General features: G+C 44.4%; 1 protein-coding gene across 4 annotated transcripts; it reads left to right on the forward strand.

The window, feature by feature from the left end:
* Window positions 1-26,610: 26,610 nt before the first annotated feature.
* Window positions 26,611-96,728, forward strand: RASGEF1B (RasGEF domain family member 1B). Of its 4 annotated transcripts, none has more exons than XM_029600150.1 (14): window positions 26,611-26,718; window positions 47,628-47,810; window positions 49,919-50,041; window positions 51,326-51,463; window positions 62,179-62,391; window positions 62,851-62,925; window positions 65,611-65,706; window positions 65,838-65,940; window positions 67,405-67,484; window positions 71,209-71,304; window positions 86,775-86,870; window positions 90,783-90,906; window positions 92,978-93,050; window positions 95,579-96,728. In XM_029600150.1, the coding sequence occupies exons 2-14, from the start codon at window positions 47,634-47,636 to the stop codon at window positions 95,601-95,603; spliced, it is 1,419 nt and encodes a 472-aa protein (XP_029456010.1). In that variant the 5' UTR covers window positions 26,611-26,718; window positions 47,628-47,633; the 3' UTR covers window positions 95,604-96,728. The 4 variants fall into 4 exon arrangements, with proteins under 4 accessions (XP_029456010.1, XP_029455994.1, XP_029455989.1 ...); XM_029600134.1 differs by lacking the exon at window positions 26,611-26,718 and adding an exon at window positions 26,804-27,132; XM_029600129.1 differs by lacking the exon at window positions 26,611-26,718 and adding an exon at window positions 27,471-27,678.
* Window positions 96,729-144,179: the final 47,451 nt, after the last annotated feature.

A 144,179-nucleotide genomic window follows, 5' to 3' on the forward strand; every position in this document is an offset into this window, starting at 1 on the left:
GTAGCAACTGCTGCTCTGTGCAAGTTACCCCCATGCATATCAGTTCGGGTTCCCCAGACTGTAAAAGTTGGGGTCCTCGTTCGTTGCTCTCTGAATCCCAGTACCCCTTTTCCCCTGCCATTGAAGCAGAGAGCAATGTTGGAGTTCCATCAAAAGTATGAAAGCTTATTGGTTAAGGGTAGTGACCACTGCAATAACTTTCTTCGTTTCCTTTAGGAATTGGCCATAGAAGCAGTCCTGTATCCCAGACCATAGAAGTCGGGGCCCTCTGTTGTCGTCTGAATCCAATTCCTCTTTTCCCCCTGCTGTCTAAGTGGGGAGCAATGTTTTTGCAGTTGCATTTAAAGCCTCAAAGCATATTGGTTAGGGTAGTAATCTCCATGCCTTCTTCTAAGGGTAGTAACCGCCGTTCCAGCAAGTTGCCCCCCTGCACACTTACCTCATTTCCGTCCTCTGGCCTGTAGAGATCCACAAGTGTTTATCCCATGCCCCTTTGAATTCTTTGATTGTTTTCTTCCTCACCACCTCCTCTGGAGGGCATTCCAAGCATCCGCCACCTGGGCCTGGGCCTGGTTACTACTTGGATGGTGGAGCTCACCAGGGAAGATCAAGTGCTCTGGGCTGCAGAATGTAATGGCAAACCTCTGCACTGTTCTGCAAAGAAAAGGGTCATAGGCCAGGAAGTCCCAAACTTGTCCTAGGGACCTCACAGCCAATTGGGTTTTTAGGACATCCACAGATGAGATAAATTTACATATACTGAGTCTCCCTGATATGTAAATGTATCTCACGCATATTCATTGTGGATATCCTGAAAACCCTGAATGGCTGTGAGGTCCCCAGGACAGGCTTGGGAAGCCCTGTCAGAGGCACACAATGACGGGGCTGCAATAACAAAACCCACAGGTAAGCAACTCTTGTCCTCAAGGCCTGGTTTGCAGGGCATCCATGCATGGGATGTATTTGCATTCAGTGGAGGCAGTGCATGTAAACCTACCTCATGCACATTCATTGTGGATATCCTGAGAATCCTGGCCTGTTTTGTGACTCCTAAGGATCCGATCCAACCAAATGAAAACTCTACTGTGGAAATTCAATGGTGGAGAGAGGCTGCATTTGAATTCAGCAACTTTAAAGTCTCTTTAATTAACAAGATGGTTTTAGTTGTGGGATAAAAGGGGTTAATCTTTGTAGACTTTCAAGTGTTTTGTAAATCCTGTCTTCTGCTCCTGAGCAGCAAGATGGGTGCTATGGTAGGCACACAATCAGAATTCAGAATCCTAAGCAGGGACTGCCATCTCTACAGCGTGGACAGAAGCACGGAGCAAGCCGGGACTGCCTGCCGTTAGCCGACCTGCACAGCATTAATATTCCAGCCCTTAATCCTGTGTCAGACTGTTAATGTCTTAATGCTCATTCAAGTGTCAGGCAGTGCTGGCAGATGTCACAGTAAATGGGAGGCTGTCAATAAGGGAATTATTTACCATTTACAGGGCGATCACTGCAGTCTGTCAGGTAGCATTTGAGGAGATGTCATGCTGAAAAGGGGAAGGTGGGGAGGAACGTGGGAGGGGAAAGAGGAGAAGAAGAAAGGGGCAATCTGTGAATGGCATGTGTTTTATATACCTTCGGGGGATAGCCTCCAGCTAAGGCAGGCAGAACTCACTAAGGAAACATAAACCACGTTCCTACAAAGCCGGCCTTTGAGGATTTCCAAAGGATTCCCTGCTATCCCAGCTTCAGAGACATCTGCAGTACCCGCTGGAGCTGAAATACCCATTGTGCAAATCATGGTTGGTTTGCATACAGTGAAAAGTTGATGCTCAGCTACCTTAAACTTTTTTTTCTCACATTCTGCATGAAAAAGATGCAAATTGATAGTTTTCTATTTTAGGTTATGTTTTGAACAAATAGATTATTTTGACTCTAAATTGTTTCTGCTATAGTTGCTTTCTTTCCTTTTTTTTTAAGTCTGAGAGATGCTGCTCATTTTTAAAGCACACAGGCATGGTTGAACATAGGGCATGATGTGTTTATTAATGCAACAGTACACAACAGACATTTTAGCATATTTATGAAACTACTATAAGATGCACCCAACCATAAGACACACTGTGGTTTTGGAGGTCTTAGAGTGTGGTCAGTACAATATTGTTAGTCATCTCCTTCCATCTGCCCCAGGACTCTCCTCCAGTCTGTGGAGGTGGGTGGGTACGCGACACCAGCTGCACTGTGCTTCCTCCACTCCGGTCTTCAGTGGCTGGCAGAACAGGCTCCAGCACAGATCTCCTCTGCTTCAGTCTTCTGCCCCCATGGTTTGTCAGGGGCAAAGGGAGGTACCAAAACCATCAGACTATAAGAAGCAGGGCAAATTTAGCCCACTTAAAAAAAAGTTACATAACAAAAGAAGGATTAATTTTCAAAGGGATCTAGCTGCTGCTTTGAAAAGCTAACATTTCTATCTAGCAAAATGTAACCGTCTGGAAAACCTAGGGCTGCCCAGAATGTGAGCAGCTAAATTAAGCTGCCAAAGATCAGCCTAGTGGCTCAAGTGGAAGGTCCCTGGTTTGATCCCGAGTTATGTCTTCCACTCCTTATGTTGGCTGGGACTAGAGATGGGGATGCTCTACAGGCCAGTTTCACAATACCTGGTGAGCGGAAAGGAAGTCATGGCCATTGCTTAAGGGTGACATCTAGTAGGAAGTTTCAGGGCCCATGAGTGCAACATTTTAGAAAGCCCCACTACAAGGTCCAGCATAGGAGACTTATGAATAAAATAAGAAGCTTGGGAGTGAGTGCCTTGGTGGTGGCGTGGGTTACTGATAGGAAACAGTGTATGATGGTACATGGAACCTACTCTGAAGAGAGAACCATGTTAAGTGGAGTGGCACTGGATCGGTACTGGGACGGGTTCTGTACAATATATTTATGAGTGACATTGCAGAAGGGATATAAAGTAAAGGTCTATTTGCGGATGATACTAAGATCTGCAACAGAGTGGACATGCCTGAAGGAGCAGAGAGAATGCAAAGTGATTTAAGAAAGCTTGAAGAGTGGTCGAAGGTTTGGCAGCTGGGATTCAATGCCAAGAAGTGCAGAGTCATGCACCTGGGTTGCGGTAATCCAAAAGAGCTGTATGTGATGGGGGGTGAAAGACTGATGTGCACGGACCAAGAGAGGGATCTTCAGAGTAATAGTGTCTTATGATCTGAAGATGGCGAAGCAATATCACAAGGCAATAGCTAAAGCCAGAAGAATGTTGGGCTGCATATAGAGAGGAAAAAACAGTAAAAAAAGGAAGTGATAATGCCCTACTGTGTTCAGTTCTGAGCCCTTATCTCAAAAAGGATAGAGACAGGATGGAAGTGGTCCAGAGAAGGGTGACCAAAATGGTGTGTGGGTTAGTACTAGAAGACTTATGAGGAGAGACTGAAGGATCTAAATATATACACCCTGGAAGAGAGGAGATGCAGGGCAGATATGAGACAGACCTTCAGATATCTGAAAACAGTAGAACTAGAGGTCATGATCTGAAACTCCAGAGAGGATGACTCAGAACCAACATCAGGAAATATTTCTTCACAGATAGGATGGTGGATGCCTGGAATGCCCTTCTGGAAGAGGTGGTGAAGATGAAAACAGTCAAAGAATTCAAAGGGTTATGAGATAAACACTGTGGATTCCTAAAGGCTAGAATATGGAAATGAAGAAAAGAGTGCATGGGGGGTAACTTACTGGTGTGGCAGTTACTACCCTTAACCAATAAGCCTTGATGCTTTTGACACAACTGAATATTGCTCTCTGCTTTGACAGCGGGTAGCAGGGGTGGGAGGGGAAGAAGAATTGAATTCAGGTGACATTCAACATGGGCCCTGACTTTTATTGTTTGGAGTACTGATATGCAGATACAAGGGAAAAAGCACAGGACTGATTCTCTGGCCAAGCATGTCAAACAGCACTATCTGAATTTTCAAGTAGGCTCATCACCCAGTAAAAATATTGCTAGCAGTTAATTTTTTTTATGGGTTATCATATGGCGTGGGCATAACTGCATGGAGTGGTTTTTGCTACCCTTAAGAGAAACATGGGGCTAATCTGCATGGCACGGCAGATAATACCATAAGAAGCTTACTGGGCAGACTGGATGGACAATTTTGTCTTTTTCTGCCATCATTACTATCGGGCCGATACAGTAAAAACGCGAGAGAGCAAGCGAACGCCCGCTCTCCCAGCGCGCACAGGCCACTCTCCTGTGCGCGCAATTCAGTATTTTAATTTATTTTAATTAGGGCCGGCGGTAAAAAGAGGCGCTAGGGACACTAGCGCGTCCCTAGCGCCTCTTTTTTGACAGGAGTGGCGGCTGTCAGCGGGTTTGACAGCCGACGCTCAATTTTGCCGGTGTCGGTTCTCGAGCCCGCTGACAGCCCCGGGTTCAGAAACCGGACGCCGGCAAAATTGAGCATCCGGTTTTCGACCCATGAGCTGTGGACCTATTTCAAATTTTTTTTTTCTACTTTTTTTACCTTTCGGGACCTCTGACTTAATATCGCCATGATATTAAGACGGAGGGTGCACAGAAAAGCAGTTTTTACTGCTTTTCTGTGCACTTCCCCAGTGCCCGGAGAAATTAGCGCCTACCTTTGGGTAGGCGCTAATTTCTGATAGTAAAATGTGTGGCTTGGCTGCACATTTTACTTTCTGTATCGCACAGGAATACCTAATAGGGCCATCAACATGCATTTGCATGTTGCGGGCGCTATTAGGTTCGGGGGGGGGGGGGGGGGGGTTGGACGCGCATTTTGGACGCGCTATTACCCCTTACTAAATAAGGAGTAAAGCTAGCGTGTCCAAAACGCGCGTCCAATCGCGGGGTAACAGTGCGCTCTGCCAAAGCGCACTTACTGTATCGGCCCGTATGTTAGTATCTTACTATATCTTATGATCCCCAGCCCTGGAAAGTGACTGAAATGACTAAACTAAGTAGGTTGCTATTAATTTATTTGTCACCTGGTGGCAAGCTCTAGGTGACTTAGAATGCATGTTGGGGAGGGACAGGAATATATAATAGGGGGAAAAATTCTCTAGGTAGTTGAGAACGAAGGCTCATGGTACCAAAACCCAGTTCCTGGTTCTGATTAAGCAGGAGGTGCAGAGGAGCAGAAGGAAGCTGTTAGATCATAAAATTGTTGCTGCCAAGTGATAACTAGGAAGCTAAATTTAGCATCCAAAATTCTGAGTGGTCTTGGGAGCAGGGTCAGGGTGAGGCTAGGTCAAAGGAAGGAAATTAGCACTGAAAATCAGTACTAGTCACCTACCTTGGCCAGCCAAAGCAAGGTGCAGGGATAACTGGCTTAAATCTAATCACTATCTCTGCACCTGGATCCAATGATCCACTCCCCTTCCAACTCCTGGCACAGCCCTGGTGCTCAGACCCCTTCAATCTCCATCTTGTATCCTCCCCCCCCCCCCCCCCCCAGCAAACCCTGATCTGTATTTCTCTCATATTTCCCTATGGCCCATCCCATCACCAATCTGTAATAAGAATCCACCCTGCATCCCCCAATGTCACTCTTCCATCCCAAATCTGTTGAAGATACATTTGTGGCCTTGGTGCTGACCCTTCCCCTTCTACTCCAGAACACTCAATGTGTCACCAACCCCATCACCTCCCATCCCAGCAGACAGGAAAATGTATGATTACAGTATATCAACTCTTACTCCCAGTGCAAAGTTCACAATGACACCAGTAGGTGGCACTATGGAGCTTGGATTCTGTAGCACCACCTACTAGCATCTCTGTAAACTTGGCTTTTCAGCAAGAGGGAGGTAAGCATACCTTCTCTTTCCTAAGTGGGGAGGGGGAAGGAGAAAAGGAGATGGCGGGAGAGGTGGATGGTAAAGGGGTAGGTGGGAGACATATTGAGGGTTCTGGGCATGGGTGGGGAGTTCAGCAGTAGGGCCATGAGACTTTCATCAACAGACGTGGGATGGGAGAGGGACATCCAGGGATTTGTGGGAATCCATACACAGATCAGGGCTTACTGGGAGTGGGAGAGGAGAACACATGGCATGGCCATCAGGTCTCAGGGGATGAAATCTGGGGTAAATTTTCAAAGAACCACTTAGCAGCTATATTCCTGTTGGCTAAGTGAACTTTAGGCTAATTTTCAGCCACAGCCTAGACAGTTAGATTATTTTGACTGAAAACTATCCTAAAGATAACTGATGAAAAATAACTGGATATCTTAAATGCTGAGCAGCTTTATGAAAATTTACCCTATAATAAATGATAGCTAATAAAGATCAGTTGGTTCATCCAGTTTTATTTATTTTAATGTATTAATTTATTTCTTTATAAACATTTATTAATCACTTTTCAGATAAAAATCTTATCGCCCAAAGCGATGTACAAAATAAAAACAATAAAAATAAAAAAGTAATACAGAAAATCATAAACAATACACCAAACATACATAAAATGCAGCAAATTAAAATCATCATCAATCCTGATAAAGAGACAATTTCCTAAAAAAAGAGTGAACCAGCGCACCCCAGTTGTCTTCCCTTCTAGGTCTTAATAGGAATATATAAATTAAATTACTGAGACCAACACCATTTCTCCCTGCATTATACACTTCTTCCTACTGCTACCCTCTGTGTCTGTCCCAAGCCTTTTAAATTCCATCTCCTGTGCTGCTAGGCTTCTCCGGTCTTGTCTTGCTCTCTGGTTCTTGCAAGGCCTGTATTTGGGATCTTTATTTTCATTTTTTATTTTATTTTACCCAGGAATATATCAATGTTTATTAGAATGAGAACAAAAACTGGAGAAAATCAGTGGGAAAAAAAATTCATTATTTTTGCAGGAAAATATTTTGTTCTTGTAATAAACATTGAGAAATTCCTGGAAAAATAAAAAGTGAAAATGTAGGTCCTCACTCATACTTTATCCAATACCAATGCTCCCTCATATAGTATAAATAATTATGGGGCAGATTTTAAAAGGGTTACGTGCATAAGTTACATGCATAACCCTTAAAAAAAAAAAACCCTGCGCGCGCCGAGCCTATTTTGCATAGGCTCGGCGGCGCACGCAAGCCCCAGGACATGCGTAAATCCCGGGGCTTTGCTAGGGGGGCATGTCTGGGGGCGGCGTGATGCTCGGGGCATTCCAGGGGGCGTGGCAGAGGCCTCCGGACCAGCTCCCGGGTCGGGTGATGGCGCACCAGTGGGCCACCGGCACGCGCGAGTTACGCCTGCCTCGAGCAGGCATAACTTTTGCGATACAGGTAGGGGGGGTTTAGATAGGGCTGGGGGGGAGGCGGAAGGAAAGTTCCCTCCGAGGCCGCTCCGACATCATTCCACCCTTTGCGAATCATGGGGCTATTATTCATTGGATGCCCAATTATTTCGCTCTAGGGTCTCCTTTAATCATCGGTCCTTATATTCACAGTAACATAATATTAGTAATTTTTGTAATTTTCAAACTATAAGATAAAATGAGATACTTCCCCATATAAGCGCAGCACGACGCAATATCCTGTTTCACATTTGCTGCTTCAGGGGCTACTAATGGATCATTTTTAAAGTTAGGAATTTGTATCTCCAAGTATAGTAGTTGCTCTCTGCAATAAGAAAAATAGTATGTGGTTTTTCCTCTGCGTATAATTAATATTTAAAAAAACAATTACTGCAGCTACATATAGGGGTACATTTAAAAAAAAAGCGCGAGCACGTACTTTTGTTCGCGCACCAGGCACAAACAAAAGTACGCCGGGTTTCAATAGATATAAATACCTCCATGCAGGTAAGTAAAAGCAGGATTGGATGAACCTGTCCTGAAAATCTGGAGCCAGTTGGCAGCCCTAGATGTCAGAGGAGCAACTTTGAATGTCTGAAAAAGAACAATGTAGCTTCTGAGTATTTTATATAAATAGGAGAGGAAGCAGCCCAAAATCCCTCATTACGCACTTGTTGCCAATATTTTGCCTCTCTAGTAGCCACTTTTGAACATACCTTATATGCTATTTGCCTCAGCCTCTTTTCCAGTCTCTAAATGTGTTTTTAAACTCGTATATGTGAGCAATAAAGCATGTCCCAGAAAGGAGAACACATGCTACAGCTATAAATTTACTAAGAATTGTGTTAATTATAGAATTACCACATCTTCTGTCGTACATTATTGCCTGTGTAATAGACACACCCTTTCATATGCTACATGGAACACAGTGTAATATACTTGGATTTTCAGAAGGTGTTTGACAAAGTTCCTCATGAGAGGCTTCTAGGAAAAGTAAAAAGTCATGGGATAGGTGGCGATGTCCTTTCGTGGATTACAAACTGGCTAAAAGACAGGAAACAGAGAGTAGGATTAAATGGACAATTTTCTCAGTGGAAGGGAGTGGGCAATAGAGTGCCTCAGGGATCTGTATTGGGACCCTTACTTTTCAATATATTTATAAATGATCTGGAAAGAAATACGATGAGTGAGAATCAAATTTGCAGATGATACAAAATTGTTCAGAGTAGTTGAATCACAAGCAGATTGTGATAAATTGCAGGAAGACCTTGTGAGACTGGAAAATTGGGCATCAAAATGGCAGATGAAATTTAATATGGATAAGTGCAAGGTGAAGCATATAGGGAAAAATAACCCATGCTATAGTTACACAATGTTAGGTTCCATATTAGGTGCTGTGCTACAACCCAAGAAAGAAATCTAGGTGTCATAGTGGATAACACATTGAAATTATCGGTTCAGTGTGCTGCGGCAGTCAAACAAGCAAACAGAATGTTGGGAATTATTAGAAGGGAATGGTGAATTAAACGGAAAATGTCATAATGCCTCTGTATCGCTCCAAGGTGAGACTGTACCTTGAATACTGTGTACAATTCTGGTTGCCGAATCTCAAAAAAGATATAATTGCGATGGAGAAGGTACAGAGAAGGGCGACCAAAATGATAAGGGGAATGGAACAGCTCCCCTATGAGGAAAGACTAAAGAGGTTAGGACTTTTCAGCTTGGAGAAGAGACGGCTGAGGGGGGGATATGATAGAGGTGTTTAAAATCATGAGAGGTCTAGAACGGGTAGATGTGAATCAGTTATTTACTCTTTTGGATAATAGAAAGACTAGGGGGCACTCCATGAAGTTAGCGTGTGGCACATTTAAAACTAATCGGAGAAAGTTCTTTTTCACTCAACGCACAATTAAACTCTGGAATTTGTTGCCAGAGGATATGGTTAGTGCAGTTAGTATAGCTGTGTTTAAAAAAGGATTGGATAAGTTTTTGGAGGAGAAGTCCATTATCTGCTATTAATTGAGTTGACTTAGAAAATAGCCACTGCTATTACTAGCAACGGTAACATGGAATAGACTTAGTTTTTGGGTACTTGCCAGATTCTTATGGCCTGGATTGGCCACTGTTGGAAACAGGATGCTGGGCTTGATGGACCCTTGGTCTGACCCAGCACGGCATGTTCTTATGATTTATTATAATCACTGAAAAGAAGCTAGTTCAAAGTCATAATTACAAACAAGATACTGTCCTAGTTTAGAATTCTTCTGACCTACTGTTGCGGAGCGCTCGGAGAACGATCCCACTTCCTGAGTGAGGTGTGTCCTGGGGCCGCGGCTCGATCCCAGAGGATTCCGAAGAGGGCCGCGGGAGGCGTGGCATGCCCGAGCATGGGTAGGACGGAAGCAAGACTGGAGTGATGACTAGGCGACAGGCCCTCCTCCGGACCTGCACGCTTCGGAAGACTCAACAACGCAATGTTGGTCTTGTGAACAGTCCTCCGACCGTTCCCAGCCCTTTCGGACCTGCCGCAGGGTACGGCACGAAGCGGCAGGCCGGACAGAGGCCAGGGCAGCGAAGACTGGAACATAGATTCAGACGAGACTCAGGAACAGGGTACTGGAAGTGCAGACGTAGACTCAGAAGCAGTGTACTGGGAGTGCAGACGTAGACTCAGAAGCAAGGTACTGGGAGTGCAGACGAAGACTCAGAGACAAGATACTAGGCGTGCTGACTTAGACTTAGGAGCAAGGTATTGAAGTCGATTCAAAGGCGAGGAACTGACGATGCTGAGGTAGGTTCAGAAGCGTGGTACTGAAGATGCTGAGGTAGGTTCAGAAGCAAGGTAATGAGGGTGCAGATGTAGACTCAGGAACAAGGACTGAAGGGAGACTAGAGCACAGTCCCTCAGGGTACCCTGCTCAGACCACTCCTGGGACTGAGACACGAGCCACCCTGTCCCACGCGTCCCCGACACTGCCTTGGAGGGCAGGTCACGGACCACGCAGAGAACGGGATAATGCATGAGAGAACCAGGCGACGTGAACTCCGATGCTGGGATACTGACATCTGAAGCCCCGTCGGCTGGCAGGGCAGAAGCTCCTAAGCGCAGGGACGAATCCCACCTGTTGGCCACTCCTGGGCTCAACAGGCCAGAAGGCTCAGGAACCAGACAAAGACGAAGGGCAGCACATATAGGACTGGATCAAGAACTGGATCTGGCACTGACATCAAGGTCACAGGGGAGAAGCTGGATTGCTGCGCACTGGCAGCCAAGGCAGGATACAGGGTCAGGAACAAGGAATTCTCAGAGACTTGGAAACGAGGTACATGGCTTGCATCACAGATGGCCCTAACCAGCCCACCCCGAGGGTTGGTCACGGACCACGGCGTGGCTTGCAGCGAGGTACCAGGACATTGGAGGACACAGGATCAAGGTGCTAGCTTTCAGGAGATTCAAGGCAAGGTATTTAGCTTTCAGGCAAGTTTCAGGATCAAGGTACAAGGACTTCTCAGAGACTTAGAAACGAGGTACATGGCTTGCATCACAGATGGCCCTAACCAGCCCGCCCCGAAGGTTGGTCACGGACCACGGCGTGGCTTGCCGCGAGGTACCAGGACATTGGAGGACACAGGATCAAGGTGCTAGCTTTCAGGAGATTCAAGGCAAGGTACTTAGCTTTCAGGAACAGGTGCTAGGCTTGTAATATCTGGACTGGATCATGGCTACTGGATAGGAATCGGACCTCAAGACAGGAACAGGAACAAGCAAACATCAGGACTGGAACACTAGAGACATCAGGACTGGAACACAGGACAGGAAGATTCAACGGAAAACATGGAACACTGGACCTTGCAGAAGGCTGGAACTCAAGGCAGCTCCTGGAACGAGGGTCTCAGGAGTGACCAACTCCTTGCGAAAGCAAAGACAGACTGAACATTGAATCCCTTTGTAGAGCTGAGGTGGACAACGCCCAGGGAGGAGCCAGCAGGGGCCACACCTGGCTGGCCCTCGAAGAACAGACGAGAGGCGCGCGCTCGCGCCCTAGGAAGCTGGAGAGAAGTGCTGGAAGCTGGTGGCATCCTCAGCCACGTGGAAAGCCCAGGGAAGCAGCGGGAGCAGCCCTGGGCTAGAGCTGGGTGAAGCCGTAAGGAAATAACAAAATGGTGGATGCCACAGGAGCGTCTTTTTCAAACTTTAATCGAAGAGACGTAAAAAAATCATGTACAATTGCATCCACCATTTTGTTATTTCCTTACGGCTTCACTGGATCACCTACCCTGCTGTTTTTTGGGTCTAGAGCTGGGTGAAGGCAGGTTGCTGGAGCGGCTCCCAGCCACCAGGACTGAAGCAGAGAGAGAGGAGTGCTGGCTGCAGGACGAGCAGGAAGCTGTAGCTCTCTGCAGGCAGAGAGGTAAGGCTGGCTGCAGGGAGCTGTGGGAAACTGCAGGCACCAGCAGGGACGGCTTCCCTGCTGGCTGAAAGCCCCGGGATCGGCAGAGACGCGTCGGGGAGACACAGGGGCTGACACAGCTGACTCAGCCACATGGGAAGGCTCCCGGTGGGCAGACCCTGCAGCACAGGGCTGGAGGCAGCCGGGGAGGAGCCCGGACACTGCAGCAGAGCTGCCGCGGAGGCAGCAGCGTCAGCGGCCCGACTGGCCGCATGGAGGTGAGGGCCTGCCCGCGCTCCTCGCGGGCAGGATCGTAACACCTACCTGTTGGCAAGATTATTGTTCCCCCTATCTGTTTTACAAATGTCCAGTACTGTTACTTAACTTATTCCAATGTAAGACCAGAGATTAATTTTGACACCCGTCTGGAACTATGTTTTTCTCATTTGATTACAGCACGCATATTGCCTGCAATGTTAATAAGGATAGATTCTGTGCAAAGCAAGTTTGCACAGTATTTCTGTAAGGAAAAGATTAAAACCTCAATCTGTTTATGGTTAACATTAAACGATAGCTGTTTCCATCCAGAATATTTTGGAGCTGAAAGCCAAAGTGCCTGGATTTATAATCATTATGCTCACCAGTTGTTTTCTGTTAGCCCTTCCTTGTATTTTCATACATCTGAGTAATGTGTTGAATAATTACTGTATATGGAAAACTAATGCTTTCATCATAGGTTTGAATATTTATGTTATTAAGACTCATTTAAGTTTAGCAGATGATGCAGGCAGGCAATGGTAGCTGTACAGAGCATTGCACCAACCAAATGCAAATAATTTATTTCTTCATTCTGGGCATAATGCCAGCCACCAGCCTGCTCTTTCTCCACAGTAGTATACAAGGTCTGAGTCACCAAATTCCCCACAACTTTGCTATGATTCAACCCAAATTCTATTCATATCAGTATAGAAATAGGAAAACCATCTCATGAAGATGCTTTTACAACTCACATTGTTGTTGTGTGTGTGTGTGAGAGAGAGAGAGAGAGAGAAATGTAGGCAACTGGCACACAACACAGTCCATAGTCTGTCTCCAGTGTGGACATATGGACAGTGGCTTTAAATGTACAAACAGAAACAAAGAACTTTTGTCATCAAGCTATGTCTACAGTTTCAAGGCAAGACCCTGTGAGTTAAGATTGTCCCTCTCCATGATATGCAAGCAATGAATGATTAATCATTAGGTTGCATAAAGAGGAAATCTATTATGTCAATAAATAAATTCCCATATAATGGCAAACTACAACCAATAACCAAAAGGGGTTACAGTCTGTTAAGCTGCATTTCTGCATTGTTTCTTGAGAAGTCAGCACTGCTGTAGGTTTTGCATCATGTAACTTGGCCTTGTAAAATTTTCTGTTACCTTCCTGTAAAAGAAAAGACTTTCAGATAAATTATATTGGTATGCTAAGCTGTATATACAACTATGTTTGTATGTAGAGATCTATAATTTTGTTTTAAGTTCACATTAAGATTTATTATCCCACAAGTAAAATGTTGACATTGACTTCACCATAAATCCTCCATTACCACCCTCAGCAAAACCTCTGAACCCACCCACAAGGGACTATTCACCTACACATTTATGCTGATTTTATTCACCTACCGGAATCTTCTACTCCTGTTTAGGGCAGGAGTAAGTTTAGAAGGGCCCTCTCTTTTTCCATGCAGCTCTCAGTATGTTCTATGGGGGAAACCTGTTCAACTTTATTTTTCTCTTGTGCTGTGCCACCCGCTGACCTTTTACTCTTTCATATATTATATCCACATTGAATATGAAAGACATGCCAGGAGAGCAACCTTTTTCACTGGGTTTAAAGAGACTCTCTTCCAGAGACTCAGACACGTGCCATTTTAAAAGCACAGACCCTACCAACTACCAAATCAGCCTAACACTCACTAACCATAAATGTCCCTCCCTTTCATTCATATCTCATCTGCACATTTTGTTTCACATTCATACTATGGCTGTATCCACACAGTACACATGCACTCATACTCTTACACTTATAACCATCAAACATGCTCAGACAGACCCCTAAACCTATCAGAAAACACACCGGAGGCAAAATGTAAACAAACTATTTTTATTTATTAATTGTTATACCCCTCAGATCCAGTGCAGGATTAATCAGTGCATCTCGCAATAAAACAAATCATAAAACCAAAACAAATATAAAACAGTTCTTAAAAAATATCTCTTATGCAGGATTTTAATAAAATGCCTGTGAAAAAAAAATATCCTTAAGCTCTATACAAATGTTACCAAAAATATCTGAAATTATTGTTGAACTGCTTTTATGGCCCCCTTTTGTGTTGTCAGTTTCTTTGACCATGCCATGCTTGACTATATATCTGATAGCATGCATTACCCTGTACAGTACTGAAACATCAGGAGCTGAGGAAGACTTCCTATCAACAAAAGACACTTCCCACCAATGTGAGTGATGGATGTGCTATGCAAGATGGAAGGATTGGAATATAGGAAGTGATAGCTCCTTACATGATGGCATGACTGCTGAAGTTCGGACCTTTAGAATAGGACCTTCTGTGAGGCAGATAAGATATCATTTTACACTAGTCCTCCTCTTGTCATCCTTTGTTGATATGTTCAAGGCTGTTCTGAACTGTGGATTTAAATCCTGCTTCTCCCACTGATGCTTCTTGTGACCTCAGATAAATTATTTTGTCTCTTGTTGCCTCAGATGCCCAGTTAGACTGTAAATTCCATGGGACAGGGGCTCATGACATCTATATGTTAATGGTTGTATAGCATCCTGGGCACTGTATAAATGCATACAAATCTAAAAAAGAGATAAAAGCAATGAAAAACGTGTGAGAGCTGAATATTAAACATCTTTATAAGGAAAAAGGTCTTTTTTGCCAGCTGAAGGGCCAATACTGTATCACAAGGAGCAGAACAGCTGTCAATCATTGATGTGGATAAAATGATTGAACCAATAAGAAAAGGTGAATAATGGTAACTTTACATGTCAGCAGTTCTTTTACTGCAGATGGTTTTTGTACTTTAAAAAGGAATTTTATACTTCTGCCTTGTTAATGTTTTTCCCCCATTATATATTATGGAGCCAGGCTGTGTAAATATTTAAAGGATATTTAAATAAGATAGGACTGTGGTTGAAGTTGTGATTGATTCTTGCCCTTAGATCTCACATCCATACACACACACACACACACACACACACAACCCCACTGCATGAGCATACTTTTTGTGCTTCTTCTGCCCAATTACAGGTATGGCCGATGTCAGAGTGACTTCACATGTCTGAAAGAGAACAATGAGCCTCATGTATACTTTGGTGAGGCAAATAATACATTCTGCCCCGTGGAGAGGACATTGATCAAAATCTTACCATATGCTCATTATTGGCCTATCCACCTCTCTTAGGGCTCCAGAGGTATTGCTTCTTGAACTTGGGATAGTGCGCTAGACATTTACCAGATCCCCCTCAATATTTGCCACAACCTTCTTGCCAGCCTCTAAATAGGTGAACTGACCCTTATGTGGGTTCCTCTTAAGTGAATTGGAATTGTCTTATATACAGTATTCAAATGACACAAGTGAGACCAAGAATTAATAGAAATGGGTCTTAGATAATTGTTACATATTTTAGCTCACATGGGAATAAAATTAGAATTTATTTACTTCCAAAACTATAGTAATGCTATCCAAAAATGTATTTACTTATTTTGAAAAACACATGCAAAGAGACAAGAGGCCCAAATTGCCAGGTGATGAAGGCTTCTGATTGTCCACATCCTGCATCACAATGTGTTAATAAACTAGTTCCCAGAAGAACAATCATCGTTCCACATTCAGTTGATGGGAGTTTAATTTTTGTTGTGTGGGAGGCCGAGCAATACTACATTAGAGCAGGAAACACTGGTAGGGTTTAGAGCATTGTACTCACTGTCATTCTGAAGTCTTGGGGCATGAATTTAAGGACTGTCACTAGCTCCGTGTGTCTTCGTGTGAATCAATATATTTCTCTTTGCCTCATGAACCCACTGGAAAACAAGGCATCCGCCTTTGTCTAACTTTGCCAGGCAGCAAATTATCATTTGTGTTTCTAAATAAACATTGCACAAACAAGGGGTTCAAAAGTGAATTCATCCAGGCAGCTAAAAACACCACCATCTCAAAATGCACTGACAGAGTCTGAAGAACAAATTCCCTCATTGTTTGTTTTACACTATAAAAACATTTCAAATTCTGCTACAAACATATTTTGAGGGATCTTGCCCTTGATAATGGAGCTGATGGCATTAGTGGGTAGGAAGGAAGAATATATAAGGAAGTTTGGCACATCAGTTACAGTCTTTCAGCTGAGTCTCTCTTTCCCTAGTCCTTCCCTACTCAGAGTAGAGATGTGGGGAAGAATGAGATCATAGCCCAGGGATGGGCAGTTCTCTCCTCGAGGGTCGCACACCGGTCGGCTTTTCAGGATATCCCTAATGAATGTGCATGAGAGCAATTTGCATACAATTGAGGCAGTATGCAGTGCATGCAAATCTCTCCCATGCATATTCATTAGGGATATCCTGAAAACCCGACCGGTGTGCGGCCCTCAAGGACCAGCCTTGCTGTCCACAATGAATATGCATGAGAGAAAATTTGCATGCACTGCCTCCATAACATGCAAATTTTCTCTCATGCATATTCATTGTGGGTATCCTGAAAACCCGACTGGCAGGGGGGGGTCCCCAGGACAGGGCTGGGAACCACTGCTCTAGGACCATAACTACTCAGGGTTATGTCAGAAGACAGGAGTTGCCTCTGCAAAGTGACTAAATCCTCAGTCCAGGTCCAGGGGCCATAGCGGAAGCATTCAGAAGTGGTGCTCCTGTCAGATTCCCATGAATCTGTGAATTCTGTTCCACGTCTTGTCTCCAACTGTGACGAGGACACGGTGAGAGAGAGACAGATAGATGAACACATTAAAACAAAGCAATTGGCTGTGCATTAATTGTTCGGGAGACCACAGAGCTTCCCTTAGAGCAGGCGTAGGCAGCTCCAGTCCTGGAGGGCCACAACCAGTGTCTGGTTTTCAGGATATCCATCCACACTGAATAAGCATGAGGTGCATATGTGCAGTGGCTCCATTTAGATATTTTTCTGAAACATTGGTGACTTAACTACACTGGTAAGAGCTAGCAAAGTGTCAGAGTATAAATGTTTTGTGACATTACACATTTATATATGCCGAGCGCATCGTTTACATGTCGCATGTGCGGCCAAAGCTTACAGACTGTTTATACATCGTAGGGTAAGAGCACAGAATGCGATTTAATCTTTTACAGCATTTTTCTCATGCGCAAGGACACAAGAAAATAAAGATTATGTAAAGATAAAAGCTATTTAGCAGACCGTTGGATTGGAGATACATGACCAATATTACCACGGTTCAGATGATAAACCAATAATAGATGAAAAGCTAAGTCAAGGGGAAGCCAGGAGTGAATGATGAAACAGAATCAATAATGAATGGAAGACAGTAATGTAATTACAATTCATCCATTTTGTATTTGGCACCACATTCAGAAATTTAATGTTTTATATTTTCTAACCTCTTCCATTCTCTCTAGAGTGGGAGAAAATTAGCAGGGCAGGGGTGTCATCCTTTGAATGATGGAATTGACAGGGGGTAAAAAAAATTCCTTTCTGCTCATCTGCTCAGCCACATGTCTTTGCTTACTGCAGGATCCAAGACAGACAAGGATACCTTGGCAAACATGTTCAAGTCAGGATTAGTACACAGGCCATAAGTGCTACCTCCCTCCATCAATCTGATGTAGAATCAGACACAAAGGGTGATAGACAACCAAATAGGTCAGCAATTGGGACGTTTCCTCCACCAGAAAACCCTCTCCACATTTGGGGCAGGATTCATCATTCCTCGCAGAATGATGAATCCCACGAAAAAGGGGGCGGGGGTGAAGGGGGGTGGGCCTGCGAAAGGCCGCAGCCGTTCACTCCGCAGCAATGCGATTTCGCCGGCCGCAGTGCAGCCGGCTGCAACCTTTCACAGCAAATAGCGACACCGCAAAAGGTGTAGCTATTCGCCACGCTACTGCCGGCGATAATGTTCCTCACATTATCGCTGACAGTGGTGCTGTGGCTGACTCCTCCCCCTCCCCGCCCTGATTCCTCCCCTCCAGTTAATTTAAATCCTATTGCATGCGAAAAGGCCCTTTTCGGGTGTGATAGGGGTTTACCTTGTGCATTAGGGCCTTATCGCCTGTGATAAACCTTTAGTAAGTAACCCCCTTGGTGAGAGCACACAATTAAAAGTGAGAAAGCACCACAGGGAAATTAAAGAGAGAAAGATTTCCGAAGGCACTGAACTTTGCAGATATTCTTACAGTTCACCCCTGATGCTTCAAAATGTTCCACAGGGATTTGTCCATCATTGTTAGTGCATTTTTCTTCACTTACAGTCAGAAAAGAAACAGTTGAATGAAAGGAATCCTTTGTCCCTTACAGTTAAACTGGCTCTGTACAGGCTCTCCTTCAATGTGCAATCCTCTCCTTGAGGCTTCATAAGCTTCCTGGGTACAAATGAAATGACCGACATGGCCAGTAACACATTGCAGATTTAGGTGTTACTGCAGAACTATGGGCCCATTGTCCTAAGCATTCTTCTTATGGCACAAAATGAGAAAATCCCGCTGGCACATCTGGCCCAATGGGAGCACTCGGAATAAGCAACACAGATGAGGAAGAGGGTCCCATGCATAATGAAAATGCTGTGAACAGGAAAAGAGATAGACACACAGCCCTCATGAACCCTAGAGGAACCTATCAGGAGCACAGAAATACTCCAAATATCAAAAATGGGAAAAAAAACCCCCAGAAGAAACAAAGAAGATTATTCCAGAGTTGAAATAAAATATTGTTTGTTTCGTTTTTGGGTTTTTTTTTTGGGGGGGGGTGCAAATGACTCTAGAGCTTTACAGGAGAACTTCAGCATCCTAACCCACCTTTAACTCAACAAAAAAAATCAGATGGTCAGACCCTGTGGTTGTACAGCAAGGCCCCCAGGCTTCCTGCAGTGAGGAATTAGAAATTCAGAGTGTCGTTTGGACACAGAAGCCCACATGATCCAAGCCAGCAGGCGCTCGATGGTGCTTTGGCAGAGGAAAGGCAGTGATGGCAGCAGGGGCCCTGGTTGTGGGATGGGGAGAGCTAGCGCTGGAATTGAGAAAGAGCGGGTAACAGCAGGCAAAGCTGTGGAGCATGGATGGGAGGGGGGGGGGAGTGAGGCCACACTGGCCGGCCCAGAAAGAGCAATGGGGGGGGGGGGGGGGGGGTGAGGGGAGGGAAAGACACTAATGGCATTTAAAACAAGGTGCAATGGAGGACAGAGCCCCACTTTCATCTGTACACCCCAGGGCAACTTACTATATAACTGAAGATGCACCCAATTTTATTGAGAATATATCCAGTTTTGAGTATTCTTTGAAAATTATACAATGGTGTATGCCTGAATTACTTTTGCCTCTTTCTAATTTAGTTTTCTCTGCCATGATTTTTCTTACTTTCCATTGTTTCTATTTTCTTACTTCTTTTCCTCTCCCTACATCCTGCTTCTCCCCCCACCCCAAGCCACTTCTTTTCCTCTCAAATGCCTATGCCCTCCCACTATCTCCTTTTCCATCCCCTCTAATCTCTCTGCACTCTCCTCTTTCTTATCCCTACACCCTTTTCCACCCTCTTCCCCTCTCACCCTTTTGTTTCTCCATACTCATCCCTTCCCCTCTCCTCTCTCCCTCTCAACACTCCCTCTCTCCTTCTTCCCCTTTTCCCCCTTTCCCTCCACCCCACGCTGCTTCCCACAGTATCCCCTACTCCCATCTCCTCACAACCTGTAGTTGCTACTGCCCAAGTCCTGCAGCACTGACAGGAGCAGTTCCTGATTAGGGGGATGAGGAAGTATACAGTGGCATTGCAGATGGCAGAGAATGTGAGGGCCGGTGACCTTGGGGGAAGAGGACGAATAGCGTGTGTGTGAAAGCCCAGCAGAAGGGCGGGAGGAAGAGTGTGGCAGCCTGGCTGGGCAAAAGGAAAGAATGCAATGGCCCAGTGGGTTTGTACATCTCACTTTGACGTTCAAAGTGAGATGTACAAACCGAACAGTGCTCTCTTGTGAAGATTTGATGACCTTCGGAGTGAGGAAACTCTCCCAAAGATGAGATTTGTTCAATGTTCTTTCAACCTGTTCTGTTCGTACGTCTCACTTTGAACGTCAAAGTGGCCCCTAACCCCTACACTAATATCTAAACCTCACCTCGAGTTACTAGGTGAGCCTCCTATAGAGATATAAATACCTATCTAGTGTGAGGGCATTATGGCTAGGCTCTCCCTCTCCCCTGGTCCGTCCCCCCCCCAGTGGTTGTAAACTGCCTATTACCATAAAACATGCCCCTTTTCCTATCACATGCAAGATTTAGTGCAATTTGATAAATTCAGGCCCAAGTTTGTAGCTGAGGCAACAGAGGATAAAGTGACTTGCCCAAGGTCACAAGGAGCAACAGCAGGACTCAAATCCTGGTCTTCTCATTCATAGCCCACTGCTCTGACCACTAGGCTACTCCTCCACTCAACTTATTCTGCAATACAGGTAGTTTTGCCCGCTTTGTAAAGAGGTGATCTCAGGAGGGAGGGTCAAACAATATGTATTATTTTATAAAATCAAAACTACATGCATCATTTAATCAACCAAAAAAACCAAAATTACCCTCAAAGAAAGCAGGTGCCAATCTCTGCAGGTAGTTTATGAGGAGGCAATAATCAAAAGCATAAGTTGCTTTGATTATTGGTGTAAACCCCACGGGTAAAAAAGTACTCTGGGAATTTGCACTAGCATGGGCAGTTTGATTATAGTCCCCTAAGATTTCAGTGAGCACAAGGCTGTTTATCACACACTCTGAACTGGTTTTGTGTGCATAATGTTAGCAAGCGCTAGTGCTGGCATCAGATTGAGCTCCTTTATAAATAAATAGCAGATTAATTCTTACTGTCAGATTGCAAAGATCTCTGGCAGGAAGGCTTGCACTGCAGCTCGGCACAGGACAGGGCAGCTCAGTGTCGTCCTAGCGTTAGCCTGGATAGGACTTCCTTGTGTAAATGCATCCTGCAAATGTTTTTCAATTGCATGCATAAGCCATACAGCGCAAACCTTTCCTATGTCACTTACTAAAGACCATTCTAATGGATATTGCAAGAGGCCAGTGTAGTATTAGAAGTAATTTGGTGCAATCATGGACTAGGAAACTGTTGCATGGTCTTTACTGGAGACATTTTTATGAAGCAGGTGTTGAATGGTTAGGAGCAATCAGGCAAGGACACATTGCCACTGCTGAGCCCTGTTCACTGGGGAAATGAGACAAAGAAGACACTGGCACACCACAGTGAGGTTTTACCAAGCAGACAGATATTATTGTAACCTCTTTTCCCGCTTTTTATAGGGGTCCATAGGGCACCCAAAAACATTTCTCTTGGGGCTATCTTCTTTTGCCTCTTCCCTAAAATTACCAAGTCCCCAAGGAGTGGATTCTTTCTACGGAGCAAAGGCTTAACCTTTCAGGCCCAGGCAGGGAAGTGAAATCCTTCCAGAAGTGTGTTACTGTCCTCTCTGATGGTGTTAGTGTTGCAGGAATAAGCAGGACACAATGTGGGTGTTCAAAATAACTTTACTTTGATTTAGCAGAGTTAAAAAAAAAATGTCCAATCAATGTGCTACTTGTATTGCTTCACATCTGTGGTCTGTTTAGGTCATGCATGGGAAACTTTCTCTCGCTCTCTCCTGTGCAGGTGCCCTTTTTCACTACTCTCTGGAAACAGTTCACCCCTTAGTAATCTGTGTGGGCAAGTGTTACAGCCAGGAAGGGAAACCTATTAAGGGGCTCCTCTAAATCCTGAAACATCTCATACCTGCAGTCCAACAGAATCCCAGATGTCCCCAGCTTGTGTCCTGCGATCCCGCAGGATGAAGATCAGGTTGGGGTTTCAAATTGATCTTGAAATCTTCTCTTCTGGATTCCTTCTGTAGTTGACCTCTTAGGGGGAAAAGGTCTTTTATTCAATGTCAACAGGGCTCTTGCAGCCCAACCACAGAGCGAGGTGGGGGCGGTACACAAAACCTCTCCACTAAAATACAACTTTCAAAACTCCAAACCACCACTGGGTGAGGAGTCATTGTAGTCCTTTCATTGGATGGAAAAGTATAAACCGGTCCTCTCCCTCCTGTCCTTCAGTTATGGGGGATTGCCTCACCAGCAGGAATAGGATTCTCCTGGGCACAACCAAAGGTTTGGGAAAAAATCTTCTTACTAGAGTCCTTTCTACTCTCAGGAAGGGATAAGCCCCTACCAGGCTAGGGGTGCACTGGAAAATGAGCAACCTCCCAATCCAGAACAAGAACAGGAGCAACACAGCTCCTAACTCAGCAGAACCCAAACTCAACTGACCACACTGCACTAAAGGCTCTGACCCTCTGGAGAAGGACTGATCCATTGCAGACATCCTCAGGGGGAGGTGCTGCTGGAAATGGTCTGTCCCACCCCCTAGCACCTAGGCAGGGATCTGTGACCACCTAGTGGGAGACCAGGGGGTCTCCACATTATTGTACAAAGGGCAAAGAATAATTATGTTGAAATGTTATCTTTTATTGCTTAAAATCTGCAAAAATAAGATAAAAGCAACTGAACTGTGTGAGTGTGTGTGTGTGTGTGTGTGTGTGTGTGTGTGTGTGAGAGCTTACCCCTAATAACTTTTGGGTTTTGCGTCCTATTCACGCCAAATTCTCAATACCTATCAGAGAGCCCAAGAGTATCCTAACAGGGGTTACATTTTTGGGATCCATGAACTCACATAAATGTGTGTGTCCCAGAAAGTAGGTTTCATTAGTTCTGCATGGAACTTCTTGTTTCTTTTTCACACATCAGGGCTCTCGTCAATATAGTTCTAAGCTCAAACAGAAATGAAATTAAAATGTGGCAAAACAGGGGGGTTCTAATCTATCTGCACCTTGATCGCTTGTTTTGCCCTGGGACATTTGGTTTCCCCAGTAAGACCCTCCTTTCCCTTGCAATCCAGGAACCGGCAGGGAGGTGGCAGCTTATTAATTCCTGCTATGCTCTGCAGTTTTAGGTAGTGAGGACTAAACGGGCTAACCTGCTACATACCACAACATGAGTCTTGGAATGCATGCATATTACCCCACAAGAAAGTGAAATGTGCTGCAACATTCTGTGTTATAACTGGTCAGGAAGCCAGCATCTTGGACTGTCATTGGTTGTACAGTATCAGGTCTAATGAGGACCCTGACTGACCCAGAACTTGCTAGAACTCTCCAGTCTTAGCTGGGAGTTCAGAAGGACCAGATCAGTGCCCTGTTCCAGCCCTACACATCCTCGTGTGGCCAGCCTATCCTGAACCTCCCCAGGCACCGGTAAGTACAGTGAAACTTGTTTAGATCCTATTATTTTATATGTTGGCTATTTACAAATCAAAATTTTTTTTCTGTTCATTGTTCACAGTGTTTGTTAATTAATGTGTTAATGTGTTAGCTGATTCTATTACTGATTGGTGATGCCAACGAATTTTGTGTATTGAGTCTATAGGTGAATTTCTAGGAACCAGAGCCAGGGCTTCCATTAGGAAAACTAGGTGGGCACCTAAAATACCAAATCTTGGTGTTTTAGGTGACCATCAAATCTTGGGGTGGCAGCAAAATCCTGCCAGCACTAGACCCTAGGCCACCAGTAGAACTGCCAATAGATCAAGAAGAGGAAGAGGACTTGGGCTTCTGGAGGAGCCCATCCTGCTGGTGGATGAAGAGGAGTAAGATGGCCCCAAGCCACTAGTGAAGCCCATCCCTATGGTGGCCACAGTGAACACAGAAGAGGAAATGTGCCCAGGGCTGGTGCCACTCATGAGTCCTATCCACTCCCATGGCCAAAGAGGAGGAAGACCCTAAAGAGGAGGAAGAGGCCTGGGGATACAAGAAGAGCTCGTTCCATTGGCAGATGAAGAATGCAGGAAGAGGCCTGGCATTAGGAGGGGAGATAGAGAGGGAAATCAGTGCTAGGTAAGAGTGGAAAGGTAGAGGAAGAGAGAGCGAGAGAGTATAATGGATGAGTAGAGAGAGAGAGAAAGAGAGAAAGAGAGAATACAGAATATGTAAGGTGTAGAGAGAGCGAGAGTGCACTAGGAAGGCAGGGATGAGACGATGGCTGGCGGGTGAGCTGTGAGAGAGATTGTGTATGCTGAGCGGATGGGGTGGAGAGAGAGTGTAGAGGGGCAGTGCGGTAGAGAAAGCGAGAAGATGCTGAGTAGTTGGCAGTGGAGGGAGAGAGGATGATGACACTGAGGAAAGAAGGGGAACAGATTGGGATGATACTGGTATGTTAGGCATGGAGAAAGGAGAATATTGGGGGGGGGGGGGAAGAAAAAAGAAGTGAAAATGCTGGGCAGGGGAAAGAGGGGATGCTGGGCACTAGGCACGGAGCAAGCAGAGGGGGATTCTGGGCAGAGGGTAAAGGATGAGACGGGGAGGGGGTGCTGTCCAAAGCCAATGCTGCCAAAGAAGGGAGCGCTGTGCTGGAGATGCCACTAGGAGGTAAGTCATGGGGGGAGGGGGGTAGTGCAAGACTAAATGTTCACGACACATAATGCTCATGCATTGGCCCTACTAGAACTGTGTGACCCCTGGGTTTTGTGGGGTCTTAGTGTCCCTAGAAACCTCCAAGGAATAGCTGTCAGGCAGGGTATTTTCCAGAGTCAAGCAGAAGCCGGTAGGCGGGAGGATCTCAGTGTAGGGTTACCTGCGCAGGTGGGTCAGAGCAGTGCTCCACAGGACCCTCCAGGTGTCCACAGGTTTAACCCTGAGCAGGCGTTAGGCGAGGCGTAGTGCTAAGTTGTGACATAACTAAAGACCTTGCTGTGGATAATTATTTTTTGGAGGGTGGATTGTGGTGGCATGAAAATAACCAATGCAGTCAATGCTGAATAATACTTTCGAAGGATGTTTAAAACATGCAGATGCTAAAAAGTGATGAGTTCCGTATGATCTCACTAAAAAAAACAACAAGCAGCTACAGTTGTAAAAGTTGCTCCAGCAGAGATAAAATCTCAGAATAGCAATAAAACTTCCAGAGAGGTAGCAGTGTTAGTGTCTGTGCGCTCTGCAGCATCAGAAAACAAGAAAGTCATGGGATAGGTGGCAATGTCCTTTCATGGATTGCAAACTGGCTAAAAGACAGGAAACAGAGAGTAGGATTAAATGGACAATTTTCTCAGTGGAAGGGAGTGGACAGTGGAGTGCCTCAGGGATCTGTATTGGGACCCTTACTTTTCAATATATTTATAAATGATCTGGAAAGAAATACGACGAGTGAGATAATCAAATTTGCAGATGACACAAAATTGTTCAGAGTAGTTAAATCACAAGCAGATTGTGATAAATTGCAGGAAGACCTTGTGAGACTGGAAAATTGGGCATCCAAATGGCAGATGAAATTTAATGTGGATAAGTGCAAGGTGATGCATATAGGGAAAAATAACCCATGCTATAATTACACAATGTTGGGTTCCATATTAGGTGCTACAACCTAAGAAAGAAATCTAGGCATCATAGTGGATAACACATTGAAATCGTCGGTACAGTGTGCTGCGGCAGTCAAAAAAGCAAACAGAATGTTGGGAATTATTAGAAAGGGAATGGTGAATAAAACGGAAAATGTCATAATGCCTCTATCGCTCCATGGTGAGACCCCACCTTGAATACTGTGTACAATTCTGGTCGCCGCATCTCAAAAAAGATATAACTGCGATGGAGAAGGTACAGAGAAGGGCTACCAAAATGATAAGGGGAATGGAACAACTCCCCTATGAGGAAAGACTAAAAAGGTTAGGACTTTTCAGCTTGGAGAAGAGACGGCTGAGGGGGGATATGCTAGAGGTGTTTAAAATCATGAGAGGTTTAGAACAGGTAGATGTGAATTGGTTATTTACTCTTTCGGATAGTAGAAAGACTAGGGGGCACTCCATGAAGTTAGCATGGGGCACATTTAAAACTAATCGGAGAAAGTTCTTTTTTACTCAACGCACAATTAAACTCTGGAATTTGTTGCCAGAGGATGTGGTTAGTGCAGTTAGTATAGCTGTGTTTAAAAAAGGATTGGATGAGTTCTTGGAGGAGAAGTCCATTACCTGCTATTAAGTTCACCTAGAGAATAGCCACTGCCATTAGCAATGGTAACATGGAATAGACTTAGTTTTTGGGTACTTGCCAGGTTCTTGTGGCCTGGATTGGCCACTGTTGGAAGCAGGATGCTGGGCTTGATGGACCCTTGGTCTGACCCAGTATGGCATTTTCTTATGTTCTTATCTTAAGGCTGGTAGCACCTTATAGACTAACTCAGTGCTTCTCGACCCACTCCTCAGGACACACCTTACCAGTCAGGTTTTCAGGATATCCACAATGAAAATGCATGAGATAGATTTGCATACAATGGAAGCAGAAAACATTACTTACAAATCCTTGCTACTCACGGGTTTTCAGGATTTTCACAATGAATATGCACGAGATAGACTTGCATAAACTGCTTCCATTTTTTGCAGATCTCTCTCATGCATATTCATTGTGGATATCCTGAAAACCTGAATGGCTAAGTGTGTTGGGAGAACTGGGTTGAGAAGCACTGGACTAGCTGATTTACTGAGAGTGAGCCTAGGATGAGAACAATCCACTTGGTCAGAACAGTAATGTCAGTGAGGCACTAAGCCTTGTCCCTGTAGACAGAGAGCATGGGGGGGGGGGGAGGGGAGAAACCCTTCAGCATATCTTGACATTTCCAGCTTTAGATATGAGAATCCCCGACCCCTCTCCTCCTCCCCCGCCCCTTCCGAGGCCAGCGGGGCTCAGCAGGTGCCGAAGCAGCCGGGGTGAGTATGGGGGGGGGGGAGAGGAGAGGGGAGGGGAGGGGAGGAGCAGGCGCGGTGGGTGGGCGGGGGAAGCAGTCCCAGGGACGGCGGAGAACTGCTCAGTCTCGGGAGCCTCCCAGGCACAGCTCCCTCGCTCCGTAGCGGGTGCAGGTCGCGTCCCTGCTCCTCCGTGTGTCTCTCTCTCTCTCCGCAAACCGAAGCGGCGGCGGCGGCGCCCATCCCGCCCCCGGCCACAGCCGCAGCGTTCCCGGCCGCCGCTCCAGATGTTCTCCTTCCAGGAGTCCTAGGCGTTGTTGTTGGGCAGCCCCGTGTTTGCAACCGAGAGCCCCCCCCCCCCCCCCGGCAGCGTTTCTAAGCCGAGAATCTCCGAGCTTCTGCCCCCGACGTTGTGTTATCGTAGGCGTCTTAATTCAGGTAAAAAAAAAAATGCTGGCGAACTTGGGAGGATTTGTTGTTTGCTCTTACTGTGATTAGTAAGGATCTGTAAGGAGGGTTTCGTTTTCTGCGTCCAGCTCCTGTGTACACTTTTTTTTTTTTTTTTGTCGAGGTGTGCGAAGGGTGGCGAAGTGCAGTTCCTTAGATCGGGCAAGATGCCGGGGGTGCCCATGCCCCGTGCCTGCAGCGGGCAGTGTGGGTATGCGCCGGGGGGGTCCCTGTCTATGATAAGCAGGCTCGTTTTAGAGAGGGCGTGTTATAAAGAGGGTGACCGTGCATGGCAAGAAGGATTTGGGGGGCGGGGGAGGGGATGAAGAAGATGGCATGATTTCTGCTCGCTGTTAAAGGAATTTTGTCCTAAACTGTAATTACAACTGGAGTAAATTAAATACAGTCCGGAGCGGAAGCAGACTTTTAGGATGCATCCCAGAGAGAGAGAGAGAGAATGAGAAAGAAAAAGCCTAGTTTCACATTTGCCTCAAAAGAAGACTAAAACTGGTTTTCATGGTGATCGTCAGAGTAATGGTAAAAGCCATTTCGTTTTTACGCTTAGGGTTTTCCCTCACCTCCTTTGGGGTTTCTTTCTTTCTTTCTTGGGGGGTGGGGTGAGTGGCATCTGTTGGGAAGGGGTGACTTCAGCGGCAGGAGTGGGGGACGTGTCCCCTGGCGGAGAAGCTCCTGCCCTGATGTAAGCGTGCGCTGATGGTGGTAACGGGAATGTGGCTGGGGGTGTTGGGGGAGGGGGAGTTCCCTCTGTTATAACGCGCACACACACATCAAAATAATACGGGGGGAGAGACTGCGGAGGGTGTGCGCGCTGTCCCTTTGCTCTTTAGCCTCCCTCCTGCCCTTGTGATTTCAGGCGTTTATTTCTGGGCTGGGGGCTACGGATCGCCTGGGAAAGCATCCGGAAAGGGGGCAGGGGTATTCACCCACTTGAGCTGGGGGAGAGGATCTGGAGAGTTGGCGCTGGGTCACCACGGTAAGGCTGCATCATGCATCAGGGAAGGAGGGCTAAGGAGAAGAGGGGCTTTTTTTTTTTTTGGAGGGTGGGGAGGGGGGTTGGTTTGTTTTTGGATGCCGGGATCATACTTGCTCCCTGATGAGGGCTGTGTTTCTGTGGGTCGCCTGCTTTTAACAATTGTTTAAAAGATACGCACATATTTTCCCAGCCTGCCAGGCCTGTGTAATAAATAATATACCTAGTGCAATAAACCCCAAGCACCTTCTCCCGGCGCAAAATGCCAGCTGGGCGGTATAAAGAGGATTTCTAGCCCTGGGTGCCATTCTTAGGTTTCATGCGCCCCGGCTGCGTGAAAGAGACCGAGGCCACTAACATTTATTCTCTATGCGGTTATGTAAGGCACAGGGGACCTCATTCCGCGAGGGCTCTTCCCCATTCTGCATCTGGGGGGAAAAAACCCCAAAAAATCTCAGCATGAGCTTAACCTGAGCAGATGGAGGGGTTTGCAGTCGGGGCAGAACATACGGACATTCAGTGACCCGGGGGGGCTCAGAACACCAGTCCAGGACTGCAATGTAATCTTGGGGGGGGGAAACCCCACAAACCCCAGCTAATAGAAGTTTGGAACTTATGCCAGCCCCCGACCCTACTGAAGGCTATGGAACTCCAGTTATCCCCCCGGCACAAGGTAGAAAGGCTCAGATGCCAAGTAAAAGAGAGGAGGGGGTTTGTTTTATTTATGTGTTTTCATTTTTTGGGAACTCAATCGCCCAACTGGTCCAGAATCTGTGAGAAACGCTGCCGCTGCCGCTCTGGCTGTTGCATTCCTGCCCCGATACGGAGGATTTTTATTTACACTTTAATAGAAAAGAGAGAGAGAGAGTGGGGCGTGAGGCTTTCGGCTGGCTGAGGGAAATAAGTGCTTTGTCAGCCGAGATCAAGCCTGCAGGAGCCATTGATCTGTGCCGTTTATCACCGGCCCTCCTTGGCAGGTGCTTCTCCCGGGAGAAAGGTCCGGGGGGGGGGGGGGGGCTCTCTGAAGCGCCTTTTCGCTGGGGCTTGAGCGCTGCTCGTGTTTCTCAGCTCTGGGCGCTCGCCCCTGACAGCTCCGGCGAGCCCCGGCCTTGAGCCCTGCTCAGCACCCCCTCCCCCCATGCCCCAGCAGCAGCCTCGCCTCCTTGGCAGGCATGGGCTGCGAAAAGTTGGAAAGCCCTGCCTGCTGGATAATGTTTCCCGGGCTGCTGGTGGTTTACAGCCTGGGACAGTGCGATCGTGCAGCGCGTCCTTCCTTGACGCTGCCCGCGGAGTTTTTGCGCTTTATCCTCTCGTTTCGCCACAATCTGCCTCGGCGCTCCGCGTCTCCGGTAAACCCGTCTGCAGGTGAATACCCCCAGCATGGGCGGGGTTTGTCTAGCACAGTTTTCTCCAGACCACCTCCCTATTATTTTTATGTTATGGCATTTTGCAAGGTGCATTAAATAAGACAATTGTGAAAAAAAAATAAGAATAAGAAGATGGGCAATTTTGGTATGACTGGTGCTGGAGGGAAACCTGTGCTTCTCTTTGTGTAATTTGATGTCTTGATCATGTGCCACTGTTAACAGTTTGCAGGCAGCCAGTGAACTTGAGCTGTGGCTTGGAGCACGTTGGGTCTTCTCTTCGGTCAAAACAACATTTGTGAGAGCGGGGCGGTTAATTTTTTTTTTTTTTTGCTTGTTGTCTGAACTGTGGCGTCGATCGTGATGCGACACTGATCTGTGGTTACTGATATAAAATGGGATTAGCTGGGACTGCAGAGCAAAGCCAAGCCGTACGTAAATTGTGAGAGAGAGAGAGAGGTCATCCATCGCCAGCAAAGCCTGAAAGCTAAGGTGTAATATCATCAGCCAGCGATACTGGCTGATGATATTCCTTTTGTGGTTTTGGTCAGCTCCAGAGCAGCAGCTTTCCACTGTGGCTTTGAGTGCCTTCGTATCTATATGCCAGCACTGCAGAAAGTGCAGAAGGGTACTATTGAGTCCAGCATTGTCCATGATGTGGAAATAACAGATTATATATAGTAGCTCGGTGTTCATTTGCCACAAACATTGTAGGAATACCACAGATGCAAAATGCAGAGCGCACCTTTAGTATTGTCCAACCTCTGCAGTCAGTCAGCAGTGGCAAAATCGCATCAGAGTCGGCCCTTATGATGAACAGTGATGGGGTATTATATATTATGTCTTGCCCTTTCTTGCAGTTCTTTGAGCTGAAAACTGCCAGCAGCAACGGTATTTCCTTTGTGCCAGAAAATCAATTGTGAGATCTTTAAAAAATACAAACTAGAATTACAATCTTGTCTTTTAGTTCAAATCTTTGTATTTCTAATCTCAAAAACAATAGAGAATACTTTAGTGGCCCCCTTGAACATATCATTCATTCGTACAATATTATAACAGTTTTATTATATATAAACAGAATAAAATCTCTCATCAAACCCCCCCCCCCCCCCCTTTACAGAGTCTCACCGCCACCCAACTAATAAACACCACAATTCCTCTGGATTGGCCACTGTTGGAAACAGGATTTCTGGGCTTGATGGATTTTGGCTTGACCCAGGATGACAGTTCTTGTGTTCTTTAACATGCAGGCATAGGTCTAGTTTACGGGGTGTGGAGAAAGGGGCAGTGTCCCCCTGATTGGTGCTGACTTTGCTCCCTTTCCCAGTAGGACCTTCATAGCCCTTGCCCCAAATTAATCAGGCTCTACCTATGCATGCAGGCCTACAGCCAACACAGCAGAAAACAAAATTCATTAAAACTTGCACCGGGAAGAATAAATAACAAAGCATCCAAATCCAAACCTCCTTCTCATATTCTACTCCTTTCCCCCCCCCCCCCCAAAATAAAATAAAATAAAAAAGATCCCAAGGAAATTCTACAATATGGATCAACCTCCCCGAGTGCTAAGTTGGGGAAAACACAGCTTTGGCTTCACTCACTGTCACTCAGCATCTCCAGTGACACACCCTAAACTAAATCTTCCAGTCTCTAACATTGCCACCCTAGGCTGGCTACAACTTAAACCGTGGTTTGGCATTAGGGTTGGGGGAGGGGGTATGTCACAATATTTATATCAGCTCTAGTCCTTTTTTAAATGTGTTTTGTAATGGATTTAGCAATATAATATTTTAGCAAGCTGCAGGACGCACTCAAGCAAATACACACAAATAGATTATATATGTTTGAATTTAGATTGTAGGGGTAGCTTGCAAAAGGATGCATTTAATCTCCTGTCTTGGAAGTGAACGGATAGCAATAAACTAATACCTGGCAGCCTGTGGGGAATGACAGGACGGGAAGCTGTATCAGATTGGGAACTTCACAAAGATTACCAAAAAAAAAGGTTCTTTTGCGGGCCAAATAAAAATGATAGTTGCCACGGAAACGTTATCAGCCACATTTCTTGTCCCTTGCAAGTTTCATGGGCAGACTAGTTCAAGGTGATGGCTTTGTTGGGTGAAACCTTTCTGTAAGGATTTCAGATACTTCCAGATTTGTACTTTCAGGAAACAGACATTCGTAAAGTTATTGCAGACCTTTCAGGAGCACACAGGAGGCAAAGCTTTACTGGTTTCTGATTTCTTCTGCTTGCAAGAAAGGCCAATTGCATGTCATTAAACAGTTGTGTGGTTCAGCGGTCTTATCTTGCTGAGAATGGCTTTTCAGTGTGTTGGTTTCTACCTCCGTGCAGTAATGCGCTGGCACATGACAGGGGACGGCTGGCAGTTTTGCACAGCTTTCCATGTGCACTTTCATTATGAGGACAGCTTGTGTTTGCCTGCCTCTGTGTTTATTTGTAAAATGTCCCTATACTTCCTTATACATGCTGTGGGGTGACCAGAACCGGTTTGGGTATTTTGATAATTTTCTGATGCCTTGTTTGCAAAAAAAAAAAAGACAAGGAGGGAAATTTTATTACAACTTGCATAACTTATGCATTTCAAAAGCACATAAGAATTGCCAGTTTTCAAATCAAACTTATGCCCATAAGTCCACTTTGAAAATGATCCAAAATAGCAGGCACAAGATAACCGGCACAAAGTTACACCTGTTGATTGTAGTGTGTAACTCATAGGGGATAATTTCCGTGTATATTTTTTAAAATTAGAACTTTATGCCTAAATCCCAGTTCCACCCTCTAGAGCACCTCTCTCTTGTGTGTGTGAAAGTATACACAAAATCGGGTTACGTACATATGTTTATGCAAACAAACCCCAGGCAATTTTAGAACAAGCCATTTATCTGCACATAAACTCATGTTTCATGCGTGCAAATGGCTTTGAACATTCACCCCACAAAGACCAATGAAATCCACACCCAGGAGAGTGGCTGTCTCAGTTTCCGACAGGCCCAAACTCCTCCCATGCAATGCTGAGGATGCATTGCCAGTGCTTAGAACAGCAGGAGACATACACAAGTGTAAGATGCAGGGAAAGGAGGAGGATGCAAACTATTTTGGTGCAGCATTTGATTTAAGATCAGGCAGATATTTTAGACATGGGATAGTGGAGCTGCCTGCCTAGGAAAGATGTAGCTTGCAAAGCTGAGAAGTATTTGAAGATTGTTGGCAAACTCCAAGTGCCACAAGCCGGTTGGGTTTTTGGGATATCATTGATGAACATGCAAGAGGTGCGTTTGCAGGCAATGGGGGTGGTGCAAATGCAGTGTGGGTTGTCCTGAAAACATGACCGGCTTGCGGCACTCGAGGGCTGGAGTCACCTATCCTTGGTTCCCCTAACAGCCAAACTCCCTTTTGCCAGGAGAAAGTGATCCAGTCCTGCTTTTTTTTTTCTCTTTCTGCCTCCATCTGGTGCTTTTTATTCTGGAGGAGTACCTTGGACAAGGTGTTGGAAAATGAAGACTGAATCATAATAATCTCACGATGGCATGGAATTCAATGGAAAGGAAGTTCTAGATCATGATATGAGGTTCAAAGAGCCCAGACCCAGGAGTAACACTGGGAAATATGAGAGACCAAAACAGCAAAAGAATTCAAGAAAGCCTGGGATATGTGCAGAAGATCGTTGGCTGCGCAAACTTGAAAACTGGAAATCAAGTATAGTTTACAACAGTGGTCTTCCCTTTCACTCCTCCAGGGCTGCAAATGGCTCGGGGTTTCAGGATATCCCTAATGAATATGCATGAGATAGATTTGCATACAATCGAGGCAGCAGGCATGCAAATCTACTTCATGCATAATTCACTAGGGATATCCCGATAACCCGACCTGTTTGCACCCCTCAAGAAGAACTGGAAATGATGAGTACCACTGGTCCACGGCATTGCAACAGGATGGAAACTAGGGCAGAAGGGATGGGCTTCGCGGTCCTTACCCACCAGCATGTTCTGTGGTTCTGTGTAACAGTGCAGACGTTTCAGAAACCATTTCCTTCATACGAGTGAGTCAGTCTCTGACAGTGCCCTGGCACAAAAACAGGGCCTTTGTCCCCAACTGGATGAAACCGAGCACTCTTTTAAAAGATGAAGAAAAAGGATAAGAACGGAAAACAAAGATGTGGAAATAACATGAATAAATAGGCATCCTTCTAAGACGATATATAACGTGTTAATGAGAGGAAACCTAGTAACATAATAACAACGGCAGATAAAGACCAATGGTCCATCCAGTCTGCCCAGTGGTAACTGTGGTCCTTGCAGGCTACCCCCCATGCAGAAATAGTACACCACCCCTTTCTTCTTTTTCCACTTCAAGCCTTTAGGGATCCGCAATCTGTATCCCATTCCCCTTTTAATTCATTTACTGTTTTCATCTTCACCACCTTTTCTGGGAGGGCATTACAGGCATTCACCACCCTATCTGTGCAGAAATATTCCTGATATTGCTTCTGAGTTGCCCTCCCTGGAGTTTCATATTGTGAGCCCTGGTTGCACAGTTTCCTTTCCAATGGAACAGGTTTGATGATTGTGCCTCATTAAAACCTTTCAGATATCTGCAGGTCTATCTCATATCTCCCCTGCACCTCCTCTCTTCCAGGGTGTACGTATTCAGACGATCCTTCAGCCTCTCCTCATAGGTCCTCCCCATTTTGGTGGCCTTCCTCTGGACTGTTTCCATCCTGTCTCTATTCCGTCTGAGATGTGGTCTCCAAAACTGACCACAGTATTCACCAAGGATCCGTACAAGGGTAGTATCACCTCTTTTTTCCTGATGGTTATTCTTCTCTCTCGATGCAGCCCAGCATCCTTCTGGCTTTAGCTATCACCTTGTCACATCCCTTTGCTGCCTTCAGATCGCCAGACACAGTTACCCCCAAGTCCCTCTCCTGGTCTGTGCACAATAATCTTTCGTCCCCATCATATACAGCTCTTTTGGATTACCACAACCCAGGTGCATGACCCTGCACTTCTTGGCATTTGAATCCCATCTGCCAAGTCTTTGACCACTCTTCAAGTTTTCTTAAATCACTTTACATTCTCTCTACACCTTCAGGTGTGTCCACCCTGTTGCAGAGCTTAGGATCCTCTGCAAATAGACAAACCTTGCCTTTTAACCCTTCCACAAAGTCACTCACGAAGATATTGAACAGAACCTGTCCCAAAACCGATCCTTCAGGCACTCCATTTAACTCCAATCTTCTCTTCAGATCAGGCTCCATTACATTCTGTCTCCTGTCAGACAACCAGTTTGTAATCCACTCCACCTTCTTAGTGCCAACACCCAGGCTTCTCATTTTATTCAAGGGCCTCCTATGTGGGACAGTATCAAAAGCTGGGCTGAAATCCAGGTAAATCTCATCGAGGGGTCTCTTCCTTGATCCAGTTCTCTAATCACCCAATGAAAAAAGTCAATCAGATTTGTCTGACAGGTCTTTCCCTCATGCATCTGATAAAGTAGACTCTGTCCTCAAAAGCTCATGTTTCAATAAATTGGTTAAGTCTCTAAAGTGCCACCCGGCTCCTCTCATTTTTGCTACACCAGACTACCAGGAGTATCCTTCAGAAGATTTTCCCCCCTCATTTTAACACTGAATGGAGGTTTTCACCCTTCCAACAACAGCAATGCTTATTTAATTTTATTTTTTAAAATGTATATGCTGCTTTTCAGGCACTTCAAAGTGGATTACATTTAGTTGCTGTAGGTACTTCAGGGTCTGAGCTTTCGCTGTAGTTCCCTCCAGGTTCAGATGGCCTAGCTCACGCTGCAGACAGAGCCAGGTCAGCGTGCCCACACCCTCTCGTTCTGAAACTTGGAATTCTTTCATCCACGGACCGTGCAGGCAGAGACATTTTGTTCTTTTGTAACATCCAAGCTGCTCCCGGGTTAGTACGCTGCATGCTGTTTGTTCCTTAAATGCCTGGTCAAGCTTTCTGTAGACTACAGTCTGAAGTCATGCTCTCTATCCATGTTGCCAACCTACAGCACTTTGTCAGGTGGTTGTGGAGCTCCCGGATAGTCTGATTATTTCAATCTCTGTCTCATGCTCATCACAAGATAAGATGCACGTCTCTGGCATGCCCAGCTCAGCACCTACAGAACATGGAAAAGACATTTTGCTTGCAGCACCGTCAGGTTAATCACAGTTTGCAGACTGCGCCTCTCCCTCACATGGTCTCATTCCTATCCTTGGACTCTTTTTATCCACGTGCTTGGCACAATGTAGCCTAGATACCACCGTGAACAATAACAGTCCATGGCTGCTGATATAAAAATAACATTATCCCATGGCACAGAAAGGAATGCAGTTACTTAACTTGCACTGTGGGAATGCTGTCAGCGTCACCCTGAAGCCTCAGCTTCTTTAAGTCTTCCAGTTAGTTCAAAATAGCCATTAAAATCCTGCACGCCAAAAAAGTCCACATACTTCCATATCAACTCCTCCCCCTTCTACAATGATTTTTTTTTTGGTCTCCATTCCATTCTATTGGAAGATACTTGCTTTTTGCATTGTTTGGTTTCAGCCACTGACTTAAAAAAAACACCTCTTTCCACGAGGTCTCTCTTCAGCCACTGACGCTGTCGTTTTTCTTTAGCTGTAACGTCGGTCAGAGCAGCAGCGGCAGCACTCTGATTTACTTGGGTCCATGTTTGCGGAGGGTGGGGAGCTTTCAGGAAGGCCAAAGCTGAGTTTCCCTCACTGGTAGCATTCTTTCACAGATCCTGGTGTATTATTGACGTTCTTGGCAGGATGCTGCAGCAATTTGCCATTGCTTTCGGTAGCCCACAGCTCCTTGGGTCTTCCCAGGCAGTTTGCCATCCGGGTGCTAGCCAGTCCTGACCGTGATTGGGTTTCCAAGAGCTGATGGGTTGGGGCTCATTTAAGGTGGCATAGATGGGGAGCTCCCCTCAGTAACAAGCAGAAGGAGCAACATTCTCTGTCGCCTCAGTTGCTCATGGCAGACTTCCCAACTTTGTTCCCTCCCACTCCTCCCCCTCTCCCCAAAGCATCCTCAAAGTTTGAAAACTAAAACGGTCTAATGTCACCCCCAACAACCTACCTCCACATCAATTCTGGCTGAGCTAGACGCAGATGTTCAAAAGTTATGAGAGAGGGTGGGACACATACAAAGATAGAAAGAACAAACAGACAGGCCGATGCAATATCAATGCGTAAAAAACATGCGTCCAAACTTGGCGCGTGTTTTTGGAACGCACTCACATCCTCCTGTCCTGGGTGCTCGATGCAATAGGCAAATGAGCTGCTGTACTAAAAGGGATGCGCAGTGGGTAACGTGTGCGTCCCTAGCGCTCTGCATCGTGCGCCTAAGAGAAGTGGCTGTGGGTCTAGAACAGCCTGGCCAGAGCTCCCGCCCACCTCCAGCAGGGCTGTTCCAGATTGGTCCTTTTCACTGACACTTGGCAGTGAAAGGACCAATCCCTTTTCAGGACGGCCTTCTGAAAGGGGATTGGTCCTTTCACTGACATGTGAACCACAGAAAGCAGGATTTTTTTTTTTGTTAAGCAGTCGAGAGGGACATAATTCTGCTTTCTGTGATTCCTCCTATTTAGTATCGCTAAGATACTAATAGGAGGAATCATAGAAAGCAGGATTTTTTGTTTTTTTTTTTCATTGGCCCTTGAGCACCGCATGCTTTAATGCCTGCTCCCAGGCAGGCGTTAAATTTGCAGTTTTAAATTGGGCACCATAGCCACATGGCAATTTTTTGCATCGGGCGGGGGGGGGGGGTAATTGCTAATAACGCTCATCAACATGAATTTACATGTGATGAGCTCTATTAGCTAACCGCTGGTTTGGACGCATATTTTGGACACGCTAATCCCCTTATTGCATGAGGGGTTTCGGACACGCGTTCAAAACGCGCGTCCAAGCACATGTAAAGCTGTGCATTCAACTGAGCATCGGCCTGAGAGACATTAGTACGATCTGATTTGCCTCTCTTGCTGTTGAACCAAGGCTAAATGCTCATTTTGTGTTTACAGGGAAAAAAAAATAATAAAGCCTATGTTTTGGAATTAAAATGCATTTTAGAATAGCACTAAATGAACTGGCATGCAAAATGGGTATAGTGTAAAATATCCTAGACTAGAAATGGGTTTAATGCAGCTGGATCTCCCCCCCCGCTGACATGTTTTTCTTAGTGTGCAACTTTCTAAAAGTCAGGATTAGCATAAGTAAAAGCACCATAGTGGGGAAGTGTCAGAATTTCCTATTTCAAGGTAACAAAGAACCTGCATGTCCATATGTTCACCAGGAAGCCTTTTAGTTTGCTCCCATAAGCTGGGTCCGGCACAGCTAACTCACAGCTGTGCAAGCCCAGAGAGCATTCTGGTCCTTGATATGCAAATGAACCTGTTAACCATCTCCCTTCTCATCTCAGATAAAAAAAAAGGACTTTGTTTAATAATTTCTCTGCCAGTTGGTACTGCTGATGACTGAAAGCTTGCACACGTACTGAAAGTGATCCAGTGCCCTTGAGAAGCGAAAGAATGTTTGGTGCTGGGGGTGGGGGTTAAGAGGACTTCACAAGGCAGATGTGTTGCAAGCATTAAAGAGCATTTAGGATAATACAGAGGGAGAGGTTAGGACGAGTCCCTAGCAGTGGAAAGCACAAAGTTCTCCACATTAGCCATTCTGCTAACCCAGTAGCAACCTGAGAGAATGCAAAAAAAAAAAAAAAAAAAAATACAGACAAGGCGATTTGTTAAAAAATGTAATTTGTCTTGGCATAGCTTTGAATAATGTAAACAATAACTCTCCAGTCCCAGATCACATTTATTTATTTAGTTTTATTTAGAAGCATTCCTGATTGCATGAAGTAATCCTCTCTGTATATTCTATATATATATATATATGTTCTTTTCTGCAAATGTATTTTGTGCACCTGCAAAAGTCTGGCAGTTTCCAGTCTTGTAGTGAATGCCTTGCACAGCCTTGGACAGAGTAACATTTGGACTTCCTGGGAAGCCTCAGACCATAGATAGGAAGTTTTCCTTTATCACATTCAAAGGGAAGCCCTGAGCTGGACAGTTTGCCCTACCGCAGGGCTTTCCGAACTTAAATTCATATGATCCCCCCAAAGGACGATCGAAAGAAATTATCCCGGGTGCTGGCCCCTCTCTTAACCCTCATTCCTTCTCACCCTCCTCACAGGCCAGCGCATCCCCTCTCATTATCCACCCTTTCCTTCTAACCTCCTCCCCCATCCAGCAGAAACCCCTCTCTCAACCTCCACTCTTCTCGTCGCCTCGGCCCATCCCCTCCAGCCATTTTCGCATCCCCCGGCTGATCCTCTGCGACCTCCAAACCGTTCTTATGACCTCCGAATGTGATCCTCTGTCATCCCCTCCCTCTCACCCCCCAAACCCCCATCCCCTCCTCACTTTTCCCACATCATCTTTCTCATTTTCCAGTCTCACCTCTCTCACCCCCCCCAACTCCTCTTACATCCCCCAGTCATTTCCCCCCCCCCTTTTCCCCTTCTACTACCAATACCTCGCCATCTTATCCAACCCTCAGACTCCTCCTGTATTTCGTTCCTCCCTTCAAATTGCTCTTCCTCTAAACATCCCCCTGGCTAAGGATCAGAGGCAACATTTTCCTTTGGGCTGGGGGGAAGAGAGGGCAGGCTGATGACAGGGGTAACATTTTTCTCTTGGTGAGAGGGAGGAGCAGAGTGGTGGCAATCTCCACTGACTCGTACACACTCGGCCCTCCCTTCCCCTCCCCTCGTGGCTGAGCTCAAGCACGAATGAAGTACAAGCAGCACAGGCATTACTAATGAAAGTCAGCATGGGGGGGGGGGAGGGGGTCTGGGGGTTAGTGCAAGCCCACGGGCCCTGCAGCGTCCCGGATCCCTCCTTGAACAGGGCTTCCTGTTACCACAGAAACTAATGCGAGGCAAGTGCCGCTGCAGGACCTGTGAGGGTGTGCTGGCTCACAGGCTCCACGCTGACTTCCACTACTAATGCTGCCGCTGCTGCTGCTGCTGGCACCAGGAAGGTGCTGCCATTTGAGGCGCTTGTGAGCCAAGCTGAAGGTTTTCTGAACCCACTTTGAGAAGTTCTGGCCTACCCCATTTTCTGGAGCTTGCAAGAGATGAGGGAACATAAGAACATAAGAAGTTGCCCTACTGGGTCAGACCGAGGGTCCATCAAGCCCAGCATCCTGTTTCCAACAGTGGCCAATCCAGGCCACAAGTGCTTGGCAGGATCCCAAGGATCCAAAACAGCACAAAAAAAAATAAACCTGTCACTTTCAGCAGCAATAACAGCTGCCCTCCCAAACAAGTCAGTTTTTGGGACAGCAACCCTCCTACCTTAGGTCCTCCCAGGCAGCTGCTAAGAAGGCAGCTCTCTTCCTTTATGTCAGCAACCTCTCCAACTCTGGTGAGCTTCTGGCCGACTCTCTGCTTTCGGCCAGGAACAACTTAATATCGCCTTCTTCAGACGGGGCAGTTTCCTCCTGTCTCAGACTCCCACCAAGGGCAAAATCTTTTCTTAGTGAGCCCTTCTCCAAAACTTCTCCCAAGACCAGATGAACAATTTCAAAACACTTCTGCTTTCTTGTAACCTCGTCTGTTGTTTTCTTTAATTGATGGCCTACATCATAGGCATACCGTAGTTTGAGTTTTTAATTGGGGGTGGTGTAGGGATAGGGGTCAGATTGCCAGATGAGTGCAAACTCCCCTCCCTCCCAACTCCCACCGACACTCTCTCCTGTCACATAACCCCAGTGCTCTCTCCTTCTATCCCTCCCCGCCCTCTAACCTGCAATATATCCTCCTTTCTTTCCCAACCTCCTCGCCTTGCAATGTCTCCCCTCTTCCCCCCCCACCCCCTATCCTGCAACATCTTCCCCTCTCTCTTCCCCCACTCCCTGCCTGCAACATTTGCTCTTCTCTTTCCATTCCCCTTTTATCTGCAAGTTCTGCAGTATCTCCCTCTCCCTGCTCTGCAGCCCCCTCTCACTTCCTCCCCCATCCCCTGCCCAGAATTCCCCCTCACAGCCTCTGTCCCCCACCTCTGTCTTCTCCCTTTCCTACGCACTTATCTGACGAGGGCCTCTGGGTAGGCAGCGATGCCTCAATCCTCCGGCTGCAAGGGCCACAGAAAGAAAAGAAATTAAGCGTGGGACCTGCAAGCGGTGCACGCTTTGTGCCCTCCCCCCTTTTCATGGATTTCCTGTTACCTAGGAAACCCGTGCAAGGGGCGAGGCCTGCTTTGCTGCTGGCAGTGTAGAAGACTGATGCCAGGGCAGGCACCCTGCTTGGTCCCCGCCCTCTAGCTCTGGCATTGCATTTGGGGGAGGGGAGGCATTTCCGCCCCATGGCCACCTTCAAATTACACCAATGGCTCACATAATCATTTGCTGCTAGTTTGACTGCCTTGATCATTCTAGGACACAAGACTGCATCAAAATCAAAGTGTCTGATTTGTGCTGGGGTCACCTTAAGAAAAATGCAAGCTACAAGCTAGCGGTTACCTGAATTTGTAATAACATTTCTCCCGGTCTTCTGGCTAGGTTTTATTGTTCCAACAATTATCAGGGTCTGTTTCTAAGATGAGAAGTTAGAGATTCTTTGAATTTCATCTGACTGTAATTCGTATTGGTAAACTAAACCCCTCATTTCTATTCACAACTCATCCCCATACCTTCTTCTTGGAGCTGGCTATGAAATATTGCCGTATAGCAAGCAGTGTAGATTTTCTAAAAATAAGAACATAAGAACATAAGAAATTTCCATGCTGGGTCAGACCAAGGGTCCATCAAGCCCAGCATCCTGTTTCCAACAGAGGCCAAACAAGGCCACAAGAACCTGGCAATTACCCAAACACTAAGAAGATCCCAAGCTACTGATGCAATTAATAGTAGTGGCTATTCCCTAAGTAAAATTGATTAATAGCCGTTAATGGACATCTCCTCCAAGAACTTATCCAAATCTTTTTTGAACCCAGCTACACTAACTGCATTAACCACATCCTCTGGCAACAAATTCCAGAACTTTATTGTGCGTTGAGTGAAAAAGAATTTTCTCCGATTAGTCTTAAATGTGCTACTTTCTAACTTCATTGAATGCCCCCTAGTCCTTCTATTATTCGAAAGTGTAAATAACGGATTCACAACTACTCGTTCAAGACCTCTCATGATCTTAAAGACTTCTATCATATTCCCCCTGAGCCGTCTCTGATACTGGGTCAAATGCCAGTGGCAGTCTTCACCTTCCACTCCACTTACAGTGTGGACAAGGAAGACATTTGCTGTACTTCAAAAAGATGACATGGCAGAAAAGCAGCACTGCAAGCAGATTCCAAAACTTGTAGGCATTTAGAAGAAGGCAAATACATTTTCACTTCTAGTCTGGTACCAGATTAAGGTCAAATTTAAGGTTCCAGCAAAAGTAGGGCAGAAAACATGCAAAAAGATTTCAAGTCAAGCACATGCACAAATAGTGCAAGCAGAATCTTGTGAAGAAAGCACGATGAGATTTTTGCCCAGTCCTTAGCTTTATCCAATAGGAAGATTAATCCCGCACTGATATTTCCACAGCTTCTTCTGTGCATAATATATATATATATCTTTTTTTTTTTTTTTTGTGAAACTTTCTCCCTTCTAGAAACTGCTAATTACTGGGAAAAAATAAAATAAAAAGCTGCCTTGTAAGCAATTTGCATTAAAAAAAAATACCCTAATTTATCCTGATCCTTAAATCTGGCCCTGAGTCTTAAAAAACAGTATGTTAAAAAAAAAAAAAAAAAAGCCATCTCTTTTAAACAGGTGCATTCCCTTCCCTACTCTGTAGACACACTTAGCAGTTTCCCGTGTCTCATATCCAAAGGATACTCCTTGCAGGATAGCCTGGGCATAGTTCTGCACCGACGGAGGGACTCCCAGTCCCTTGCTCCATGTTGTGCCCCTGTGATTTGCCATTCTGTGCAGTTGACAAGTACAGTGCCACTTCAGCACTTTGCCCAGGGCCGGGTTTAAGATTATGGCGCCCATAGGCAGAGGACTGGGGGCAAACTTCCCAGTTTTTGGGTGACTTAAGAATTTGGCACCCTAGGCACGTGCCTACGTTGCCTAGTCTTAAATCCAGCCCTGGCTGTGCCCATCGCATCCCTCAGGCCCCTGGTTAGTAGATGAGGGAGAGAGGAGCAAAAATGTTTACCATGTACAGGAATAGTTCTGTCTAGGTCGGTGTAATAGGTCAGTAAGAAGTTATGAACGGGTTCTGGGGCCATACTCATGGGACTTGATTTTAATTTTTTTTCCCCCAGGTCTTATCCACTTGGTTAAATGGAACCTCACAGTGTGGTCTATGTCTTCTGCACTTCTACTGAAGGCTTGTATTGTATATGAGCTAACTCGGTGCAGCTGGGTACCACGATGAAACAAACATGAGCAGAGCAGCTACTGCTGGGGACGTGCCAGCTGAAACAAGCATGGGGATTATTATACATCAGCCCCAGGACAAACACAAGTCATTCTATTCCCAAGGCCCTGTTGAAAAACCCATAGTGAGATTCATTTAATTTTATCAATAATCTTGTTTATAGGAGAAGCAAGAGAACATATTTTGTTCCATTTTTTTTATAACCCTTGAATGCCCAGCCTCTGAGAAAACAGAAAGTGTTCAGGTGAGAGAGGGGTGTAGGCAGCAGAAAGGGGTTGGACACCGAGAAGTGTGTATGTTGGGGATTGGGGGGAAACATGGCCTGACTAATGTTTGGCCTCACATAGCATCAGCAGCTAGGGAGCTTGGGAGGAGGGGGAGTCAGAGGATCGAGGTTGTCTGGGCCTTTCCCCCAACCAAAAAATGTATTCCACTACCTATAGGCAGGAGAAAGGAGGGCCACAGGGGCCATGCCCCCCCCACATTCAGCCAGCAATGAATGCTCCCTCCTGCCCTTCTAAATTTCCATCGGGCTCCCAACTTACCAAGCATGTCTAGAAGCTTTAGTTTAGTTTAGTTTATTGGTATTTATATACCGTTGTATCGGACGGACCTTCACATCGGTTTACAAAAGTTACAACATATTCGGAAATACAATAATTAATAAAATAGTAACAGCTAAAAACTACGCAAGATAAAAGAAATAAATTAGCTGTTAATAAAAGATAATCTAAGAACCGATAGATAAACTAAAAACTCGCAGAAATAGGAGTCAAATTGATTGTTTGATGCTTTATGAGGGGATAGTGATGTTGCTGTTTGTCCATTGTTGCACTGCAAAGTCTGTCTTGTATTTTCTGGTTCGGTTTTTGTCTGCATGTTTCTCTTTGTACTTTAAGGTCTCTTTATTCTGTCTTTGGTGAGGGTCTGTTTGTGCTCTGCATGAGTGGCCAAGATGAGGTATTCTGCTGCTGTTTAGTGCTTTATAGCAGCCTAACCTGTTCTGTTTTCCTAATAGGATGCATATTGGTGTATTAAGGCCTGGAGCAATATTTGCAGTGTTACATTTTCACGGGTAGGGTTCTTACTGTTTGAATGCTGGCTGTTAGTGTTGTTTTGATATGGGAAGTTTACTATACTGTAATTGTAGTTCAGTTTATATGGCTTTCTGAGGGACAAGCACCAAAGCCAATGCACTTTACAACAGGCCTCATACCATACCATATGGGCTCCAAATGTTTTTTGCAGGGTTTCCTAGTTGATGCCACAGCAGTGCATGCAAATATAATATACTTGTTGTTGTAAGTGATACTTTTTTACCTTGGAAGACTATACTGTGAATGCCCTTTTTTAAAATGTAAAATCTGTTATAAATGTATAATTATTGTGTGTGTTGAGGGGGGGTGGGGGGTGGGGGGAGAGGCACAAGGCTGTGAGATTCACCTAGGATGCCTAATACTTTGCATCCACCCTGAGAGAGTTCAGCACACACAAGCCCTCGCCATTCACTATCTCCCACTTCCCCGGGGGGGGGGGGGGGGGGGGGGCAAATGCTGGGGCGACATAATCAAGGTGAGCTTGGATGTTCTTTCTAAGCAGGCGAGTGCTGCCCAAACAATTAGGACCATCTCAATATCTATAGGCCACACTTTTTTTTTTTTTTTTAAATTTCTGATTGCTTCTTTTGGTTCTCAATCTTCTCTTTCTTCATACATAGTGCAGAATAATTGATTAACACCCACACTTCTATTAGTAATGCTGTTTTTCTCAGGGGCAGGTCGCCTCAGCCCGAAAGCAGAACGAAGACCCTAGCCATTTTCTAGCATCAAATATTTTATTAGTAGGTCTGGGAACGAATCATTGTAATCTGTGATTTGTGCAAAGAATGTAAGTAAGCCAGAATGACATTAACTGTGAACATAAAGTAAGAAATGGGCAGTGAGGGAGGGGCTAGGGGTGGAGCTTGGTTGTTCCCCCCTTTCCCCCCCCCCAACTATCCAAAAAAGCATTCTGCTGCCCCTGCCCCCCCCCCCCCCCCCCCCCCCCGGGTGTAGGTCAGAGGTACTCAAAGTGAATGCAGAAGTAGGAAACAGAAATGTAAAGATTAAATTAAGGTTGATTCTGGAAATGTGTAAGTCTTTGAGTTTTCAACTTTTGATCCTTCATTTCGTACTGGCATCTTCCTCCTTTTGTCTGACTTCTTGCGCATCTCCCATGCAACAACAACAACTTCCGCCTTGCATGCAAAAATATCGTCTAACACTGAGGCGCCCCGGTGAATTGCTCCTTTCTTTCCCTAGCGCAGAGCTTTCCAAACTGTGTGTCGGGACACGTTAGTGTGTCGCCTGCAGTGTGCAGGTGTGTCGCGCAAGCCCGGTCAACTCTGATGCGAGTTTGGGCTTTTTTTTTTCTAGAGATTCACTTTTTTTTTTCAGTTTATGGGTTGCTTATTATTGGGTGATTTTTGCTGTCAATCGCGTTTTTTTGGGGGGCTTGGTGGGTGGAACGAGCCCAGCCATCCTTGCATTGGCTGTTGCTGCCGATGAGGCCTGGCCATGAGGAGTACTGACTGCAAGCAGCAGTGTCTGGTGATCATGGAAGGGAGTGAAGCACTTAACTGGCAACAATCAAAAAGACGAGGTACATGAGTGTGGGGGCCAGACATGTGCTGGGGGGAGAGAGATGAGTGAGTGGGGGGCAAACGTGCTGGGGGGACAGACATGTGCTTGAGGGGGAGAGATATGAGTGTGTGGGGGCCAGACATGTGCTGGGGGGAGGAGAGAGATGAATGTGTGGGGGACAGACAATTTGTTTTATTATTGTTTCTCATAAATTATAACAATAACATGAATCTTGGAATATATATATTTAATATAAATTTAAGGTTTTCATGAGATAGGTTGTGTCATGAAACATTTTATTTATGTATATATTTAAGGAAACATACATAAATTGTCGAAATATGTTTCGTTCGTTTAACCTTTAACCTCTGGTTTACTAGTAGACTGAATTACCGTGTCGTGAAATTATGTTTGTCTAAAAAGTGTGTCACCAACATGAAAAGTTTGGAAAGCTCTGCCCTAGCGGTTACTTTGTGTTTCTTGAGGCCCCCAAAACATGCATTAGCCCAGAAAACAGCCATTCCAAGCCACTTTAGCCGCTTTGTTTTCTGACGCTTTCTCGTGCCGCCTCTCGCGCGGCCATTTGTTAACGTTCCAGAACGATGCCGCCTGCTCTGCCGGGTTTGCTGGGGGGCTCGCGCCTTCTTGCCGTTGACTTTCGGCTGCACGGAAGCAGTGAAAAAGTTAGGGCGGAACAGATGCCGGCAGCCGCTTGGCGTGACTTTCAAGACGCCGGAGCCCTTTCCTCATTTTGATGCAAATAACTCCCGGCAGTGTGTGAAAGAAGGATTCATGTAGGGCCCGAAGGCTCAGCCCAGTCAGTGCTGGCGTTTAGCTTTCCCCTTATTGTTTACTTGCCGAAACCTTGGGGGCTTGTCCTGCTTTGAATGCCTTCATTGTCTGGACATGCTGCCCGCCAGCAGCAGGCCCTGGCCATTGCATTATGTCCCCAGGAATCTGGCTAATAACTTAATAGCCTCTCCGCTGAGCTTGCTCTGAAAAGTGCTTTGTTGCAAGCTGTGAAATGCACAGATGGAGAGAAGCTACTTATCTGCAGGCTGTCACTTTGCGCCTTGTTCTGCAGATCAGGTGCCTCCGCAGGCCTCTCTTTACAGATGCTCTGTGGGACTCTGCAGAAAACTCCTTTCTGAACAAACAGCCTGCACACAAGGGGGGGGGGGGGGGGAGCAGAGCCACAGCATCTGGCTTTGCAATTAGGAGTGTGGGGGTGGGGGCAACAGGAGCTGAAGGTTTACCCAGACACATGCCCGCATGGGCAGCATGCTGGTGCAAAACACCAGTTAGTTGCCAGACTTTCTTTTCCACAGTCATCTTCTGATTGGTAGGGTGGTATGGGAAGAGGTGGAGTATTTTAGTACCTAGTAATGGCTGGTGCTGTTAGAAAGTATGCTTCTCTTCACAGAAATAGGACGGTATTGTATATAGCAAGCCAATAATGTTAAGAGATTAGAGAAGTTATTTCATGTAGGCATATGAAAAAAAAAACACCACAGCTTATTTTAGAATATGAAGGCCAGCAAAGACCCCTAAGCCTATCTAGATGCCCATAATCTTTTCCTGTGGCAATCTCCTAGTCTGTTTGATCACTGGTTTAATCTTCAGCATCTCTCTACTTACCCCAGGTTTTCTTGCTGTCCTGTGTTGTGCTTTGCAGACAAACGACAACAAAACCCATATCCTCATATCCCATATTTAACAATCAGCTTGACCATTTTACATGAGTTTAATGGTACATAGTTTTGGCTTCTTTTTTCTTTTTAGACACGGATCTTTTGAACTGACCGTTTACTGTGCTTTGCATTTTAAAAATGTTTGGTAAGAAATGTTATGTCTTATGATGCTTCTTTCTTTCCCAGTGATGGAATTCTAGTAATAAGTCACTTGCATCCCTTATCAATTTGAATGCCGGTATAAAAAAACACTAAATAAATAAATATAAGGTCTGCATTTGTTTTTCGGTTTCACTGGTGCCTATTTTTAATTGTCTGGGGGTGTTTTCTGTATGTTTTTCCCTAGGAGAGAATGCCGCAGACACCTACTTTTCCGGCAGTGTTTGACAGCAGTGGTTATAACCGGAACCTGTATCAGTCGAAAGAGGACGGCTGTGGGGGACTTTATTACCATGACAACAACCTGCTGTCAGGCTCCCTGGAAGCCCTTATCCAGCACTTGGTACCCAACGTAGACTACTATCCTGATGTAAGTCTAGACTTGCGCAGAATGAATTTGACCTAATTGAAGTCCTTGAAAAACTCAGGAAACTTAACTGATACTGAGAGAGCAGGGAAATGCTAATGGTACACTTATACCCGTTTGGGTTTTCCACTGGCTCTGCCGGATAAAACAGGCCGCAACTCATGCTTTGTATCAATCCCTTTCTTCAGTACCGAGCCAACAGGGCTGAAAGTCTATTTTGTCAGTCAGTAGTTATTGCTATTTTGTTTGCTTCATCGCAGACTTATCAAATATTGTTTCTGGATGCTTGAAAAAGCTACTTTAGGACTTAAGAAAAGATCACTCAAAGTTTATTCTGCAGGGCAATTACTATATGTAATACAGCTGGAACATGTGCTTCAGTATTGCTGTCTCATTAAAATAAAAAAAATTATCCTTTTATACAAACTAGGTCCAAGGAGAGAGCTTGCTTCACTCAAAGAAAACTGTATGATCTTATCTGCCTTTCAAAACACTTGCAGTTGTGATCTCTGTGTCCCCATTAAAGAGAGGCAGAATAGAAAACCAAATGGTACTGGCATTGGTCAGTTATTATAAAGATTCCAGTTTTTGCTAAGTAAACTTCACAGTCATCTTACTGTCTCCTCTTTATGGAAGCTTTGTAAATAATCTTGATTTGGGAGAATTGGGCGTGGACGATTGCACTTTAAAATGACTGGCTTCTTTCCTGGCAGAGAGATCACAAAGAGTGGAAGTCAACGCAGAGCTATCTGAGCCCTGGCCACTCTCTTTACGAGTCCCAGAGGGTTCACCCCATCGCCTGTTTTGTTTAATGTATGCTTTTACCCTCTGAGTGTGGGAGCGTGAGGGAGTGAGTAAGTGGACGCGTGTGTGTGGAAGAGAAAAGTGAGAGAGGGCGTGTGTGTGAGAAAGTGTGTGTGTGTGAGCATGTGAGATTAAGCATGTGTGTGTGTGCGAGTGCTAGTGTGAACATGCAAGTGGGTTAATATGTGTATAAGAGAGGAGAAAGTTTGTGGGCACACCCCCTGCCACCTCCCAGCTAATCCACAACAATCTCACGGTGACTACAGATTGAAAGTTCCCAGGTGTGGGGATAGGGGAATATAATTCTTTACTGACAGACTGGGGTGAGGCCTGGTTGAACTTTGCGTTTATCTGGAAACTGAGGTAGCACGGTTCAAGGTGCAAGCAAGGGTAGTGGAACCTCGTTCCAGATCTTGGGAGCATAGCAGCTAAAGGCCTTCAGTCTTGTGCAGGTCAGTCTTGTGGGAGTTAAGGCCGGGGAGGTTGGTGGGCAGGGGGGAGAGAAAAGAAGGGCCTTTCTGAGAGGATTGGAGTTCTCTAGAGCGGTGCTGGCGGCAAGGAGCTGTGAGAGATGCGGCAGGGCCTGTTTGTCCACACACCTGAGGACAAAGCAGAAGGTTTTGAATTTTACCATTCTACCAGGATCCAGTGCAGTTGGTATAGGATGGTCCTCCTTCTGCGGTCTGGTCTGATGTTTTCACCCCTAAGATTCTGGCTGCAGTGCTTTTTAATGTGTTCATTAATAATAACTGGTAGCACTCGATTTTATTTTATTAATCAATGGTTGTTAATTTTTTTTTATGGATTTCTATTTGAGTCTATAAATGAAAATTAATAAAAAAGAAAATCTGGATAGTCTTGAATCCCTCTCGCTTTGAATAAGGCCCTCTGATTTTAAGGTAAAGCCAAACATCCGAAATAAATCCCAGATTGACCTGCCTTCGGCTAAATGCCTACATTATCTGCTTTGAAGTGCTGAAAAGTGAAATAGACAAGTACAAAAATAAAATAAATATTAGGCAGCTGAGAGAGATCTGGTTACTGCTGAGAGAAAAACACTGCAGTCCTGCCTTGTTTCGTATGGGCCCTGTGTGCCGGTTTGGCTACCTGCAGGAATTACAGTTTGCACTAACTCTCTGGGATGTGAAATGCCTCATGTTGATGAAAACAAACACTTATTTCTATGGCTAGGAGCACAGCCTGTTCCAAATCGTCAGGTCTGTGGAAAGCGCTTAGGTGATGCAGTTCATACACAATATACTTTGTATTTCTTTTTTTTCTATACCTCTTGCTCTTTATGTCCACAGAGAACGTACATATTCACTTTCCTGCTCAGTTCCCGACTTTTTATTCACCCTTATGAGCTGATGGCAAAGGTCTGCCAATTGTGTGTTGAGCACCAGAGATTTAAAGAGCCTGGGATTGACAAGGTAAGACAGCTGCAAGATGTGCACTTCTCTGTGCTGGCTCAGAGAGAATCAAAGGCTTATTTCCAAAATGAAGTATTTATTAAAGGGTCATGTTTCCTGGTGAGTGCCCATGTAAGCAGATGCTAGAGTGTGAGCGATATATGCTGTTTGTGTCTCGCTAGTGACACAAAGGGCTATCAAGTTCTTATTTTAGATACTTCTTCATGAGGGATAGTGGGGATGTTGGGCTTGGAATGGTCCCGTGTTTTGTGATGTATGTGGCTGAGATGTTTATGTATTTTGTAATTCGTTTAGAATGGCTGGTCCAGATAAATGGAGTGCAAATCTTTTAAATAAATACATAAAACTGTCTTATCAGGCAATAAAAGGGAAGATAGTTTTCACCAGTGTCTTAGCTTCTACCTATAGATGTAAAACTGCATATAGTATGTGATTCATTAGTGTTACATACATGAAATATATATACTAGATAAATAGTCTGGCTCATCCTCATAAGGGTTGGAATTCTTTATCTGTAGTCATGAGCCACTGCAATCGAGTGCAGTTTCTTGGTTATTAGGGGTGTGCATTCGGATTGACCGCATTAGTAAAACGCAACTCATATTTTTTTTTTACTTAAAAAATTGATTCGACATAAACGATCGGATTTCCCACATATCGAACATAGATATGTTCGATATGTGGGAAATCGCGATTGTTGAGCCAAAATAAAAATATAAACCCCCTCACCCTCCTTAATCCCCCCCCCCGACTTACCACAACTCCCTGGTGATGGAGCGAGGAGTGAGGACGCCATTTCTGCAATCCTTGGCGAGAAGCATGTGACGTCGGCGGCACGTCGAGTGACGCCGGCGTCACGTGACGCCGCGTCACTCGACGTGCCACCGACGTCACATGCTTCTCGCCAAGGATTGCAGAAATGACGTCCTCACTCCTCGCTCCATCACCAGGGAGTTGTGGTAAGTCGGGGGGGGATTAAGGAGGGTGAGGGGGTTTAAATTTTTTTTTTGCACATATGTACATATACCCAACTCATTGGATTTTTTTTATGTCCATATTGGCCGCAAGTGGGACCCCCTTTCGGACATAAAAAATATGAACATAAAATTTTGCTCTGCACATCCCTATTGGTTATATAATGTGAAGACTTGCTTTAAAAGCATGAAAACACTTTTCCCTTTCTGAGTAGTTTTGTCTTGTTTTCATTTCCATGAACTGGCTTTGCTGTGACCCTTGTGTTTTGATTGTTATTCTATCAGAACTCGCTTTCATTTTTCTGTGCAGGTTCGTATACGAAAAAATGCACCTAAAATCCTGCAATTATTGACTGAATGGACTGAGACGTTTCCTTATGATTTCCGGGATGAAAGAATGATGAGGAACTTCAAGGAACTGACCCATCGAATAACCAGCAGCGATGAGGTCAGTCCTGAGCTTGGTGTAGCTGCACTATGGTGTGTCATGCTGCACTAATATTTATCATGACCAGAGTCTCTAGTTTCTGGCCATTCCCTGGCTGCACTGATGAACACAGAGTCTGGATCTTGCTGCAAAATCTTGGGAAACAGCCCAAGCATACATCTGTGTCACCAGACCAGCTCATTGTGCACTATTTTTGAACACTGATGCAACACAGCTTAGTTTAGTAGCCAAGAGAGACCATGAGTTACAGAACTCAGCTTAAGTATACATATTTCATCCCTAAAAATGTGCAAAAGGTAAGATTTGGTTCATGTCAGCTGTAAATATTTACTGGAAATAGAGATAAAGGAGTAAAACAGTGCTGTGAGCAAATTTAGGAGATGTATAAAAATAAGAATAAATTATACATACATAGTATATACATAAGGACCTTTGACACACCTATGTGAGTTCTTAAATAAATAGGTTGATCAGTGGCCCTCAGGTGGGTCATTGTTTCAGGGATAAATTTAATGTAAAATCTATTAGATCATCTTCAAGGATGGCACACCATACTGATGTGGGGTTTCCAACTTGGCTGAATTTTATTTACAAAGGTTATGAACAAGTTTGCTATAAATTGTATATATCGTGCTTAAATTACAACCAATACAATGTTGATTTAGATCCTGCCTATTTAGTATAAAATACTACTCAAAATGGTTAATAACAAATAAAATTCAGCAATTACAATACAATATACAATACAAATTCAAACAAACACAAACATACAAAAACAATCAAATTCAATTAATCAAATTACGTTGTTGATAATAAATACTTACAACAACATTAGAAGGGTATAAGTTACAGCAACACTTACTTGGTTCAAACTCCCCAGTGGGACTAACTGTACCCTAACAGCTTTTACCCTGAGCAGAAAAAACATAAAGTCACTCTTTTGCCACTCACAAAGGGGCTTCACTGACTCCACGTTCAACTTACAATTAAATGCAGGTAAATATCACAGATCTCCTGTCCCATGGAGGCATCAAATATTCCAAGATAGTTAGTCTTGCCTTAGCTTCTGGTTCTGACTTAATCTGAATTCTTGCACTGGGTAAGTTACAACTTAAGTCTTGGCTGTGAAATAGAGAAAGACTTCAAGGTACCCACTGTCTGTGGCCTCTTCTCTTTCACAGTGCAGGCTAGGACACTTACTGGACTGTGAGGAGAAATGCCGTCCCCTCTGAGGCCATTTCCTTCATGGGCCTTACTGCCCCTCTTTCTCCCTGCACCGTTACTACTTGGGCAGAGATCCTGGGGACCTACGCGTGGTTGGCTCACTTCCCTGGCAGTTTCTCCTAAACAGTTCTTTTTCTTCTTACTCCTTTGTTGCCAGAGTCCTGCGCCTTGTCAGGTAACTGATTTCCTGACTTTGCAGTTCTCTCTTTTCTTTACTCACAGACTTCAGATTTCTCCGTCAGGTCCTTATGTTGCTCTAGCTGGAGCTCATACTCCTCCCCTTGGCCAATGGCAGCCCTGCCAGGGAGTCAAATGGTACTAGCCTGCCCCATACCAATTTTGCCTCCCTGCGCTCCTTGCAGGCTGTCCACTAGATCTCCTTTCTCTCTCTGAGAGAAGAATCTTGATCGTTCTTTCTGGCTGCCCAACCTACATCCTGGACCCATCCACATAGGGGTCTCACTTCAGGGGTGTCCTTGGGGCATACCATTATCTAATCACAGGGTGTCATATAGAGGGGGCAATATTCAGACTGTCCAGACTTGGACAAGGTCTGTGAGTGTGGTATGCATTCACTTTCCCTTTGACACCTGCCATGGGTACAAATTATTCGTGGAATTTGGCACCTGCTTTTTGAGTGGGCAGATTTTCTATACACGTTATTTTCTGATCCTTCCCAAAATACTCCCCAGGAGACACCACTGCTAAAGGTGGCTTAAAGTCTGTGCATTGTGGAACGTCCTCACAGAGTCGGCCCCGGTGACGCCCCGACTCCTCCTCTTCTGGGGCCGAATCTGCCCTGATGTAGGTAGTGCAGGCATGCGCTACCTTCGCTAGCTAACACAGGCTTGCGCTGTTAGCGCAAGCCTGCGATAGCCTTAGAAAATAAGGCCCTAAATTTGTTAGTTTATAAGGTGCCACTCGCCTCTTGTCATTTTTGCTAATTTTCTAATATAGAGGGGATTTTTCACTTCTGAAGTGTAATATTTGTGACATGCCTTGCAATGCTTGTAGAACAGACTACTTAAAAGCAAGTTTCTGTATCTAAACATTCAAATGTGGAATGATTCTCATATTTTTATAATTCTAAATGCTTGGCAACACCAAGTCATAATTACATGAAATACATGCAAATCATTGAATTAGAAACGTAGCAACATGATAGCAGATAAAGACCATATTGTTGCGCTGGAGGTGGACCCTTGGGCCGAGGTGGAGTTGGTGCTACCCGGAGGGCAAACCCTACAGGTTCCCACCGTCGGTAGGCGGAGCTGGCTGACTGACGGAAGCTGGCTGGAGCTTCGCCAATATCAGCCATCGTTCCCTGCAGGTTGAGCCCTTGGGTACTGGGGTCGACTGGAGTTAGGTGGGCCTCCATCCAAGGTCTTCGTAGGAATATGTGGAGGTCAGCCAGCAGTCAGCAGCGGCAGTCGGATATGGACAAGGCAGAGCCCCGGAGACCCGGGAGCTTAATGGAATGAGAGGCAGACAGGGGTGCCTGAGTAAGAACAGGCTGAAGCCTGGTCCAGATTAGTATAACAGAGGCATCATTGGACAGGCTGGAGCCAGGGCAGGTGGCAGGCAAGATAGAATGGTAGACACGGCAGTGGTCAGGTCCAGGAGATGATCCGTAGCATGGTCAGGCAAAGCAGAAGTCAGGTCCAGGAGAATCAGTCCGAAGGAGCAAGCAGGGTAACACAGGACACCAGGGCAGGCAACTAACACACGCCTAGTGTGAGAACCTGTTGCCAAGGCAAAGAAACGTTGACTGGGCCCGGCCTTATATACCGGGACCCAGTGACGTCATTAGAAAAGGGCAGGCCGCCTAGTGCACCGCGGGCCCTTTAAATAATCTGAAGAGGCGCGTGCACATGGCTGGGGAACCGGACATGCCGAAGGGGTGGCGGCGGCATCTCTGCCGCACCCGAAGACCATCAGCAGCAAACAAGGCCACAGAGAGGAGAATGGTGCAGGAGGCGCTCCCTCCGCGACGCGGGGAAGCTGAAGCTGGTTCACTATAAGGCAGTGGAAAGGGGTGAGGAAGGCCGGTCACGGGTTCTGTGGCTGGTCGATGCAACACATATGGCCTAAGTCTGCCCTTCCACACCAACTACTTAGCTCTACAATCCCTTAGAGATCTCCTGTGCTTATCCCATGCTTTCTTGAATTCAGATATCTTGATCTCCACCAGCTCCGCTGGTTCCAAAGCCCTGATCTTGAGCACTTTGCTTTTAGCAACCCAATGACCTACTCCAAACGTTTGCTGGAATAATGATTTGCTAAGCACGTGCAGCAAAATAGCATCCTTGTTCTCCAGACTTTATGCTGCAACCAAATGCCCTTCCCTGTTGTCTCCTGTCTCTTGCTGCTAGCCTTAAATTGCAGGCTCTCCAGTTCCCTTATTGGGATAGCTGCACTGGGAGTGGTATCTCTTGGTTTAACCTTGTCTTGCTCCAATCTGCTTTTGCTTGTCTGTCTGTGCTGCACCTCTTCAGCAGTTCTCTGCCCCTTTCATTGTTCTCCAAGAGAAACTCTGCTCTCTCTAAATAGCTCTTAATCAGTCTCACCTATATTCCATAATTACTGACATATTCCTCTGCAGTCAGTTCCCTTCTCCTGACTAGCTTCAGGTTCTGACTTCGTGGGACTACAGCTCCTTGCAGACTTCTGTCCTCTGTTCCTTCCTTTCTTAAAGTGGTACTACCTTTGGAGTCTTCTTTACAATGACCTGTACGTCTCCGGCTGGTTACTTTCTTCCCATCTCTGGGCTGTTCCTATCAGGCTGTTTCACTAACGTGCACTACCTGTTAGCATGCACTACTATGCCTTATTAGTGAATAAGCCCCAATAGAGATAATGAGAGCCGCGGTAAATAATGCATGGTAACATGGTAGCACACATTAATGAAGCAATCTGCTTAAGCGTTATGTGCTTCATCACAGTCAAGCAACAGACGTGGAGGAGTAGCCTAGTGGTTAGAGCATTAGACTACACGAGAGGGCTCAAATCCCACTTCTTCCATAGATGTTTACCTCTCCATTGCCTATCTAACTTAGCTGCTAAGCATTCTGGGATGGGGAATTGCTCACATTGCTGGATTATAACTTATCTTGAGCTCAGATTTGAAAAGATGAGTAATTAAATCAAATGTGGCATACATCATTATTTCTGACAAGGAGGAATGTTTACGCTGGTTAAACCTGGGAAGACTGTTGCAATGTACAATTCTTTATTTGCATCTTACGGTTTCTTTTTTCTAAGAAGTCGGCAAGTTCAAAAGCACTGAAATGTAAGTAACTATGGAAACAAATATTTTTCAGTGGGAAGGGAGTTGTAGAACAAGAGGTCATGATAGGCAGTCTAAAGGGGGTAAACTCAGCACTAAGATTAGAAAATATTTAACCACAGGATGGTAGATGGTCGGGACTGCCTCCAATTGGAACTGGCGGAGTTAAAAATAGGAACAGAATTGATGAAAATATGGGAGAAGTACAGAGGATCCTTAGTTGTGAAGCAGTGAAAGGGAAGACTTACTGTAGATCAACCCATTTATGATACTGCAAAAAGGAGGCAGATTGGACAAACTAAATTGATCTATTGTCCTTATCTGCTTTCATAGTCTGTTTTGCAATGGAAGGTACAGGGAGAGTCCATCAGGAAGTCCCTAAAAACCGAAGTATTTCTTGTTGGTCATGATTGCTGAGAGAGAGGGGCTTTACACAGAATGGTTAGAGCAGTGGGCTAACAACGTTTTGGGCTGCTCATAAATGAATGCCACTCTGGGCAGGCGTTAATTTGTAAGTGTAAAAATGTGCGGATCCGGCGCACGTTTTTGTTTGTTTTTTTTTGCATGTGGGGTGAATAAAAAAATAGCCTCATCAACATGCATTTGCATGTGATGAGTGCTATTAGTTTTGCGGTGCGTTGTGGACATGCTAATTCCCTTGTAGCAAAAGAAGCTGTGGGCACGCATCCAAAACGCGTGTCCAGCCTCGGGTTAAAGAGTGTGCTCGGCTGAGCACACCGTTTTGCATCGGCCCCATTCTGCTTATATATCTCTCAGGAGGGTAACTTTTAAACAGGCGTGCGGGCGTACATGTGCACACGTTCGCTGGTCTGAGACCAGGGTCACGGCCATTTTATAACATACGTGTGTATATGCGTGCATGCTATAAAATAACCTGACCGCACACACACGTGTGTGTGCAATTTTAAGTAAATGAGCATTTGTGCGCGCAAATACTGCTTCTACCATGTAAGTGGGGGGAATTAAAAAGACGCGTGCCAACGCCATTTCCATGTTTTATCAGTTCGTTCCCAGTTTGCCCAGGTAAGGAACAGGACTTCCAGACTCCCCTAGTTTAATAGCCTCCTCTCCTGTTAACCCTGACCCTTAAAACCCCGCCAATCTCTCTATTTATCCTTATTTTATAACTTGCTCGTCATCCATAGCAGTAGCAAAAGCTATGCAGCGGGGGGGTTTCAGCGTGCGCCTGTGCGCGTATTTGCGCGCTAATTTCAAGTTAAAATCCAGGCGTGCCCCACTCCTTTTTTTGAACTTTTCATTTGTGTGTGCAGCAGGAAGTGGGGCACGTATCCAAGCGGCTTTTAAAATCCCCTCAGCGTGCATCGGCCCAACATTCACGTATCCCCTAATTAATGCCTGCATTGGGCTTTTAAAATTCACCTTTAAATGTGTATAGTGAAAATAGTTGTCCATAATTTGTGGAAAGCTTCAGAAAACAAGCCTAAATAAGCTGGTCAGGCTTATGTCCTGTAAAAGAACTGTCCTGAGAGTCCGCGCAGCACAACACTGGACTAAAATCAGCAAAGCTTGATGGAAAAAAAAAAAGAATTGTGCTACATTTTTCCCAACAATGTCTACTCAAGCTCGTGCAACACTTTACTAATCTGCAGTGCAGTTGGATATACGAGGTCGGAGGAGCGTGCAGTCGCCCTCATAAAGCAGTCCGCTGGCCACTTTTGCCCTGAATTCGCTGCATGTGGAGCTTGGCTGCAGCTGCGCCACAAACTAGCTTCCTCCTCTCAAACGCAGTGTCAAAAAAGCTCTGGGAGTGCAAGACAGGCCCACCCTGCTTTAAAGCTGTTCTTAAAATCAGTTTTCAGATATAATTATGTGCCTTTCCAAAGCCAAGCTAAGTTACAAATTCAGGTACTACTGGTAGGCCCCTGCTCCAAGGGCTTACAATCTGAGAGCCTGATTTTACTATAGACAGCAAATGAGAGAAAAGCCTTAGTAAACCAGATCCTAAGCTTGCGCCTAAGGCAAAAGAGGATGACGTGACTTGCCTAAGGTCACAAAGAGCAAATGGGATTTGACCCCTAGTTTCTCTTTGTGACCTTAGGCAAGTCACTTAACTTTTCTAACCCGCGGACAGCAGACCTCTCCTGGGCGCCTGCTGCCAAGAAGGCGCTAGCGGCACGCAATTGACCCTAGCACCAGGCAGGTGCTAGGGCATGCAATTGACCCTAGCACCTGCCTGCCTAGCGACCCCTCATTTAAATATTGCATCATGCACCCAGGAGAGGTGCCCGGGCATGCATTAGAAAAGTGGGCGCTCAACACTGAGCTTCTGACGCACTTTTATTGCATCGGCGCCAATATTTACTTTTACTTCAAATACAGTGGTTTGGAAGATAGGTTGCACTGCTGTTTAAGCAAACCAAATGAAATATTTGATTAGCAGCTTAACAACAAAATGTAATGCCCCAGCTGCAGTTCCAATCACAATTAATTCTTATCCAGGGCTTTTTTTCCATACTAAGTTTATTCAGGTGTGATTCATGTATTTGAGTAAAATAGCCAGAAACCAGAATTCTAAAATTAGACAAACCCAACTTTTGGACAAGCACAGTAGCATGCCATCCCACAGCCTTGCTGACCTTCGGCATTTCCCAGGAAAAAAAAATTGCAGATCAGTGTGAAAGGAAAACTACAGCCTGAATTAACTTACTGTGGCTTAAACCTCAGCATCCATACTTCACTGTTTGCTATTTCCCTCACCCCCAAAACCCAAACATCCTTTGTTTATTTTTTCAAAGTTTAAATCTTTAGATGCAAGAAAAGTACTTTTTTAAACCCTAAAGAAAGAGTAAATCTACTGTGATGACAGAACACATTAAATCATGGCCTACCAGACAAAACTTTTGTGAATGTCTCGCCAGATGGAATGTGGTAAGAGGTCATAGGTTGGAGTGGACTGCTCCAATGTGATCATATTTTATTTTCTAAAACATTTCATTAAGCAACTGAAGCAAATATCTGAAATAGCTATGACAGAGAGATTGCAGCGTTTAAGAGATGCTTTACATCTGGAGCACCTTAATCTTCTTTCTGAAAGTTTCCTACTGGATGGCAGCAAACTGGTCATGGCCCAGTCACTGCAGCCTGTGTTTTGCTCAAAGGATCATCTATGTATGGCATTAAATCTATAAACATGGGGCACAAAACCAAGATATCTTCCACAACTTATTGAGATCAGCCTTTATCTGAGCTGGTTGGCCACCCATCTCCTCTTCAGACTGTTGCAAGAAATATTGTAGATCTACTATTGGGGATCTGACAGGTATTTTTGACTCAGACTGGCCTCTGTGGGAGACAAGATGCTGGGCTCGATGAACCTTGGCCTGACCCAGCATGGCTCTTTTTATGTTCTTATGTTACTACTACTATTACTACTTAATATTTCTATAGCACTACTCGATGTATGGAGCACTGTACAAACAACACATAAGAGACGGTCCCTTCTCGATAGAGCTTACAATCTAATCAAGACAAATATACAGGGCAAAAGAGACTTGGGAGAGTTTCGTATAGTAAGACAGTAGTCAAAATTAGTTACTTAATAAGATTGAAAGCGGACAATCAGGCTTAAGATTTAAAAGCAGCCTCAAAAAGATGAGTTTTTAGATGGGATTCAAACAAGCAAAATGATTGCTCATTTCCTTCGTCTTGACCACATGACGCTTGTAGACTCAAAGGCCATCAGCTTAAATGACTTCCTTCTACACATTACATCGTTTTCGATTTGGTGCTCCTGATTCTGACCTGGTGTGTATCACGTACGGTATAATAGGACAAGGAAAATGTTTAGAAACAGAGAGGAGGAAGCATGTCATGTGGAATTTTTAAATACATGACCTGGTGATCATGTAGCCATGGAAAAGAGGGTTATGCCATCAGCTGGAAAGGTGTGATCTGAGGATGACAGAGAATCAAGTGCTTGGGGGTGGGGTGGATTGAGTTTATAGAACAGTTATTCAGCCAGCTATTTCTACCACTCTTTACACACAAAACATGAGTGGACTGATAATATGTACCATCAAAATCTATCCTTCCATGGTTATTATCTTCTAATGATAGCTTTCCTCTTCACCCATTCAAAGCAGGAGAGCAGCAGAATGTGGAGGAGCTTTCTGTTACGCAGCTAATCCAGTTTAGTTTATCTGAGGTGTTTTATAATTGTGAAAAGCACATGTAACTTGTTAGGCCTCACAACGAGGGGAAATCAAGAGATATTTTCAATGCTGTTGCCCACTAGGGATGTGAATCGTGTTTCTGACAATTGAAAATATCGTACGATATTTTCAAAATCGTCAGAAATAGGGGGCTCCCCGAAACCGATAGGAAAACCCCACGAAATTGTTCGTGGGGTTCTCATCGTTTTGGGAGGAGGGCGGAAAAAACGGCATACCAAAACAATCCCTAAACCCACCCCGACCCTTTAAAACCGCTGCCTTAGCTTCCCCCACCCTCCCGACCCCCCCCCCCCAAAAAAAAGTTTTAAAATGACCTGGTGGTCCAGTGGTGGTCCCCGGAGCGATCTCCCGCTCTCGGACCGTCGGCTGCCACTCATAAAAATGGCGCCGATGGTCCTTTGCCCTTACCATGTGATAGGGTATCCGTGCCATTGGCTGGCCCCTGTCACATGGTAAGGGCAAAGGACCATCGGCGCCATTTTTATGAGTGGCAGCCGATGGCCCGAGAGCGTTTTGGGGGGGGGGTCGGGAGGGTGGGACAAGCTAAGGGAGCAGTTTTAAAGGGTCGGGGTGGGTTTTTTGTTTATCGGCTCGGGCGCAGCCGATAAAAAAAACAAAACAAAACCGATGGGACCGAACAAAAAAAAATCAACGATGTGAATCGGAACAGGAATCGGAACCGATTCCAGTTCCGATTCACATCTCTATTGCCCACAACCAAGAGAATGACCACAGAAAGTGAAAATAAAATTCATAACCCATAGGCTGTGATTTTCAGCTGGGATTTCATACATTCACTTCTAGCCAGTGTCTCCCATTACATGAGGCTGGATAGAGCTGGTTGATCCATCCAGCCATACGCACGCATTGCGTCGCTGCACGCTTTTAGGCACAGTGGAGAGGGGCTGCCAGTATTGGCGACTTCCTTAGTGTGAGTTGACATTGCTTGTTTTTCAGTTTTAAGCTTGGTCCTGAGCAGTGGAAATATTTTCTTTTTTAAAGTACTGCGGTCGGCTTTAGAAAATAAAATAAATAAGAAGCAGTGTTTTTCCGTTCCGGGGGACTGAGAATTCCTGCAAAGGAAGGTTTCTTACTGTGAGCGACAAGTAAATTAGTGAACGGGTAGCATCTATTGCTCAGACTGGTCGCCTTTTACTGTGAGGCTGGTAATGCTTTGGTCATGTCAATTCTTCAAGCGCTTAGGCATTGCGCTAATGTTTACAAGGCAGTGTCTGGAATCTCAGAAAAGTAATCATGGACTAGGTCTTTCAGAAGAGAGGTGTGGATGCAGTTATCCAATAAAAACCAGGAACTGGCAGAGCAACCCAGGCCTCCTTGGTCCCCCAAAGTGATTTGGCCATTTTGGAGCTTACGCTATCTGCCTCACCTCCTCGCCACCACGGCACTGTTCATTGGTAAAACAATTCTCTTGACTTGCAGGTCTCTGTCAGCCCATGACCTTCCTACCCTGTAACTAATTGAAATGTAAACTAGTTTGCATGGATTTACAGTGTGAAAAGCACAGGCCGTTAATCATATATTAAATGGGCATGCAGAGTGTATATAACATACAGCCCATCGATCTTATACGGAAAATGTGCTACAGGAAATATGAGTTGTTTTTCTGCCAGTCTTACATTTCCCTGGTAAACAAAGCTATTTGCTACATATTTTTTTTACAAAATGTAAAAATGATTTTTTTTTTTTTTTTTTTTTACTAAACAAGTGTCTGAAGTGAAAGGTTGCAACCAAAGTCATCATTAGTGATGCTCTAGACTTTCTCCTAAGTGTACAATAATCTATGGATTGCTGACTGAGTTTTTTTCGTGTTATTCATTTATTTTTTAACTTGTTGGTGGGGAGGGGAGGGAAGAGAAAGGAATAGATCATAACCCCAATTGCTATGAAAGCTTAAAAAAACAAAACAAAACAAAACAAAACTGCGGATGGTCTTCTACCTTTCGGTAATAACTAAATGCTTGTTGTGACAGATGTATCGAAAGAACATTCAGCAGATCATCCAGAATTTGCTTCGGAAGCTTGCCGCCCTCAGTCAGTATGAAGAAGTAATTGCAAGGATCAATGCACAGTCCACGGACAGACTCCATGTCCTGAAGACTAAGCCACAGTCCATCCAGCGAGACATCATGACCGTCTGCAGCGACCCTTACACGTTAGCCCAGCAGCTGACTCATATAGAGCTGGTAAGCAGCGCCTTGCGTTCGTTCTTCATTTTGCCAGCTGCAAATTCATTCTTTCTCCTCCCTCCTGATGTAGGCGTGTCACATCAAGGGAAAGATTTCCTTCACAGGCAGTGGCCAGACTCCAGGCAGAGGGGCGGCAGGTTCCGGAGGACGGGGGGGGGGGGGGGGGGGAGCCACAGCTTGTGGACTCCTGTGGAGGACTATCTGGGCGAGACTGGAGGTGAGGGATGGGAGGGGATGAAAAATGAGGGAAGAATGCACCTGGTGGCGGTGAGTGAGGGCGCGTGGCCCTGCTGCCCAGTAGAGGCTGGTTCTGATTCAGCTGGAAGGCCAAAGGAGAAAGAGGAACCTTCTGGAACACTCCCTACCCCTGCTCAAAAGAATTTTCAGGAGATTCTCTCTGAACTTGATCTTTTAGCAAACAATATGTTAATTATTTTTTTGTTTTTTTTAAAACAGGACAGACTTGCTTACATTGGACCAGAAGAATTTGTCCAAGCTTTTGTGCAAAAGGACCCACTAGACAATGACAAGGTGAATGAAGGCATTAAGGAATTTATTGAAAAATGGAGTGGGAGATCCATATAAAATGGGCTCTGATTTTTTTTTTTTAATCTGATTTAAAGGATTACTGAACAACCTTTTGATGTATTTCATTGGTTGTTTGGCCATTACCCTGTGTTAAACTGATTATGGAAAAAATAAATTAATCCAAAAGAGTTCTAATTTCACTGTAGCTTGGTCAGAAACTTAAATTGTTACAATGTGTTCTTTGTCTTAACCTTTATCCTGCTGCATTCTGCAAACACAGATCAGACTAGGTAGTCCTGCAGATGTCAGTTTTCTAGTGACACTTGTGACAAAGAGGTCGTCATGAGTCATGCCGAGCATGACAGAGGAAGCGATGACTGCTTCAACCACGGCTAGCGGAAAAACACAGCCTCTTAGTGCCCTTCATGCAATTCAGAATCCTCATTCAGTATATCTTGTGCAGGACTCACAAAGTGATTGAAATGTTCCCTCTTATTGGCTTGGTATGCAGAGCTCACTTTCCTAAAATGCAGAAAGCAAGAAATTCTAGAGGTTGGATAGTTAGTCAAATAAGTAATAAATGTTTTGGAGGCGGGGTTGAGTTAGTCAAATAACTTATTCAGCTATCTTAAGACATGGCTGTGAGCAGGTCTAAAGTTACCAGGCCATTTGTGCTTGAATAACTTTAGACTTAGCTGACTATATTTAACAAATATAGGCCTAGATTTACCAACGTCGCAGGGCTCCCTGAATCCCGCGGTAACGGGGGGGGCGGAGGGTGAAACGGGGGGGGGGGGGCGGTCTTGCGATAGGTATAGTTATTCGGCGTGAAACTGACAACGAAAAAGGTGCTTACCTTTCGCTGTCGGCGCAGTCTTCGCGGCGTCAGCCCCGGTGCCGCCCCGACTCCTCCTCTTCCGGGGCTGACGCCGCCCCCGACTCCGCCCTTATCTTGGTATCGCACGCGATAAGGGACTTTTCACGTGCGAAACGTCCCTTATCCCGTGCGATCCGCTTGGTAAATGACCCCCCCGTAGCCAGTTAAGTGGCAAGCAGCTTTACAAATAAAAGAGTAGCCTAGGCCTGGCAGCCTTATACCTCCTTCCCCACTTTAAGGAATAAAAAAAACACATCCTGCCGGGCTGAGCTCCCACTCCCCCGAACCCCTTGAAGTCCATCTTTATCATTCAATGTATAAAGGGTCAATTCCAGCCTTCCCTCTCCCCGATCCTGCAAAAAATGTATTAAGAAAGGGCCTTCCAATGCCACCCCAGCCCTGACTCTTCCCACCCTTCTGGTGTCTGTGCCACTGCTTGTGTTCAGCCAGGCTTGTGGTAGGCTGCTAGCGTGAGCCTGGTCCCTGCTGCCTTCAGTGTTGCTGTGAATAGCAGTGCCGGTAGCTTATGTTTTTAACATCGCTGACAGTAGCAAAACAGAAAGCGCCAGCTGGGCTTCCAGTAACAGCCTATTGCGAGCCCAGCTGAAGACAGGCAGTGGCACAGGTACTGGAAGGGTGGGAAGATGAGGGCTGGGGTGGCACAGGAGGGTCTTTTCTGGATACATTTTTGCAGAACTGTGGTGGTGGGGGTGGGCCTTTATACATTCAATAATAAAGATGACTTCAAGGGCAATGGAGCAGGGTCTCGGCTTGGCAGGGTGCTTTTATATTCCTCTGTTCTTGATTTTTGTTGTTTTTTTTTAAAGCTCCTTGCCACTTTACCGCTATATTCTTTGAATATAGCTGATTATCCAGCCACAGGAGGCCTGATAATTAAACCTAGTTGGTGATATTCAAAAGACAGTCCGTTAGATTTAAAGTTCTCCAGATAAATGCAGCCGGATAACTTTAACTGGGGATATTCAGTGGGGTGTTTTTCCTACTAAATATGCAGGATAACTTATTTGGCTAAATTTAAGTACTAAGTTGCCCATAGTACTTTTTTTGAATACTGGCCTCAATGTTTTTAAATGCCTCCATTTCATTGGATATTATTTTTTTTTATAAATGTGCCATAGTATAGAAAAGTCTGTTTAAATTAAATGAGTCAGGCTCTGGGTTTTGCTTTGTAATTCATTGAGAAATCTTGATGATTTTGAATCAGACTTTCAGTATTTGGCAAGGCTAAAAACGGTTTAGATATTGTAGGACCCTTAAAATCTGAGTTTTGCTTTCCACATTTTTTTTTTTTTTTGCCTGTGGGCACGTGAACCATTGAAAGCTGGCCCCACTGTATTGAAATTGTATCTTGTTTTACATCTGGACATCGAGTAATATGAAAGAGACTAACATTTTCACATGTTGGGTATATGAGACCAGCAGATTGCCGCTGGATAAGGCTAGGTTACCCATCGAAACCAGCTGTACGTAAATACAGGATAGCAGGCAGTCTAGCACTCAGTGAATTTCAAGGTTGTATCTTGATCCTAAATCACTAACTATGTAAAAAGGAAAAAAAATGTCCAATCCTGGGCTTTTTGCCTTCCTTGCCCTTAGATCACTGGTAAATACGCGATGATTAAAAATGCCGAGCCACACGTTATCCAAAAAACAGAACAGCAGTGAGCTACATATCAGCCGTGCTTTTTATCCTTGAACTGAATATAATGATAATGAAGGTTAAAATAAAACAAACAGGACGAAGCAAAATCAAATTGGTTTTATTCCTCACCCCCTTTTGCTTTCTTTAGAGTTGTTATGGGGATCGACGGAAAACCCGTAACCTAGAGGCCTATGTGGAGTGGTTCAACCGTCTCAGCTACTTGGTTGCCACGGAAATCTGCATGGTGAGAGCATGACATTGACTTTTTGTTATCATCGTCCAATCTCAGTAGAATTTGCTCTGCCCCTTATGAGCCACTGGGAGGAGAAAGTGCCTCAAGAGCTGTCAAATTATCATCCTGTTTGTCCTTTACAGCCGGTGAAGAAGAAGCACAGAGCCAGGATAATTGAATACTTCATCGACGTAGCACGGGAATGTTTTAACATTGGCAACTTTAACTCCTTAATGGCAATTATTTGTGAGTATCTCATTTGTTACCTTTCATTTTTTATTTTTTTTTTAACTCAAGGCGAGGGCAGAAATAAGAGCTTGGCTGCTAGGAAAGTTATCTTCACAGTATGTATGGGGGTTTATGTACCTGCTCCTGGGAAGGGCGTTTATTCAGGTAAGATGGGCTTGACTGAGAATTGCCCTCCCCAAAATATGGCCGGAAGCACGTATTGGTGCCTTGGGGTGCCCTCCCTTAGCAACATTCAGAGGAGGTGCTTCTGAGAGCTTGTTGAGGTCGAAGGAAGGGAAAAAAGTGCCACATGCATGGGATTTCCAAAGCTGTGCATGCTGTTTTGTCCACCCCCCCCTCCCCCATTTCGCCACCTTCTCAAACAGCAGGTACAGAGTGTGAGGCTGCTTGACATGCCCCTGCTTTGCCCCTGCTGGTTTTCAGAGGGAAACTATGCAGGCTGCAGTGTATGCAGTCGAAAGCAAACCGAGTACTTTGCACACAACCGAGGCTGCACGCCACCTCGCCCCCACCACCTCCAAAATGTTTGAATGTAACTTTTCTACGATAGACAGCAAGCATGGAAAAACAGCCCCACCTTCCTTTAGATTTCATTCTCTCTAAAACTGTCCTTTTTTTTTCACCTCCAGTCACCCGAAGCATTAATTTTTCTGCCATTAATCGATCTTTCATAGAACTCCGCGCCCATCGCCCCTCCCCCCCCCCCCATCCCAGATATCATCCCAGGTGGCGCCCATACCTTCGCTGATCAGATAGACTGGAGGGAAGTCTTCTCCAAGACCTACCCTGCAGGTTGCTCCTTTGGCCTGTGGGGGTTTCCATAATAGTTGCAGGCCATCTTTCTTCAGTTCAGATCCTGGAATAGATCAGACCACCTCCAAGGCACACCCAACCCCTGCCAGCCCTTTCAGACAAGAGTCTCCTGCAGGGCAGCGCACACTACTATGACCTGCCTTACCTAAGCCATAGGGCTGGCCCAGAAGCAAAGGACTATTTTTGCTACTCCCTCATTCACCCAGGGCTCAGATTCCCTTCTGCATTAAATCGTTCCCACCTTTTTTTTTTCACAGTTTTCTCTTGGTCGCTTCTGTTAATGAAACACATTATCCTTTCCTCCCTCGGATGTTATCCTGCATCTCTTTTAGGAAGAAAACAAGAACCTGATGTACTGTGATTAAATGAAAAGAAATTGCCAGATCCCAAGCTCACCAGTGCATCTGTTTCTATATGAAATTTTCGTCAGGTTGATGAAGGTTTCGCATAGAATTCATAATGGGTGAAACTGGGACGTAGTAAGAATAAAAGTCTATTTAATCTTATTTAGTGGGCCTGGTTTATTTCCTCTTCCTGATCGTATGGGTGGGTTTAGGCTCTTTGCGAGGTTACAAAGAACGTAGTATTTCCTGCAGTATTCCTGACTGATGAGTTTTACAGTGACTTTTTTTTTTTCATGTCTTGAAGCTGGTATGAACATGAGTCCTGTCTCGCGACTAAAGAAAACCTGGGCAAAAGTCAAGACAGCCAAGTTTGACATTCTTGAGGTATGTAGAACTGTTATTCCAATATTCTCCTATATATATAGGGCCAAGTCCAGCCATCCCTAGAATTATAGCCGTGCTGTAAATGACTGTAATACATTTATTAAACTACATTAATGCGATAACGTGAATTAACAGCTTGTTTTGACAATTAATGTGAATTAAATCATGTTAATCATTAACACATGCAAAATGTTTCCATGAACACTTTTTAAAAAATAAGCTCTATCATATGCAAATGCATGCAAAACAACTCAGTATTAAAATTGGTTACCACAATTAGCGGTAAACCAAAAATGTTAATTATACCTCAAGAGTTGTAGCTAACTCTTTTTTTATTTTTTTTTTTTTTTGAGAGCGTCTGCAGGTTAACGTGCCTGTCGATGTCTCTGCTTCTGTGGTGCTCTCCACTTCCCCCATTCCTCTTAGAGGACCATTTGTGACATTGACATTTCCCCCTCCTCGCCTTCCCCACTGTGGCAATGCAACCGTTCTGCCACAGGTTCCCTGGCCTGATGTCCTTCCCTCCAAAGATCTCCCAGGACCCCCTGCTATTTATTTTATGTATTTATTTAAAGTGTTTATCTACCGCAATTCCAATGGTAACAGCAGTTTACAGTTAAGGCTTTCATAATTGTTAGCAAAGACTAAAAGATACAATATCAAATTAATACAAATGAATACACCTAAATAAACATAGCAAAGAAATCAAAGGCTCTTTGAAGCAGGAGCCATCCCCACTCATTCCTGCCTTTGCTTGCTTTGAGTCATCAAGATGACATTGTCTGACCTGAGTTTATTTCTCACAATAATTTTGCCGTTCGGCAACGTGATATTCTGACTGGTGGAATAGCGGAAGAAGGCATACATTCACAGGCATCCCTAGGGAAAACCAGCATACTGACGAGATTTTCAGCTCACCCATGTGGAGTGTATACCCTTTCCCCCCCCCAAAAAAAAGAGTCCTCATTTGATCAAGTTTATTTGATTCTGCAACCTTGAACTTACAATTCGGCAGCCTTCCTCTGCAGTGACAGACAAAGGTCAGATAAGACTCTTAATCACAGATTATCGGTTCTCTGTCTCTTAACAAGGACCATTTCTTTCTGCTGGAAAAAATATAAACTCTGCTGCAGGCTACAACATGGCCATGCTGGGATTTTACTAGCTTTTACTGTGGTGGCTGCAGCCAACCAACAGGCAGCACTGAGGGGCCCCTCCATTCTTCCAGCGTGGGGGAATACCCTATGCCACATGAGCCTACTGTCTAGGTAGGCAGTGCTTAGGATGATGGAATTAAAGGAGAGAGATTTTTTTTTTTTTTTTTTAAATAATGACATATATCCCGATTATACGAATGTCTAGCAGTAATATCCCAGAACTGAAGCAGCAGCAGTACTGAAATTCCTCAAGCAGTCTCTGTTTCTTAGGAAATTCCATATTTAGCTTATTTGATCTTTTTCTAGATCTTTCTTGTTTATCCCAGTATATTTTATTTCTTATATGTTTAACCTTTTATGAGATCTTCCATTATAGCCACACCCTTTCGCTTTAGAAATTTTTCTGCAAGTTGTTCATGCTGAATGCATGAGTTACTTATCTGTGTGATGTCTGCATGGGGCTCTGATAAAAGCTTGCAGCCTGGTGCCCTGGTTTGTTTGAATTCATAAGTGGTAGGAGTGGGATAAGTAAATAACATATTAAATGTACATCAAACCAATATCCTGTGGTCAATCCAGGACACAAATACCTGGCAGGATCCCAAGGGATAGACAGATTACAAGCAGCTTATCCCAGGTATAAGAAGTGGATTTCTGCAACTCCATCTTAATAATGGTTTTGGTTTATGGACTATTCTTCTAGGAACTCTTCCAAACCTTTTTTAAACCCATCTACACAAATAGCTTTTATCACATCCTCTGGTAATGAATTCCAGAGTTTAATTATGTGTTGAGTAAAAACATATTTTCTCCTGTTTGTCTTAATTGTATTACCTAGTAACCTCATTGTGTGTCCTCTAGTCTTTGTACTGTTTGAAACAGTAAACAACTGATTGGAGTTTACCCGTTCCACTCCATTCATTTATTTTATAGAGCTGTATCATATCTCCCATCAGCCATCTCTTCTCCAAGCTGAAGAGTTCTAATCTTTTTAGCCTTTCCTTTATCATTTTGATTGCCCTTCTCTGTACCTTTTCTAATTCTGTTATATCTCTTTTGAGATGAGGTGACCAGAAGTGCACATGATATTCACTATGGAGTGATACAGGCACATTATGATATTATCTGTTATATTCTAAATTCCTTTTCTAATGATTCCTAGCATTCTATTTGCTTTGTTGGCCACCGCCACACACGGAGCCGAAAATGTCAATGTATTATCCACAGTGACACCTAGATCCTTTCCCTGGGTGGTAACTCCCATGTGGAACCTTACACTGTGTAACTATAATTTGGGTTGTTCTTCCCTACATGTTTCACTTTGCACTTGTCCACATTAAATGTCATCTGCCATTTGGGTGCCCGTTTCATAAGTGATTTAACAACTTTTAATCATTTTATATCAACGGGAGATCTGATCATCTCACTTGTTATTCCCATCTCAAGTTCATTTATAAATATGTTAAATAGCACCCGTCCCAGTACAGATCCCTGGGGAACTCCATTATTCACCTTTCTCCATTGAGAAAATTGACCATTTACCCCTGCTCTCTGTTCTCTATCTTTTAACAGTTCACAGTAGGACACTGCCTCTCATCCCATGACTTTTTTATTTCCTCAAAAGTCTTTCAAGATATACCATATCCACTGGCTTTCTGTCTCCTTAAACACCAACAGCTTCTCTAGAATGACATAAAAGTGTGAATAAAAAGGTGTAGCTGAATGAGATATATATATTTTTTTTACCTTGGAAGCTGAATTGCCCATAAAATATTGTTAGTACCATTGTTAAACATTCCAATAACTATACAGCAAAAACTGGCTGTAGTGACAGTGCTCTGTGATGCGACGTGAGTGAGCAGCACTCAGTTTCCGGTCTGGCTTGTGCTCAAGTCAGCTGGCCTTAGGGATGCTGTGCAGTAGCATTCCCAGCCCCTAGAAGGAGTCCTAGCCATCTTGTAACAACAATACTTGCAGACCAGTTTAGATCACATCATGCCAGGGTCTGGAGAAAATCCAGTCAGCAATGTCAGGCCTAGCTGGGCGGGTGGGGAGGTTGGGGAGGCAGGGGCTAAATATGGGGGGAGTAAACCCCCCTAGGTCACTACACAGGAGAGTTAATTCATGGTGGTGTGGCCACAGAAAGGGGCTGTTCCAATTGAGCTAGACACCTGAAGGAGCAGGAGAAAACTGACAGGCTGCAAATTAAATAATGTGCCATGGATAATGTATAACATATAACATTTACACAACAAATGAATTTCTGGTTGATGTGACTCAATAAAATACCAAAGTTTGTGCCCCAGTTTATAAATTAAATAACATTTTTATACCATTGTGTTTACTTTTTATTTCATGTTTTGCCTCGCCAAGTTATTTGATGAGATCTGCATCTAGATCTGCACTGAACTTCAGTTCTCCTCTAGTGTCATAAAGCAGGCAGCTGTTTATGGCCTGTGCTGCGTCCAAGACCTGCAAGCAAGCTGCACCAGAAATAAAGCACAGGATTTACAGCTTTTCCCTGGCCTCTAATGGCTGACGCTCGTTTCTTTTAATTTCTCCTGTAGCATCAGATGGACCCTTCCAGCAATTTTTATAATTACCGCACAGCTCTGCGTGGGGCAGCTCAGAGATCCCTGATGGCTCACAGCAACAGAGAGAAGGTATGTGTATGTGCCGATGGCCTAACGAGCCGACAGCAATGGGATGGGCACATGCTGCACGATCCCCCTGGGATTCTACATCGCTTGCATTAGGGATGTGCACAGAGTCACAGGCTTATGTTAATATGGGAATGGAACAAACACAGTGAAGTAGATGGATCAAGATGAGCTCCCTAAGGGATTTGTAAGATAAAAGAAGCATGAGAAGTACTCTCTTAAAAGTATGTCTCGAGGACTTTAATTTTTTTTTTTTTTTATAAAATGATATACTGTTCTTTTATTTTATACATACCTGATGATATCAGCTCATCAGTGTAGAGAAACCAATACAGCTGTATGGCCAAATTAATGTAACACAGGTTGGACAGGTATAAAAGATCCCTTTCATGCTGTAAAGAACTAACTACATACAGCAAGCTGAAACGGATGCAGAAGTCTGTCTTGATGCAGGAGATGTGAGCTGGCACATTTGTTTTGGGAGGCAGACATTTTTTTTTTGGCCAGCCCTGATTTTTTTGTAACCTTTTTCTTATCGTATTATGGTCTTTATAGTCTCGCTTCTTTCATTTGCAATCAGCATTACAAATACCACAATGCTTCAGGACACGATGTCAAAAAGGTCAGGCCAAAGTTTCTGCTCCAAAAACTGAACCACATCAGAGGCCATCTCTGTTATCCTGAATCTGGAATGCCTATGCTAACATGTGATGCTGAGACAGAGAAGCTGTGAGGCTGCCTGATCAACCGTTTTTGGGGAACCCTAAACAGGCCATGAAGCCTCACTGAGAAGCTGATGGGGAGCTTTTGCAGAAAGGTTAAAGATAATATATTAAGGCAAATACAGTAGAGGCAACCACTAAAATGAAGTCTGTGTATTGTTATTTGCATTTAAGAAGTTAGTGCCTTAGTTTAACTGTATGTCGTTTATGCAGTCAACCTTACTTATATGTTGTGAGGGTAATTGTATAACTGTAGATTGAGGTAACGTTTGATTTTAATGTTTACATGCAGACTTTACCCCTCATTGGGTAGGTTGCATCCCATCTGTGTGATTTTCCTAGCTGCCTTGCTGGCCGACTCTTGAAGTCACCACAACCCACCACTGGCCTAAGCTGCTCCTGCCCGCGTTCCTCGAGCAGTTGGCCAGGTACCAAGGAAATTGCAGGCCTCTCTTTATTTCCTGTGGCTCCATATAATTTCTCTTCCTGATGCTAATTCTCCCCAGTCTTATTCCCTGCTGCAAACTGCTACTAATACATAGCACACCTTCCCCATTGTCTCCATTCTTTACCTCACCTTCCATTCTGTCTTCTATCCTGTCTACTGCTGTTGAGCTTCAACATTTTCTTCCTCTCATCCAGTCAACTCCACTCTCCCTGAAAGTGTCTCATCCTTATCACTGTCATCACATTACTACTACATATTCTCCTGCTACTCCTCCTACTCTCAGCCAGGGATATTGATCCCAATCGCCCTCCAAGGCAGCTTTCACCATATCTGTGCATGTTATCACTATTCCCCTTCTTCCTCCCTTTTCTCTTCCTTTCTCATGCTCCCTGTGGAATGCCCACTCTGTTTCCAAGAAGCTTTCCTATATTCCTGACCTCTTCATCTCCTTGCCTTGCCTGAGACCTGGCTTTCCCCTGAGGACTCTGCTTCAGTTGTTGCTCTCTGTCTTGAAGATTATCTTTTCTCCCATACACTTGGCACAGTAGGCTGTGATGATGGCGTTAGACTGTTTTTCTCCCCCTCCTGTAGGTTTCAACCTCCTCTTCCACCTCAATTCCACTCTTTTTCTTCTTTTTGAGGCCCAGTTCATCTGCCTTGTCACCCCATTACCTCTCCAGGTAGCTGTCATTTAGCAGTAACTTGATAAATTCCCTTCCTCCTTTCTCACTGACTTTGAATTCTGGCTTTCCTTCTTTCTTGATCCTTTTTCCCCTCATCTTATTCTTGGTGACTTTAATCTCCAAGTTGATGATTCCTCTGATGCCTCAAAACTCCTTTCCTTAAACTCATTTGATCTCTAACTTTGCTTTACCACCCCTGCTGTTAAGTATGGCCATTGCCTTGACTTAGTCCTTTCCTCCAACTGCTGTCTCTCAGATTTCTCTAGCTCAGTTCTTCCTCTTTCAGATTATCATCTGATAACTTTAATATTAAACTGCACTCCCCCCCCAGCCTCGTCCAGACACCATCAACACTTTCAGGAATCTCCAGGTACTTGTATCCTCTCCACTACTGTTTTATCTCTCCTTTCCTCACTACTTTGTCTGAGTCAGTTGACGCAGCAGTTTCTTCTTACAACACTATACTCTCCACTGCTTTAGACATTCTTACCCCTCCTCTTATCCATCCTGTAAGGTGTATCAAACCCCAGCTTTGGCTTATCCCAAGAATTTGCTTCCTGCGTTCCTGTGCCCTTTCTGTAGAACATCTGTGGATGTCCATGCAGAATTCATGCTGACCTCCTTCCACTCTGATAATGCACCTGTCAGAGTTTTAGACGTTCATCTGACAAACTCTCTTGCATCCAACTCTCACCGTCTCTTTGCCATACTGAATTCTTTCCTCAAACTCACTTTGCCTCCCTCTCCACTTCACTCTCCACCCAAACTATGGCTGACTACTTCCATGAAAAGACTCTCAAAAGACTTGAATTCTCAACAGGGCACCTCTACCTCCCTCTCTCCTCTCTCCTGCTTATTTCCTCTACCTGTCCCCTGGCCTCTGCCACTTTCTCCTCCTTTTCTGAAATCACAGTGGAGGAAACTGCCCATCTTCTTTCCTCCTCCAAATTCATTACTTGCTCCTCTGAGCCCATCTCTACCCAGTTCCTCAGCTCTATTACCCCTGCAGTCATCCCTTCCATCTATCACATCCTCAATCTGTCACTTTTCACTACTACTGTTCCTGCTACCTTCAAATATACTGTGATTACACCACTCCTCAAAAAACCCTCACTGGACCCTACCTGTCCTGCCAACTATTGACTTGACTTTCTTTCATCTCAAGCCATTCTTAATCCACTCCAATCTAGTTTTTGACCTCCACATTTCACAAAACAGCTCTTGCCATAGTCACAAATGACCTGTTTATGGCTAAAACCAAAGACCTATCCTCCTTGACCTATCTGCTGCTTGACACTGTTGATCATCACCTACTCCTTGATACTGGGTCCTCTCTTGGATTTCAAGTTTCTGTCCTGTCTTGGTACTCTTCTCTTACCTCTCCCGTTGTACTTTTAATATTTTCTCTGGCGGATCCTCCTCCACTGCCATCACATTTTCAAGGGTTCTGTCCTTGCTCCTCTTTTCGTCTCCCTGTATACTAATTCCCGCGGTGCTCTGATTTCCTCTCATGGCTTTTAATACCATCTTTGTGCTGATGATTCCCAAGTTTACCTCTCTACACCAGAAATTTCACCAGGATCCAATTCCAGATCTTCTCCTGCTTGCATGACATTGCTGCCTGGATGTCCCACCACCACCTTAAACTCAACATGGCCAAGACAGAGCTCCTTATTTTTCACCCCAAGCCCACCTCCCCTCTTCTTCCTTTCTCTGTTTCTTTGGATAACACTGTTATCCTCCCAGCTCATAACCTTGGAGTCATCATCAACAACTTTCTCTCATTCTCTACACATATGCAAAACACTGCTAAAATGTGCTGTTTCTTTTTCTATAACATCACCAAAATCCATCCCTTCCTTTCTGAACACACTACCAAAAACCTTATCCATTCTCTGTTCACCTCCTGCTTAGTCTATTGCAACCTGCTCCTCACAGGTCTCCCTGTGAGCCATCTCTATCCACTGTAATCCATCCAAAATTCAGCTGCGTGACTTATCTTTTGCCAAAGTTGCTACACCCATATAACTCTTCTTCACAAGTCGCTATATTGGCTCCCTATCCATTCCTGCATACAATTTAAGCACCTCATACTCACCTACAAGATTATTCATTCCGCAGCTCCTCACTACCTCGCTTCTCTTATCACTCCATACACCCCTCCTTGTGAACGCCACTCATCTGGCAAATCACTCCTTTTTATGCCCTTCTCTTTAACCGCCAATTCCTGAATCCGTGCTTTCTACCTCACTGCACCCTATGTTTGGAATAGACTTCCTGAACTGGTGCATCATACTCCCTCTCTTGCCTTATTTAAATCTCAGTTAAAACCCCATCTTTTTGAGGCTGCTTTTAAATCTTAACCCCTGATTGTCCCCTTATAGCCTCATTACTTTTTAACCATTGTCTTTTGCCTTGTTTGTTTTAATTAGGTTGTAAGTTCTGCTGAGAATAGCCCTGCATATGTTGAGAAACCCTGTAGTAGTACTAGTAGTATGTGCATAAATTCACTTTGAAAATCTCCAAGTACACGGGGCTGGTACACACACAAAGTTACCCCTGCTCTACTATGGGACTTACCTCTGCAGGTTGAGCTCCTGCACTATATTATTTAAAATGAAAAAGCATGTGCGTAAGTCCCAACTCCACTCTAGCTCTTCTTTCTTCCCCCCGCCTCCCTGGAATGCGCCCCCCCCCATCCTCAGTGTTTGTAAAAGTATGCGCAAAATTGTGTTCATGCAGATAGCTGTGCACGTGGTGAACCCCTGGGATCTTTTAGAGCAGCCATGCACCCCATGGAACCATGTTTTATGGGCATAAATATTTGCCATTGTGAGGGTAAGGTTCCAGCTCTCCACTCAGGTGCAAAGTCTGTCTGTACATTCTCTTGGAAAATTTCCATGGGGACAGAGCATCCACAGTCTTATGCACCTGATTTTTCTAGGGGTAAAAAAAAAAAATGTTATGGAAAATAGCATAAGTAAATTTGAAAACACAAACCGCATGCATTGGCTTTCAATCCTGTTCAAAACATGCCCCCTCCCCATCCGGCTGGCTAAAAGCACACGTGCTGTGGACCCCTGCACGCCTGTTGAGCTAGAGTAAAGGAGGGCAGTTTTTCAGCAGTTTACATTTGTCCTCCCTATGTGGCTGCTTATTTTACCGAGTCCCATGTATCACAAATACCCACCAACTCAAACCCCCATAACAGCATGCATGCTTGTTTTCAAAATCTTAGAAGTCATTTTTTTCATGTACTTGAAAATTACTCCCCAGCTGTAAGTCCCACTTTTTGCAGTGCATTTCTGAATGAATTATTCAGAATAAAGATGTAGCACTGACTTTCAGAGAAGGGCAGGTGAATTCATTAAAGAATTTCTGTATGCCATGGAAGGAGCCCAACTCTTAAATTATGTATTATTCAAATGTTCTGTAATAAAACATGTTAGGTATGCTGTGTGATCCTGTTGTAGGTATCTGAGAGCTGACAGCAGTGCCTGTAGTCTGTTTCTACTGACACATCTTAAGCACATCTTGACATTGTTTCTGGGGCTCATCTGAAAAAAAAAAAATCTAAAGTTATAAAAGGGAATTTTCAAAGGCATTTCCACAGGTAAAATAGGGTTTCACCTGCAGAAAGGGATTTTTTATAAACTTTTCCCTTCCAATCTGCGGGCAAACTTATGCACATGCTGCCTGTTGGGATGTAAGTGTACCTAGATGGAGTGGATGCATTCCTTGGAAGTATGGGGGGGAAGGGTTTAGAGCTACATGCATATATCTGGATTTTCAAAAGTATGCATGTCAATTTTTCCTGAAAAATAATTTTCTGCACCCATGATGGTGGGTGTAATTGCGTGTGGGTTAATTTTGCTGGCATCGTTTTAAAAACGGACTTATTCGTGAAAGTCTGCTTTGAAAATTGGTGTAAGTTACACATGTTTTTGCTGCCTAATTTAGGTGGGGCTGTTTGAAAATTACTCCCCTGTAGTGTATTCTCACTAAAAGAATACAAGTCACTGCCACGATAGAATAGCTTCTAGTCTGCCATACAGCGCTTCACTAGCAGATTTGTCATGATCAAATTTCTCATTCTCACTGGCTCTTAGGCACCTCTTTTTCTCCCAAATCCCAAAGTAAAATGGTTGGCATTTTTACTTAGCATTTCCTGTTTACCATTGGATGCAATAGCTGACTGGATATTTGAGAACTAACTGCTGTGGTTTACAAGACAGCTAAGGGACAGGTCACCAGCTCGGTGCCTCCATGGCCAAGTGGAGGGTCCCCAGCTGGATTTCTGGATTGAGACATCCATACTCCGAGTTGGCTGGGGATGCCTTGGAGGAAGTGTGCACATCCCTGGAGGAGGGAGGTGAATGGATTGATTCATGGCCATTATTAAAAGCGACACCTGGTGGTTGGATTTAGAGCCTATGATACAGGATTCCAGAAAGACTCCTCAGGGCCAATGCTGCAATGACCAGACTAGGAAAAGAGGAGAGTCTGTTAAACTAGGGAGACAATGCCCAGATAGTTGTAAATGGTAACAGAATCCCAGTTACAACTGAGTCAGAAGAAAAAAAAAAAAAAGGAGGAACTACCACCCCCCCCCCCCCCAAAAAGAAAACCAAACCCAAACCCAAGGATATAATAATGCACACAGTTAAAAAGGCACACACTCAGTTCCTCTCATATATTCTTATGATTTATCGACCAGGTTGAACAATTCTGGAACCTTAAGAGCACAAAACACAGGAATTTCAGTCTATAAACAATGTCCATGTGACTCATCTAAGCTATGCACTGGCTGTATCACCACATATAACTACTGATTCTTTTATATCCCATTAATTAGCTCCATATTGGAGGACAGACATTTTCCTGTCACATTCTGAAAACAAAGGCTTTTTTTTTTTATTGTTTAATTAAAATACTGATTGCACATTGGGATTGATTTAATGAAATTTCTGTCCATATGCACAGAAATGGAGAAAGGCTTTGATAAATCCTCTTAAGATTATTGGGGTTTCTAGCCAAGACAGCACAGAAGTATGCAACTGACTGAAAATGCAGTAAAGAATTCTAATCATTCTTAATATATTAATTTAAATATTCTTTCCTTGAAGCCCAGTGGTCTACAGCAGTAGCTTATGACTTTTCTGGAAGATAGATGTTTCAGAGGATTTATTTTAGGATATGGTTTAATATCTACCTAATGCTATCAGCACACAGTACTAGGTAAGATAAATCACATGGACAGGTCTACCCAAAGAGTTTACAACCTAAATTTAGGCACAGAAGAGTAAAGTGACCTACAGAAGGTCACTCAGTAAGTTTTAGACTCGAGATTCAAACCTCTGTCTCCAAGTTTCACAACTGTGTGCTCTTAACGACCATGCAACCCCTTCATCAGAAAGCCTCTACATTAGTATAAACATTATATCCTCAGGAAGTAACCTGCCTGCACTTTTCTCAGTGCACTGCATGAATTTGAAGTCTATATTAGCAAGAGAGCAATTTTCAAAATTGCTCATTCTTTACCCGGGTAAGAGTACACATGGGCTTAAACTGTTCATACACTTTTATCTGGGGGAAAAAGCAGGCAGGCTCAAAGGTGGAGTTAGGTCGGAGGATACAACAGCATGAGTAGGTTTTTGCATTTTCAAAACTGCACATGGTTCTTCTCCATGGAAAAAGTGCATGCAACGTCTTCCTTTGAAGATTCCTGAGGTAGATTTCAAAGGGAAGCTAGGCTTGTACTTTCCTTTTCAGAACTGGTGCAAAAACCTGCGGGTAAAATTACCCGCAGACTGTCCTGGGCAGCCTAGCTCATGGGAGCTATTGATATATGGAGTCTATATGGTTTCATAGGGAAATGAGACAAAAGCCTGTCATGCCCTCCGGTGTTAACTCCTGTTAGTCAACGGTGTCAGTTTTCAAAAGAGTTATTAGCCAACTAAAATCAAGTTATTGGCTATCTTAAAAATTCCTCCCCACCCCACTAACCTAAATTTGTGCATGTGAAGTCACAAAACCACACAAATTGGCCAGGCAAAGAAAGAAGTCAAGCCGGAAGTGCTTCTAGGGCAGGTTTGTGATTGAGCTGATTTGCGCGATATTTATGCAGCGCTGACCCAGCTAAATTTATCTGCATAACTTGAGTGCATAAATGGCAGACTTACATCTAATGGCTCAGATTTAGCCAACCAACACTCTAGCCAGTTAGTTTCGCTTGAATATCTGGCTCAGGATAACTAGAGAAAATGACTTGGTTATCTTGCCTATTCAGCAGGTTTCTGAAAATTGACACCCCCCCCCCCCCCCCCATGTATAGTAATTTTAATTATAACTTTTCATGTTATGTGTTGTAATTTAAAAAAAAAACAAAACCCCACATGCTTCTTCTGAAAATATTTTAGCTCACCAAAAGTGAGAATTGCAAAAATAGGAGAAAAAAAGACCTCTGAGGCAGCTTGGTGTGAAGAAACTACGCCTTGCTGTTCAGAGATGTAATCATTGCTCTTAAAAAAAACCAAAACAAAACCCTTGTCTATTTTATTTATTTATTTTTATTATCCCTTTTAATTATTATTTTGCATTCATTAATATTTTTTATTTTTATTATATCTTTAAATAATCAGTGCTCATATTGGTCATTTTATATGCAAAATACTATGGTAGCTGTATGCGCTTTGTATTTAAATACTTTTGACATTGGAGAAGTCCATGTATGTCACGCTGTCTTTTGTGAAATGATTAAAAGTACAAAATGAAAGAACACTTATCTTGTCCAGTGTGTCTATAAAGGACGTCTTTCAAACCTGTTTGTGGTACTGCATTTATGCACACAAGTGGATATGGGGATTGTTGCACAGTTTATAAAATACAGCATAGTTCTGATCTGAAAATATGCATATATGTTTCAGTATGTGTGAATTTTTGTGGTGCATTGAAAGTACTTACTTTTCTTTACCTATTTTACGTGCGAGAAAAATCTAATATATATGCGTAAAAACCCTGATTTAGACTCGGAGGCAGGTATATTTTCAAACATACCACGTGCACTTGAAATTACCAGTTTGCCAATACCTCTGCCAGGTCACCCAGTCCATCTCCAGTTCAACTAGACCCACTAGTACTTCATCCTGAAACCTCCCAGTTCACCCAAACCTCCCACCCAAAAAGAGCAGACAACAGATGCACATAAATGAGTTGGCTTATCATATTCACATAAATCTCTTATAAAATAGAAAGTTCCATGCATAGCTCCTGATCCAACTCCGGAATGCCTCTAGATCACCCCTATTTTACATAAGTAAATATGTGCACCAAACTGAAGATACACACATACAGTACTTTTAATATTTATAAAATATCATATACATGCATACAGGCTACATATGTGCTTAGATGCTAATTTTCCATGCATAACTCCTTTGAAAATTTACTCCATAGTGTTCAGTTATTTCAAAGGCACTAACTGCTATCATTCAAAAGCAGTATTTCGAGACCAACACTGAGCTCACTAGAAGCTGAAAAAAAAACTATGGTGGCCAGAGTTTCACATACAAGCTGCATCAGGGCTCTCGGTTTTTTTTTAACAAAAAAGCTAATAAAAAATAATTTCACTTTTCAAATTTGCTTCTACTCATTTCTGTATCAACATTTTTATGCTGCTGCACAGAGCTCCTGCTTGCTATTAGTATAATTAGTAAAGCACTGTGACTCAGGATGGTTTTTAATTGATAGAACAGACAATGAGAGAACATTGTATGTGCACCAGTCAACATCCTTTCTGAGTCTACTCTCCAAGCCCATTGGTTATACATGACCAGCAGGTGCGGTCAGGGCCTTCAAGGGATTCAGGGAAACCCTGGCCCCAGCACCCATCCTCAACCTTTTTATTTTTCCAGCCACGGAGTCGCTTGTGGCATGTCTATATAAGGAGGAACATAGCATCAGGCATCCTGACCCCTTCATACATAGCAGGGGGGGGGAGAGGGGGGGGGGGACTGTCTAGGCAGACACACTGGAGCAAGCCAATTAGCCAAATCTGAGGTGCAGGAACTGGGAAGAGATCCTCAGAAAAGAGGTCTAGGCATCATAGTGGATAATACATTGAAATTGATGGTTCAGTGTGCTTTGGCGATCAAAAAAGCAAACAGAATGTTAGGAATTATTAGGAAGGGAATGGCAAATAAATCAGAGGATGTCATAATGACTCTGTATTGCTCCATGGTGAGATCACATCTTGAATACAGTGTGCAGTTCTGGTCGCCGCATCTCAAAAAAGATATAGTTGCACTGGAGAAAGTGTAGAGAAGGGCAACGAAAATGATAAGGGGCCATGGAATGGTTGCCCTATGAGGAAAGGCTAAGGAAGTTAGGGCTGTTCAGTTTGGAGAAGAGAAGACTGAATGGGGATATGATAAGGTTCTATAAAATCATGAAAGGACTTGAACAAGTTAATGTAAATCAGTTATTTACACTCTCAGATAATAGAAGGACTAGGGGGCACTCCATGAAGTTAGCAAGTAGCTCATTTAAAACAAATCAAAGAAATTCTTTTTCACTCAATAATGCATAGTTAAGCTCTAGAATTCTTTGCGAGAGGATGTGGTTATGGCAGTTAGTGTAACTGTTTAAAAAAGGTTTTGATAAATTACTCTAGGAAAAATCAATAAACTGCTATTAATTAATAAGCATAGTAGCTTGAGATTAATTTAATATTTGGGTACTTGCCAGGTATTTGTGACTTGGATTGGCCACTATTGGAAAGAGGATACTGGGCTTGATGGACCCTTGGTCTGACTCTTGGTCCGACCCAGTTAAATTGATCTTTCTGCTGAGTGGAATTTTGGGTTTCTTATGAAATTTGCTTTCCAACTGAAACTTTTCTACAGTCAGAACATAACAATAGTCACTCATCAGTGTGGCTTTCCTGGTAATTTGCAAAGTTTGCTTTATTAAGAAATCTTTTCCCTTATTCTGTAGCTGAACACAGTCTCTTCCCTTTGTTGATTTTCTGGTGTTGCATTAATTTTCTCTTCCTAATGAAAACTTTCCCACATTCAAATATTCAGAATCCACTTTGAAGTGCCAAAAAGCAGAATATAAAAATCTATATAAATAAATGAACTAATTAATTAAAAATAAACAAACAAGGGGGAGAGTGCCTGGAGACTTCCCTACTGGCTCCCTAACATCCAGGAAACCCATTGCTGAGGCCACTGATGTTATCGCAAGCCCGGGGTCACGCCGATAAAGCGCGGCTTGCAAGTACCATCGTGGGGAGAGTGCCTGGAGACTTCCTTAATGGCTCCTTAACATCCAGGAAACCTGTTGCCAAGGCCGCTGACATCACCACAAACCCGGGGTCACACCGATAAAGCACAGTGTGCAAGTACCATCATGGGAAGAGTGACTGGAGACTTCCCTACCAACTCCCTAACATCCAGGAAACCTGTTGCCGAGGCTGCTGATGTCACCGCAAGCCCAGGGTCACACCTATAAAGCGTGGTATGCAAGTACCATCGTGAAGAGAGTGCCTGGAGACTTCCCTACCGGCTCCGTAACATCTGGGAAACCTGTTGCCGAGACCGCTGATGTCACTGCAAGCCCGGGGTCACACCAATAAAGTGTGGTGTGCAAGTACCATCGTGACGAGAGTGCCTGGAGACTTCCCTACCGGCTCCCTAACATCCGGGAAACCTGTTGCCGAGACTGCTGAAGTCACCGCAAGCCAGGGGTCACACCTATAAAGCGTGGTGTGCAATTACCATCATGAGGAGAGTGCCTGGAGACTTCCCTACCGGCTCCCTAACATCTGGGAAACCTGTTGCCGAGGCCGCTGATGTCACTGCAAGCCCGGGGTCACACCAATAAAGTGTGGTGTGCAAGTACCATCGTGACGAGAGTGCCTGGAGACTTCCCTACCGGCTCCCTAACATCCGGGAAACCTGTTGCCGAGACTGCTGAAGTCACCGCAAGCCAGGGGTCACACCTATAAAGCGTGGTGTGCAATTACCATCGTGAGGAGAGTGCCTGGAGACTTCCCTACCGGCTCCCTAACATCTGGGAAACCTGTTGCCGAGGCCGCTGATGTCACCGCAAGCCCGGGGTCACACCGATAAAGCGTGGCATGCAGCGGCATGCAGCCACCGGCGTGCGCCCCTTCTGCCGGTTTTTTCTTTGGAAGACTCCTCATTTTTTTCCAAGTTTCAGCACCTGGATATGGGTAAGAAGAAAAAAGGTACTTTGAGGAGCTTCCCTCCTGCTTCTCAATCTACCCCTCGGTCTATCCAACCTGGTTTAGAAACTTTTAATTTCACTAGTTCATTAATGGGCCCAAGTGAGCTTGGAGCTTCTGGTCCATCTGGCTCCGCTCCTGGAGAGTTTTCACTCTCTCTTAGCCCTTCTGGTCCAGTCCAACCGCAGCTGCTTAATACATCACTTCTGGGGCCTAAGGATGACTTGGTTAATGGTAACAAATGTTTCCAACAACCCTCAGAGGTGAGGCCCCAGGAGATAGGAATCTCCTTGCCGGTGATACCTTGCAAGATGGATAAACCTGCTGAAATAACATTAGACTCTTTATGGTCTGCTATCACTAATTTGGAGTCAGCCCTTCCTTTACGTATTGATAAAGTTCTGGGATCTTATGGGGTTTTATCTGGTTCAATTAATGAACAGTCTCAAATAATTGCTGATATAGAAAGTAAGATAGTAAATGTTGCAGCTGATTGTAATAAATTACGTGATACTATGGTATCCCTGTTTAGAGATAATCAATCTTTAAGCAGGAAGGTAGAAAATATGGGCAATTACTCTAAGAGATGTAATTTAAGATTTCTTAACTTCCCTCGCTGTTCTTTACTTTCTCCTTTCGAGATGATTAAGAAATTCTATACTGATTTTTTAAAAATCTCAAAAGAGTCCATCCCTGAGATTGTTAATGCTTTCTATATCTTAGGCAACAAATCATTTGATCAGGGTGGGATTGTAGAGAGAGAATTGGATGCGAGGGAGAAATTACTAAATCTTACAGAATATTTAGAAGAGTTCACTGTAGATGTTAAAGATAGAACTACATTGTCAGTGACCTTTGCTCGTGAATGTGATAAACAATGGACTCTTAAACTATTCTTTCGTTTGAAAGATACTCTGTTTCTTGGTTGTAAGATAAATGTTTTTCCAGATGTTGTTAAAGAGACACAAGTTCGAAGGAAGATGTTTCTTATTAAGAAGCCCAGAGTGTTGGCACTTGGTGCTTCTCGTCTACTTAGATATCCATCTAAGTGCTTAATGAAGTTTCAAGGTAACAATTATATTTTCTTTGATCCCACTCAATTAGAAATTTTCTTACAAAATAAAACTATCAGCCAAAGGGAGTTAGGATGGACCATTAATTAGGAATATTTCTAGTGATTTCCTAAAGCAATGTTTCCTATGTTTTTCTCCCCATAATGTGGATTATGAAGCAATTTTCTTTGCCTGTTCTGATTTGTAAAGATTTCTTGTGTTGGTATTGCGATGTTTCTTGAAATGCAAGGTTTTCTTGTAAAATTGGCAAAACCTAATAAATAAAGAATTTAAAAAAATAAACAAACATGGAAAAGGACTCTCTTGTGTATGTTTTCTCTTGTGCGTGTATTTCTACCTTGTGACTGAGTGATTGCCATAATCTCCATATGTATATTGTCTGTCTCAAGTATCAAATCTCTGCTGTGATTTCAGAGTTAAAGGATCCCTTTGCTCTTCCACTGTGTGTGTGATATTACTGACACTTTGCTTATATACAGGAGTATTCTCAGCTGTACTTTCTGCTAAATTTCTTTGTTTCTTTTCTGAGATACATTCATTCCTGTGCTTTTTCTTGCCAATCAGAACAGGAGGAAGCATTCATTCTGGGTCTTTCTGGTAACATCGTGCTCTCTTCCAAATTCTTACTGAGCTCCCATTTTCTTCCCACCACTTAGCCTGATAAGTACTAAACATGGCCAAATTACTTATCCAGATAAGTGGTGCTGAATATCTATCTCTCCAAGTCTATCTTGAACTGAAATGCATCATAAGTGACTATAGGCATAAAAGAGAGTCGCTTAGATAATACTGCTGTTTCAAGGATAGATATACTTTGGGAAGATAAATTGATTACTATGGATTCTAATGGATTTTTGTCTGAGTTGATGACCAAAAGGACCATGTGGTTTTTGTCTTGTTAAATTGCTCCTTATTTTCCTATTATTGTTTAGATTTGTCTGTAATAGATAGAAAGATGAAAAATTCTGGGACAGAAACCATATTTCACTGCTATTCAGTAATGTAATTATTATTTTTCTTTGGGAGAGCATTAAACAAATCTATGAGTTTTCTTACATATTTAATAAACTAATAATGTTATTACAAACACATGAATTAAAAAAATTCATGTATCATAAAGGTACTTTGAATAACCTAAAGGTTTTTCCCCATTCTGTACAATGAAAACATTCCTTACCAGCTCAGGTCTTGTATGAGAAGGCAGAACATATGCAGACTGATGGATTTTACAATGTCAAATTTTGCCCTCTGAATTTTATTTCCTCCTATATTTTTGGGAAGGTGCCATAAATGAAAAAATTCAGTAGAGAAGGTCTTCATCTTGCAATAGTTCAGATTCAGTTGTTGTCCCTTTTCTGTTGGTGTTATTTTCTGAACGGCTAAGCATAGCATGGAGCTGTTTTCTTCTCAAAACTCCCCTTGTCATCCATGGATGACTTCCCTAATATTTTATAGACTTGCCTTCTGTTTAGTGCCCAAGGCAAAAAAAAAAAAAAAAATATCCCTAGCGCCTGTCTTGTTATCATAACCCATTACTGGGTAGCAATCATCGATCAGTTGTAAGATTGCTGAAGTACTGAATACAAAAAATATAATAACTCCAGAGTACACCATCCAACGTTAGGCGATTTAACCAGCACTCCTGCATAAGTGAATGTGAATAACAGAACTCTGGCACCATCAATTTCAGGTCTTTGGCCACTAGCCAAATAACTTACTACCCTAAATCCACTTAGAGGCGAGCTGTTAAATAATTCATTAAGTTCTTGTAATATTTTCTCAGTGTGGCGGGCTTAATAAACCAGATGTCAGTTCTTTATGAATATATTTTTTTATAGCAATGAGAATGTAAGATGCAAGAAACATTGCTTGTGTACTGGACAGCTGCGTACGTTAACTTGTATGTTGTCCAGATATTATAGAGTAGGTTTAAAAACATAAAGAGGTTATGATAGTTTAAATCTGGTTAGAAAGCAAAAAAAATTTTTTTTAAAAAGTCGTAACATTTTCCTATATTTATAATGAGGCCCAAAGGTAAAGTTAGAACATATTAATCAAAAGTGACTTGCAGAAAGATTTCAGCAGGGGTATCTTATACTGAAATGCTCTTGTCCACATGTATCTGTGTATATTATGATTGTTTTCCAGTACATAGGTGCAAGAAATAGTCAAAATCCCTTTGTTTTTGCCTTTGAATTTGTAGTCTGTGTTTTACTAAATTATAATTACTAGATAAAGCTGAATGTAATGTGTCCTCAAGACACTGAGTATTAAAGACAAACTGTTTTCTCTCTTTAGATTGTGATACCTTTCTGCAGTCTCCTGATCAAAGACATATACTTTTTCAATGAAGGTTGTGCCAATCGCCTTCCAAATGGTCATGTCAATTTCGAAGTAAGTAGAATGCGCAACAGCTAACATAAAGTTAGATGTACTAAGCATGTCTCTCGCACAGGGCTGCATACTAAAAGTGCAGTAAGGCCTGGATTATCTTGATGGACTCTCTACCTGGGTAACATCAAGCTAGGTTGAGAGAACATTGCACAAATCTCTTCTTTGGGTGAGTTTCCTCACTCCGAGGGTCATCAAATGTTCACAAGAGAGCACTGTTCTGTTCATACATGTCACTTTGAATGTCAAAGTGGCCCCTAACCCCTACACTAATACATAAACCTCACCTCGAGTTACTAGGTGGGCCTCCCATAGAGATATAAATACCTATCTAGTGTGAGAGCATTATAGCTAGAGTCAGTGCTGACTGTCAAATGGTGCCAGGAGGTAGTGGAGAGTTCAGTGGCGTTGGGGACTGGAGAGGTTATAGGGGAAGCCTGATGGGATGAAGCAGATATTTTGGCTTGGGGGATCAGATTTAGGAATGGGGGTGATTCAGAACTGGAGGGGACTTGGGATTAGGGTTGAGGGGGTAGGAACAAGAGAAAGATGTGGAGGATGGACCATGTTGTTGAGGGCAAGGCGCAGGACACAACTTTCCCCGTTTGTAAACTGAGACTATGCCATATAAACACATTAGCAGTTGCTACAGCCCTGGGCAGGGAGATAAATTTCATGTGGTAAAAGTGCATATTAAATTTAAGTCATTATACTAGGGCCTTAGCACATATCACGGTAATGACTAATAAGGTCATTCCCTTGTTATTTTAATGGCTTACATAATGTGGGCAGGACTATCACTGGGAAAGGTTCTCCTCTGATATTGCAGCTGGGGATGGGTGCCCCCTCTGATGCGGCTGTACAAGAGCAGCCATGCAGGAACTTACTACTGCTGCCGCTATAATAATAGTGGCAGCAGTGTCACCCCCCCCACCAAACCTAGTATCTGAATTCAAGAAGGCCTGTGAGAAGCATAGGGAACCAGTGAGGGAGTGCTAGGGATTGTAGAGCTAGTCAGTTCTGTGAATGGGCAGACAAGATGGTGGGATCTATGGTCTTTTTTCTGTCTTTCTAGCCTGTGTAACTGCCTGTCTTTCTCACCACTTCCGATAGCCCTGTTGTTGGGTTCCTACAATTTAATGCACTTGCACTTGCATTTGCATTAAATAGAGTATATTTTGTCCTGCATTAAAGGCTTAGGATGTATTTTCAAAAAGCCTAGCTTACTAACTTCAGGAATTTTCCACTGTGAAAATGTACTCGAACTGAATGGCTAAACCTAAAACACCTAGTTTCACCAGACAGGTACATTTAGCCATTCAAAAAGTGGACATCCACCAAGGCATTCCCAGGGTCAGGAAGGACTTAGCTGGCAGAAGACCTCCCTTCTTCCTCAAAGCTCCAATCTCCCTTTGAAACTTCCCCAACAACCTCAGATTTGCCACTGGCCCCAGTTACCCCCTCCCTTCCCCTCCATAACCCAAACTTCATTTGAATCTTCCCCCCAGCAGTAATTTTCTTAATCAAAAAGGTATCAGGTTGGGGCCTGCAGCAGCCTCCACCTTCCATTTTTTTTTCCAACAGAGAAAAGCAAGCAAGTTTAAAAAGTTCTGAGTTGGTGATCTGGCATGACCCATCAACAAATCACCACTGCTTCCCCCCCAACACTCCTGGGCCTGGTGCTGGCCCTGATCTCTCTCACCCATGACACTCCATGGTAAAAGGAAAACTCCCCCTGAGCCTTCATCTTCCAGACTCAAACACCAGCGGCCCTCTGGCTCCCTCCACCCTTGACTCTGCCCCTCTGGAATCTGCACTTACAGTTCTGCACATGAGAGCCCTCCTGTCAGTATGGCCGCTCACTGCTGAAGGACACCACCTACCAGCCCCTCAGCTTGTAACACTGGTAAGCACCACCATTCAGCAGTACTGGCAGGAGGGCTGTGGCACCCCTTCTGCTGGTGAAGACAAGGATCCTCTGGAATCCTAAGTGCAAATTTTGAATGGGGCAGTGGTGGAGAGGGGAGGCCACTGACGTTCTAATCATGAGTTCAACGAAGCAGGGGTAATCAGAGGTTCTGGGATTTCAGCATTGGATGCTGTAGATGAGAGGGATTAAGGTCCAGTGCCGGGAATAGGGGTGCAGGTCAAGCTTCAAAGGGAGATTGTTGTGCCAGATGGGAGGGATCAGGGATCGGGGCTAAAACCTGGTGCGGGGTAAGCGTCAAAGGAAGACTGGGGTGCTGGGAGAATAGTTCCCTTTAAGCTGAGCATGTGAGCAATCACTCATACATTTTGGAGCATCACTCATAGGTTTTACATGGTTGCTGACATGCATTTTTCTTTGTGCTCTATATAGAAATGCAATGCTTATACTGGCGCTCAAAAATTGTTGGTTTAAAAAAAATTGTCGCTCACATTAAAATAAATTTGCATGCACCTACTCATTCCTTTGGCTGAGAGTGGTGGTGGTGATGGGGGAGGTATTGGAGGAGGAATCAGGGCCAGTGCCAGAGGTGCTGGGAAACTTTAAATGAAGGAGGGTGTTTTTGGGGGGGGGGGCAGGGATTCAAATAATTGTTTGAAAAGATGTACCTGCCTAACCTAGGGGGTCATTTACCAGGCGGATCGCACGCAATAAGGGACATTTCGCATACGAAAAGTCCCTTATCGCGTGCGATACCAAGATGGGGGCGGAGTCGGGGCGCAGTCGGCCCCCGGAAGAGGAGGAGTCGGGGCGTCACCGGGGCCGACTCCTCGAAGACGCCGTGGACGGCGAAAAGGTAAGGGCCTTTTCGCGTCCTACTTCGCGCCCAATAGCTACACCTTCTATGGTGGCGCTATTGGGTGCGAAACTTACAGTGATCACAGCGGTGCAATCGCTGCCGGCTAGCGCAGGACCGCCCCCCTGCTTCGATCCCCCCCCCCCCCCCGCCCCCCATTAGTGCAATTTTCTAAAGTATCGCAGGCCTGCGATACTTTAGAAAATGAGGCCCCTAATAAGTTAAATGGGTTGATCTACTTTCAAAAAATCCCTGAGTGCCCCACTTAGCCAACTAGATTTTAGCTGGCTAGTAGACCTATTTACCAAGCTGCATTAATGCATGTGAAATGCCAAAATTGGTGCTCAGCGCTAGTGATTGTCCTAACCTGACTTCTTTGCTTGAGGCATCCATAGACGATATTCCTGGTAGGGCAACCCTCTTGGTTTCTTTCTGTTGAGAACCGGATACAAACCTGGTTCTCCAAAAGTATTTCAAAAATAAAGATGTTCTCTTTTGTAGACAATGAATGCAAGTATTTTCTGATGTTGCAATTTAGTGGGAAGCAATTTCTCCAATTAAGGTAGAGAGTGCTGGCTTTGGGATTCACCTTTTACCTTACATTTCCATTAAGTGTTCGATCACATACCAGAAGAACAGATTTGTATTTTTAGATCCAGTTCATTTGGAAAATTTCTTATCAGATAAGAGCGATTGAGTCTTGGCTACCACTACTGATTAGATGAAGAGCAGCTGTCAATTCATTTTCTCCTATTTTTTTCCTTTATTAATTCTGTTGTTTATGCTCTCCTATAGTTTTGATGGGGACTTGATTATTGGATAAACTGTATATTGTTTTCTCTTATATTTTCTTGATTGTATTTGAGTGGTATGTTTTTCCTGTAACATTCATTTTATGTAAATGATGGTTAAATATTAATAAAAATAAACAGAAAAATAAAACGTTACTGTGCAATAGCAGTAATATGGAGTTCTGTGTCGCCGATATTGTGGGAAAAATCAGGTGGATGGTGTGCCAAAAATTGAGCTACATTGCATGAAAGGCTTGTCACAAATCATAATAAGCATCCGGATTGGTATGAAGCAGTGACAGTTAACGCCACCACATATTTTTCATTATTTTTTCCCCTAGAAATTTTTGGAATTGGCAAAACAAGTCATGGAGATTATGACATGGAAGCAAGTTGAGTGTCCATTTGAAAGAGACAAGAAAATTTTGCAGTACTTGGTTACTGCACCGGTCTTCAGTGAAGATGGTAGGTCACAAGCCTCAATTAATTCTATGTAAAAATGCAGCCCAAATGAGCTAAAGTAAAATCTTTCTTGCCGCTTTGTTAAAAAGAAAGGTGGGACACTTTGGCACTTGCAGTGGTTTTTTTTTAAGCTAATTGAAATAATTATTAGGGATGTGAATCGTTTTTTGATGATTTAAAACAATCATCAGATATATTTTAAATCGTCAAAAATCATTAAGAGTCGCGATACAATAGAAATTCCCCCGATTTATCGTCAAAAATCGTAAATCGGGGGAGGGGGAGGGCGGGGAAAACCGTCACACCAAAAAAGCCCCTAAACACACCCCGACCCTATAAAACAAATCCCTTACCTTCCCCCACCCTCCCAAACCCCCCCAAAGCTTTTTACGAGTACCTGGTGGTCCAGTGGGGGCGCGGGGACCGATCTCCCGCTCTCGGTCCATCGGTGCCATTTTGGCTGCCACTCAAAAATGGCGCCGACCCTTTAAAAATGACCCCTTAGCTTCCCCCACCCTCCCGATCCCCCCAAAACATTTTAAAATTACCTGGTGGTCTAGTGGTGGTCCCGGGAGCGATCTCCCATTCTCAGGCCGTCGGCTGCCACTCATAAAGATGGCGCCGATGTCCCTTTGCCCTTACCATATGACAGGGTATCCGTGCCATTGGCCGGCCCCTGACACATGGTAGGAGCACTGGCTGGCCGGCGCCATCTTTAAAGATGGCCACCACCGTCGTAAAGATGGCCGCCACCGTCGTAAAGATGGCGCCGGCCATCCAGTGCTCCTATCATGTGTCAGGGGCCGGCCAATGGCACGGATACCCTGTCATATGGTAAGGGCAAAGAGACATCGGCGCCATCTTTATGAGTGGCAGCCGACGGCCTGAGAATGGGAGATCGCTCCCGGGACCACCACTAGACCACCAGGTAATTTTAAAATGTTTTGGGGGGCTAGGGAGGGTGGGGGAAGCTAAGGGGACATTTTTAAAGGGTCGGGTGGGTTTTTTTTTTTATCGGGCCATCGGCGCCATTTTTGAGTGGCAGCCAAAATAGCGCCGATGGCCCGAGAGCAGGAGATCGGTCCCCGCACCCCCACTGGACCACCAGGTAATCGTAAAAAGTTTTGGGGGGGTTCAGGAGGGTGGGGGAAGGTAAGGGGTTAATTTTAAAGGGTCGGGCCTCACTAAAAAAAAATAACGATGTGAATCGGAACCAATTCCGATTCATATCACCCACATCACCCACGATCAGATTTTTCCCCCCCTCTAGCCGAACCCGATCGTTAAGACGATCGGGCACACGATTCACATCTCTAATAATTATACAGAGATATTTGTGTACATTGGCTTCTGGGACCTATGAGGACCGAGGCCTTCTAAAGCTAGAGAGTGATATCCTAACTTGCGGTAGTGACTGGAGAGAGAATGGTTGGAAGTTCCACTAACAAAAACAAAAACTCAGTTGAAATGAAAATAAGAACCACTAGAAATTTTGGACTGCCTATACTCTTTTAATTACCTTTATAGTATTGAATGGATTCTACTGGACCAGATTTTAAGTTTAATACAAAAATAAGCAAAAGAACAAAAAGCCTATCAGTTGTTGTTGGTTTGTTTTTGGGTTTTTTAAATTTCGAAATAGCACATTATTTGCCCAGGAATCAAATTTCCAGCAATTTCTACAGGTAAAAACATTGTGCAGGCAAAAATATGTACGAAAATCTGTGTGGCATGGAAATTTGGCACTTTCAGGCAAAAATTCTCCAGTCTAGGACTATTAAAGTTACAATCTAATTAATTTTGATGTACGTTTAGGTTCTGCTGTCTAAAAGATGTACCCAATCCCATGCCTATATAAAAAATCTCATTCCAATAGGGCCTTCCCGATTCTCTTGTGCATTTTCTCGATGATGTCTGCCTGTGATTGTGCCATTCGCACGTCTGTCCTCACAAAAACCATAGGCAAGCTGCAGGCTGGATGAAGGGATATATTTGGATGGGGGAGGGGATAGGAAGAGGAATGGAAGGGCTAAGATTCCCAGCACTAATATATTTCCTTTGCTTTGGTTCACAGCTCTATACTTATCCTCCTACGAGAGCGAAGGCCCTGAGAATCACACAGAAAAAGACAGATGGAAGACTTTGAGGTGTGTGGCAAAGGTTGCTCCTATCCATCATGCCCAGCGAGCAAGATGTAGCTGCAGCACCTCGCTGTCAAACACAAAACAGTGTGGCGGCGTACACTCCAACAGATGGACGCTGGAAACTAGATTAGGATATCTGTCAGAGTTCCAGGAAAAAAACAAGTGCAAAGGATTTTTTTTTTTTTTATGTGGGATCCAGTTCTCAGCTGTTCCTAGTTGTGGTCCCTGTGTTTCCTTCCTTACTATGGAAAGAGCACCACACCCCAAAATAAATCCCTAGCTGTATAGCTAGGAAGACAGTGCTTTGCTTTATAAATCTTTTGGATTAACTCATTAGTTAATATTAGTAGTAGGGCAAAAATTGATAAACATGGCCTTGTTTTGATTATGGTACGTGGAATCATTGTTGGTTTGTACATGGTTCCAGTAGAATCGAGGTAACAGGGCTTTTGCTCATGCTAGTGATACTAGCCAAAGCACCCAAATGCACTCCATGTACCTAGCACATGCAAAAACCATTGTGTGCGAGAGTTCTTGATAGAGCTTGTTACTTCAGGTTATTCATTTGTTGTACATTGCGAGTGATTTTGTTGACATAATTTCAATATTCCTTGCTGCCAGACCATCTGATTTGGGGGGGGGGGGGGGGAGGGGGTTAGTTAATATGAAGATTCAGGTGATTGGTGTTTCATGCAAATTCTGACTTTTATACAGGTAATTAAAATATTATGGAATCAGCCTGGCACCCTAGTGTTTATAGTGTGAGGGAAAAATACATCTCCGGGTGCACTGGCGGACCAGGAGTTGATAGACTGTACCGGTAACATCTATCTCTCGCTAGTGAGTTACTGTGTGTCGTACCTGTATGTGTGTGAAGAAAATAAATGAGGGGTTGGCCTTGTCTAGAATGTGCCGAGTTTCTTCTGAAAGGCACAGGGTTATGTATGCTTTTATCGCACATCGCTTGGGACGGTTCTCTTCTTTTGAACTGGAAAAGCGATGAATAAGAAGCGTAAATAAATGAATAAAACATGAGCCTGGCGTGCAGTGGGATCAGTGAGAATGCTCGTCCCGCCTCCTCGAGAGGCTGCAAGCAGGGAGAGGCAGGTTACAGTAGGCAGTAGAAATAAGTAGTACCCTATACTGAATGTGACTTTTAACATGGATTTCTAAGTAATATTTCTGGAGTTTTGGGGTATGTTGTTCAGCTGAATCCATTTTCACCTTTGATTTTCTTGAACTTTCCTTCTGGGTGATGCTTTTGCTTCCCATTTGTATGGTAGTTTCCAATTTCTGAGAAGCTGCCACATCTGATTGAGCTTTTTTTTCATAAGGTTTGAAAAGCGTACGTAATTAAACTTATGTGTTGGACCAATACAGGGACCACACAATATTGTTTCACTTGGTCTGGGATTAGTAACGTGAAGGAGCAGCAGGAAAGGCTAAAAATCAAAGCGTATAACAGAGGAGTAGCCTAGCGGTTAGAGCAGTGGGAAACCAGAGTTCAAATCCCACTCCTGCTCCTTGTGACCTTGGGTAAGTCACTTTACCCTCCATTATCTCAGATACAAATTTAGGGGGTCATTTACTAAGTATTTTTCCCATAGACACAGAATGGAAAAAACCTTTAGTAAATACGCCCCTTAGGCCTGGATTCTCTAAGGTCACAGACCTTAGAGAATCCGGCGGTAACTGGGGGCGAAGCGGGAGGCAGGCCTGCGATAGCCGGCAGCGATCGTACCTCCGCGGTGCGATCGCTGCCAGCTTTCGCGCCGAATAACTACACCATAAAAGGTGTAGTTATTCGGCGCGAAACTGGCGGTGATAAGGAATCTTACCTTTCGCCACCAGCGATGTCCGCAGCATTGGCCCCCGGTGCGATAGCGTTAGAGAATGACCCCCTTAGATTGTAAGCTTTTTGAGCATAGGGAAATAGCCACAGAACCTGTATGCAATCTGCTTTGAAAGGTCAAAAAGCAGAATATAAATAGAGACGTACTATTTTACATTTTTATTTGGTTTAACTATATTTTTATATTCTTCTTTGGCAATGGGAATGGGGTGGGATTTAATCAATTCTCATTAATCCTAAAACCAAGTAATTTAATCCAAGCAAGCCTCCTGTGGCCTGATTTTCAAAAGTATTTACATGCTTAAAAATGAGTTTACATGTGTAAGTGGGCTTTTGAAAATTGCTACAATATTAGTTACATTTACACATGTAAATCCTTGTGAAAATTACACCTTAAGATTGTAGACCTAGCAAATGGGTCAGAAGCCATTTTTTGAAAACTGCATTTTACTTGAGCAAGGTACCATTTGGTGCGAATGGTGTAAAACTCCAGTCCTATATTTCAGTAGAACAAGAAGAGAGCACATCTTTGAGGCCTGCAGCCAGGCACATCGAGTAAAGAGAATTTAAGGAGGTCAAAAAGTAAACATCAGATGGGCTAACAATACATTTGCTGAATTTTTTTCTTTTTTTTTGTTCTCATGCTCATGGACATTTTCGATTTTTCTCTTTTTTTTAGGTCAAGCCTTTTGAGCAGAGTGTAACATGTGACTCTTCTGCTCTGGAAGACCGATTATGTGGTGACACGTTTTGCACTAAGTGGTGTTTGAGCAGTGAGCATCCCGCAGCCAGCTGAGGCACCATGTCAACAAAAAAATAGCAAAAAGAAAAAAAAAAAAACAAAAACTGAGCTGGCTGAAGTGCAAACAGGCAGCTTCTCCCACCTGACAGATTAAATTAATTCACTTTGACTGGAGCCGGGTATTGATCAAGGAACACTAATGGCACAATCTCTTTTAAGATGTCAGATGAACCTCAAAGATTCTTCCCATAACATCGCCACCAGGATTTTTTTTTTTTTTTGGAACTTGCTGCTAAGGGACTCTGGGACTTCTCATCCATGCAAAACTCTCTCCAGGTTTTTTACTGATCTGGGAATTACTTTTTCACTTGTACAAAGTGGAAACCTCCCTACAGAGCTCTGTTACAAACCAGGAAGAGCTCAGCTTCGACCCATCAGAGGGAAGGAAAACTGAAAATGGATTGAATAAATTCCCCTGGCTGATGTGTTTTACTAATTTAACACTGCCCATTCCTCCCTTTCCACAAGATGTGAGCTTGCTGCTGGTCAGCAAACTTGTTTTCATCAGTATGAGCTATTTAAGAAGGTAATAATGTTAATAATAACTGTTATAACCATTACAATGTAATAAAAAAAATACCACTGGAATGCACTAACTGTGCAGCTTGACTGATTTCCTAGCTTTACTGTCTCTATTCTAGCTTGTTTACAAGCAACCACTTTGCTTTACAAATGCTCTTAACATTTCCAAATAATCTTTTGTATTTAATTCTCCATAATGGTGTGTTTTATCACTGCCTCTTCTCACCCAGCCTGACCATTCATGTTCTAAGATAAGGCAGCTAAAGAACCAGGAATGCAAGCAGAATTCATTACAAGCAATGGAGAAAGGCATTCCATTTGTGGCAGCACTATTTTTTTGTAATTACTTTTGTAGCATATAGTAAATGTGCATACGCCAGTTTTGGTTGCTGGAACAACTAGTTGAATGATATGAAATAAAAAAAAAAAATCAGGTTTCTGGATCAGAGCCATCTTTAGGCAGGAACAGAGCCTGGTGTGGCAGTAAAATGCAGGGCTGAAGATGCATAAAGTGTAGATGTTCGAATGGAGTCAATAGTGGTCTGAATTAGAAGAAACTGAAAAGCCTGTAGTAGCTGATCAAGAGATGGTGGCAGAGTGAGGGCTTTTCTGAGTGAGTGATGGTTGCTGTACCTGCAGAGTTTCAAGGAGTTGGCTGCTGAATCTATGGTTTATTAAAATTTGTATACTGCAACAACATAAATTTTGTAGCGGTTTACAGTAGCATGTACATAATCAAAAAGCAACAACATGAACATATAAAATAACATTCATCAAAATCAATAAAGTTAAAAAGCTATACATCTATGTAAGCTTTCTTAAATATGAAAGATTTTAATGCCCTTTTAAAGGACTTGAAACAAGGCTCTGACCTAATCTCACCTACAGCAATTTGAGACTTGACAGCAAAGTCCTCAGCAGAGGTGATTGCGGATTCATTCGGAGATACATAAAATTAAAATTTGCAGTTGCGTGGCTCATGAAAGATATTGAGATTGATTTTAAGTAAAATGAAGAACTAAGGGCTGGATTTTCTAAGTTCACAGGAGGCGGGGGGGCGAAACGGGGGGGGCGGTCCTGCGCTAGCCGGCAGCGATCGCACCGCCGCGGTACGATCACTGCCGGCGTCACGCCGAATACCTACACCATAAAAGGTATAGTTATTGGGTGCGAAATAGGCAGCGAAAAGGCTCCTTACCTTTTCGGTGTCTGCGCCGTCCTCGCGGGGTCTGCCCCGGTGAAGCCCCGACTCCTCCTCTCCCGGGGCCGACTCAGCCCCGATGTAGGTAGCGCAGGCGTGCGCTACCTGCAATAACCTTAGAAAATAAGGCCCTAAGTGGCCTCGGGGCTTGATACTGCCATACTAGTCACCCCAGTCTAAAGATGCTCTGTCTGGACAATAACCACAACAAAATACATGTTATGTTTAATTTCTATATTCTAACTGTTGCTGTGACTGTGTCCTAGTTTTCTTTGTTCCACATCTCTGCCTCCAGTGTAAGTTTTGAATTCTTGTTCAGTGTATCTAGTGTAGGAATCCCAGCTGAGAGGAAGGTCTTAGTGCAGAGTAGTTCTTTCTGATAGAAGATGTCACAATAAACAAAAGAATATACCGATGAACACTCAATGCAACTGTAATATTGAGATGCATTGCATCCCAGTAGCCTTTCCCATGTGTGCACACCTTTATCCATTTGGAACTGCTGCAATATTTTATTGTGTGGTTCAGTCCACTTTATGGTGATGTTTTAATGCTATACAAAGAAAGAAATTGTATTGATATTATTTTCCCAGATTATCAATTTTTTTGAGGGGGTTCTAGAGTGTGAGATGTTTTAATGCTAACATTAAAATGACTGGACTAATTTGAAGATTTATTTCTAAAGAATAACATTTGATCCTTTCTGTTAATTTTTTTTTTTAAATGATTTGTATAATTGTTGTTGGTTTATTTACTTCTTATTTTGAATGAGTTTAACTTATACAGAATGCATACAAGCATGCGGCAACCATAGCAGCAAATGTCTCAGCTTGGCACATTACAATTGCCCAGAGTTTTATTGCTGATTTCAAATCCATTTCAACACAGAAAACACATCAGTTAAGCCCGTTCCTTTTTAAGTAATTTCCTGTTCATTTAGGGGGTCATTTTCAAAGGAGTTACGCATGTAAATGTGACATACTATCGTAGCAATTTTCAAAAGCTATTTACTCGAGTAAATCCTATGGACAATTCAATGGCATATAATGTAGCAATTTTGAAAAGTCCACTTACTTGAGTAAAGTGTATTTACTCGAGCAAAAACCAGTTTTGCTCGAGTAAATGCTTTTTAAAATCTACCCCTAACTGATTTGCTGTTCACCCTTGTGGCAGGCAATGTCTGAATGAACAAGATGGGCAGATTTGGCCTCATGCCACTTGCAGATATTTCATCACTAGACTTGATGGATGGGCAAAGAAAGAAAAAGGTTTTAGAACTTGAATATAAATTTTGGAGAGATTCGCCTTCAGTTTACAGAAATTCATCCATAGAAATATGTGGGTGAAATTCAAAACAGATGCCCCATAGCCACATTATTCAGCTACTGTATACCTTTTATATGTTCATCAAAGAAAAACTTTAAGAAATGCATGCAAAATTCGCATCTCTCTGTGGCTATCCAAACCAACCCAAGCTCCTTGAAAGCTGTAAACCAGACCTTTTGGAGCCAAAGTATAGAAAAGCATTTGCCAAAAGTCATGCAAATCAGTTTAAAAACTGAATTTTTGACATATCCCCACCAGATCATTCAGCAGCATGTGAAGAAGCCCTTAAAATATATCAGGCAGTTCTAGAACCATTTCTACAATCCTTTTTCTTTAGTGAAATTATGTGAAAATAGTGTAATTACAAGGTACTGAACTCAAAGCAGTTTCCATGGTTAACATTTACCACTGTCATAAACAACTCAGTTTATTTTTAATTACAAGGGAAGCTGACATTTTTACAACTGTGGGTTAACTTATATGTGGAAATAACTTATATTCTTCAGTCTTGCATAGTGTAATGTATGTTGACTCTGAAGCTGTCTTAGAAATGCATTTATAATTTATGTATCTGGAATGAAGACTTTGTAAATAAGAGTACACAATATTAAGTAATATCATTCAAAAGCAAGCAATCTGTGTTTGTTTTCTTTTGATTTAAGCTATAGAAAATATATGCATGCTAGAATTAATTAAATTGCTTGTAGCAAGGCAAGTGGGAGAGTGAATTAGTACGTAAGATCATAAGAAGTCTATGCTGAGTCAGACCACAGGTAAATTGAGCCCAGCATCCTGTCCCCATCAGAGGCCAATCCCAAAATCTAGAGTCATTTCCTTGCTTCGCCCTCCCTATGACAAGTGGTGGGTCTCCTGGAGTCACCTAGTTAATAACTATAGTAGCTGTAGAGTCAGAGCCGGCAGAAGCACTAGATGGACTAGGCAATCGCCAAGTACACCAGAGGTTTGGGGGCGGTGGCCTAGTGTTCCCACCAGCAGTGATCAGCTGGTGATGTCCTAACGAGTGCGTGCTGCAGATGGAGGCGGTAGCTAGATACACGAGTTGGAAGTAAACAGCATCGGGGAGAGAGGGAGAGAGATGGGGGAGGGGGGGAGGACTCTCTGTCTGCTCCTCCTAGAGCACCTGAGACTCTTGCACCTACTCTGTGGAGAGTTACAAGTTTGCAGGTTCCTTGACTCCTGGATTGTGGATGAAGGTCATTGTAGACTTTCTAAACTTAAGTGTTTACCAAATACTTTTTCCCAGTGAGCCCAGAACAGGCCATTGTAGTGATGTAAGGACTGGACAGTGGACGGGCAGGCACAGCGTTTGAGGTCAGGCCCTTGTACTGTCATAAGGGCTGGACAGTGGACAGACAGGCACAGCAGTTGAGGTCAGGCCCTTGTAGTGACATAAGGGCTGGACAGACAGGCACAGCAGTTGAGGTCAGGCCCTTGTAGTGACGTAAGGGCTGGACAGACAGGCACAGCAGTTGAGGTCAGGTACATGTGCTAATATTATCTGGGGCACGTGAGGCAATTGGAGCTGCTGCAAGGCTTTAAATTGCTTTTATTCATCTTGCCATTCACATTGAAAATTTGGAAACCCAAGCAAAGGCCTATTTATTTTCAAAAACACTAGCATTTCCATCGACTCTGGTGCCAGTCTTGAGCGATGAGGGCTCATGATATCCCCTGTTATTGAAAATACATGTTCACTGGGCACACTGGTTGGTGGACATGACAGATATCACTGAGCCACTTTGGCTGGATGTGGCCAGACAGTGGACTTGTGTGCCGAATATGCCAGTGGATCTGTCTGCATGTCCTCTATGGGTTCTGTGAGATACCGTGTCACTGACATTTGTGCTGGTGTCTCTTTGCTTGGGTGGGCTGAGAGTCCTTCTTGCCAGCTGCTTTCGCTCTAGCCCATTCCAGAACAGATGCTTTTTTAGGGGCAACTTGGCTTTGACGTACTGAAGTGGAGGAGGAAGTACTAGCTGTTGCTGACAGAGTGCTGCTCCTGCTTGGGCTTGCACTACTCTCTGAAGTGCCCGCTGTTTCCTCCTCTGCTTCATGCCTAATCTGTCTCTGCCTATGCCGCTCCTGTTCACGGACTTTTACTAACAGCAAGTCCTTCACAATTGTGAGACAATCGGACTGTAGGGCAAGTTTCCCTTTCACACTGGGATCACAGACTGTGGCGAGCATGCATGTGTGGTCTTTTGTTAAAGGTCTTAATCTCTCTTGCACCTGCTTCTGCAAAAAGTCCAGACAATGCAGCACCTCTGCTGTCATTCCCTCTTCCTGTTTAAAGCCCTCCAAATTTTTCTCCAGAAAATTAACTATAGGGATGATGTCAGCCAAGGTGGCACTTCTGGAACTCAGCTCCTCCATGGCATCCTTGAAGGGCTGCAGGATTTTTACCAGTTGACATATGACTAATCAATCATGATGCCCTAGGGGACTCTGCACATCTATGTCCATTACCGCAGAAAGTTCATGAAAGGGTGTCTGCTGCTCCACTAACCTCTGCAGCATCATATAGGTGGAATTCCACCAGGTGAAAATGTCTTGAATGAGACGCTTGTGAGGCATCTCCAAATCAGAGAACCTGCCCGACAGGTGGAAGTGCGCTGCTATGTTCCTGCACTTGTGTATTAACGTATGCAGGTATTCATTCTCCTGGTGATTGGACTCCAACCCCAGAGCTGACTTCACTACCAGGTGCAGAGTGTGTGCAAAACATCGGATGTTCTGAAAGCGCCTGTCGCATATTGCCATTACCATGTTTGCACCATTGTCTGTGACAAAGAACCCTGCCTGAACATTCCTGTCTCGCTGGTGTAGCTGCCAGCCCGCCAGCATCTGTCTGAGGCATGCTAGAATATTGGCTGCGGTATGGGCCTCGTCCGTCAGGTGGGTGTCCAGTAAAGCCCACCTAAACCCTGATACTTGTTCACAAATAGAGCTGCTGCCTGCCTCTGCCTCAGCCAGGACCCACCATTGTGCTGTCAGGGGGAGGTAAGAGTGTGCAGCATTCATGACAGTCCAGATATCGCAGGTGAAATGTACATTCCCCTGTGCCTTAGCTAGCAGCGCTTGGATGCAACTGCGACACTGGTTGTACAGGCTGGGGATGACCTTTCTGCTAAATGTGGTTCTGGAGGTGACTTTGTAATTTGGAACTAAGACCTTCAGCAAATGCTTGAAACCCACATTCTCCACTACCTGCAAAGGCTGGTCATCAAGGGCAATCATTTCGCTGCTGCTCCTGGTTACAACTTTTGAGGCTGCCTGCTTCCTTCCCCAGGATAGTGTTACCGAACACCACCCCATTTCCTCCATGGTGAGTTGTTGCTTCTGACACATGGCAGGGGGCTGCTGGCCTGCCACCTGACTGCTAGAAGGGACTGAGGGTGTGGGATAACTCTGCTCCTTTTCAACCACTTTATTCTGCCTGGAAAAAGGGGCCCCTGACTGGTACTGCCACTATCCCAGATGGCAGTACTGTTGGGTGTTGCTTCTGCATATGATGCATCATGCCAAAATTAGTTAGATGTCCCATTTGCTTGCCTCTGCTAATAGCCCTGGCACAGTAATTACACTGAGCAAAATGCGGGTCCTCCATCACTTTAAAGTGGCTCCAGGTCACAGATTTCTTTTGTGATCCCTTCTCTAAGGCTACGGGGTGGATGCTGGCACTGGAGTTGAAGTAGTGGGTGTACCCTGAGAAACAATGCCAGGGGCATCAGTCACACTCTGTGCCTGCGCTGACTGCTCTTCCTCCTCATCATCATCAGTTTCATCTCTCCCCAAGCATCACTGAAGTGGAGGCTAAGACAGAACTAACTAATCCTCCTAAGCCTTCTTCAACTATTACTTCTTCCATTTCTGATGATGAGAATCCCACACAAGATGATTCTTCATCGGAAACAGAAGCAAACAGTGCCTGCGCTACATTTTCAGTGCTAAGTAGAATCTGCTGTCACACTGCTGCTTTTGGGTCTTGCCCTTTTGTCTTGCATGACTCAGCCTCCCCTTCCTTCACCTCCAAAACTACAGGATCAGAAACAGGTGGTGGCGGTACATCATCTTTAAATTTCAGTTTTTTCCGGATGGAACTTCATGCCCCTCCAGAGATTTTAGATTGTAACAGCTCCCTTTTTAACTTTAATGGGGGACTGGCACTGCCTTCTGAAGTGCATCCTCTGCCAGTCCCAATCACTTGTCTACCTTTCCCTGACATCATGGATTTAATGTCACTGCCTACTAGGGATTTCAATTAAAAGTATTATTTCTTTATTGGTGAATGAGCACCTCTGTACCAATATATGTGAGTCTGGAAAACTGCCCACAGATGCACAGTGCAGTGCCTTGATGTACACTACAACTGAGACTGCTGTATGCAAGCTGGGTAAACAAATAAGTGTGGGAGTAGCTTGCTTATTGTGGTGGTTACTACCCCTAACCAATTAAGCTAGATACTTCACTTAGATGCAGCTCCAGCACTGCTCTCTACATTAATGGCAGGGGTGGAAGGGAAATAGAACCATAAGGTTACTAAGAGCCAAGAGTAACAGATAAGTATGAGAAAAAAAAAAACAAATGTGATAGCTTGCTGGGCAGACTGGATGGGCCGTTTGGTCTTCTTCTGCCGTCATTTCTATGATTCTATGTTTCTATGTATGTGCACACAACAAAATGTTAACTCCAAAAGTGGTCTATTGGGGATTTGTATTAAGAGAACACTGCTGTACCAATATATGTGAGTCTGGAAAACTGCTCACAGATGCACAGTGCAGTGCCTTGATGTACACTACAACTGAGACTGCTGTATGTGCACACAACAATATTTTAACTCCAAAAGAGGCTTACTGGGGATTTGGATTAAAAGAGCACTGCTGTACCAATATATGTGAGTCTGGAAACCTGCCCACAGACGCACAGTGCAGTGCCTTGATGTACACTACAACTGAGACTGCTCTGTGTGCACAAAAAAATGAAACTGCAGAGAAAAAACTTTACTGGAAGCCTGAGCAAGCACAATTCCTAGTGATTCTGCTTCTTGTTTGAAAATACCAATTCACACTATCTCCCACCCACACCATCCAAACCCTGCCTGTGCCTGCACCAACCTACCCCAGGGGGGTAAGATCAGCAGCAAAATGCCACTGCTGGCAGCTTGTCTCAGTGGGAGAGACAGAAATACAGTCTGAGTTCAATAAAAAAAAAGTGCAGTCAAAAAAAGTCTGGCTGGCACAGCAGCAAAAACAAACAAATATATTTTTCAATGTAAAATTCTATCAAAGTAGCTAGCAATTGTATACAGATTTGAGACATTTGGAGAGAGCTCAAAAGTAACAACCTTTTCAGGCAAAACCCTAAAAGAAAGTGTGCAGCATGCCACGTGCTTAAGGTATAAATAGTATAGCGTCATCAGGAACAGCGTCACAGAGCACTGAGTGAGCGTGGCGATTGGCTGCATTAGAAAAATGCTTAGCTCTAATAGGTTGCATTCTTGTCTCTTTGCCAACCTGTGTGACCCACTTTATGACAGGGCTGTGAAGTCACTTATGACTCACAGGAAAGGGCTGGTTTTTGCTATGGATACTTCCACATGGCCTTCTCCAATTTCAAATGGCTGCTAAGAAATCACTGTGAACCAAAAGAATGAAACTAATATGATATGTTTTATTTGTGGGGGATCGCCATGCATTTCATGAACCCACGAATCAAACGAACAGGGACTTATGTTCTTATGTTCTTATGTTCTTATGCGTTGCAGATTGCCCATTTGCTGAAAACGAATGCACATCCCTACCAGGTATTAGGGGTTATTGAGACTCAGATTTGGGAGCCAGTGATCTGTAAAGTTTAATAGGTATTTCTATTTAAATATAACATATGAAATGTATTTTGTGGGTCATTATTAATATTTCAATTTTATTTCATAATCATAGACAAAAAGTTACTGTACATAATTTGGGAAAAAGAAGGCATCAGTTAACTGAGTAGTACCTTCTATATTTGAGCATTTGTTGACATGTGCTGATACTGGGACAGGAAAAATTCCTGCAGATCTTAGCTAAGTGTATTCTTCACATAAACAATTGCCTGCTGATCCCAAGAAAGGGCTGATGTAATACCGTGCGCTAGCCACTGCGCATGGCTTAACACGCAATTGGACACGCGTTTTGAATGTGCCTCCATAACTCCCACTCCAATACGGGGATTAGCGCGTCCAAAGCGTGTGTCCAATAGTATCGTAGTGATACTATGTAGGAGGAACTAAATAAAGCAGTATTTATTAAAAAAAAAAATCTTTGAAAAAAAAATGTGAATGTCCAAAACACACACAAGATACAAGGTCCAGGCTCATAGATTGAGCTCCGTTTTCCCCACCGGCTTGACAGCTACCTCTCCTGTGCACTTAGGGGTAGATTTTAAAAGAAGCGCGATCAGCCTACTTTTGCTTGCGCATCAGACTCAAGCAAAAGTACGCTGGATTTTAGTAGATACGCGCGTAGTCGCGCGTATCGGCTAAAATCCTGGATCGGCGCGCGCAAGGCTATCGATTTCGTATAGCCTGCGCGCGCCGAGCCACGCAGCCTACCCCCGTTCCCTTCTAGGCCGCTCCGAAATCGGAGCGGCCTAGAAGGGAACTTTCCTTTGCCCTCCCCTCACCTTTCCCTCCCTTCCCCTCCCTAACCCACCCGCCCGGCCCTGTCTAAACCCCCATCCTACCTTTGTCGGGGGATTTACGCCTCCTGGAGGGAGGCGTAAATCCCCGCGCGCGAGCGGGACTCCTGCGCGCCGGGCCGCGACCTGGGGGCGGGTACGGAGGGCGCGGCCATGCCCCCGGGCCGTAGCCACGCCCCGTACCCGCCCCCAAAACGCTGCCGACACGCCCCCGCAACGCCGCGCGCTCCGGCCCCGCCCCCGACACGCCCCCCTCCGAGAACCCCGGGACGTACGCGAGTCCCGGGGCTCTGCGCGCGCCGGGAGGCCTATGTAAAATAGGCTTCCCGGCGCGCAGGGCCCTGCTCGCGTAAATCCGCCCGGTTTTGGGCGGATTTACGCGAGCAGGGCTCTGAAAATCCGCCCCTTAATGCTGAGGAGGTGCTAGGGATGCACATTTGTCCGTAGCACCTCCTTTTTAGCGTGACCCCTCTTTTCAATATTGGATCGCAAGCCCAGGAGAGGTGGCTGGGCGCACGTTAGGAAAATGGGCACTCAACACTGAGCACCCATTTTCTGCACACATTCATTGCATCGGCCCCAAAGTGATTAGATGAAATCCCTGGCCTAGCATCTATCAACTGTAGGCTTGTCAAGCCATAATATCCAGTAATACCATTAGCAGCTCATCTTAAGCAATCAGATCACAGCAGAAATTTGAAACTAATGAACAACTGTGCCATGGTCATGACTTCAAACCATTCTGCTTCTCATTTGTGGGCTAGATGTGAGTAATGAATGATTATTGTTATATGGAATGCATATTTGATGTTGTGGGATTGATTGGGGGATGGGATTTGAAATGAATTTTAATTTATTGTAATCCGCTTTGGGCTTCATGATGATAAAGCGGACAATCAAGTCTAATAAATACAATTAAATTATGAGAGATAAAGATCTAGGCTAGTAATATGAAGTGATACTGAATCTTGATCATGGATGATCCTGCTGAGAGCTTTCAGTCTGGTGCTAATTTGGTCTTTCTTTTTTTTTTTTGCATGGCATTAGGGGCTAAAATTTCCAGAGCTTATGCCTTACTTAGACATCTGAAATTGGGACTTAAGCATCCATGTAGGGAAGGGATTTGTCTGGGTTATTTTCAAAAGCAGCATCTTGTGCATTTAAATTTATTAAACACCTAAGCTTAGATGAATGGCTGAGTGAATATGTGGAAGGTGAGATTTCAAATACACATCTTAATGATATTCACAAAATGTTAAATCTCTTAACAGTATGAGGTTTATGCAGCTAAAATCTACATCAAGTATTTTTAAATGGGTACATAAAAGAGTAGATTTTCTGGAAGACTTTTCTGGAAGTTGTTTTTAATACAGAATATTGTGTAATGTGAATATTTTGAGAAAATATTGGGCAAAGAGACATAGATGTAGGAGATGCTCTACTGAAATGGTTACAGATCTAGAATTTGTTTTTTGCGTTCATAAAGAGAGCAATGTACTAAGATGTGCTATTTTTAGCATGACTGCTAAAAATAGCATTATTTACCGAAACAATCTTCTAAGATGGCTGCGCAAAAAAAAAAAAAAAAATTAAATCTTGATTATTCTAAGTGCAGCCATGTATGTAAACAGGTAAATACCTCAGTAAAAAGCTTGTTAGCTATTATCATGATACTTACTCCTCTGTGGTAAATTTTCTTTGAGCATATTAACCATAGTAAATGTACTGTCACCTCAGGAAGTACAGTTAACTGCTATAATGCTGACTCAACATTTGTATTTGTATTTATACTGCATATCGATAATTCTAAACGGTGTACAAATTTAAAATATACGTAACATGCAGGTGGAAGCAGTGTCCAATGGTTCTTCTGAAAGGCTCCACAGCTACAAATAGGATTGGGCATTTTTTTTTGGGGGGGGGGGCATGGAGATAGAGCGGGGAACCTGTAGGGCTAAGAACACAGGGAGGATAGGGGTATGGGTGGGTGGACATGTATGTAACAGAGAATGTGAGTGCCTCTGTGTGTGTGTGTGAGGGAGACGGGCAGTAATTGTGGAGTGTGGATGTGGGTGGGGAGGACCTAGGGGTGTAGGGGGTGTAGGGTGTGAGTGAGGGTTGTGCGGTTTGGAGATGAGGGCGAGTGCATGAGTGTGTCTTGGCCGGAGAGTGTGGATTGTGTTTGGGGTGTCAGTGTGTGTGTGTGTCTAGAAACAGCAGAGGGCTTGGGGAAGGATCAGGCTTTGGGGGGCTATAGTTCTTCCTCCAAAGCGCTCAGAGGCTGGATCTGCCTCATCTTGGACTGGCAGGACTTAGGGAATCCTGCCAGCCTTGCTGCTCTAGATGCTGGTGGCAATCCACCGTTGCAGTTCCTCCCATTCTTCAGCTGGCAGGGCCTGGGGAACCTCATGAGCCTCGCCACTCGGGCCACCAGTGGATTCTCCTCTTCTGTTAGTGGAGCTTGGGGAATCCCACCAGCCCTCACTGCTTCTGCCACCACAGCCCCTACTGCAGTGGTCTCTCCTCCATCAACAGCACTGACACAAGGAGGGGAGAGGAATAGGTCCCTGGGCAAATCAGCCCTAGCAAAGTACCAGAAGTCTGATGTGCCTGACTGCACCCGTGCACCAACAGAAAATTATAGTGCTTGGAGGAGGGGATACTGCAGCAGTGCACTAGAAAAGGAGCCGTAACAATTTTAATGGGGTTGAGCATCTTTTTTGTAGTGCAAAAATGCAGAAATCCTGTTTTCACAAGAATGCTATTGTTGCTATTATCATTCAGTTCTAGTATTCACTGTGGAGTCGTAGTTATGAGAACTTTTAAAGGACTAATAAAAAGATGTTGTAGTATATGAGCTGCTGAGACTAGACCCTGCCCCTGTTTTAAATGTGACTTCTGAAGAAGGGAGCTGTTCAATCTGGAAACCACATGGTCCTTCTAAAGGTATCACAACCTACAAAAACTCTTCTTTTCTTCAATATGACATTTTTATATGGTTCTGTAAAGACAACATTAAATCAACATTTTCCTTCTGTAAATTGTGTTTAGGGTTTCCAACTCTGAGGAGGAAAAACAACCCTATTACACACTTTCTCCTATCCTATCCCCTTCCTCTCATCTTGCATTGGCCTCCAGCACCACCTCCTGGTCACCCCCCCCCCCCCCCCAGCATTCACCCTCTCCTCATTACCACCCCTTCCCTAGCATTCATCTCTTCTCATTCCCCTCACCCCTAACATTCACCCCCACTCCTCTTTACACCCCTAGAATTCACCTCTCCTTGTTGCCCCCTATCATTCCCCCTCCCCATCAGTTCCCCGTTATTTACCTCCATAAAAAAAATCCCCCTCCTCCACCTGCATTTACCCCTTCTTCTTCCTCCTCCTACAACATGGATGGCGCTGTGACTCCCTCCTCTGTTTACCAGCAGCATGGAATGGGAATCCTGGGAGCTGAGAAAGCTGCTGCTATGTGCTCAACTCCTCTTGCCTCCCACAGTAATGGGGAAGCCATAGGGGGAGGGGGAGCTGTAGAGAGTGGCTCTGAGCCCCCTTCTGTCCCCATGCAATGACAAGTGGGGGGACGGGATGCGGCAGAAAGGGAACAGCTCACGCTTTCTCCTCTTCTGAATGGATTTGCTGCAGTCCTGCTGCCCGCCAGCTAAAAATAAAATATGTTAACACAGCTGGCGAGCAGTGCAAGGGGCAGTGAAAAAATGGCTTTAACATTGTTGGTTTTGAAATGATGCCGGCAGCTGGCCAGGCTGCTGGAATAGTTGTGTGACTGTAGCTTCCCAACTCTCACTAACTGTTCTCTAGCTACATCAACTGTAGGATTTTTGGCATCTTCCTTCATTGGTTAATCTTCTTTTTTGGGTTGTATCTTTCGCTGTATATATATATATATATATATATATATATATATATATATATATAGTGGGTGAGCATGCTCAGTGCAAGTTCTTGCAGAAAAGCTTGGTGGAGAAGCTCTCAAAGAGAGGCCATCTACAGTTAAGAGGTTGTCTTAACTCCGAAGTTTTGGAGGGGTTCCTGGTAGGCCTCATAGTTCACCAAGGGTTTTTGGTAGGCTTCCCAGCTTGCCACGTGAAGAGAACTGAAGAAGCTAAGAGTTTGTGGATTTTTGTGAGTTCGACCAAGTATCCTAACAAGAGAGCAGTTACTCCCTCCCTGGAAGGGCTGGATTTCACAGCGGTTTCAACCTGTGCCCAGTTAACAGTGGGGCAGAGACTACTGGATGAGAAGAGTTTTGTAGCCAGTGATTTTTGACCACTTTCTAACAAAGAGGCCAATACAACTTTGCTGGAGGGAACAGATTTTCAGCCACTTTGCTCCTACCACCAGTTAACAATGGGGACAGAGATTGTTGGTTTTGAAATCTTGTTTTGTTTTCCTAGTTTGTATCTTGTTTTGAAGCACAATAAGTTTGTTTATGTTTTCAAAGAGGAGAATTTGTTTATGTTTTGTTTATGTTTTCAAAGAGGGGAATTTTGCCCCCCTTCAAGGAGAAGGCATACTGGATATTGAGTCAGATCAGAAGAGGTGCACTATGGACAGAGAAACTGTAACCTTGGAGGCAGATTTTATAAATTTGCACGAGCATGTACTTTTGTTCGCGCACCAGGCGCGAACAAAAGTACGCTGGATTTTATAAGATACGTGCGTAGCCGCGCATATCTTATAAAATCCGGGGTCGGCGCGTGCTGCCTGTTCCCTCCGAGGCCACTACGAAATCGGAGCGGCCTCAGAGGGAACTTTCTTTCCACCCCCCCACACCTTCCCCTCCCTTCCCCTACCTAACCCACACCCCCGGCCCTAGCTAACCCCCCCCCAACCTTTTGTTGGCAGATTTACGCCTGCTGAAAGCAGATGTAAATCTGCACGCGCCAGCGGTCTGCTGGCGCGCCATCACCTGACCGGGGTGCTGGTCCGGAGGCTTCGACCACGCCCCCGGGCCAGCGCCACGCCCCCCCAATCCTGCCCCGAACCGCCCCTGACCCCGGACACGCCTCTCCCCGCCCCTTTTACGAAGCCCCGGGGCTTATGCGCGTCCCGGGGCTGTGTGCGCGCCGGCGGCCTATGCAAAATAGGCCTGCCGGCGCGCAAGGGCCCTGCACGCGTAAATCCGGCTGGATTTATGCGCGCAGGGCATTTAAAATCCAGCCATTGGAGTTGTGATTTTGCTTCTTAAGAACATAAGAAATTGCCATGCTGGGTCAGACCAAGGGTCCATCAAGTCCGGCATCCTGTCTCCAACAGTGGCCAAACCAGGCCACAAGAACCTGGCAATTACCCAAACACTAAGAAGATCCCATGCTACTGATGCAATTAATCACTATTCACCAACCAACCTCCTTCCCTATATAAAAAATACTCCAACACCCACTGTACAAGGGAAACCCTTGTTGGGTGGTTTTGTGCAGTAGCTATGCTAAAGGACAACCACTTTTAATTGTCCCTATTTTATAGCCCCATATTTTACTCTTCATTATACACTCTTAATGTCCATTTTTTCTTTTTTATTTCTTTTTTATTATTTCACTTCTCCCTGGCCATGTTTCGGTAAGACGTTGCCTGCTTCAGGCTTCAGGCTTCCCGCAGTCCCTGAAGCATTCTCCCGCAGTCCCTGAAACAGGCAACGTCTTGCCGAAACATGGCCAATGTCGGGCAGGCGGATCTGAACCCGTGAGAAGCAGTAAGGGCGGCAGCCTAGATAAGTACATTATAAAAGAAAAAACTGATAATCGGGTCGGATAAGCAGCCAGGGAGAAGTGAAATAATAAAAAAGAAAAAATGGACATTAAGAGTGTATAATAAAGAGTAAAATACGGGGCTATAAAATATGGACAATTACAAAGTGGTTGTCCTTTAGCATAGCTACCGCACAAAACCACCCAACAAGGATTTCCCTTGCACACTTGGGTGTTGGAGTATACTGATGCAATTAATAGCAGTGGCTATTTTCCGTGTTGGAAAAAATTAAATTCTTTTTTAAATTAAATTAAAACCTATTTTTATTGAAGACCACTACTGGACTGCAGGCTGTGACTTTCATGGTGACCACAACTCAGTAAGATCCTTTCTTCTGTGAGCATCTATTGAACTGTGAGTGAGAGGGTGCTTGAATTTGGGTAACTGTATTCTATATCCCACCACAGCACTGGTGGGCCCTGGAGGGTTAGATCCTCTTTCCTGCCGGTGGAATCCCAGCATTCAGGGCTAAAGTCTAATGTTTGTACATAGTTGAGAGAGCCAGAAGAGAAAGTGTGGCCCACTGGCCCTGTGACTGTTGTGTTCCGCGGCCGTGGCGCACCATGACCGCGGCCCCCTACCTTGTCCGTGGCGCTCCCTCGCCGCGGGAGCCCCGGGGGAGGAATCTGATTCGGGCCATCGCGGCCTTCGGTGCTGCTCGCGGCGTCCAGTGGCGTCTCTCCTCCACGGGGGGAAATCCAAGATGGCTGCCGCCATCCTTAGGCGCGAGGCCATGCCTCCTCTACAGATTTAAAGGGACCTAATCCCTTTAACTGGCTTCACCTGTTCCTGATCAGCCTAGGCAGGGAAAGTATAAAGGGAAGCTTCCTCTGCTCATTCAGTGACTTGGCAACGTCCTCCAGCGCTGTCTAGTCTGCTTGCTTCGGTGAGTTCCTTGAGCTTTGGATCCTGTTCCTGTTTCGTCTTGGTGTTCCTGGTTCCTGACTTCGGATTGGCTTACGGTGATTCTCTGGTGTACGACTTCGGATTGGCAAGTGGTGATTCTCTGGTGTGTGACTTCGGACTGGCAAGTGGTGATCCTTCGGTGTGTGACCTCGGACTGGTGAGCATCGACCCTCTGGCACTCGACCTAGGACTCCTTCTAGACTACCGTCTCCAAGGGCCCGCCTAAGTCCCAGCAGTCCGGGTCCCTATGGGCTCCTCCTGGGGGGACCGTGGGCTTCCGGGGCGAAGCTCCAGTCAGCCCTTGCACCGTCACCCTGACCTCTCAAAGGTCCACCTAAGTCCCAGCGGTCTGGGTCCCTACGGGCTCCTCCTGGGGGGACCACAGATTTCCAGTGGTGAAGAAGCAGCTCCTCTTCTCGTCTCTTCATCCGCCTCCACAGTCGCCTCAGTCTCCAGTGCCAAGGGTCAGCTGGTCCCGTCTTCTGCTCTGCCTCGCCACCCAACGAGAGAACCTACGGATCCTCCAAAAGGTATACCATCCTTCCGTCGGCCAAGGGTTCACAAGCCTGAGCATAACAGGGACTTTGCTCTAGCCTCTTTATTAGGGATGCCCAATCCAAGAGGGGGTTATACCAGCCAGTTGGTGACCCTAATTGTGTATAACAAAAATCCAGAACCATATGTACAGTATGCATGAAACTAAGTTTAAATAATTGATTTTATAAATGCTATTTTCCTTTTACAATAGAAAAAAAATTAAGAAGTAAATTAATATTTCTGCCTTGCTCTTGTGTTGTATCAGGTTCTAATTTTTTACTTGTTTCATCTTTTACCTGTGCCTGACAGCATAAACAAAGTAATTTACCTGTAGGCCTGCATGTCACACATGCTTCAACTGTGCAGCAGAACACTTTTATAGGAAAACAGAGCGAGCAAGGCAACTTCAGCAGCAATGCCATCAAAATGGTTATTAATGGAAAAGACAAAGGCATAAGCTTCTGCCAGAGTACTCATTTATTACCAGATTGTAGATTTTCACTAAGAAACGTTTGGATCACAGAAGGATTCTTATCCATCATACCTTCTACCCTTTCAGATGGCGGATCATCCATCAGTCAGGATGGCTGTCAATACAAGCCACCATTACATCCGGCATCCATAAATAGTTACAATCCAAGGTCTTAGAGTTAACTGTATTGTGCTTTTTAGATTCTTTATTTAGGCTAGGACTTCCCAACCGTTTATCTAATCAGACCCATTTTAGCATTTGAAAACTGACATGACCCCAGAGGGTGACCAAACCAAGGCCTAGATTCATCATTTTGATATAAATTTCGCGAGAATAGCGCCCGCGATAAAAAAAAGAAGGGTGCGTTTAGGATAATAAACGGGCAGCTGCATCACTTAGGCATTGCACCCTGTGATATATCATTGCACCCCACGATACATCATCACACACTGCAATGAGTCATCACATCTAGCGTTACTTACTGCGTGCTGCATTATTTTTGGCCTGTATATATACAGGCTTCCTGCATGTTTGTGCATGTTGTGTATATATACAGGCTTCCTGCATGTTCCTGCAGGTTTGTGCTTTGTGGACTTGTTTAGAGAAGTGATTACTGAGTGAGTTGTCTTGTTTTCTGTTGTCCTTTGTTTACCTTAACTTTTGTCGTTTGTCTTATTTGTTGGAGTGAAAGTGTTTGCTTGTTAGTCCAATTTGTCAGTCAGTCTTTTAGTGTGGAGGAGTGGTAGTGGAGGAGGAGTGTGTGTGTGTAAAGAAGTGTTGTTGAGGAGGTGTGTGTGCTGACGAGTGTTGCTGAGGAGGTGTGTGTGTGTGTGTGTGTGTGTGTGTAGGTTGTGGAGAGGATGGAGCGTGACAGGCATGGGGAGAGAGGAGAGAAGAGGTGTCAGGATAGGAGGGGGAGGAGGCCAGGGAGGGAGTGGGAGGATGAGAGCAGGAATGCCAAGGGAAGGAAGAGTAGGAGTAGGAGTAGGAGTAGAGACAGGGCCAGGAGTAGAGAGAGGCAGGAGGGAATGGATAGAAGGGTGTGGGAGGGGGAAGGGGCTAGGCAGGTGAGTTTGGAGGGAGGAGTAAGGCAGGCTAGGGATAGACAGAGAGGCAGAGGGGAAGGGAGTTAGTAGGGCAGGGGCTGAAGGAGGAGGAGGAAGGGAGGGGAGAGGGGAGCGGGACAGAGAGTGAGGAAAGGGAGGACACCTCTCTGGAAGAGAAAGTGGCAGCCCTTTCAGGAACCAGCAGCACCAACACCAGTACCAGCACCACTAACACCAGAACCAGCACCAACAAAGCATGTTGCCAAGCTGAGGCACAGACATGCAGAGCTACGGGGCCTGAGGAGGTTTGTAAACCACCGGAACCAGATCCTGCAACAAGATACTGCAGCAAACACACAAAACATCAATCCACTGGTTGCTGCCATGAGCATCATGACAAGTGTGCTAACACAAATCCTCCAAAGGATGCCAGAGCTGCCATTGGAGTCCTTTGCTGCCTCTGTGGACTCAACATCCCGCAGCAGTCCCTGTGAGGTGAGATGCCCAAGGGGAAGACCACCCAAACCCATGCTCCACCCCCCCCCCCCTCCACGTGGCAGGACACAACGTGGTAAGGTCCTATGATCAATGGAACCACCTAGCCTACAAGCCCCAAGATGAAAATTTGTAAGAGAAGCCTGGCTTGACCTCACAATAGCGTTGCTGTGCCATCTAGATGGAAGAAGGCAGCTAGGCCCGGCATCACAACAGAGTTTCTGTGCCAGCACACAGAACGGATGGTGTACGCTCAACCATTTTCATTCAGCACACTAAGAAGGCCTCCTTGATGCTCTGCACATATTCCAGCCTCCTTGAAGTCCCCACCACTCAGTGTCCAGCTGCTGCTTCTTGTCATCACATCTCATGTCCCACTAAATGCTGCAGGTGTCTCATCTCAGCTCTTGCAACTGCTGCCTCCATGCTGCTAGGTCTCCTCCTAGGCCTCCTGCCTTCATGCTGCTGGGTCTTCTGCTGCTCCTGCTGTGTCCATGCTGCCCTCTCCAGCCCTGGTCCTGCTGCCTTCATGCTGAACTCTGCTGCCATGGCCTTAGGCTGTCTCCTTCAGTGCACTCTTTCAACATGGACTGTCTGGGGCCTTTGGGTTTACAGCACATAGCAGTGCTACTGTTACCACTAACATTACAGTAGTACTGTAGTTAATGGGGTGCCACATCCACTTTCCATGTTCTTAGTTGCAATCATGATTGTACATTAAAGGTAAGATGCTAAGCCTGTATATGTAATGATGCCTTTTCAATGTATTTTTGTACAGGTGTACACAGAATGTGTGGTTCATGAAATGCACAATGTTTGTGCTATTTCCTATCTTGTCCTTGCATAATGTGATCACCTAAGGCATTGACGTTATTTCAAACAGTGCACTACACGTGTTCGCTAATAAAGTGGTCACTGTTTTGAAAAAGAAACTTCCTCGCTGTGTCCTTTCATTGTCTGGTTTTTTTTTGTGTTAAAGGTTGAGAAGGTGAAAGGTTTGCCCTCCACATGACCTTGCATGCTAGAATGCACTGGCACATTCCAACTTGGCACTGATTTATCAGGCAAGACCGTCTGGCCTAGGACATACCATTGAAACCTCAGTGTATGCTGGTAAGAAAGACAGCCAGAGGTTAAGATGAAGCTCATTACTGGGGCCCTTCACTATTGCCTCTTGTTGCCTTCTTCACACACCATACTGTTAGGTAACTTCTGCTTACACGGGCCTGTATATGACCTGCAGAATAGCTTCATGGCCAACACTGAATTTTGTATACATGTACACCATGTGTGGTGTTAATTGGAAGTTAGTCATCATACCCCAAGACTAGATATTCTGCCCCTTTTTTTGCGTCAGGAATGAAAGTGTCGGTGAATGCCACCATTTGTAGCTTTCACTGCTAACCTAAAAGGTTGTGCACTTGCTGAGTGTAGTGCCACAGTGTCAGCTGCTGTGTGACAAGTCAGGAGGTGGAATGAGGGAGTACTGTGTGGTCCACAATGTCCACACACGAATAGCAGAGGGCGTAGAGAGCTGGTGTTGATGCTAGAGACCAGGCACACTTCCACAGACTGCACAACCCCTAATAACTTTATTATTTGGCCTACTCCAACTTATACATGGTAAAGCCTCATTGGTGGTGGTGGTGGGTGCACGGAGCACACAACAGTCAAATGTTAACTATCACATTCACGTCATACAGCATATTTTACGTGTGTGAATGCCAACCAGCACGCCTTGGCCCCTCTATGAACACTACTTATTAACTGTGAGTGTACTTGGGGAAATGGAACAGTACAAGGGGTCAGGCCATTCCTACCACACCCCGTATGCTGGCCTGTCACAAGCGTCTGCCCTCAACAGGGCAACCACTCTATCAATGGTGTCCAAAAGCAGTGTGCGCTTAATTAATGTGCACACACTGCCTGCTCAGGGGTATGGATTGCAGTGCCAAGGGAGGGACCTCCGACTGCAGCAGCACTCACACACACAATGACTGAGCAAGGCAAACACAACACGTCTGTAACCGAGTGACACATACACTTATGTTTGGAGTATGGACGACTGGCTCCACTTCTTGCTCCTACACATGTGCAATGTGTATATTCCTGGAATGTTTGTCATAAAACTACATAGAGGTCTGCGGCTGCTTCTCACTAAGGGCCTGTTTTACTAAGACTTTTCACCCATTCTGTGGCTCTGTAATAAATGCTTACTAAATGAGGCCCTAACTGCTAATAAGTTAGTCAGAGTCCTTCCTGCCCAAACATCTGTAGATGGGCACCTAAGCAACCTTGGTGACAGACATACATGACACCTACTTGGTTTGAGGTAGTGGCATGGGGCCTTGAAGGGACAAGGTGGCACTAAATGTGTGTCTGGCAAGACAGCAACACTGAAAGGCCATCAGCCATCATGGCAATGACATGACAGCTCTGGGAGCAGTAGGCCAATACACTCAGCACTGAGTGCCCTTTACTATGGTTCATTACCTATTCAGCTGGCAAGATTTTATCTACCCATATTGCAATAAACAGACCACTTCATTGCCAGTGTATGAGCAGACCTGCCCTGGTCAGAAGAAACAGTAAAAGTAACTTACACCACATAAGAACATAAGAAATTGCCATGCTGGGTTAGACCAAGGGTCCATCAAGCCCAGCATCCTGTTTCCAACAGAGGCCAAACCAGGCCACAAGAACCTGGCAATTACCCAAACACTAAGAAGATCCCATGCTACTGATGCAATTAATAGCAGTGGCTATTCCCTAAGTAAACTTGATTAATAGCTGTTAATGGACTTCTCCTCCAAGAACTTATCCAAACCTTTTTTGAACCCAGCTACACTATCTGCACTAATCACATCCTCTGGCAACAAATTCCAGAGCTTTATTGTGCGTTGAGTGAAAAAGAATTTTCTCCAATTAGTCTTAAATATGCTACTTGCTAACTTCATGGAATGCCCCCTAGTCCTTCTATTATTCGAAAGTGTAAATAACAGATTCACATCTACTCATTCAAGTCCTCTCATGATCTTAAAGACCTCTATCATATCCCCCCTCAGGCGTCTCTTCTCCAAGCTGAACAGCCCTAACCTCTTCAGCCTTTCCTCATAGGGGAGCTGTTCCATCCCCTTTATCATTTTGGTTGTCCTTCTCTGTACCTTCTCCAACGCAACTATATCTTTTTTGAGATGTAGCGACCAAAATTGTACACAGTATTCAAGGTGCGGTCTCACCATGGACCAATATAGAGGCAATATGACATTTTCCGATTTATTAACCATTCCCTTCTTAATAATTCCTAACATTCTGTTTGCTTTTTTGACTGCTGCAGTACATTGCGCCGACAATTTTAAAGTATTATCCACTATGATGCCTAGATCTTTTTCCTGGGTGGTAGCTCCTAATATGGAACCTAACATCGTGTAACTACAGCAAGGGTTATTTTTCCCTATATGCAACACCTTGCATTTGTCCACATTAAATTTCATCTGCCATTTGGATGCCCAATCTTCCAGTCTTGCAAGGTCCTCCTGTAATGTTTCACAATCTGCTTATGATTTAACTATTCTGAATAATTTTGTATCATCCGCAAATTTGATATCCTCACTCGTCGTATTCCTTTCCAGATCATTTATATATATATTGAAAAGCACTGGTCCAAGTACAGATCCCTGAGGCACTCCTCTGTTTACCCTTTTCCACTGAGAAAATTGACCATTTAATCCTACTCTTTGTTTCCGGTCTTTTAACCAGTTTGTAATCCACGAAAGGACATCGCCTCCTATCCCATGACTTTTTAGTTTTCTTAGAAGCCTCTCATGAGGGACTTTGTCAAATGCCTTCTGAAAATCCAAATATACTACATCTACCGGTTCACCTTTATCCACATGTTTATTAACCCCTTCAAAAAAATGAAGCAGATTTGTTAGGCAAGAATTCCCTTGGGTAAATCCATGTTAACTGTGTTCCATTAAACCATGTCTTTCTATATGCTCTACGATTTTGATCTTGAGAATAGTTTCCACTATTTTTCCCGGCACTGAAGTCAGGCTCACTGGTCTATAGTTATCTGAATCGCCCCTGGAGTCTTTTTTAAATATCAGGGTTACATTGGCCACCTTCCACTCTTCAGGTACAATGGATGATTTTAATGATAGGTTACAAATTTTAACTAATAGATCAGAAATTTAATTTTTTAGTTCCTTCAGTACCCTAGGATGCATACCATCCGGTCCAGGTGATTTGCTCTCTTTAGTTTATCAATCTGGCCTACTATATTTTCCAGGTTCACAGTGATTTCGTTAGGTTCGTCTGATTCATCACCCCTAAAAACCATCTCCAGAACTGGTATCTCCCCAACATCCTCATTAATAAACATGGAAGCAAAGAATTAATTTAGTCTTTCTGCAATGGCCTTATCTTCCCTAAGAGCCCCTTTAACCCCTTGGTCATATAATGGTCCAACCGACTCCCTCACATGTTTCTTGCTTCAGATATATTTTAAAGGGTTTTTATTATGAGTTTTTGCCTCTATGGACAACTTCATTTCAAATTATCTCTTCACCTGTCTTATCAATATTTTACACTTAAATTGACAATGCTTATGTTTTATCCTATTTTCTTCAGATGGATCCTCTTCCAATTTTTGAAGAATTTTTTTTTGGCTAAAATAGCCTCTTTCACCTCACCTTCTAACCATGACGGTAATCGTTTTGCCTTCCTTCCATCTTTCCTAATGTGTGGAATACATATTGACTGCACCTCTAGGATTGTATTTTTAAACAATGTCCATGCCTGTTGAACACTTTTAACCTTTGCAGCTGCACCTTTCAGTTTTTTGCTATTTTCCTCATTTTATCAAAATTTCCCTTTTGAAAGTTTAGTGTTAGAGCTGCAGATTTACTCATTGTCCCCCTTCCAGTTATTAGTTTAAATTTGATCATGTTATGATCACTGTTGCCAAGTGGCCCCACCACCATTACCTCTCTCACCAAATCCTGCGTTCCACTAAGAATTAAATCTAAAATAGCTCCCTCTCTTGTTGGTTCCTGAACCAATTGCTCCATGAAGCAGTCATTTATTACATCCAGGAACCTTATGTCTCTAGGAAGTCCTGATGTTACATTTGCTCAGTCAATACTGGGGTAATTGAAATCTCCTATTATTATTGCATTGCCAAATTGGTTAGCTTCCCTGATTTCTCTTAGCATTTCATCATCTGTCTGACCATTTTGTCCAGGTGGACGGTAGTATACTCCTATCACTATACTCTTACCCAACACACATGGGATTTCTACCCATATAGATTCTACTGAGCATTTAGTCTCTTGTATGATCTTTATCCTGTTGGTCTCTATACCCTCCTGGACATAAAGTGCCACACCTCCACCAAGTTGATCTTCCCTATCATTGCGATATAATTTGTACCCTGATATAGCATTGTCTCATTGGTTATCCTCCTTCCACCAAGTCCCTGTGATGCCAATTATGTCAATCTCATCATTTGCTGCTATACACTCTAACTCTCCCATCTTACTTCTTAGACTTCTGGCATTGGCATACAGACATTTCAAAGTGTGGTTTTTGTTTGTATTAACCTGCTTTTCAGTTGTTAGGGATAATTCAGAAATCATTAGCTTTGGTGATTTTTTACATATAGGCACATGGACTATGTTTGCTTTTAATGGAACCTCTCTGTTGGAATGCCCTAACTCTCCTGTTTCATTAGTATCCTTCAAGAATACATTTCTCCGAACCATGCACTGCTGAGTGACTGCTCAATCTAGAGGATAGCAGCTCTTCCTGATTCCCCAAAAGTGGTGACATGCATGTGCATCAGCAAGGGCATGCAACCATGAAAGAATGGAAACGTGTACAGTGATGTTACCAATGGTTCACTCTACAAACAATTTGGTCAGGACTGCTCAGTCTATGTGCTTTCATGGTGCTCAGAGATCGCTGCTGCACTGTAAGAGGGAATAGATAAAAAGTTAATAATCGGGCATCCCGTACACCCATGGTTCTATCCCACCCCTACCCAGCCTAGCTGGACTCCACTGATTACATACAAAGAAATAAATGTGCCACATAATTTGGATGAAATGGCTGCAGCCATTTATTAGAGTCCCTAACAGGGGATTCTAATCTAGGCACCAAGGCTAGTCAATATGTCTACACATTGCTAATGGGCAGGTGCCGATAACACTGATTTTCCGCCCAAGTGGAACTGCAGGGTCTCGCTTCTTGCGAGCCCCCAGACAGGCGTCATGACCGCCAAACACAGGATGGGATCTCGGCCCAGCCACCACAAAGCAAGCTACGCCAGAGCCCCTCCCCACATATCCAGTCAAGGCTCCAAACCCGGCGCCCGACATTGATCATCTGTGGCAAACGAGTGGTGGCTCCTAGGCCTCTCATGTACATACCGGCACCTCCCAGTTTCCTTTTAATGCCTTCTGTATTTACAAATGTATTTACAAATGCTTTCCTGGACTCGGTCACCGCCGTCACAACAAAATAACAATTAAGCATAAAACTGCTGTCTAACAATTCATTCTAGCTAACATGAGGGGAGGGTTGGGTGGGGAAGCAGCTCCATTCAGGGCCGAGGAGGAAGAGGCTGCACTGAAGGGGTGCTGATGGGTTTTAAATTGCCTGCCGGTTACCCCGCCTCATCAGTGGCGTCACGTGCTCCCCCGAGCCAATCAAGTGGCCCAGCATTACGGCGCATCTTGATAACGTTGCTGCTTCCAACACTGGGCCAACCTGGGAGAGTGATGTCATTAGCGGTGCCACCGCGAAGAGAACCCCATGACGTCGGCAGCATGATGCCGGTGCCATCATTGTCACCATGCAGAGGGGCAAGGAAAGGACCCCTCCCCCTCCACCCCAGTGGAGGTAAGGCCACGGTGATTCAGGTGAAGCCGCCCACACGAGTACAACAGGTGCCTGGTTATTCGCCATGCCCGCAGATCCATGCTGGGGGGCACCCGTTAACCAGGCAGCCCGGACACCCATGGTTCTATCCCTCCCCCACAAATACCACAAAGGAGCAGGAGCTGCACTCAGCAATACAAGTACATACAGAAAAAGTGCAGAATAAGCTTGCAGGTCCGAAGGTTTATCAACTTAATTATCAAATTTATTAATGTTTCTTATAATGGCAACTCCACTGGGTTTATAATAACAATCCCTGGAAACTTTGACTTACAACTAATACGAATGCTAGTATAAAGACATCTGTCCCTCCCGACGCAGCCTGACAGCGAAACACGGGGTCCTTGTCGGGGGGACCCGTTGAATTGTTATTATAAACCCAGTGGAGTTGCCATTATAAGAAACATTAATAATTTTGATGATTAAGTTGATAAACCTTCGGACCTGAAAGCTTATTCTATCCCTCCCCCAACCAGCCTAGCAGGACTCCACTGATTCCACACAAAGAAATAAATGTCACACATAATTTGGATGAAATAGCCGCAGCCATTTATTAGAGTCCCTGACATGGGAGTCTAATCTAGGTGACAAGTTTGGTCAATATGTCTACACATTGCAAATGGGAAGGTGCCGATAACGCTGATTGCCCGCCCAAGTTGAACTGTCTTACCTACGAGCCAAGCATCACCATACAGGCTGACCTCAAAATGATCAAACAGGCCCCAATTGGCTAAGTATGAAGGAATCATGTGTGGATCCCAGGAACCTGGCCACCATGTCCAGGATGCACATTTTAACGTCACACACATTGATGGCGTGGAAGAGCTTTCTGTTGCGGTATGTCTCCTCCCTCAGCCATGCTGGAACGATGGCTAAGTGAGTGCAGTCGATTGTTCTAACAACATTGGGAAAGTGTGCAAAGGCATGAAAACCTCTCTTTAAGTCCATCAAGTCCTGCCTGTCGCGAGGAAATGCTATGTAACGAGGAATGTGGTCAGTTAGTGCTTGGATGACCTGGTTGAGACAGCATAAGAAAGCGCTTTGGAACATTCCCCCCACAACTCCTACTGAGGTTTGAAAGGAGTCACTTGTCGTGAAACGTAGGGCCAAGAGTTTGGTGAGGCCAGGCACAATGTGGGACCTTTTGGTGACCGGATCCAGATCAGCTTGGATTTTTTAATATAATTCCAGGATTGCCCGAGAGCTGAGCCGATACCTGCTAACCACAAAGTCCTCAGGCATGCTCAGCAAGGATGTTCATAGAGGAAAGATCCGCTCCCTGTATCTCCTGCGCTGTGGCTGCCTGCGTGCTGGAAAAAACAAAACAAAACAAAAACTGAGCTGACTGAAGTGCAAACAGGCAGCTTCTCCCATCTGACAGATGAAATTAATTCACTTTGACTGGAGCCGGGTATTGATCAAGGAACACTAATGGCACAATCTCTTTTAAGATGTCAGATGAATCTCAAAGATTCTTCCCATAACATCGCCACCAGGCTTTTTTTGGAACTTGCTGCTAAGGGACTCTCCAGTGGATTCTGGGACTTCTCATCCTGCAGGATCCATGGCTGTGCCTATGCTGCTTAGAGATGTGCTTTGGGTAAAAATTTCATGTCGGGCTTCATTTCGGAGCCCCCCCCCCCCCCGCGGGAATTTCATTTTTCCTGCAGTTCGGGGTTTATTTTTTCAAGGGCCCCGATTTTCGGGTTAGTGCACATTATCGGGACTTAGCGCGCACAAACGGGAATTATCGCGCACAAACTCAAAAATGAATTTTTTCCGAAAAAGAAATTTCGGATAAAATTCAATCATTTTTCGGTTCTCAGGAACCATTCCAAATTAGGCAATTTCGTTGACAATGCCTAATTCAGGAAAAACGATTGCACATCCCTAGTGCTGCTGGTACTTCCCTAGGATGGCTTGGAGTAGGCCCTGGCTGTTCTTGAGGTTCTTCTGGTTCCATGTGTTGTTGTCTGCGGCGAGCCTGCTGAGGCATCCAGTATGCCGTGACAATTATGCTTGCCAGAAACAATATGGTTTTAGGAAGGTAGACCAGGTAAACACTGGTGTTTTTATTGGGTCAGGAAGACCTGGTAGGTGTGTTCGTTACCATTGCTGTTTTTATTGTGTGTGAAATTTGCTGCGAAAATAGCACAATCCACAATAGTGCCTGTGATAATTACTTTTTTCCCGTACTGCCAAAAAAAAGGTGTAGTTAATTCAGTGATATATCCTGCGATAATGTACAATACTCCATCACGTGCAGCGCTAACACTCCCTAATTTCCATTAACCCCACCTAAACTCCTCCCACTTGACTACTAATTCCTAATTTGAATATGCATTTCGCGATGAGCTATTTAGCACATGCATTATGGCGTTATCATATGCCTTCCTTCCACCTTTCTTAATGTGTGGAGTACATATGGACTGCACCTCTAGGATTGTATTTTTAAACAATGTCCATGCTGTTGAACACGTTTAACCTTTGCAGCTGCACCTTTCAGTTTTTTTCTATTTTCCTCATTTTATCAGTTTCCCTTTTGAACATTTAGTGTTAGAGCTATAGATTTACTTATTGTCCCCCTTCCAGTTATTAGTTTAAATTTGATCATGTTATGATCACTGTTGCCAAGTCGCCCCACCACTGTTACCTCTCTCACCAAATCCTGCGTTCCACTAAGAATTAAATCTAAAATAGCTCCCTCTCTTGTTGGTTCCTGAACCAATTGCTCCATGAAGCAGTCATTTATTGCATCCAGGAACCCAATTTGAAAAATGACCCTGCAAATTTCCACCCTTCTCATGCTCTAGCTGATCCTCTCTCTCAGCCTTTACCATTTCCAGCTGATAGTCTCTCAACCTCCACTCCCTCTACAGGATCTCCTTTCTAAACCTCCTCCCCTCCAGCAGAGTCCCCCCTAACCTTCAGCTTCTCTCACCTACTCAAACTATTCCCTCTCCCACGCCCCCTTTTCACATCCCCACAACGGATCCTCTCTCACTCTTAAACTCTTCTTATAATCCCCAACTGATCCTCATCATTCCCTCCCTCTCACCCCATCTCCATTCCCTCCTCATTCTCATCTCCTATCCTTCTCCCTCACTTCCCACCTCTTTTCCTCCAACTTTTCTTTCACATCCCCCCAGCTAATCTCCTCACAGTTCCTCTCTTACACCCCCAGTAGATCTTCTGTCATTCCTCCTCTCTCACTCTCCACAGCGAATCCATCTCTACCTGATCCAACCCTCAAACCACTCCTACATCTTATCCCTCCCTTCAAACATCCCCTCCAAACGTCTCCCTGGCCAGCGTCAGTGGCAACATTTTCCTTTGGGCCCTGGGCCAAAGGTGGATGACAACTGGTGGGAAGAGAAGGCAGGCTAATGACAGGGGCAACATTTTTCTCTTGGGTAGGTTCAATGGTGGGTGAGGAGCGAGGGGTAATGGCAATCTCAGTAGACTCAGGAACAACGTCAGGAAATATTTCTTCATTGAAAAGAATTCCATCCCGGAAGAGGTAGTGTAGACAAGAGCAGGAATTGAATTCAAAAGAACTTGGGATCAACACAGAGGATGCCTTGTGGCTAAAGGATGGAAATGAAGAAAAGGGGAACCTATATTAACTGGGTAATCCCTTTGGGATTGTCACTTTGGCCCTAGTTCTTACCCTTGTTGAGCTAGGAGAGGACAGGCGGCAGCAGGGAAAGGGGAGGCAACATTCTGCACAGCTCCTCCCTTGAGGATGCAGGAATGGCCAGCCCCTGGGAGTATAAAAGCAGCTTGCAGCAGTGGAAGAGAGGGCAATGCAATTTAGATTTTGAAGTTAGTGGAAGCAAAAGATTTTTTTTCCCCTCAAGTTGAGTTTTGGGCCGATATAGGGACCAGGTTTCCCTCTCTGATAGCCCTGAAGGGGTAGGAGGACTTTCACCTTTCCAGTCACTCCCTGTCTGACTATGTGTCCTCCAAAGTATTTTGGGGAACTTTATTAAATTTTTAGAGATTTTTGTGAGACTCTGGTTTTGAGCCTGGGTGAAGATTATGGGGTAGGGGGGCCAGCATAAGGAAGACTCTGCCTCTCCATACCTCAAACTTGAGCATGGTGATATGGTGGTGACCCACTGCAATACATGTCTGGGTTTGGATTCAGTTAAAGCAGAGTTTGGTTTTGAGAAGATTTGGAGGGAGATTTTTGCTACCACCCATCCTGCGCTGAAAGTGGGACAGCTGGAAAGCTGCTGTGTTCCATGCTGGACGTTTCCTAGGATAAATCCTGTTGAAACATCTGCAGAGAAGAACTGTGAGTAATACTGTTTGAAACATTTTGAGAACCCCCATCAGGAATCTTCACCCGGAGAGAGAAAGAGAGAGAGAGATTGTGGGGAGACTGTGCAAATACTGAGTTTTACATTTTCCACCAGATTTTGGAAGATTTTTTTTCTGCCCAAACAAGGATACCCCTTTCACTTGGGAACCTTGTTTTTCCAAGACCTGGAGGGTGAGAGCTTCCCTTGTCCTAGCATTGAGAGACCCTTCCACAGATATAGTACAGAATGAGTCCTACAAATTCCATCTATTCACCAAGAACTGATGTGAATAGTGCCAACTATCCATACAAGAACTTTTACAGTAAAGATTAATTCTGGACACTCAATTTGACCCTCCAGAGTTTTTGTTGGTATTTACATCCCTTAACAGTGACAGAGAACTGATACTTACCCCAGTAAGCCTGTTGTTCTCTGTCTCCATCTGCTGGGTGGTGAGCATAAACCATTCATCTGGACTGGTCTGACTGGATGTTAGTGCGCACTGAAAACCAAGGCCACACCCTATACTAGTGCATCAACATGTAGTTAGTGCACACTAACATGTAGTTAGTGCATACTAAGCCCTGTTAGTGCACACTAACTTGTTTTCCTAATTTTGGGCTTAGTACACACCATTTTAAAAATGAAATTTAACAGAGAATGACCTGAAACAAAAATGACACGAAAAAAAACATCAGTACACATCCCTAGAAAACAGTGTGTGCGCATGCATTTGATTTTCAAACGTATGTGCACAATTTTGTCCCCTTTCTGCCACCTTCACAAATAGCAGGCGCAAAGTGTATGGACACTTCTGATGCATGCACTTTGCGCTCACTGGTTTTCAGAGAGAAATAGATGATTGATGTAATAGTATGGGTGTGGTCTTGGTTTTCAGGAGCCAGAAGAGGCTGTAGGGCAGAAAATATCCTGGACTCCAGTTTCTTGCAAAAACAACTTTCATTATTCACAGAACAAATGTACACAGAACCAGCTTATCTCAGCTGCTCAAACAACAAGAAGTTAGGTGTACTCACACACACAGGGCCTTAGTGTATTCCCTAGATCTTCCTCCTCTGGGCCTCAAACTCCTTCTTAGACCTGGATTTTTATTTCTCTCCTCAGGGAACCATTGTCTGACCTGGTTTCTCATCTTGGGTATCTCTTAAGGTGCAGCAAGCTAGATAGCTGGACCCGGCCCTTTAAGGTGATCAGGTGGTTTGGTCTTTATTAGTTTCTCTTTGAAAGTCTGTGAAAATTACCTATTTTCATAGTGCCTAACAATAACCCCCCAACAATGGGAGGGGGGTCATTTAAAAATTGCCCTTGCATTTTCATGTATTCTCAAATCATATAAAATTATCCTTGCGACTAACAATAAAATTGTTCACCAGATGCCAACTTCAAAAAGTGTGACCTGCATGTGTGTTATAGAAGCACCAGGTGTTTCAGTATCTTATGCTTACTCTGTTGGAGGTGGAGTAATGGAGGTAGTTATCTCTATATGTGAGGTTCTGTGGGAAAGGTACGGCAGGGTGTGGGGCCCTAGGTTTGCAGGGATGTGTGTGTATGTGGAGAGGGAGGTGTGCTTTGCGGAGCTGGAGAGGTGGTATTGGGTGATCAGGGGTTAGGCTGGTTGTGTGTGTGTGTGTGTGAGTGTGCACTCTTTCCCTCTTGCACTCTCCACTTCTCTCCTCTCCTCTCCCCTCCCCTCCCTCTCACTTTCCACTTCACCCTCCTCTTGTGTATGTGAGTTAATGTGGTAATTATGGTTGTAGGGGTTGTAGGTGTAGGGTAGGGTATGTATGTATGTGTGTGTGAGTGTGTGTGTGTGTGTGTGGGGGGGGGGGAATGGTGGTGTTGGAGTTGAAGGTGCAGGGATTGGGGGGTCTGAAGGTGGTAGTGAGTAATCTAGGATGTTTTATATACTTCTTTCCCCTCACACTCTCTGTCTTCCTTTTCTTCTCTCACACTCTCCAATTCCTACTCCTCTCTCTCCTCCTCCTACTGTGTGTGGAGTGAGCGTGCTAAGGAAGTGGTAGTGGTGATGGTGGCAGTAGTTTAGGTGGGGGGGGGGGGGGTGAGGGTTGCTGGTGTGGGAAAACTGGTGTAGTATAGATGGGGGTTTGAGTGAGGGGTGGATGTGTATGGAGGGATGAGTTTATGGATGAGGGCAGTGAGGGTATGGGGTAGATGGGGAAGAGGAAGTGTTGAGAGGGTGTTTTGGGGGGTTGTTGGGGGTGCTGTGTTTGTGTGCCCGCGTGCACATGTGTACGCAATTCTTCCTCACATTCCCCACTTCTTCTCCATCCCAATTCCCCCTTCTCCCAAGCCCCTCCTCTAATTCATGCCTTCCTCCCTCCCTCCCCTCCCACTTCTCTAAGTCCCACTCACCCTTCCCACCTGCTGCTAGTGGGGCCTGGGTAACTCCACCAGCCTTTCCATTGCCAGCCCTGCTGTTAGGGAAAAGCCTTCACCGCCACGGTGCCGATTCTGTTGGCCCTAACCCAGTTAGGCCAGAGGTCTCCTGTATCGGCGAGCCTGCCCGACCCTCTGTCCTGGGTGGGTGAGTGTTGCTCTGCCTGCGCACATGCACCACGATGCTCACTCGCAGCCCTTACAATTTACTAATATCCCGTGTATGGAGAGATATATAACAATTTTAATTAAAACTGCTTTTGATAATCTCGTTTCAAATTAAATACTGGTGGTTTTCAGTTCCCTTACTGAAGGCTAGCTCCCCAAGCTTTTTCCTCAGTTCTGTGATACTCAAGGAGCTTCTCTGACAGGCTCTGATTCATGTCATGGGCAACTAAGAAAGACTGTCAGACAAGCATCGTTCTGTTTGGTTTGTAAATTTTAGTGCAGTCCCTTTCCATTTATAGCCATTTCTGTTTATTTTCTTTGGGGCTGCTACACCTAATGTTGTGGGGTTTCTATTAATAATCATGAGTGTCTTTTTATAGTAAGATTCAGTAATCAGTATATTTGTGTTCTATTTAGAGCATTTTACATGTCACTGATCTTTTGAATTTGCACCAGGATGATAAGAGCAAAAGATAGGAAGTAAAGCCATGGAGACCTTAGGAGAGAGGGTGATGGAAGACCAGGTAGGGAAAGGCCTGATGACAGGGGTCAGAGCTCGGAGGGAAGGAGGGAAGGAGGGAGGAAGAGGAAAAAGGAGGGGAAGCAAAAGAAGGAGATAGGAGCTTGGGGAGGAAGTCAGGTGACAGGAGCCAAGAAAGGGAGGAAGTGGGTAGTACAAATCAAAGACCGTGTTTACAGTGGTGGTGGTGGTGGGTGACAGAAACCAAGATAAGTAAGAGGTTATAGGAGCCAGGGGAAAAAAAAAAGAATCATGACCGCATGACTCGAGCCATGGGAAGAGTTGGGGTAGTAAGAATTGGAGAGATGGATGGAAAGGAAGGGAAAAGAGCAAAATGATGATGGGAACCTGGATAAGGGAGTCAACAAAATGTGTGTGTAGAGGGAGGGGGTCCAATAAAGGCTGCTGCTCCAAGTGAAAGGATTAAATCACAATCTAAGCACCCCTTGTTGCGTTTGCGGCTCACAGGGCAGACCTGCCAGCTGCCTCACTCATCCCCTCTGCTGCCGGAGGCTTCCTGTCATGGCAGAACCCCGCCCCCTTCTCTTAGACGCGCATAATATAGGCCCCACGGTGGGAAACGCTGACGAAGTCAGCCTGTCCGGTCTATTTAAACAATGGCCCTGCATCATTATTTTGCTTCAGCAGCGAGTCTCCTGCCTTCCAGTACTCGTGTCGCGTGCCTGTTCCTGGTTCCTGTTCTCCTGCGCTCTTGAATTCAGCTTCCTTCCTGCCTTGCCTTGTCCAGCCTTGTTCTTCAGCCTTGCCTTGTCCAACTTTGCCTCATCCAGCCAAATCTTCTACAGCCTCCCTTTTTCCAGACCTGCCTTGCCTTATCCACCTTGTCTAGTGTCTTCGGTGTGTCTCTGTCTACCCTTGGCTTGACTCTCTGGATCTTGACCTCTTGCTCGTACCTGACCACGACTGCCTGCCGCTTGTACTGCCGCCTCGACCTGAGCCCTTGCCTGGACCTGACTACTCTTTGCTAGCTGTCTGCCCCGACCTTGGCCTGTCTCTGACTCTATTACTCTGCTGCCTGCCCTAACTCCAGTGCGCCTTCGGACTCTAATTATCTTCAGCGCCCCAGGGCCTGCCTAAGTACTGCCAGCTGCCAGAACCCAAAGGCTCAACCTACGTGTGAGGCAGCTGGTATGGGTGAAGCTCCAGGCTGTCCTGCTACAGGGCACGTTCGCCAGCTGCCAGCGTAGGACTCGTGGGTTTACCCTCGAGGCTGCTTCAACTACGCCGCAGCACAAAGGGCTCACCTACCTGTTTCCCTTCACACCCCTCTTTACCCTGGACCATCTCTTCCTGAAATAAACGTGTAAGCTGAATGAAGGTTGCACATACAGTTTAATAATAATAACAACAATGATCTTCTATATACATATCATATGCTTAGGAGGAAGTTGTGTCTACTTGCAGCAGAGGACCAGAAGGTTCATGTGCCTATTTTTCCCAGCAGCCCAAGCCGAGGGCACCGTGAGCTGTCTAGGTTTCAGTTCTCACAGCCTCCGCACTGTTTCCAGCAACTTAACTGGAAGACTCATTTAAATGCCTTTTCCAGCAGCCCTAGTGGAGGACTCCAGAGGACATCAGAGCAGACTAGGCTTAGCTTCCATGGCCCCCCACATACTTTCTAGCTGTAGAAGACCTGAAGGCTCAGTTGCCTCTTTCTCCCAGCAGCCACGGCAGAGGAATCCAGAGGACACCGTGAGCTGTCTCGGCTTCAGCTTCCACACTCTTTCCAGCAGCAGAGAGCTGGCGGTCTCTTTTGCATACTTTTCCCTGCAGCCCCAACAGAGACCACTGAGAGCCAGATTCTAGGCTTGAGTTTTCATGGCTCTTTCATTCTTTCTAGCAGAGAACCAGAAAGCTCTTCTGCGTATTTGTCCTAGGAGCCGCAGCAGAGAGCTCTAGAAAACATGGTGATCCGTATAGGCTTCAGCTCCCAGAACCCAGATTCCAAATCCCATCTTCTTTCCAGCAGCAAATGATCGCAAGGCACGCGCTCGAGCAGCACTTGCTATAAATTTTTTAACAACAGATTTATTTGCTACAGGAGCAGGTATTAGTTCAAAACAAGGATCAATAAGGTTTGTAGCTGGGTAATTCTAAGTAGATTCATTTTCTCTGGAGTATCAGTGGCAGACAAATATAAGATGAACCAATTAGAAGTACTTTAGATTAGATTGAACATCCCTACTCCCTTAGAAAATTGAAATCACTAACAAAAGTAAGATGCAGACACAAGTCCAGCAGCACGCGTGTGTGTGTGACGGGGGCTATCCAGTCTTTTGCACCGAGTGCCCCATGTATGATTATCTACCAGTTAGTGAGAGGCTGTATGTGTGCACTTGGTGCAAAGAGCTCCTAGCACTCAGGGAACGAGTTTGTTATCTGGAGGTTAGAGTGGCTGGGGCTCGAGCTGATGGGGGGGGCGGGGGGGGCTGGCTGTACAGTGGTTGGAGGGAGGGGCTTGGCCTACAGGTTGTACTGGGGTTCGGGGAGTACAGGTTGTGCCGAGGCCGCTGAGGAGTGAGAGCAGGCTCTGCTGGGGCTGCTGGGGTGGGGGGCGAGCTGTGCTGGGGCTGGATGGGGGAGGGGGGGGGCAATAAATAGGAGCCTCTGAGGAAATTTCAGGAGTGGCTGTGTGGCAGCAGAGACTGGGATGGGTAGCCTGGGCTGGGACTGGGGGACAGGTTGTGCTGCTCCTGGGGCTGTGCGGAGGGCATGTTGTGATGGGGCTGAATAGGCTATACTGGAGCTCAGAGCGGGAGGGCTGACTGTGCTGTGGCTGGGGAGAAGGGGAAATTGATAGGAACCTCCAGGGAATTTCCATGGCTGTCAGCTAGTAATAATAATAAACTTAGGGCCTGATTTTAAAAAGCATTTACTCGAGTAAAAACCAGGTTTACTGGAGTAAATTCACTTTACTTGAGTAAGTGGGTTTTTGAAAATTGCTACAATATATGCCATTGACTTGTCTATAGGATTTACTCACATAAGTGCACTTTACTTGAGTAAATGTTTAATTTACTCAAGTCAAGTTTAATTTCCCTGTTAAATGTAACTTTGCTTTTTCACGTTCAACCTTTTGTTTTGGTTACTGTTCTTGGTTCAGTTCCCCTATTCGATGTGAACCGACCTGATATGGTCTCTACCATGAAGGTCGGTATAGAAAAGTGTTAAATAAAATAAATAAAATAAATGGCTTTTGAAAATTGCTACAATAGTAGCTACATTTACGCATGTAACTCCTTTTGAAAATTACCCCCTATCTGTGCATCTCCAGGTCAAGAAAAAAAAAACCCCCAACTCATTCATTCAGTACTACCATGCTACTTTAATTCAGTTATGGTCTTGCCAGGTTCACTAAAAAAACGTCTGAATGCTTAGGTTTTTCCATTTTTACAGTAGGGAATACAGTAAATATCATTGATGGCAATAACCATAACAGTAGGCTGATGCTGCCATCTTGTGACCAGAAAAGGAATATAGAATTACACACAATTTACCCGTATTCTCACATTAAATACATTAAATATTTTATTCCATATATTTAAAAAACATACATAAAACACACCCTAGATTCTCATACACCCACTCATTCATTCATTCATTCAACTAGACATCATAATATGAACACATTTTAAAAATTATCCTTAGCACCATATACATAAATGTGTTTCCTTTACAATAGAACTCAATACAATGTAAACCTATCCCTTTAATTACAATATTTCACCTTATTTTTACAATGTTTCACCTTATTTTTCTTTTGAATTCTTTATTTATTGTTTCAATAATAACAACAACAAATAAATTAACACATGATTATCCAGTAGACTGTGATAAATTATAACAAAGTTACATACACAGTCACTTTCCTATCATCAATCAATAATATCATAAGGAAATTTTAGAAGTGATCGCCATTTATAATTGAACGAATACTTGGAAAAGAAACTAAGCATTATTTAGATCCTCTCATACATTTCTATACCGTTCATTAAATTTCAAGAAGGTTTTTTAAATCAGTTGGATCTAAAAATGAATAACTACAATCGTTCAGCTTTACACTGCATTTACATGGATATATCAATTTAAAACTGCCTTCTTTTTCCAATACTTGCTCTCTATATCGAAGGAAATCCTTCCTACGAGCCTGTGTGAATTTAATAAGGTCAGGAAAAATCCAAACCTTTTGGCCATAAAAAGTAGTTGTTCTATTCTGGAAGAAGGACCTCATGATGTTGTCTTTATCTGTTGTAAAAGCTAATTGAACCAACAATGTTCCCCTTATTTTTACATCTAACTCATCCTGCGATTTCTGAAGTAGATCTGACAGATCTAAAGATGTACTAACATTCTCCAATACTTTATTATTCATTTCCTTTAGTTCTTGTCCTGTCTCCTTTTTCTTGCCCCCTAGATAAAATGCCCTTACTATGACTCGTAGACAATTCTCTGGTATCTTTAATATTTGTAGTAAATAATTTCTAAATAATTCTGTGGGACTTAATTTCTTTATAATTGGAAAATTGTTGACTCTATTCAGTGATCTAACCATATTTTCCAATTTTTCTAATCTTTTGCTTACTTCTCCACTCTCAACAATCTGTTCACATTGAACTTTTTCTACCTGGAAAATTTTTTTCTCCATTTTATCTACTACCTCTTTCTGCTTGTCTAACTCAGCCGCATTTACTACCGAGGAATTGGAAGTTCTCATTACTACCTCTGTTAGCTTATTTATTGATGAATCTAATTTCACTAAACAGTTCCAGAGACTTTCCATTGTTATATTATTTGGTTTAGGGAGTGAAATATTAGACTTTATAATCACTTCCACATTCTGATTACCGTCTTTTGATGGGTTAGTAATTTTAGGTGTACTTGAGTCAATAGGCAACTCAGTTGAACTTTGTAGCAAATTCAAATGCACTTTCTCATTTGATTTATATTCTATTCCATGCATATCATTAAGCTGAACATCTTTTACTCTTTGTGTCTCCAAAGGACTTACTATACCTTCACGATTTACCCCTGGTTTTTCTTGGGCCTCTTGGCCCACTCTCCCAGGAGGAGATGGTGGAGCCGGTCCCCCAGGGCTCAGAGATATTTCACTGACCAGAGGGGAGGCACCTCGTTCTAGTGACTCTCCTACAGCGGTCTGCCCTATTGGGGAATTCAGAGGATCTAACCATTCCAGTACTGTTTTTGTTTAACTTCTACTAATGCCACCTCACTAGGAGGCCTTAGTCTAGAAACTGAAGAAAGAAGCACTGATGTTATACTTGAACTTGGTTTGTGGGCCCTTGGGTCATGGAGAGAGCTGACTCCACCGACAGGGAGGAGCCCTGTGGGGACTCTCCATGACAGGCGGGGTCTCAGTAGTGATGGACACAGGAGTCAGAGATATATTTATTATACAGCAAATAGAAACCCGAGGATCGGGTTTGTAAACTCAGTCCTTGAGTAGGAAGATCTGAGATGGATTCTCCGGTAGTGGTCCGCAGAGCGGGGTAACCCAGGTAATACTTCCTTCTTGTTAGTTCTTGTGCATGGTAGCTCCGGTAGTGGTCCACAGCGCAGGGTAGGCTGGAGATAGATGTTGGCAGTAGGCACAAGACAGCGTGGATCCGGTAGTGGTCCGCAGAGCGGGGTAACCCGAGGATCCGCACAGCAAGAGAGAAGCAGAGTTGAAGATCAGGTCTAGTACTCAATCCATAGTGTTGCAGTAGAGATATTGTTGTAGCAGCAGTGGAGACCCAGAGCAGGAACACTGAAGGGTCATCCGTAGAAGTAGCAAGAGGTACTCATTAACTGGTGAAGGTGAGACTCGCAGAGAAGGCTCTCCAAGGATCGGATAGCCCTGAGTGCAGCAAGGCCCCCGAGGAGCGGGTATCTGAGTCACTCAGTCTGGAACACAGGAACAGCGAGGCGAAGCATCTCTGAGGAAGATGGAATCCTTGCTAACTCATTGGTAGGAAGATCTGGTAGGCAGTGACATCATGAGGAGGGGATGCCCCTGAGGTTCCCACCGTGATGTGGATAAGACGGAGGCAGGTGCACGCGTGCCCTAAGTTACACCAGATTCAAGATGGCGACCGGGATCATCCACGCCATCCCGGGAACGCAAGGGAGGTCGGCGTGCAGAGGCATTGGTGGCCATCTTTGCCAGAATCGGAGCTACAGGGCAAAATAAGGTGAGCAGCAAAGGTCGCAGCCATCTGCGACCGACGGGCGCAACAGCTGAGAGAAGGATCTGCACTACTAGAGACCAATTTGAGGCCTAGTAAATGTATAAAAACACACAAATAGCTAGGGAACACATAGGATTGTGTGAATGTAATTGTGAAAGTGTTTAAGCTTATAGAACCTTTTTTATTAAAGGAAAGGTAAGAAAATAAGATTAGTTACAAGTAATTTATTGCAAATTTATTGACAAATTGGAGCGGCCTCGGAGGGAACTTTTTTCCAGCCCCCCCCCCCCCACCTTCCCCTCTCTTCCCCTACCTAACCCACCCCCCAGCCCTAACTAAATCCCCCCCCTACCTTGTGAGAACTTTTTGCATTTGTGCAGCTATAATTTTATTTGTTGAAACGGCAGATTTTTAACTCACGCACATAAAAAGTCTATAAAAAAAACACATTGGCTGGTGGAGGTCAGTTGATGATTACAAAATAATGACATCACCCAGTTGGGAATAAAAGATGGTATGAAACTTTCCTCTTCAGCTAAAAATGTTTTTCCTTGTGTTTTATGAGAAAATAAAAAAAAACATTTTTCTTAATTAAAGTTGCACAAGACACCTGTGGGGAGGATGAAATTGTTGTTGAAGGTTTAAAGGGCAAGAAATATTACCTGCTGAAGTGTTTCTGTGGTTTAATAGTGAATATCATTGTATTGAATCCCTCTAAAATTTGTACGTATCAAGTGCATTTGAGTGTGGTACTATACTAATTTATTGACATTGCATAAATTAGTACCAGGAAACATTCTAAGCAGTTCCATCTCAGTACTAATTAGCTAGGGATTCAAATTTATCTTTTGTTTTTTAGAAATAAGTATCTCTAAGGTATCCAGATATTGTAGCACACATTTTCTGGTAGGGAGTTAGTCCTTTATGTTCTTAAAGTTAGGGTAATAGCTCTGGAACCCTGACTTCATCGTGTTCAAGAGTAGATGGGCTACAGTCTACGTACACAAACTGTGCTCCCTAGCATTGTTCTCTAAGGGGTAGATTTTCAAAGGGTTGCACGCGTAAGATATGCGCGCAACCCCCGAAAACCTACCCCTGCCTCCCCCTGTGCGCACTGAGCCTATCTTGCATAGGCTCGGCGGCGCGTGCAAACCCTGGGGTGCGTGTATGTCCTGGGGCTTCGAAAAATAGGTGGTCCGGGGATGGGGCTGTGGTCCGGGGGCATGTCTGGGGGCATAGCTGCGGTCCAGGGGCGGTCCAGGGGCGTGGCCAAGTGCCCGACACAGTGGCCTGTGTCGGGGCCTGGCCAGCCAGCGCGCGCAAGTTACGCCTGCCTCAGGCAGGCATAACTTTCTCAACAAAGGTAGGGGGGATTTAGTTAGGGCTGGGGGATGGGTTAGGTAGGGGAAGAGAGGAGAAGGTGGTGGGGGGCTGGAAAAAAAGTTCCCTCCGAGGGTCGGAGCGGCCTCAGAGGGAATGGAGGTAGGCTGCTCGGTTCAGTGCGTGCAGGTTGCACAATTGTGCACCCCCCTGCACGCGCCAACCCTGGATTTTATAACATGCGCGTGGCAGTGCACGCATGTTATAAAATCGGGTGTAGATTTGTTCGCGCCGGGTTGTGCGAACAAATCTATGCCCGCACATATGTTTTAAAATCTGCCCCTAAGCCACTAAAGCTACTCATCATTTTGGGTGTTTCTGAGTTTTCCTGTTCTCTGAACTCAATTCTACAAACCCTAGCTCCTCCCTCAAGCAGATACAAAAGTGCACCAACAAACTAAAGACTGAGATATTCATAAAAGATACATACATTTAGTGAAGTAGATAATACTTTCCTGAAATCATGGCTCATAGAGATTTTCTTCCCCAGTTCTGTAAAGGAGAAATGAACACACAGAATCAATTCTAAACTGAAAGTATTCATTTATTAAATGAAGTAATAGAAACAAGGTGGAGTAATACTATCAAAATATACTTATCTGATAAGAAATGTGTTCTTGGGGAAACGGATTCTTTTAGATTCTCGAAGTTTCCTATATGTTCTCACAGGTATATAGGTAAATTTGGGGAGATAACTTTTAAAGTGGACTTTCACGCATGCAAAGCTGGCGGTACTTATGGATGCATTTTCCAGTCATAACCTACGTGTGATGCTTGAAAATCACTCGCATGAGGGCAATAATGAAATTACTTGAAGTGATGAGGTCGGTGGGCACCTTTTCCCCACAGGGCTTTACACTGCTAAAGCTAAAATACACACATTTTTGTTTTCATTATTGCCCCGGGGAGTGGGAGTGGGGGGGGGGGGGGGGGGGGGGGGGTGGGGAGAGGAAATGAACCGAACCAGCCAAGATTCACGACTGCTTTTTCTTTTTTCCTTGGAAACAAAAACACGTGCAGATATGAATGCCCTAGGGAATAATGCAAGTATAATTGTGCACATTATAAAACCCACATACATTTAACCCCTTATCAAGAGAGGGCATTTTTAAACAGCACATTTCTGGGATTAAATGGTGTTTTCCCCAAGGAAATGGATTTCAGTATTCCCTTTATTATATTATATACACATTAAGTTGCTTATTTGAATCAGATCAGTTAATCCTGAGCAGGTCTCTTATATTAGCTAGGATTCATGCTAAACAGCTTGACATGGTCCTGGTAAAACACTTGAAATACGTTTCCTTCAGCTTTCACATCCACTGCAAAACACATTTTCCTCCTACCTGCATTCAAAGTATTTGGATCTGCTTAATGGATTTCTTAGCCTACATTTGGAAGGAAAAGCAAGCCTATGAGATTGCTGTGTGTGTGTGTCCCCCTTCTTAATAACTTTAGCATTTGGCGTTCTATCCACATCAAATTTTCAGGCCATGTCAGGGGGGACATCAGTATTCTGACGCTGATGCTTTCTTCCTGATCCTCCCATATCTATGGACTACAGATGCATTCACTTGTATGTCCCAGAAAGTAGGCTCTGCTACTTCTAGGTGAAATGTCTTGTCTTAATTTGTTCAGTCCTCGCTCCCTGTTTTGCTAGTCAGACAGATAACCTCTGATCTAACTGACTTACTTCTTAATTTCCATAACACATATTTCAGAACAATAAGCAAACATAGAACTTACTGTAATATAAAAAAAGGAGTCAATGACTGTACAGATTCTCTGGCTTGTTAAGGGTGTGATGATTTCTGGAATATTTTAATTGAAAGCAATTGGATGCAATTGAGACAGTGCTTCTTGGGGTCTTAGAGAGAAAGAGAGAGAGAGGGTATTGCAGACTTAACTTATAGCCATTTCCTAAAATGGAGAATTCTCTGCCCAAGAAACAACTGCCCTAGGATGTCTTGGGGTCTCTAGAGCAGTGGTCCCCGACCCTGTCCTGGAGACCCCCCCAGCCAGTCGGGTTTTCAGGATATCCACAATGAATATGCATGAGATAAAATTTGCATGTTATGGAGGCAGTGCATGCAAATGTTCTCTCATGCATATTCATTGTGGATATCCTCAAAACCCGACTGGCTGGGGGGGTCTCCAGGACAGGGTCGGGGACCACTGCTCTAGGGGACCAATTGCACTCTGAGTGAGGAAATGTAAGAAATAAAGATTGACATTACAAATTAAAAAAAAGAAATAAAACATAGGGTGATACCTTTTTATTGGACTAACAACACATATCTTGACTAGATTTTGAAAGTTAGTACTGCCTTCCTCAGGTCAAAATACAGGGGCTAATTTATAATATCCACACCAAAACCAGGGCAAAATTTAAGTGTTGCCTTTTCATACCACGCATGTTAAAAACATGTGACCCTGTGTGATGCAGCAGTAAATTATTGGTATGCAATGCTAAAAATCCATGCTAAACCTAACAAGACCACCAAAACTGGCATTAAAACTGGCATTAAATATGCAGAATACCACGGGAAAAATGGTGCCAGTTTGAAAACTTCTGCAGTGTTCCCTATCGCAGTGACCTAGGTGGACCTGTGGTGTGACCGATGTGCACAGATATTCATCTGTTTTCTTGGACACTCCCTCGTGCATGGAAATAAAAGGCAGCCTCTTCCAGGACCATTTTGTCAGAGCTGGGTGGTGTTAGGCGAGCTCTGACTAGGAGCTGGAGGTTTTCTTGGTGTAGACGGACGTTGGTGGTGGTTCAATTTAGATTGCTGAGTGATCTCTTTTGCGCTGTTGTTTTTCCCTTGCTGTTTCTTATTGTTTTGTCTTTTGTGTTCTGGAGTGAATCTTTAAAGTGCATCTGACTTTTTGGTCTTTGATTGCCTGTTTTTTTGTCCACTTTTGTGTTTATATTCCTCAAAGAGCAGAGTGGGTGTTCGTGGCTGTGGAAGGAATGGAGCATGACAGAGGGAGTGTGAATTGGGGAGCGGATGAGCGTGACATGCAGGTGAATGGTAACAGAGGTGATAGGAGGCATGTGGTCTCTGGGTCGGTGGAGTATAGCCAGGGAAGGAAGATAAATGGTAAAGAGGGTGGCATGCATGAGAAAGAGATTAAGGGTGCATTTTGGGGGGGGGGGGGGGGGGGAAGAGGTTGCTTGAAGTCTACCTGCCATAACCCTAGTAGCACCATAGGGCACTTGCTGCTTCATGTCTAAATATCATACCCCTAATACTACCATGGGGGACTTGCTGGCACATGCCTACTGTTGTGTGTCCTGGCTACCGGGGCCTTATGCCGGGACCACTCGTGATGCGGGATCCTAGACCTGGCCCCCCACTCGCTGACGGCAGCGGGCAGCCCGTCCTGCCACCACACCACTTCGGCTTCCCCCCGGCTCTCCTGGCATGGCGCGGACTCCCTCCGTGCTGGCCAGCGCTGTTCCGTGCTCTCTGCCGCAGGCACGTGGGGAACGCCGCCACCGTCACTGCCCTCGGCCAGCTGTCCCTAGGCACATGCCCCCGGCCGAGATTTATAGGGGCCACAGTGGGAAAATGCCAGCGGCCCCTAGTGATGATGTCAGCTAAGCAGGCATATATAAGGCAAGCTCTGACAGTCAGAGCTTGCCTTGGCAACAGGTCTCCTCCCTGTTCCTCAGCTGTGTTCCAGTGTTGCTGTTCCAGTACCAGATTCCTGCTCTATTCTCCCAGTTCCAGCTCCAGTTTCTGCTCCTTCTCCGCTTTCCTAGCCTTCCTCCTCCCTCGGATGGACTCCCTTGGTTTTGACCCAGACTTTGGCCTGACCTCAAACATTGCCACCTGCCACTGACCACTTAGCCTGAACCTGACGACAAGTTCTGCCTCCTGCCACTGACCACCTTGCCTGGACCTGACTACGAACACTGCCACCCTCTTCCAACTGTTGCTTGGACTCTCCGACTGCCACTGCTCCCCTCAGCATCTCCCTTCAGCTGACTACCTCAGGACCTGCCACATGGAGGCCCACCTAAGTCCAGCCGTCCCTGTTACCCAAGGGCTCAACTTCCAGGGGACGCAGGCTGGTATTGGCAAAGCTCTAGCGAGCTCCGCTTCCTGTCCGGCCTCACCTCCCAACGGGGACCCGTGGGGGTCTCCCCCACAGGTAGCACTAACTCCACCTCAGGCCAAGGGTCCACTCTCACAACAAGTGCAACACCTACCTGCTATACCCTTCATTCCACTATAGGGGACTTGATGGCAATGGCATATGCCTACCTGCCATGCCTTTAATTCCACCATAGGGGACTTGCTGCCTGATGCCTTCCTGTCATATTTCTAGCACCGAAACCTCAACAGAAAATAGTAGGGTGCTCATGAATGCCAAACATTTATGGTTTAACAAATGGCCATTATACGTCAGCACTTAAATAGCATGAGCACCTTGTGTCTTATTCCTTTCTATATGTTCCAAGTATAATCACTGGCCAAAAATAGTATAGGTGCTCGATGAACGTATTCACATGTTGTTCAAGATAAATTTTTTAAAGCATATTTTACTTTTGCAATTAAAACTCAAAATCCTTTGTTTAGCTTCACCTCATACAGTACTATACATATAACTCTGCATTTACCTAAGATGCTGCTTTATATCTTCCAGGAAGATGTAACCACTACCATCCTTGAGTGTGCATGGATGTTATCAGCATCTGCAGTGTTTCAAAATGAAATCTTTTCTTCAGGGGATTTCTGTCACATTGCTCATGCCCCAAGGTTCATGGTGAAACAATTCACAAGTGGCCTAAAAACATATGGTGGGTCGATCTGGTATATTCTTTCAAGATGCATTATTGTCCTTGGTTTTCTTATGATGCGAAGCTAGTCAAAGGACTTTGAGTTTTAATTGCAAAAGAAAAATATGCTTTAAAAAATGTATTTTGAATAATATATGAATATGTTCATCAAGCACCTTTACTATTTTTGACCAATGATTATAGTTGGAGCATGTAGAAAGGAATAAGACACAAGGTATTTGTGCAATTTCAGTGCCGACATATGACGATCATTTTGTTAAACCATAAGTGTTTGGTTTTCATGAGCACCCCGATTCTATTTTTTTTTTTGAGTGAGAATTTGTTGATTAGATTTATACTGATTCTTCCACTTATCAGGTTTTTTTTCATCAATATTCCTAGTACCAGCATAGGGGACTTGCGGCCTGATGGCTAGCTGTCATGCCACTAATTCTGCCATAGGGGACCTCTAGCACAAAGCACCATAGAGGAATTGCAAGTTGCTGCCAGATGCTTCCTTGCCATTCCCCTTATACCACCACAGAGGTCTTAGTACTATTGCTCTGCCTACCTACTATGTCTGTCTTATATGTTTGAGCATGGGAGTTTTGGAACCACATGTTGTTTGCTGTTTGTTTCTTTTTTGTACTAGGGTATTTGCTTTTCCCCAGCAAAAAGTGAAAAATTTAGAAACAAAACATAATCCTCCCCTCCATCTATTTCACCTGCTGCATGAAGCCCAGCTGCTATACCTCTAATACCAGCATAGGGGACTGGCTGCCTGATGCCTACCTGCCATATTTTCTAGTATCAAAACCTCAAAAAAAAATAGAGTGCTCATGAATGCCAAACATTCATGTTTTGTTCTGCAAAGATCCCAACCTGGTTCTCCCATCCTGTTTGTTTGTTGATTATATTGGGGTGGTTTGCCCGTAAAAGATCTCAGTGTCAAGGAAGAAATACATGCATAACAGAAAACACAGAGGAAAGAATCCATTTTCATGTACTCTGTTAAAAGAATCAGTCAAACAGTGAGAACTCATGCAAACTAAAATATCAGGGAATGGAACAGCCATTGTTCAGATACAGAATATGGAAAAAAGTTCATTTAAAAAAAACAAACCCTCACAACTTAATATAAAACCTAACCACTCTTTAAAGTGACCATTTACATGTTCTGAGCATGTTAAAAGTATAAGAAAGGAAGAGAGAACTCATGCATAACAGAAAATCAGCAAGAGCTGAGCTACAGAATATAGGAAACATTTTCTAAAAAAAAGAACCCCACAACCCTCACAACTAACTATAAAACCTATATACACTCATTTGTGAAATTATTTACATGTTCAATATGTGATATAATTTTCATTTGGAAAGCCCATTTTACAAGAAATTCAAAATTCCACCAAGCATCTTGGGGTGTCTTTGTGTCACTCGTCCTTGCTTCCATGCCCAGATCTTACATCTTGGAGATCTCTTTACAATTGTGCCTTGCTGTCAGAGTTTGAGTTGCTCTTGCCAGACTGAAGGGCTGTGTTGAATATCTCATGTTGCTTTGGAATCTTGAAGACACTCTTTGTGCTGCTTGGCCCTTTTATCAGTGCCTGCCTTGGAGGTTTCTCTGCCATTTTTTCTGCTTTGTTCCCTCTCCATGTTGCCTTAGAATGCTGATGCCACTTTTGGTGCCAGGTTACCAATCAAGATGCCATCAAAGATTTATGCGACTGTTGTTGGTATCCTGGGGTGTTCTTCCTATATTTGCTTTCTTCTTGGATTGTTAAACTGGGGTTTTCTGACTCCAAAACAAACATTTGGAAAAAAGTAAAAAAAAAAAAAAAAAAAAAGAGACACAGGTTTCTTTAGAACAGCTTGGACCCTGTTCTACAGTTCTTCCTTTTATCAAACCCTTCCATAATCTCAGCCTGGTTCTCCTGCCCTTATGTTTATTGATTATACTGGGGTGATTTATCCATAAAAGCCCTCAGTCTTAAGGAACAAATACAGGCAGACAGAAAACAGAGAAGAGAAACCATTTACATGTGCTGAGTGTGTTAAATATATCAGGCAGTGAAACCTCAGGCAAAGCCAGAAATCGGAGAATGGAACAGCCAGGGTTCAGATACAGAAAATGGAAAAGGTTTATTTAAAAAAAAAAACCTTAAAACTTACTGTTAAACCTAACCTCACTCATAAAAATAATTAATACATGTTCTAATAGTGTTAAAAGTATGCCAGGCAGAGAACTCATGCAAAACCAAAAAAATCAGGGATTAGAACAGCCAGAATTGAGCTACAGAATATAGGGAACATTTTCTAAAAGCACAGCACTCAGAACTTACTATAAAACCTAGTTACACTCATTAGTGATACTATTTACATGTTCAGAATGTGATATTTTCATTTGAAAAGTCCATTTTACAATAAATTCAAAATTCCATCCAGCACTTTGGCCATCTTTGTGCCACTCAGCTTGTTTCTGTGCTCAGATTTTCCACCTCGGATTCTCTCTGCTACTGTGCCTTGCTCTCGTACCCCAGAACTTTCACTTTGAGTTCTTCTTGCCAGTCTCGGGGGCTGCTTTGCACCTTTCATGTTGCTTTGGAGTCTTGAAGCTACACTTTGTGCTGCCTGGCCGCTTTATCAGTTCCATCCTTGGGTTGTTTCCTGCCACATTATCTACTTCACTCCTGCTCCACGCTATCTTAGGATGCTGATGCCACTTTTGGTGCCAAGTTGCCATTTGAGATGCCATCAATGTTCATGTTACTAT

This window comes from Rhinatrema bivittatum, chromosome 1, assembly GCF_901001135.1.
Source record: "Rhinatrema bivittatum chromosome 1, aRhiBiv1.1, whole genome shotgun sequence".
Taxonomy (NCBI): Eukaryota; Metazoa; Chordata; class Amphibia; order Gymnophiona; family Rhinatrematidae; genus Rhinatrema; species Rhinatrema bivittatum.

Bases quoted from the DNA above. Each gene is read 5' to 3' on its own strand.
- RASGEF1B (XM_029600129.1), top strand. From the start codon at position 27,658: ATGGTGATCGTCAGAGTAATG. The intron at 67,485-71,208 runs GTATGTAGAACT...TTTCTCCTGTAG, and splicing joins CCAAGTTTGACATTCTTGAG to CATCAGATGGACCCTTCCAG. The intron at 90,907-92,977 runs GTAGGTCACAAG...TTTGGTTCACAG, and splicing joins ACCGGTCTTCAGTGAAGATG to CTCTATACTTATCCTCCTAC.